Here is a 123,305-nt window from a genome sequence, read left to right on the forward strand (position 1 = left end):
AAGCTGTCATCTGTGAGGCGCGAGCGGTGTTTGGTTTTACCATAGTTCATGGTGGAGAATGGCTGCTCCGGTGAGTTTTGCTCTCTGTAGCCGTTTGAATGGCAAACTATACTGATTAGCGGCGGCATAGGCACACTTAAAATTTCTTCAGAAATTTTCGCTTTCTAGTTCTTTATTATTCTTAGGACTTCCGTACACTTTTCGCCGTGGAACTACTTCCACAATTTTCAGCCGATTTTCACCGTTCAAACTTTAAACTATTCAGCTATTTTTGCTAATGCCGGCTATGACTTTTGCTATTTTTAACTATTATACTTTTTAAAATATTCCACTTTTTTCCTTTAATTTGTCCCATTGAAATGAATGGGAAACTTCTGCAATTCTGCTAAAATTTGCTTGTTTTTGAAACTTAACTACTTCCTCATATTTTCACCTAGAACAACCATTCAAACTTTAAAATGTTCACAAATTATTGGGCTATTCAGGTATGATTCAGCTTTTTCAAATCTTCTACTGTTTTACTTTTATGCCTCTTAAAGTTTTGAGTTGCAAAATTGTGATTTTTCACAAAATACATGTGTTGTTATGGTTGCTATGCTCTTGGCTTCCAGTGTGCCACTGAAGGTTTTGCAATTTTCACTTCATGTCCGAACAACTTCCTGCTACTTGCTCAATTTTCACTCAACTTCCACAAATTATACATCAAAACGTAGGTATTTTTGCTGGCTTTCAGAAAATGTCACCATCATTGTTGTGGGATTTATAGAATTTTTGCAAATCTCCTCAGACTAACACAAGGTCAGAAAACTCTCCATATAAAGTGAATGGAGAGCTTGTTCAAAATCACCGCTGGATTTCTGTAATGAGAGGCATATTCGAATCGTCATATCTCCTTAAGGAAGCAAAGTTAAGACATGAGGCTTGTCCCCGAATATCTTCAGACACCCCTGACGCTCACAATTCAAGAATTTCTTTCTCACCTATTACCGTTCTGAAATGAGTTGGACTTGTTTGAGGGTAGGAAATTCGTCCTTCGCTCAGATTTCTTCAGATTTCAAACTGTGGAAATGAACCACTTTTTTCTCTCGTCATAACTTTTTGTTGGATTTCCACAGAGACCTGAAAATTTCCATGATTGTTCACCAAAGCCTGCTGTCTCTTACGGTGAAAGAATGATATCGATACTCCAAATAGATTTCGAGTTAGAAAGCGTTGTTTGAGGGCAAGTCAAGGCAGTTTTTGCTTCGCTCTACTCAGTTATGGTGCATTACAAGTCAAATATCTTTAATAATTCATATTTTAATGATAAATTGTAAACACTGGAAGATTCCCCCATCTCTTCTGAACAAAACGGTGTAAGAATGACCGCTCTAGCCCCTACGGTTTGGAAATTATGGTCATTTGTTTGAGGGGAGTCCTCACTATGAGAAATAGGCTGCAATAATCCTGTGCCTCTCTGTGCTGCGTGTGTAAAAAGAGGCACATGTTTTGGCGGGAAAAAGTACACAGGCTCTCTGATTGGTGGATTCAAATTCAGCAGCTCCCAGGCTGACCTAGAAACTTACTTCTCTCTCCCTGTGCATTTTTTTGCTGATTTTTTCATTTCACAAGTATATTTGAGGGACCCTCAGCATGTTCAGCATTTTTTCAGCTGTCCATTTTGCTTTTCCAATTTTTCTGTTTAACTTATTACTATTGTGCTAAATAATACTATTTCTGCTATTTTATAAGATTTGTGCCTAATATAGTATTTCTGCTAAATTACAATATTTCTGCTTTTTATACTATTTGTGCTAAAACATAGTATTTCTACTAAATGTAGTATTTATGCTTAATCATACCATTTCTGCTTTTTATGGGATTTGTGCCTAATATAGTATTTCTGCTTTTTATAGGATTTTTGCTCAAACATAGTATTTCTACTAAATGTAGTGTTTATGCTTAATCATCCTATTTCTGCTTTTTATAGGATTTGTGCTTAATATAGTATTTCTGCTAAATTATAGTATTTCTGCTTTTTATAGTATTTGTGCTAAAACATAGTATTTCTACTAAATGTAGTATTTATGCTTAATCATAGTATTTCTATATATTTCTGCCAGGTCCCCAGGCAGCCAATCCTCTGTGAGGACTGAGAAATTCAAATTTTCAAATCAGGGCCTGCACGGCTTCCCAGCCAATCATATATGTGTCCTGAGGCATTCAAATTTGCATATTGGGGCCTTCATGGCTTCTAAGCCAGCCAATCATATCTGAGGGCTGAGGAATTCAAATCCACAAATCAGGGCCTGCATAGCTTCCCAGCCAGCCAATCATGTATGTGGGCTCCAGGTATTCAAATTTGCATATTGGGGAATTCGTGGCTTCTAAGTCAACAAGTCATCCATGTCATATATCTCTAAAAATTCATATTTTAATGATAAATTGTCAACACTTGAAGATTCCCCCATCTCTTCTGAACAAAACGTTGTAAGAATGACCGCTCTAGCCGCTATGGTTAGGAAATTACGGTCATTTGTTTGAGGGGAATCCTCACTATGTGAAATAAACTGAAAGAAGCAGGTCTATGTCTCTGTGCTGCGTGTGTAAAAAGATGCACCTGTTTTGGCGGGAAAACGTAAACAGCCTCTCTGATTGGTGGATTCAAATTCAGCAGCTCCCAGGCTGACCTAGAAACTTAGTCCTCTCTCCCTGTGTGTGTGTGTGTGTGTGTGTGTGTGTGTGTGTGTGTGTGTGTGTGTGTGTGTGTGTGTTTAGTGGGAGAGAGAGGACCCTGCCCTTATTTGACAGCATGTCATTGTAGGATTTAAATTGAACATAGTTAGACTGGTTGACTGGATTAGAGCCTGTGTTTGTGTGTCCCTCTGTGCATTTGTGTTTCAATAAGTTATTACTATTCTGCTAAATCATAGTATTTCTGGTACTTTTCGGTACTTGTGCTAAATACAGTATTTCTGCTAAATCATACTATTTCTGCTTTTCATAGGATTTATGCCTAATATAGTATTTCTGCTAAATTATAGTATTTCTGCTTTTTATAGGATTTGTGCCCAACATAGTATTTCTGCTAAATTATAGTATTTCTGCTTTTTATAGGATTTGTGCCTAACATAGTATTTCTGCTAAATTATAGTATTTCTGCTTTTTATACTATTTGTTCTAAATTATAGTATTTCTGCTTTTTATAGGATTTGTGCTTAATATAGTATTTCTGCTAAATTATAGTTTTTCTTCTTTTTATAATATTTGTGCTAAAACATAGTATTTCTACTAAATGTAGTATTTATGCTTAATCATAGTATTTCTATATATTTCTGCCAGGTCCCCAGGCAGCCAATCCTCTGTGAGGACTGAGACATTCAAATTTTCAAATCAGGGCCTGCACAGTTTCCCAGCCAATCAAATAAGTGTCCTGAGGCATTCAAATTTGCATATTGGGGCCTTCGTGGCTTCTAAGCCAGCCAATCATATCTGAGGGCTGAGGAATTCAAATCCACAAATCAGGGCCTGCACGGCTTCCCAGCCAGCCAATCACATATGTGGTCTCAGGCATTCAAATTTGCATATTGGGGAATTCGTGGCTTCTAAGTCAACAAGTCATCCATGTCATATATCTCTAAAAATTCATATTTTAATATTAAATTGTCAACACTTGAAGATTCCCCCATCTCTTCTGAACAAAACGGTGTAAGAATGACCCTTCTAGCCCCTACGGTTAGGAAATTACGGTCATTTGTTTGAGGGGAGTCGTCACTATGAGAAATAGACTGCAAAAATCCTGTGTCTCTCTGTGCTGCTGCGTGTGTAAACAGATGCACCTGTTTTGGTGGGGAAAAGTGCACAGCCTCTCTGATTGGTGGATTCAAATTCACCAGCTCCCAGGCTGACCTAGAAACTTACTTCTCTCTCCCTGTGTGTGTGTGTGTGTGTGTGTGTGTGTGTGTGTGTGTGTGTGTGTGTGTGTGTGACAGAGAGAGAGAGAGAGAGAAAGGCTTTTAATGGGATGATCTCATTCTAAGATTTAAATTCAATATATTTAGACTGGTTGACTGAATTGGATCTTGTGTGTGGGTCTCTCTGTGCATGTGTGTTTCCTCATGTGTACATATTTGTGATTGTGTGGCTGTAATAAATTTTTTTGCAGATTTTTGTCATTTAACAAGTATATTTGAGGGACCCTCAGCATGTTCAGCATTTTTTCAGCTGTCCATTTTGCTTTTCCAATTTTTCTGTTTAACTTATTACTATTGTGCTAAATCATACTATTTCTGCTATTTTATAAGATTTGTGCTTAATATACTATTTCTGCTTTTATAGGATTTGTGCTTAATATAGTATTTCTGCTAAATGTAGTATTTATGCTTAATCATACTATTTCTGCTTTTCATAGTATTTGTGCTTAATATAGTATTTCTGCTAAATTTAGTATTTCTGATTAATTATAGTTTTTCTACTAAATCATAGTACAGTATTTCTGCTTTTTATGGGATTTGTGCTAAAACAAAGTATTTCTACTAAATGTAGTATTTGTGCTTAATCATACCATTTCTGCTTTTTATAGGATTTGTGCTTAATATAGTATTTCTGCTAAATTATAGTATTTCTGCCAAATTATAATATTTGTGCTAAAACATAGTCTCAATTTAAAATTACAATATTCATAGTTCATCACAGTGTCTCTGGTAAATCACAATATTTCTGCTCTGTTGTACTATTTTTCTAAATCATAGTGTTTCTGTAATGTTTAAGTATTTTTGGCTAAATATATTCTTTCTGTTATCTTATACTATTTCTCCTAAATTCTTGTATTTTTGAGAAGTTATCATGTTTCTGGTAAGTTACAATATTTCTGCTAAATTCTGCTATGCTATTGTATTTCTGCCAAGTATTATGTTTCCTCTAAGATATTGCAGTTCTGCTAAGTTATTCCATTTTAGCAAACTTCTTTTGCTTCTGCAAAGTTTTTACAATTTCTGCAACTTTTCAGCTTTTTCAGCTACTTTTTGCATACAGCTTCAGCTTTAAGCATCCACACTGCATTTTCGCAGGAAATGCAAATTTTTCTAGTTGTGTGGATGCTTTAAGCATCCACACTATTGAGTTCCTGTTTCTCTTTATTCTTTATTATTCTTAGGACTTCCGTACACTTTTCGCCGTGGAACTACTTCCACAATTTTTGTGCTATTTTCACCGTTCAAACTTTAAACTATTCAGCTATTTTTGCTAATGCCGGCTATGACTTTTGCTATTTTTAACTATTATACTTTTTAAAATATTCCACTTTTTTCCTTTAATTTGTCCCATTGAAATGAATGGGAAACTTCTGCAATTCTGCTAAAATTTGCTTGTTTTTGAAACTTAACTACTTCCTCATACTTTCACCTAGAACAACCATTCAAATTTTAAAATGTTCACAAATTATTGGGCTATTCAGGTATGATTCAGCTTTTTCAAATCTTTTACTGTTTTACTTTTATGCCTCTTAAAGTTTTGAGTTGCAAAATTGTGATTTTTCACAAAATACATGTGTTGTTATGGTTGCTATGCTCTTGGCTTCCAGTGTGCCACTGAAGGTTTTGCAATTTTCACTTCATGTCCAAACAACTTCCTGCTACTTGCTCAATTTTCACTCAACTTCCACAAATTATACATCAAAACGTAGGTATTTTTGCTGGCTTTCAGAAAATGTCACCATCATTGTTGTGGGATTTATAGAATTTTGGCAAATCTCCTCAGACCAACACAAGGTCAGATAACTCTCCATATAAAGTCAATGGAGAGTTTGTTCAAAATCACGGCTGGATTTCTGTAATGAGAGGCATATTCGAATCGTCATATCTCCTTAACGAAGCAAAGTTAAGACATGAGGCTTGTCCCCGAATATCTTCAGACACCCCTGACGCTCACAATTCAAGAATTTCTTTCTCACCTATTACCGTTCTGAAATGAGTTGGACTTGTTTGAGGGTAGGAAATTCGTCCTTCGCTCAGATTTCTTCAGATTTCAAACTGTGGAAATGAAGCACTTTTTTCTCTCGTCATAACTTTTTGTTGGATTTCCACAGAGACCTGAAAATTTCCATGATTGTTCACCAAAGCCTGCTGTCTCTTACGGTGAAAAAATGATATCGATACTCCAAATAGATTTAGAGTTAGAAAGCGTTGTTTGAGGGCAAGTCAAGGCAGTTTTTGCTTCGCTCTACTCAGTTATGGTGCATTACAAGTCAAATATCTTTAATAATTCATATTTTAATGATAAATTGTTAACACTGGAAGATTCCCCCATCTCTTCTGAACAAAACGGTGTAAGAATGATGGCTCTAGCCCCTACGGTTAGGAAATTATGGTCATTTGTTTGAGGGGAGTCCTCACTATGAGAAATAGGCTGCAATAATCCTGTGCCTCTCTGTGCTGCGTGTGTAAAAAGGATGCACCTGTTTTGGCGGGAAAACGTAAACAGCCACTCTGATTGGTGGATTTAAATTCGGCAGCTCTCTCCCTCTGTGTGTGTGTGTGTGTGTGTGTGTGTGTGTGTGTGTGTGTGTGTGTGTGTGTGTGTTTAGTGGGAGAGAGAGGACCCTGCCCTTATTTGGCAGCATGTCATTGTAGGATTTAAATTGAATATAGTTAGACTGGTTGACTGGATTAGAGCCTGTGTTTGTGTGTCCCTCTGTGCATTTGTGTTTCAATATGCCTCCATATTTGTAATTTTGTAAGTTATTACTATTCTGCTAAATCATAGTATTTCTGGTACTTTTCGGTACTTGTGCTAAATACAGTATTTCTGCTAAATCATACTATTTCTGCTTTTCATAAGATTTGTGCCTAATATAGTATTTCTGCTAAATTATAGTATTTATTCTTTTTATAGGATTTGTGCATAACACAGTATTTCTGCTAAATTATAGTATTTCTGCTTTTTATGCTATTTGTGCCTAATATAGTATTTCTGCTTTTTATAGGATTTGTACCTAATATAGTATTTCTGCTTTTTATAGGATTTGTGCTTAATATAGTATTTCTGCTAAATTATAGTATTTCTGCTTTTTATACTATTTGTGCCTAATATAGTATTTCTGCTTTTTATAGGATTTGTGCCTAATATAGTATTTCTGCTTTTTATAGGATTTGTACCTAATATAGTATTTCTGCTTTTTATAGGATTTGTGCTTAATAATATAGTATTTCTGCTAAATTATAGTATTTCTGCTTTTTATAGTATTTGTGCTAAAACATAGTATTTCTACTAAATGTAGTATTTATGCTTAATCATAGTATTTCTATATATTTCTGCCAGGTCCCCAGGCAGCCAATCCTCTGTGAGGACTGAGACATTCAAATTTTCAAATCAGGGCCTGCACGGTTTCCCAGCCAATCATATATGTGTCCTGAGGCTTTCAAATTTGCATATTGGGGCCTTCATGGCTTCTAAGCCAGCCAATCATATCTGAGGGCTGAGGAATTCAAATCCACAAATCAGGGCCTGCACGGCTTCCCAGCCAGCCAATCATGTATGTGGGCTCCAGGCATTCAAATTTGCATATTGGGGAATTCGTGGCTTCTAAGTCAACAAGTCATCCATGTCATATATCTCTAAAAATTCATATTTTAATGATAAATTGTCAACACTTGAAGATTCCCCCATCTCTTCTGAACAAAACGGTGCAGTGACCATTCTAGCCCTTACGGTTAGGAAATTATAGTCATTTGTTTTGAGGGGAATCCTTAATGGATAATGTTTTGATATATATATATATGTATATGTATGTCTTTAAAACATCTTTGCAGACTGACTGTCCTGGATTGGTTGTTTTTTGTTTTTTTCAGGTCTGGTGAACTCAGCTCTTTGGTGTTGGTGTTCAGGAGTAGAGCCTTCTAATAATATTTATTCAACTTATAGAATTAAAGTTCTGCGAGTTTTTTCTGTAGCAAATAAATATTGTATAGAATATTTAAAATCACCTACATTTTTGATGTTTACAATGCCCATTGTGTGTAATACTGGAATTTCCTACTACCCGTGAACGCCTCATCTTTTACCTGACTGCCGGACATCCGCCTTTCCGCACACTTCGCTGAGTCCGCTCTGGGTGAGTGCTGCTGCTCTGCTTCTCCTCTTCTCTCCTAAATGTTTATAGTCTGTTTGTGCGATTTAACGAGTTCTTTTAGTGATTTATAAAGCCAACCGAGGTATAACTCATATTAGAGTAACACAGTGGTTGCTTTTTCTTAGTGAAACTTTGTCATTTTTGTATGTAAAAGGAGTGTTTGATGAGCTAACAACCCGATGCTAATGCCTAGCGCTCCTTTGAGCCCAGTGTGAAATGAAAATTTGACTGTGAACCACGGTTATTGTGTTGTTTTATTAATTACATTTGGTGTGTTCGTGTTTGTCCGTCTGTTACATAAGGTGCAGTTAGTTCTCTTCACAAATCAGTTGGTTAAAACAGCCTCATTCTTTATGCTGTAAAGTTTTTAACGAACCGCCATCTTAGATTCAGTGTCAGCTGTCGGCAAGATCAAAGGAGCCATTTTACCGCCTCTGACCGAACACGGGAGAAAAAAGTCACGTTTGTCCAGGTCTTGTGGATTAATTAAGAGAAAGGAGGGGGGGAGAAACTGAGGATTAAACATAGGCTATGTCCCCACATACATGGGTATTTTTGAAAACTGAGACTTTCCGTTTTCGTTTTAAAAAACAATCCCGTCCACACATGAATGCAGAAATGAAGGAAAACTCTGCTAGGAACCTACCAAAGCAACAGGTGGCGATATATTCCTAAAGTGTAGAAATGTTGGCCAATCAGAAGTCTAGAAGCCTCGGTGGGAAATAGCAAACAAAGATGGGGCATAAAAGCAGAACAGAGTCATATGTGTGGGGGGACAGTAACTGTGTGTGTATATGTAAGCATTTAAACACTGCAGAGAGAACAATTAACAGTAACCGTATTGTAGAAATGCATTTCACCGAAAAAATAACGTGGCGCACAGTGTGACGTCAAAAAAGGCGCTGCGTTTTCTCCGTGTCCCTGTCCACACATAAATGCAAAAACGGAGTTTTCAAAAATATCCTGGCAAGCGTTTTTAGTTTTTCAGTGACCGAAAACGCCGTTTAAGTGTGGACGAAAGGTGCAAACGGATAGAAAAATCTCCATTTTCAAAAGTACCTGTGTACATGTGGACATAGCCCAAGAATAATAAGAACTCCTAAACAGGAGACTTTAATTTTTAAGAACTGTTTAACAAAGGCTTGTTTGTGCCAACCTAAATCTGCAGCACAGTTTAAATTCTCACTTTGTGGAAAATTAATGAAATAAACAACAGCCCACCTTCACATAAATAAAATATGTCAGTATATTATTATTATTAATATGGTATATAGATATTTATTTTAAAATAACAGCATATTTAATGATACTATGTGCAGTTGGTAATATTTTAGGAAGTAGAATTTGAATGCAGACCACCTCAAATATTAAAGCCTTAAAAATATACATCGTGCAGTTTTTCATGTATGAGTGTTATTGCAATCTTAAATGAGAGGTAGACCAAAGAAAACAGAGGAGAGTTGTTGTTTGTATTCCAGCTGTAGTAAACAAAGAAGTTTAGTGAATCTTTTTGACAACAGAGAGTGATGCAGTATTGATGCTGATTTGAGTTTTCTGATCCTGTATTTTTGTTCTTTGTCTTTTGTTACACAGAGTGACATAAAGCTTGGTTTTGCCTTTGCTGGTAAGTAAACAGTGATTGTAACTGAAGCAATATGAAACTGGGATTGTGTAACATGTTTAGCAATTTATATACAATAGTTTGGCTTTTTGTGATATCTTGCCATTTGCTCATGGGCAAAAACACATTTAGGATTTATAAGCAGTAAGCTCCCCCACTAGATCTCTGAGTGTCCCTAAAAATGTCCCTGAAGTTTAATAGGCCATTTATGTCTAATTTTAATTTTAAAGGCTTATCAAAGCATTTCTGTAGTAATTATGGTTTTTATTACACATGTTAAGGCCATTTGCAATTTAATTTTGCCTTCTTTAGACTAAAGTGAGTTCATTTTGTCTGAGGTACAGTGCTGGGAAAAGTCTTTCTTCCTTGCAGATTTATTTTGTTCATGCTTTTTTGTCACATGTTTCAAATCATCTAACAGGGATGATATGAATAAATACAAAAAAGCATTTTAAAGTGATGATTTCACGTATGAAGCAGAGAAAACCAAACCAGAGCTACCTGTTCTAATGTGAGAACATGCTGGTCTCTAATACCCAGCTGTGGAAGCCCTGATACGAAGAACTACCATCAAGCATTTATAGTATCAAGTATCATTTGTGATTGTTGCATGCTTTGAAACTGTGATGTTATCATTTGATCAAGTGTGCAGTGCGAGCAAATCATTGCTTGTGGTATCTGCTGTGTTATGTAAAGTATTAGAGCTTTACGTTAATGAGGAATTTCTGTGGCTTATTGCAGATGGATAAAACGACACATCACCTTAATAAAGACAGAAATCTTTAATAAGGTGCAGAAAGAGAAGATGGGGTGTTTATAGTAAAGCTGTTGTAAACAAAGAATTTAACTGATTTTTTTTTCACTACAGATTGTGATGCAGTATTGACTCTGATGCTGATTTCAGTTGTCTCATTCTGTATTTTTGTTCTTTTGTTACAGAGTGAAACAGAACTTCGGTTTTGCCTTTGCTGGTAAGTAAGCAGCAATTGTAACTGCAGAAATATGACATTGTCACTGTGTAACATGTTTAGCAACTTACCTAACGTAGTTTGGTTTTTGTGACATTACCATTTACTGATGGGCAAAAACAAATGGTCAGAATGTATACCTTGTAGCAGCAAAGGCCCCACACATGACCTCTGACTGTCCCTGAAGTTTAACAGGCCATTTGTGTCTGATTTTTATGTTTGAACACAAACAACTGTTTTTATACAGTTGTTCGTGTTCTCCGTTTGTTTGTCGATTTACGTAACAGACACAACTATGAACGCATTTTAGGTGAGTTAGTGTAAGTGGTAGCTTAAACACTTAAGAGCACCACAGTTGTTGCTTTATATCTTCACTCATATTTTGCTTATGTATTACATTAAAGTCAGACCACTATAGAAGTATTTTTGCCTGAGTGAACAGAAGTGGTAGGTTAAACATTTAAGCAATAATAAAAGACTAAGAGAACCAGAGTTGTGAGTAGGCAATGTTGTGTATGTTAAAGCCTGTGTGTAATTTATATACACTAAGTTTAAATCAGTTTAATAATTTGCTTGATACAATGTGTTTGAAATTTTATATAAAAAAGGGAAATATTGCAAAATACAAAGATTCCTGCCAACAGGTACAATGGAAGGACTTTTTATTATAATTTTTGTAATTGCAAAAATGGTGTGCCACTGTTGTTACAATAACATGTCAAAATTTACATGTATTTTAGGATTTACATATTCAGATCAGAACTAAAACCTGGTGAGGTTTTCCGTTGATTCTAACAGTTGTGGTTTTTCCACACTTTATTAAGCACTGACTTGTGATAGAAAATGATGGAGCTAAAAAGCCATAATCTGTACCAACAAATATTGGTGCCTCTTCTTTGCACTTCTGTAGTATGCATGCCTTTATTACACATGTTATCGCCATGTGAGACTCTGTAACTGAAGTTTGTCCTCTTCAGACTACAGTGAGTTCATAAAGGCTTGGAGAAATTGAGGATTTTACTAGTTATTTCATGTCACAGTAAATTGGATAGTGTGCGAAGAGGTTCAACAGTCTAAGTCATTAAACAGTGATCTGATGTGTTGTTTCCTTTCTCTAGGATACTGATCTGATCGTCGCAAGTCTGGTAAGTAAAGGTTTTGTCTGCGGTACAGTGCTGAGAAAGGTCTTTCTTCCTTGCAGATTTATTTTGTTTATGCTTTTTTCACATGTTTCAAATCATCTAACAAGGATGACCTGGATAAATACAAAAAGCAGTTTTAAAGTGATGATTTCATTTTTGAACCAGAACAACCTGGTCTAATGTAAAAACATGTTGGTCTCTAATACCCAGCTGTGGATGCTCTGATAGCAACAATTACCATCAAGCATTTACAGTAACTGGTAATGACTGGTTTACATCACTGGTTGATTTTGGTCCACTATAATTTCAGAATTGTCTTAATTAGATCCAAACAGGACAGGCAAGAAAAGAAAAAAGTCTTAATTAAGGCCCAATATAGGGTTTTCAAGTCATACCAAGTATCTTAATTTCATTAAAGTCCAGACTGATTCGTTTACACCAAGAGTTTTGTTTCATTCATTGAATTGGACTTGCTTGTGTGCTTCAGATCCTAAGTGTGATTAAACTTAAGCTCAGGATCTGATGAGTTGATGGTCCTGAAGTAGTAAAGGAACTCTGGGACATCACAGTAACAGCACCATGTTTGACTTTAATGCTGGTGTTTTTCTCTCACTATAGATGATTCAGTTTAGTGCAGTTAGTCAGCACAGCTGTTGGTTATCATCGAGATATTATTAGGCAACTTGTTTTTGCCTGTTCAGCTACAACATCTGGGAGGGTATTTGTTTTCTGGGGTCTCCAGATCCTTAGAAATCTCTTTGTAAACCTTTACAGAACTATATGTGTTTGTTTCACATTAGAGCAGCTCACGACTAGCAGTTTAGGGACAATTAAATATTCACATAGGGCAGGGGTCTCAAACTCCAGTCTTCAAGGGCCGGTGTCCTGAAGCTTTTCCACGTGTCCCTGTTACAAAACACCTGAATAACATTTGTAGGTCATTAGTGAGAGTATAGAATTTGACTGTGTGCTGAAGTGGCATCCCCTAAGACTACTCAAATTTAAGTAATTTAAGTGTTTGGAAAAATGTACTTCTAAAAGTACTTTCATTGCATCATGTTCATTCACTCATGAGCTGCTATAACATGAATCAAATGGCTGAATTACCACCTCAGCATGCAGTCAGGTAGAGTTTTGCTAATGACCTACTAATGTTATTCAGGTGCGTTGCAACAGGGACACATAGAAAAGTTTCTGGACACCAGGCCTTAACGACCAAGAGTTTGAGACCACTGGTGGTAGGGCATTGTGGATTTCAAAAACTTCTTCCCTTAAATCACTGCCTGAAAACTGCTTTTTGTAATTTGTCATAATGACTTGCAAAATATAGGTGGGATGAAAACATAAACATGAGACATTTTATAGTGGCCTGATATTTTTTATCAAGGCTGTTTTTTGAAAATAATCCTGGCCTAATTTACAAAAGATGAACTGTCTGAAAGTCATGTTTGTTTGTTTGTTTAAGAAATGTGGGAATCTCCAGCTAAGATCTTACATGCAACAGCTCAGATACAGCACTCACTTCTGTTCTTTTTATCATGAAATGATCTACAAAGAAATTACCATCATACTAAATTTTGCTAATTAGGCCTTTATATCAGCTATGATAAGTTTATTATAGATTTAGTGGAGTGCTTATTGCTGTGCATCAAACATGCCCCAAATGTGACTGAAATATGTAGAAACTGCTGTGTAGAAACTAGCTGTCTCCAAATTTCTCATTTTGCCAAAATTCATACAGAGTGGCCTGAAACTGTCTGCTCTAACCTCAGTGTGTTGGTTTTGTTGGACCATTTAATATTTACAGTAAGTTACTGTAGCAGCACGTCTTGGTTTGAGTTTAGACTTAGTTTATTGTTTTAATAGAACGTAAAAATGTCCTTATAACAGTTCCACCATCATTTGTTAAACATTGTCATTCTGTTCACTCCAATAATTTACTGTAGAACTCTTTAGTATTTAAAGCCCTACATGTACTGTATTTTTGAAATTATAAGGCATAATGTCAATAAACAAGTCTGTTTTTAAGGCAGATTAAGCCAAACAAAACAGTCAGATAAGTCAAACTTTATTCAAGTCATTCACAACAACTCTCAACACTGTTCAGTTGTAACACATAAAATACAGAACAATACACTTTTTCAGTTCATTCCTCATCCACAAATCCATCAAACTCTTCATGGGTTGATCAGTTTGAAATCTGCTTCATAAGCATGTCTCATAGCACGTGCCAGGTCCTTGTACACACACCATAATGTTATGTTGAAGCACCGTACGAATTACTCTACGAGGGTCCTGACTATGGTAGCCATAATGCTCTGACAATACATCAAGCAGCGCAGCTTTGTAGCTTACCGAAGTCTTACTAAAATATTTGACAGAATTTTGAGCGCTGTGTACCACAGAAATCCCGTTCGAGGTCAGTAAGCATAACCAGAATCGATACACTAGGCACATTGTATGTTTTTGAGAAAATGACAGGATTTTAGGTGTGCCATATAATCTGAAGAATATTGGAAATACGACTAATTCCAGGCCTTTTGTGTCTTACAGGTGACCTGCTGCAGAAGATCCTCTCTCTCTCTATCATTATAAGCAATTCTGTCTATCCTATCACTCTCCCAACTCTATCTAATTTGAAAGCCATTCTATCTTGTATCCCTCTATCTCTACCGCTCTATCTAATTTGAAAGCCATTCCATCTTGTATCCCTCTATCTCTACCGCTCTATCTAATTTGAAAGCCATTCCATCTTGTATCCCTCTCTCTACCGCTCTATCTAATTTGAGAATCCAAGTTTTGAGAATCCTTTCAGAATCCAATTTTCAGAAATCCAAGTTACCAGAACTTGATCTATCTGTTACAGAATTCTGAGAGATCTCTGCTCTCACTGCTCTTTCTTTCCTGTCATTAAACTCTCTCACATTCAGTCATTTTGCTTTAAATTACAAGTTGAATATACAGTAGTAGAATTACAGTAGAACTTATAGTAGAAACTACTTACACAGCCCTACATTTGTCATTTTAATTTTGCATTAGACTTTAGTTTGGACTGCTAGTTTGGCTTACTTTGATCAATTGTATAAAATATCACCTTTTTATACGTTTATTTGTAATAAGATAATCTGGTTATTTTGTAATACATACATTCAGATAAATAATAAATTAGATCCAGTCTGTTAGTCTGTTTCATTGGCTATAACATTTGACTGCAAGTTTATAGTATTATTATTTAAGGACAAACCCATTTTGTCACTCAGTGTAAGTATTCAGTTAGTATTGTCATCGAGAAGTGCCTGAGGACCCAGACTTCCTGTTTCCTGACTGCTGCAGAAAATCCAGCTGAAGAATCCTCATCACCTGTCATCTTATCACCACACCAACAAAGCTCCATATATTTGATTTCAATTTTAGATATCTGAAAGATTTACATAAACTCCCCTAAGAGCTAAGACTTTTATTATAGCCTGTTGATTGTTGAGATTTATTCTGTATATCATTTTATAGAAGTTGTAATTATTTACCAGTCTGGTTAAAAATATATAAGTAAAATTATACAGTTTCTGAAATAGCTACAATAAAACGGACCAAATTGTTTCCAGAGAACTTTGAATTTCCTTTATTTTGAGTTTGGAGTAGAAAATCAGCTTTTTATATATAATAGTACATTTCTCAGATTTAACAGTAATTTGAGGAGTTATACGTTTTTCTGTGTTTCAAGGTTCAGTTTTGTTTACATTTGTGTATAACCACATATAAGCTCCAGGTTGTACTTCAGCAAAATGCCAAGAAAAAGTCAAAGGTCGCAGTCCCAGAAGCTTAGATGGCAAAAGCAGAAAGAACAGGTGAATGTTTCTCAGAGCAGTGAGCAGGTAAAGGTGTGTGTTTCAACTTTTCCCAGCACAGAAGTGCAGAGCAGTGTTCAGACAGCCACAGTGTCTTATGCAGATGTGGTAAAGAGAAGTGTTCCCTCAGTATCTGTCCCAGAGCCTGAAGTTATGCAGGTAATACATATTGAACCCCAGCTAACTGTACAAACACAGCATGATGGAGAGACAGCCACAGTGTCTTATGCAGATGTGGTAAAGAGAAGTGTTCCCTCAGTATCTGTCCCAGAGCCTGAAGTTATGCAGGTAATCCAGACTAAACCCCAGCTAACTATACAAACACAGCATGATGGACAAGCTCCAGGACAGTCTCATGTACAGGTTACAAACAGTGAAAATCCACGAGTGAGTAGCGTCTGTGCTTCCCGAAGCCAGGCCGCTCCTAGGTATGGAAAGTACCGGAATCAGCAATGCATGGCTAACAGTTTGGTTTTCCTGTCATTCTTACACGAGGATGAATTTATTACCAGAGCAGATCTAAACCGTGTGTTGGACAAAGGCCATGCCGTCTATTCAGATGCCAGACTGAGGTTTGTGAACAGTGTGTTTCTAGCCTGCGATGAACTTCCCTCAGTTGTTACCAGCCGCAGACACGAGTATCAAGTCGACATGTCTCAGTTTGCTCATTACGGCACATTTGATGGTACAGATCACTTTCCGAGCCTTGAACAGGGACTACAGTGTTTGGCTTCAGACGTTCGCTATGCTTTGCTAGTCATGGGAGGAACAGTCATCGCTGTTAGCAGGCTGAATTCAGGTGAATATGCATATTTTGACCCTCACCCACGTAAGTCTACTGGTATGCCATTGTCGCTAAGTGTAAGTGGTGGAACTGCAGTTATGTTGAAATTCACACGTCTTAATGACATGATTGACAGGATCAAACGTTTGTACAGAATGTTTAGCATCGCACCAAGCTGTACTTATGAACTACAGCCCATCGAGTTTCACAGTGAAAACGCTGCTGACCAAAGAGATGCTAATCAAACCACCGAATACAGACAAACAGCTACAAGTGCACCAGCTTTAAATGAACGTGTTCATGAATTAAACTCCGAAATATACACTGAGCAGACACGGAAACCTGTGACCAAAGATTTAACCAGTGAAGTAATGTCATCCAGAGTTGATTCTTCAAATGAGACAGCTGCTCCCGGAAAAAAACATCCTTCTGATTATTTTGAAAAGAAAACCTCTGCATCTTCTGTGAGAGAAACTCCGGTAACACCAGATTTAGTTCCTCAGAATGATTCAAACAGTGCCTCCAGTTCAACTAAGATAACAGAGGAACTCTCAGATAAACTGCTGAAACGTAATAAACAGGAAAGGCAAAAAATGAGGAGAAGATTATTAGCCCAACAAAAGCTACCACAACGAAAGGAAAATCAGAAGACGAAAGAAAGGCAGATGTACAGGTTTGATGAAAGCTTCAAGACAAAGAAAAAAAACTCAACTAAGAAGTGTAATGATCCTGATCACAGACATAAAAGGAGTCTGTACAAAAATGAGCTGTATAAATTAAATGCTACCTATAAGGAGAAACACAGAGAACATTTGAGAAAGATATATAGAGAAAGTGCTAAAATTAGAGAGAGAAAAAGAGAACGTGTCATAAGGACATATAGAGACAATCCCCTATTCAGAGAAAAGCAGAAGGAACGTATAAGAAGAATATACAGAACTTGTGCTGGATTCAGAGAGAAACATAAAGCTTACATGAGGTCATATGTATATAACCTATATAAAAAAAGCAAAGATTTTAAACAGAAAAAACGATCTTATATGACAAAGCGTTATGGAGAAGAAAAACAATTTCAGCAACAACACAAGGGCAATATGAGAGAACGAATGAGAGTAAAATATTGGAACAGTTTTTCTTTCAGACAGATGCATAATATCAGATGTGCAATGAATATAAAATGGAAATATCGCCAGATGCATCGACCAGCTGAGAGTTTACAGTGTCATCCAGAGAACACTTTAATGAATGAGGCCATATCTCGTTTCAGATCGAACATTAAGTCAGCACCATCTTATGTTTGTACTGTTTGTCTAAAAGCTTCTTTTCCTAATCAGGTGAAAATCTGCAAAAGAGAAAATTACTCAAAACACCAGACTGTAGCTCATCAGTGCCTAACTGGTAAATTTGTTCATGTGTGTGATGAAGCATGTCATGATCACTGCAGCTTTCCTGTTGAGAGAAAAAAAGAGTATATTTGTCACACGTGTCACAGTTCCCTCAAAAGTGGATGCATGCCCAGGCTTGCTGCTGTTAATGGTTTAGAACTGCAGGATATTCCAGCTGAACTGTGTGATCTCAACATTCTGGAGAGACATCTGATTGCCAAATGCATACCATTTGCTAAGATTATTCCTCTTCCAAAGGGGAGACAGAGACTCATACGTGGTAATGTGGTGTGTGTACCATCTGAGGTCCAACAAACAGTTGACAGTTTACCGAGGATCAGAAGCCAATCACAGATCATGAGGATAAAGCTGAAAAGACGACTGTGCTACAAAGGCCATCAGCTGTTCCAGACTGTCACCTGGTCTAAACTCATTCAAGCTCTGCGTAAACTGAAACAAATTCATCCACAGTACACAGATATTGTTATCAGAGATGATGCATTGCTTTGTGATCCAACGTTACCTGATGATGACAGCAGTGATGAAGCCAGCATGGCAAGTGATGATTATAATGAAGCAGATTTAATGGAAATTGACAACTATGAAAAAGATGCCCTTTTGTGTGAAAGTGAGTCTCAAAGTGACCAAGATATTAATATGCAATCCTGTGATGAACAACCAGAGGAACAAAATCCAGATGAACCAGAAAGTGATTTGAACAATGGAGGTTTTGCTCTAGAAAGTTGTCTGCAGCCTGTTGACATTTCAGAAGAGATTCTCTGTTTCACTGATAACACATATTGTGTGGCTCCTGCAGAAAGAAACAATCCTGTTAGCTTCTTCAGAACTCCTCATTTGGAAGCCATGGCATTTCCTGTGCAGTTTCCTACCGGTCAGAATACACTGGATGAAAAGAGACTTCTTAAACTCACACCAAGTGCTTACTTCAAGTCAAGGCTTTTCAACATTGATGCAAGATTTGCTAAAGACACAAATTACCTGTTTTTCTCACAGTTTGTCACTGAAATACACTTGGCTAATTCTAGCATGACAATACAGCTAAGGAAAGGTAAAACTATGACGAAAGATGGACGCAAAATCACATCAGGAATGTTACAAAGTAAGACAGAAGTAGAGAAGCTGGTAAGAAATAAAGATGCAATCAGATTTATGCAGCCACTCAGAGGAACTCCAGCTTACTGGCAGAAAACTACCAGAGATCTATTCAGCATGGTTCGCCAAATAGGAACACCTCAGTTCTTTGTCACTTTCTCTGCTGCTGAGATGAGATGGCCTGAAGTGATTCAAGCAATAAAGAGACAGCAAGGTGAAGAGGTTGATTTTGAAGCCCTGGACTGGTCAGAAAAGTGTGAAATTCTAAGATCAAATCCAGTAACCACCATGCGAATGTTTGATAAACGTGTTGAGGCTTTGTTCAGAGATTTGCTTTTTTCTCCTGCACAGCCCCTTGGTGAGATCATTGATTACTTTTACAGAGTTGAGTTCCAGCACAGAGGTAGTCCACATATACACATGTTGCTGTGGATTCGAGAAAAGGTAGAAGCAGATGTGGATGATGACCAAACTGTCTGTGACTTTGTGGACAGATACATCTCAGCTCAACTCCCTGATCCAGAAAAACAACCTGAACTGCACAAAAAAGTCACTGAGCTACAAAAGCACAGCAAAAACCACACAAAGACATGCTTTAAGAGTGTGAACTCTGGTTGTAGATTTGGGTTTCCCAAACCACCAGCCACAAGAACAATGATTGTGAGACAGGATGAGGATTCAGACACTGAAGCTGCAAAAGCCAAACTCAGACCTTTGTTGAACCTGCTGAAGGAACCTGAAGCTGCTTCCCTCACCATAGAGCAGATTCTGTCACGATGCAACTTAACAATGAATGAGTATGAACAATGCCTCCAAGACATAAACAAGAAAACAGCTCTGATTCTGAAACGTGACCCAAATGAGTGTTGGATCAACAATTACAACCCAGACCTGCTTGAAGCCTGGAACTCTAATTTAGATGTCTCATTCATTTTGAATGCCTATTCATGTATAGAATACCTCTGTAAATATATAACAAAGAAAGAATCTGGCCTCTCTGAATACCTGAAGACAGTTATTGACAACTCTGATAAGAACACCGTCAATGAATGTGATGAAATGAGAGCTGTGATGCAGGCTTACTCAAAAAAGAGAGAAATCAGCGCACAGGAGTGTGTGACTCGAGTCTGTGGCCTAAAAATGAAAAAATGTTCCCGCAGTGTTGTATTTGTACCAACAGATGATAACCCAGTAAAAATGAGTCGGCCCATGAGCTTCCTGGAAAGCACAACACACGACAGTTGTAATATTTGGATGACAAGTTTGAGTGATAAATACAAATGCAGACCTGAGACCCCAGAATATGAGGAAATGTCACTGGCTGATTTTGCTGCCTTGTGCAGGTTGGTGAGTGGTCCAAATGAAGGAAAAGATGTGCTTCCTCTTCTAAACCAGCTTGGATTTGTACAAAGGCGAAAGAATGATAAACCAGCTATAATCAGATATTACCACTGTTCACAGGAAAAAGATCCTGAGCAATATTATGGTCGACTGTTGAGACTTTACCTTCCACACAGATCAGAGCAGGAACTGAAACCACAATGTTTCCAAACCTATCAGTCCTTCTACAACTCAGGTTTTGTACGACTTCCATGTTCAGACCACAGTGAGTCTGTGAAAAGGGTTGTGAAAAGAAATAAAGACAAGTATGAGAAGAACTCTGAGGATATTGAGAGTGCACTGGAAGAGTTTGAACAAAATAGGGATGTTGTGATTGATGAATGGTGTAATCTTGCTCCTGAATCTGAAGTTGTGAGGCTGCAATGCGATGAGAATCTTCCTGAGAGACATTCTGATGATGAGAACGAACAGGAGAATGTTCCCGACTACAGTCGTCAGTCTGATGCTGTAACAAAGATCAGAGCCGTCAGAGAACAACCTGCAGTAGATCCAGCCGTGGTACGTGTAATGTATCAGAATCTGAACCAGAAGCAGGCCTGCGTGTTCTATGCCATAAGAGACTGGTGTATTCAGCGAGTTTGTGGTTTGAACCCAGATCCATTTTTCTTCTATATCAACGGTGGTGCAGGAACTGGAAAGTCACATCTGATTAAGTGTATTCATTCTGAAGCATCAAAGATCCTGAGCAGACTGCCTGCTAATGCAGAAGAAGCTGACATATCAAATCCAACTGTTTTACTGACTTCATTTACCGGTACAGCAGCTTTTTCTATCAGTGGCTCTACGTTACATTCTCTACTGAAACTACCCAGGAGTCTGAAACCACCCATTCAAGGACTTGGTAACCAACTGGATGAAGTCAGATCTGAGCTGATGAATGCTGAAATTATTGTTATTGATGAGATTTCAATGGTTTCAAAACCCCTTTTTGCTTATGTGGATGCAAGACTGAAACAAATCAAAGGCACTCAGAGACCTTTTGGTGGAATGTCAGTTTTAGCTGTTGGAGATTTTTACCAGCTGCCACCAGTGCGACAGTCTAAACCTCTCTGTGTTTACGATCCAGAACAGATTGACCTATGGCAGGAGCATTTTCAGATGATCACTCTAACCGAGATCATGCGTCAGAAAGATGATGTGGCCTTTGCAGAGATGCTGAACAGGATTAGAGTCAAAGAAAAGACAGATGAGCTTTCTCAGTGCGACAGAGATTTGTTGTCACAGGCTGTGACTGCACCAGAAGAATGTCCAACTGAGGTCTTACACATTTATGCCACCAACAAGAATGTGGAATCCCACAACACAGATACCCTGAAGAAGCTTCATTCAAACATCATAATCATCAATGCAGACGATTTCCAGAAGGATAAATGTACAGGCAGAATGGAACGAAGAGACAAACCATTTACAGGTGGGCGAAATGATTTACCTGACACTCTGAATGTTGCTGAAGGAGCTCGAGTCATGCTGACCAGAAACTTGGACACACTAAACGGTTTAGTCAACGGTGCTTTTGGTATACTGGTAAAGGTGGTGAGATCTGAAAATGATGGACACATAATTAAACTGGGGCTCAGGATGGACAACCGGCAGCCTATGAGACACAACCGCAGTGCTAATGCAACATCTGATGATCTTGTTTACATTGAGAGAGCAGAGGAGAGTCTGAAGTTTAAAGGAGCAGTACGCAGACAGTTTCCTGTAAAGCTAGCATTCGCTTGCACAATTCACAAAACTCAGGGTCTTACAACACAGACAGCTGTAGTTTCAATGAAGAACATTTTTGAACCAGGTATGGCTTATGTTGCTCTCAGCAGGGTGACGTCTCTCAGTGGACTCTATTTGCAGGACTTGGATGAGAAAAAGATTTACGCCAATCCTGAGGTAACTGCAGCGCTCCAAACCATGAGACAAGCCAGTGTTGAGGAAATGATGCCTCTTCTTCAGGTCAGAGAAACAGCCAGCAGACTTGACACTCTTACACTGATCCATCACAATACGGAGGGTTTGCCATCTCACATCAGTGACATCAAGAGTCATCATGAAATGTGTTTAGCAGATGTTTTGTGTCTCACTGAGTCTCACCTTCAAGGCTCCTTTGTTGCAGACAGTCTTCATTTGGACGGCTACACCATGTTCAAACGCAACAGACATGTGTCCTACACAAACTTTCCTCACATGGCCAGCAGAAGTGGTGGGGGAGTTGTTGTGTATTTGAGGAATCATTTTCAGGTTCAGGTAAAACAGTATCTGCATAATGTCACTGATCTTGAGTTTTTAGTGTTGAAGGTTCAGGCTCCATTCCCTGCACTCATTGCTGTTGTGTACAGACCCCCTGACTACAGTTTGACACCATTCATGCAAAACCTGGTAAGTCTTTTAGATTCACTTGAAATAATGGACTGTCACCCAATCATTGTGTGTGGAGATTTTAATGAGAACCAGTTGCAGAGTGGAAGAAAACAGATTCTGGAGCAGTTTCAGTCGAGAGGGTATTCACAGCTGATCACTTCTGCCACTACAGACAAGAACACCCTGCTTGACCTCATTTTTATTTCTCAGCCACAGAAATGTCTGTATTCAGGTGTTCTGAGATCATATTACAGTTACCACAACCCTGTCTTTTGTGTCCTGTCCTCGAGCCAATCATGAAGTCGTCTGGTGAGTTTTGAAACAATTACAGATCATGTTTGTTACAGAGTTTACTGATTGTAGAGCATGAAAAAGATTTTTCATTGAAAAAAGGGTCTTCCCTACTCTGTCTGTCAGAAGACCCTTTCTTATTGCAATGTTATTAATCATTTCACCAAATCATTGCTGAACTTCATGCAGAGCAGAGAACATCTGCTATCATGCACCTCTGATCTGAAATGTGCTGCAACATTTATTAAACCAACATCATTTCTTTTATTCTCATGTTTTAAATGACTAAATCTTTTTACTGTGACGTATGTAGCTCAACAAACGAGATCTTCCCCTCCAAGGGCTTGAAAATATGAAATAGTAAATAAATAAATCCCACCTAAATGCAGGTATTTATTATGGGTCACATGAATAAATACAGACAATTATATTTTCTTGATTATAGTAGCTTTTGTAGAATCAAAAGTTTTTGTGATGAATGAGTTTTTGCTTATCATGTTTTACAGGTAAAAAATGTCAAAAGTTATAAACTATCTTTAGGCTACCAGAGATGTCTATAATGATACATTATGTAGAGAAAAACATTAGTACAGCTTACAGAATATGTATAAAAACTGATTTAGAAGTAAATGGATAGTTTTCTGAAAGTTCCCGACTACAGTTTAACACCACCCACCCAGATCAGCCCCCAAGTGTCTATGTAATGCTGGTATGGTGTGTGAGTTTGACTTGGCCTTTATCCGGGTGGGTTTGGGTTTGGGTGGATAAAGGCCAAGTCAGAATTCTCTGAGCAGCTGGAAAAAGCTGCTAATAAACAAAGACATCAAAAAGTGTGGGCTTTAGGTGTAGCCCCCGCTTTCTGATGCACTAATTAGACTTAGTAACCGACACCCCATACCAGCATTACATAGACACTTGGGGGCTGAGCTGGGTGGGTGGTGTTATAAGCACGTGTTTTGTTAGATATATTTTTTCAGACACCATCTTCATGAACTGCTGAGCCAAACCTGATCCATCAGTGCTGGACTGCACAGATAACTACATGCCACAAGGAGACTGCTGTGTTATGAATTGCCATACCAGTGTGTCTTCAATGGAGAAGATGACACACCCATCACCTGACCTCCTGCCTGATCTGGAGACCATCATCATGCTACCACACTACACACCTCTGAGACCATCAATGATGACTCATACTGAGAAAACTGTATTTCCTGTCAGAGATGCTCAGTGATCCTCAGAGCAGAGAGAGGTATCATTCTTTATCTTTGATAAAAAAAAATGTCAGTTTTTAATTCAATTAATTAATTAAAATCCTGTTTATTGCATAAATAATTCCACACTCAAATGATTATACTTGTTGACACTTTTTGAGTTTTAATTCACATTATGGATTACAAATCTATGCTTTTTCTACTCTGTCTCTCTGTGCAGGTATTGCTGTCTTCTGAGTTCTTCCGTGTCCCAACTGAGACATTCAAACCTCCCTGCAGAGCTCATGTCTTTCCTCACCATCATGTGAGTGTGAGATTGCTCTGGATTCTGGTTATATGGCCTGCAGCACCTATAAGGTATTTCAATATTGTTCATTGTATAACTTATTTGTAGTTTTTAGGCCTTAACACAAATAAAATGTTCCTTTTTCTGTATTTTTTAGAATAAGCTCGTCCAGTGTGCCTGCATTCCAGCTTCACAGAAAAGAACATCAGACACCAGCGAGGGAGGATAAGAAAGACAGACACAACAACATTGTCATCCCCTATGTAGCCGGTGTATCAGAAAAACTCAGGAGAGTTTTCTCCAAATACGACATCCCAGTGTACTTCAGACCCAGTAACACACTCAGACAGAAACTGGTTCACCCGAAAGACAAAACTCCTAAACACAAACTTAACAATGTGGTGTACGCTGTACAGTGCAGCGAGGAATGCCCAGACTTCTACATCGGAGAGACCAAACAGCCACTTCACAAGCACATGGCACAACATAGAAGAGCCACCTCCACGGGACAAGACTCAGCAGTTCATCTGCATCTAAAGGACAAAGGTCAGTCTTTGAGGATGCCAATGTTCACATTTTGGACAGATGGAGGAGTGAAAGAAGCCATTTACGTCCACTGTGAGCGACCATCTTTAAACAGAGGCGGTGGTTTACGACACCAACTGTCTGCCATCTATAATCCAGTTTTGAGTTCCCTCCCCAGACACCGTAACGTCCTCCCCAGACACCGTAACGTCCACTCACATCCTGGGAGTGGGCGTGGGTGATTTCCTGACCTCAGGAAATCACATGATAGGGTGGGGCCAGGTTTCACAATGAGCTCACCCGAAACCCTGGCTGATTGGGACCCACACCCACTTTCACACCTTGGCTCATGTGATTAGGTAGAGGATCATCAGGGGGTTCTTTGTCCCTCTTTGGGGGGAAACTCCCACTGGGTTTAAATCTGGGACTCTCCACCATTGACCCTTAGAACTGAAGAAGCTTCTCGGATGAGAGGTGAAACGTCTTCAAGGAACTCAAAGAAGTCCAGACGCTTTTCTTTCCAAGCTCCTTAGACTTCACTTGTGTTAATTACATTTTATTTGTTGTTGTTTTCTTTTAGATTTATATGCAGTGATTGGATGTGGTGGAGCTTTGTTAACCGTGTGGAAAACATCTGTTTGTGATGATATTTACAATGAGGCTTTAAGGTGACAGTTTCCATGTAATTTCAATCCTTTTACTAAGCAAAAACATGTTTGCAATTAACATATTTTTTCAGTTTTGTCTTTTGGATTTATGGTTAACATTCCTCTGTGACAGCAAATACTAAACTGGTCCAAGTAACCAGCATATCATTGGTCAAAGGCAAAAAGGACCACATGTCACACTAGCAATGAATTTTTGACTGTGTTTGTGTTAGTATAGAGTAGGTCTAACAGTGGTTTTCCACATCTGCTCTAATATATATAGATAATGGGTCAGACATATAAAGTCATTTTGAAAAGTTCATAAAGGTCATTTATATGTGTTCCTCTTTATCATTTTATATCAGGTCACACAGCTGACTTGAGTTTTGATCAGAGTAGAACCATAACATTCATGCTAATGGTTCTACTGTTTACAGTTACTTTATGATGGATTTCACCCTGGTCACAGCACTATGTGAAAAGCTGTTAGAGGTAAAGTTAAGCCAATTAATACATCATCATAAGTCACTCTCTAACGCAGGGCAGTGATTATTATTCACTGTAATTTATTCCACAACAATGTTCTTTATTTGATTCTTTAAATATGCACATCGATTGTTTAGCTCTGTGACTCTCCACACCTGAAATATATCACAATGTGGACTTCATTTCGACAGTATTTTGTAGATTGGTACCATATTTATCATCGAATCATCTTGTGCACTTATTAACTAAATGTTGTTTGTTTGTTTTTTTTGTTTGTTTGTTTGGGGGTTTTTTGTTGCCATTTTTACCTTTCACCAACTGTGTAAATTCTGCAATTTTACCTTGGTTTTGTTTCACATCAGTTTATCTGCTGGCTGGTATTCCTGTCTTCCTTCTCTCACCCCAACCGGTCGCAGCAGATGGCCGCCCCTCCCTGAGCCTGGTTCTGCTGGAGATTTCTTCCTGTTAAAAGGGAGTTTTTCCTTCCCACTGTCGCCAAAGTGCTTGCTCATAGGGGGTCATATGTCATATGATTGTTGGGTTTTTCTCTGTATCTATGAAGCGCCTTAAGGCGACTTTTGTTGTGATTTGTTGCTATATAAATTGAATTGAATTGGTTTTCTTTCTTTTCTAATGTTTCTGGTCATTTTTCACAGTTAAACAAGTAACTTTGAGGTTACGTCATCGTTTTCAGCTGTTATCTGTATACATTTTTTTCCTAATAATTACATTTCTGCAAAATTATAGCAGTTCTGGTAAGTTGTAATATTTCTGCCAAGTTATTAATTTTTTAATAAATTATTACATTTCTGCTAAGTTGTAGCTTCTGGTAAACTACAACATTTCTGCTGAATTGTTATGTTTCTTCTAAGTTATTGCATTTCTGCTAAGTTATTACATTTTTGCTAACTTGATGTTCTTCTGCAAAGTTATTAAAATTTCAACAACTTTTTAAACACTGACTTTGATTTCTTCAGCTTCTTCAGCTATTTTCAACTATTTTCAGCAGACAGCTTCAGCTTTACAGTTTCCTCTAAGTGATTGCAGTTCTGCTAAGTTATTCCATTTTAGCAAAGTTCCTTTGCTTCTGCAAAGTTTTTACAATTTCTGCAACTTTTCAGCTTTTTCAGCTACTTTTTGCATACAGCTTCAGCTTTAAGCATCCACACTGCATTTTCGCAGGAAATGCAAATTTTTCTAGTTGTGTGGATGCTTTAAGCATCCACACTATTGAGTTCCTGTTTCTCTTTATTCTTTATTATTCTTAGGACTTCCGTACACTTTTCGCCGTGGAACTACTTCCACAATTTTCAGCCGATTTTCACCGTTCAAACTTTAAACTATTCAGCTATTTTTGCTAATGCCGGCTATGACTTTTGCTATTTTTAACTATTATACTTTTTAAAATATTCCACTTTTTTCCTTTAATTTGTCCCATTGAAATGAATGGGAAACTTCAGCAATTCTGCTAAAATTTGCTTGTTTTTGAAACTTAACTACTTCCTCATACTTTCACCTAGAACAACCATTCAAATTTTAAAATGTTCACAAATTATTGGGCTATTCAGGTATGATTCAGCTTTTTCAAATCTTCTACTGTTTTACTTTTATGCCTCTTAAAGTTTTGAGTTGCAAAATTGTGATTTTTCACAAAATACATGTGTTGTTATGGTTGCTATGCTCTTGGCTTCCAGTGTGCCACTGAAGGTTTTGCAATTTTCTCTTCATGTCCGAACAACTTCCTGCTACTTGCTCAATTTTCACTCAACTTCCACAAATCATACATCAAAACGTAGGTATTTTTGCTGGCTTTCAGAAAATGTCACCATCATTGTTGTGGGATTTATAGAATTTTTGCAAATCTCCTCAGACTAACACAAGGTCAGAAAACTCTCCATATAAAGTGAATGGAGAGCTTGTTCAAAATCACCGCTGGATTTCTGTAATGAGAGGCATATTCGAATCGTCATATCTCCTTAACGAAGCAAAGTTAAGACATGAGGCTTGTCCCCGAATATCTTCAGACACCCCTGACGCTCACAATTCAAGAATTTCTTTCTCACCTATTACCGTTCTGAAATGAGTTGGACTTGTTTGAGGGTAGGAAATTCGTCCTTCGCTCAGATTTCTTCAGATTTCAAACTGTGGAAATGAACCACTTTTTTCTCTCGTCATAACTTTTTGTTGGATTTCCACAGAGACCTGAAAATTTCCATGATTGTTCACCAAAGCCTGCTGTCTCTTACGGTGAAAGAATGATATCGATACTCCAAATAGATTTCGAGTTAGAAAGCGTTGTTTGAGGGCAAGTCAAGGCAGTTTTTGCTTCGCTCTACTCAGTTATGGTGCATTACAAGTCAAATATCTTTAATAATTCATATTTTAATGATAAATTGTAAACACTGGAAGATTCCCCCATCTCTTCTGAACAAAACGGTGTAAGAATGACCGCTCTAGCCCCTACGGTTTGGAAATTATGGTCATTTGTTTGAGGGGAGTCCTCACTATGAGAAATAGGCTGCAATAATCCTGTGCCTCTCTGTGCTGCGTGTGTAAAAAGAGGCACATGTTTTGGCGGGAAAAAGTACACAGGCTCTCTGATTGGTGGATTCAAATTCAACAGCTCCCAGGCTGACCTAGAAACTTACTTCTCTCTCCCTGTGCATTTTTTTGCTGATTTTTTCATTTAACAAGTATATTTGAGGGACCCTCAGCATGTTCAGCATTTTTTCAGCTGTCCATTTTGCTTTTCCAATTTTTCTGTTTAACTTATTACTATTGTGCTAAATAATACTATTTCTGCTATTTTATAAGATTTGTGCCTAATATAGTATTTCTGCTAAATTACAATATTTCTGCTTTTTATACTAGTTGTGCTAAAACATAGTATTTCTACTAAATGTAGTATTTATGCTTAATCATACTATTTCTGCTTTTTATGGGATTTGTGCCTAATATAGTATTTCTGCTTTTTATAGGATTTTTGCTCAAACATAGTATTTCTACTAAATGTAGTGTTTATGCTTAATCATCCTATTTCTGCTTTTTATAGGATTTGTGCTTAATATAGTATTTCTGCTAAATTATAGTATTTCTGCTTTTTATAGTATTTGTGCTAAAACATATTATTTCTACTAAATGTAGTATTTATGCTTAATCATAGTATTTCTATATATTTCTGCCAGGTCCCCAGGCAGCCAATCCTCTGTGAGGACTGAGAAATTCAAATTTTCAAATCAGGGCCTGCACGGCTTCCCAGCCAATCATATATGTGTCCTGAGGCATTTAAATTTGCATATTGGGGACTTCATGGCTTCTAAGCCAGCCAATCATATCTGAGGGCTGAGGAATTCAAATCCACAAATCAGGGCCTGCACAGCTTCCCAGCCAGCCAATCATGTATGTGGGCTCCAGGTATTCAAATTTGCATATTGGGGAATTCGTGGCTTCTAAGTCAACAAGTCATCCATGTCATATATCTCTAAAAATTCATATTTTAATGATAAATTGTCAACACTTGAAGATTCCCCCATCTCTTCTGAACAAAACGGTGTAAGAATGACCGCTCTAGCCCCTATGGTTAGGAAATTATGGTCATTTGTTTGAGGGGAATCCTCACTATGTGAAATAAACTGAAAGAAGCAGGTCTATGTCTCTGTGCTGCGTGTGTAAAAAGATGCACCTGTTTTGGCGGGAAAACGTAAACAGCCTCTCTGATTGGTGGATTCAAATTCAGCAGCTCCCAGGCTGACCTAGAAACTTAGTCCTCTCTCCCTGTGTGTGTGTGTGTGTGTGTGTGTGTGTGTGTGTGTGTGTTTAGTGGGAGAGAGAGGTCCCTGCCCTTATTTGACAGCATGTCATTGTAGGATTTAAATTGAACATAGTTAGACTGGTTGACTGGATTAGAGCCTGTGTTTGTGTGTCCCTCTGTGCATTTGTGTTTCAATAAGTTATGACTATTCTGCTAAATCATAGTATTTCTGGTACTTTTCGGTACTTGTGCTAAATACAGTATTTCTGCTAAATCATACTATTTCTGCTTTTCATAGGATTTATGCCTAATATAGTATTTCTGCTAAATTATAGTATTTCTGCTTTTTATAGGATTTGTGCCTAACATAGTATTTCTGCTAAATTATAGTATTTCTGCTTTTTATAGGATTTGTGCCTAACATAGTATTTCTGCTAAATTATAGTATTTCTGCTTTTTATACTATTTGTTCTAAATTATAGTATTTCTGCTTTTTATACTATTTGTTCTAAATTATAGTATTTCTGCTAAATTATAGTTTTTCTGCTTTTTATAATATTTGTGCTAAAACATAGTATTTCTACTAAATGTAGTATTTATGCTTAATAATAGTATTTCTATATATTTCTGCCAGGTCCCCAGGCAGCCAATCCTCTGTGAGGACTGAGACATTCAAATTTTCAAATCAGGGCCTGCACAGTTTCCCAGCCAATCAAATAAGTGTCCTGAGGCATTCAAATTTGCATATTGGGGCCTTCGTGGCTTCTAAGCCAGCCAATCATATCTGAGGGCTGAGGAATTCAAATCCACAAATCAGGGCCTGCACGGCTTCCCAGCCAGCCAATCACATATGTGGTCTCAGGCATTCAAATTTGCATATTGGGGAATTCGTGGCTTCTAAGTCAACAAGTCATCCATGTCATATATCTCTAAAAATTCATATTTTAATATTAAATTGTCAACACTTGAAGATTCCCCCATCTCTTCTGAACAAAACGGTGTAAGAATGACCGTTCTAGCCCCTACGGTTAGGAAATTACGGTCATTTGTTTGAGGGGAGTCGTCACTATGAGAAATAGACTGCAAAAATCCTGTGTCTCTCTGTGCTGCTGCGTGTGTAAACAGATGCACCTGTTTTGGTGGGGAAAAGTACACAGCCTCTCTGATTGGTGGATTCAAATTCACCAGCTCCCAGGCTGACCTAGAAACTTACTTCTCTCTCCCTGTGTGTGTGTGTGTGTGTGTGTGTGTGTGTGTGTGTGTGTGTGTGTGTGTGTGTGTGACAGAGAGAGAGAGAGAGAGAGAGAAAGGCTTTTAATGGGATGATCCCATTCTAAGATTTAAATTCAATATATTTAGACTGGTTGACTGAATTGGATCTTGTGTGTGGGTCTCTCTGTGCATGTGTGTTTCCTCATGTGTACATATTTGTGATTGTGTGGCTGTAATACATTTTTTTGCAGATTTTTGTCATTTAACAAGTATATTTGAGGGACCCTCAGCATGTTCATCATTTTTTCAGCTGTCCATTTTGCTTTTCCAATTTTTCTGTTTAACTTATTACTATTGTGCTAAATCATACTATTTCTGCTATTTTATAAGATTTGTGCTTAATATATTATTTCTGCTAAATGTAGTATTTATGCTTAATCATACTATTTCTGCTTTTCATAGTATTTGTGCTTAATATAGCATTTCTGCTAAATGTAGTATTTATGCTTAATCATAATATTTCTGCTTTTCATAGTATTTGTGCTTAATATAGCATTTCTGCTAAATGTAGTATTTATGCTTAATCATACTATTTCTGCTTTTCATAGTATTTGTGCTTAATATAGTATTTCTGCTAAATTTAGTATTTCTGATTAATTATAGTTTTTCTACTAAATCATAGTACAGTATTTCTGCTTTTTATGGGATTTGTGCTAAAACAAAGTATTTCTACTAAATGTAGTATTTGTGCTTAATCATACCATTTCTGCTTTTTATAGTATTTGTGCTTAATATAGTATTTCTGCTAAATTATAGTATTTCTGCCAAATTATAATATTTGTGCTAAAACATAGTCTCAATTTAAAATTACAATATTCATAGTTCATCACAGTGTCTCTGGTAAATCACAATATTTCTGCTCTGTTGTACTATTTTTCTAAATCATAGTGTTTCTGTAATATTTAAGTATTGTTGGCTAAATATATTCTTTCTGTTATCTTATACTATTTCTCCTAAATTCTTGTATTTTTGAGAAGTTATCATGTTTCTGGTAAGTTACAATATTTCTGCTAAATTCTGCTATGCTATTGTATTTCTGCCAAGTATTATGTTTCCTCTAAGATATTGCAGTTCTGCTAAGTTATTCCATTTTAGCAAACTTCTTTTGCTTCTGCAAAGTTTTTACAATTTCTGCAACTTTTCAGCTTTTTCAGCTACTTTTTGCATACAGCTTCAGCTTTAAGCATCCACACTGCATTTTCGCAGGAAATGCAAATTTTTCTAGTTATTATTATTCTTAGGACTTCCGTACACTTTTCGCCGTAGAACTACTTCCACAATTTTCAGCCGATTTTCACCGTTCAAATTTTAAACTATTCAGCTATTTTTGCTCTTTCCGGCTATGACTTTTGCTATTTTTAACTATTATACTTTTTAAAATATTCCACTTTTTTCCTTTAATTTGTCCCATTGAAATGAATGGGAAACTTCAGCAATTCTGCTAAAATTTGCTTGTTTTTGAAACTTAACTACTTCCTCATACTTTCACCTAGAACAACCATTCAAATTTTAAAATGTTCACAAATTATTGGGCTATTCAGGTATGATTCAGCTTTTTCAAATCTTATACCGTTTTACTTTTATGCCTCTTAAAGTTTTGAGTTTCATTTTTTTGATTTTTCACAAAATACATGTGTTGTTATGGTTGCTATGCTCTTGGCTTCCAGTGTGCCACTGAAGGTTTTGCAATTTTCACTTCATGTCCGAACAACTTCCTGCTACTTGCTCAATTTTCACTCAACTTCCACAAATTATACATCAAAACGTAGGTATTTTTGCTGGCTTTCAGAAAATGTCACCATCATTGTTGTGGGATTTATAGAATTTTTGCAAATCTCCTCAGACTAACACAAGGTCAGAAAACTCTCCATATAAAGTGAATGGAGAGCTTGTTCAAAATCACCGCTGGATTTCTGTAATGAGAGGCATATTCGAATCGTCATATCTCCTTAACGAAGCAAAGTTAAGACATGAGGCTTGTCCCCGAATATCTTCAGACACCCCTGACGCTCACAATTCAAGAATTTCTTTCTCACCTATTACCGTTCTGAAATGAGTTGGACTTGTTTGAGGGTAGGAAATTCGTCCTTCGCTCAGATTTCTTCAGATTTCAAACTGTGGAAATGAACCACTTTTTTCTCTCGTCATAACTTTTTGTTGGATTTCCACAGAGACCTGAAAATTTCCATGATTGTTCACCAAAGCCTGCTGTCTCTTACGGTGAAAGAATGATATCGATACTCCAAATAGATTTCGAGTTAGAAAGCGTTGTTTGAGGGCAAGTCAAGGCAGTTTTTGCTTCGCTCTACTCAGTTATGGTGCATTACAAGTCAAATATCTTTAATAATTCATATTTTAATGATAAATTGTAAACACTGGAAGATTCCCCCATCTCTTCTGAACAAAACAGTGTAAGAATGACCGCTCTAGCCCCTACGGTTAGGAAATTATGGTCATTTGTTTGAGGGGAGTCCTCACTATGAGAAATAGGCTGCAATAATCCTGTGCCTCTCTGTGCTGCTGCGTGTGTAAAAAGATGCACCTGTTTTGGCGGGAAAACATAAACAGCCACTCTGATTGGTGGATTTAAATTCGGCAGCTCTCTCCCTCTGTGTGTGTGTGTGTGTGTGTGTGTGTGTGTGTGTGTGTGTGTGTGTGTGTGTGTGTGTTTAGTGGGAGAGAGAGGACCCTGCCCTTATTTGGCAGCATGTCATTGTAGGATTTAAATTGAATATAGTTAGACTGGTTGACTGGATTAGAGCCTGTGTTTGTGTGTCCCTCTGTGCATTTGTGTTTCAATATGCCTCCATATTTGTAATTTTGTAAGTTATTACTATTCTGCTAAATCATAGTATTTCTGGTACTTTTCGGTACTTGTGCTAAATACAGTATTTCTGCTAAATCATACTATTTCTGCTTTTCATAAGATTTGTGCATAATATAGTATTTCTGCTAAATTATAGTATTTATTATTTTTATAGGATTTGTGCCAAACATAGTATTTCTGCTAAATTATAGTATTTCTGCTTTTTATACTATTTGTGCCTAATATAGTATTTCTGCTTTTTATAGGATTTGTGCCTAATATAGTATTTCTGCTTTTTATAGGATTTGTACCTAATATAGTATTTCTGCTTTTTATAGGATTTGTGCTTAATATAGTATTTCTGCTAAATTATAGTATTTCTGCTTTTTATAGTATTTGTGCTAAAACATAGTATTTCTACTAAATGTAGTATTTATGCTTAATCATAGTATTTCTATATATTTCTACCAGGTCCCCAGGCAGCCAATCCTCTGTGAGGACTGAGACATTCAAATTTTCAAATCAGGGCCTGCACGGCTTCCCAGCCAATCATATATGTGTCCTGAGGCATTCAAATTTGCATATTGGGGCCTTCATGGCTTCTAAGCCAGCCAATCATATCTGAGGGCTGAGGAATTCAAATCCACAAATCAGGGCCTGCACAGCTTCCCAGCCAGCCAATCATGTATGTGGGCTCCAGGTATTCAAATTTGCATATTGGGGAATTCGTGGCTTCTAAGTCAACAAGTCATCCATGTCATATATCTCTAAAAATTCATATTTTAATGATAAATTGTCAACACTTGAAGATTCCCCCATCTCTTCTGAACAAAACGGTGTAAGAATGACCGCTCTAGCCCCTATGGTTAGGAAATTATGGTCATTTGTTTGAGGGGAATCCTCACTATGTGAAATAAACTGAAAGAAGCAGGTCTATGTCTCTGTGCTGCGTGTGTAAAAAGATGCACCTGTTTTGGCGGGAAAACGTAAACAGCCTCTCTGATTGGTGGATTCAAATTCAGCAGCTCCCAGGCTGACCTAGAAACTTAGTCCTCTCTCCCTGTGTGTGTGTGTGTGTGTGTGTGTGTGTTTAGTGGGAGAGAGAGGACCCTGCCCTTATTTGACAGCATGTCATTGTAGGATTTAAATTGAACATAGTTAGACTGGTTGACTGGATTAGAGCCTGTGTTTGTGTGTCCCTCTGTGCATTTGTGTTTCAATAAGTTATTACTATTCTGCTAAATCATAGTATTTCTGGTACTTTTCGGTACTTGTGCTAAATACAGTATTTCTGCTAAATCATACTATTTCTGCTTTTCATAGGATTTATGCCTAATATAGTATTTCTGCTAAATTATAGTATTTCTGCTTTTTATAGGATTTGTGCCTAACATAGTATTTCTGCTAAATTATAGTATTTCTGCTTTTTATAGGATTTGTGCTTAACATAGTATTTCTGCTAAATTATAGTATTTCCGCTTTTTATACTATTTGTTCTAAATTATAGTATTTCTGCTTTTTATAGGATTTGTGCTTAATATAGTATTTCTGCTAAATTATAGTTTTTCTTCTTTTTATAATATTTGTGCTAAAACATAGTATTTCTACTAAATGTAGTATTTATGCTTAATAATAGTATTTCTATATATTTCTGCCAGGTCCCCAGGCAGCCAATCCTCTGTGAGGACTGAGACATTCAAATTTTCAAATCAGGGCCTGCACAGTTTCCCAGCCAATCAAATAAGTGTCCTGAGGCATTCAAATTTGCATATTGGGGCCTTCGTGGCTTCTAAGCCAGCCAATCATATCTGAGGGCTGAGGAATTCAAACCCACAAATCAGGGCCTGCACGGCTTCCCAGCCAGCCAATCACATATGTGGTCTCAGGCATTCAAATTTGCATATTGGGGAATTCGTGGCTTCTAAGTCAACAAGTCATCCATGTCATATATCTCTAAAAATTCATATTTTAATATTAAATTGTCAACACTTGAAGATTCCCCCATCTCTTCTGAACAAAACGGTGTAAGAATGACCGTTCTAGCCCCTACGGTTTGGAAATTATGGTCATTTGTTTGAGGGGAGTCCTCACTATGAGAAATAGGCTGCAATAATCCTGTGCCTCTCTCTGCTGCGTGTGTAAAAAGATACACCTGTTTTGGCGGGAAAAAGTACACAGGCTCTCTGATTGGTGGATTCAAATTCAGCAGCTCCCAGGCTGACCTAGAAACTTACTTCTCTCTCCCTGTGTGTGTGTGTGTGTGTGTGTGTGTGTGTGTGTGTGTGTGTGTGTGTGTGTGTGACAGGGAGAGAGAGAGAGAGAGAGAGAGAGAGAGAGAGAGAGAGAAAGCCTTTTAATGGGATGATCTCATTGTAAGATTCAAATTCAATATATTTAGACTGGTTGACTGAATTGGATCTTGTGTGTGTGTCTCTCTGTGCATGTGTGTTTCCTCATGTGTACATATTTGTAATTGTGTGGCTGTCATAAATTTTTTTGCAGATTTTTGTCATTTAACAAGTATATTTGAGGGAACCTCAGCATGTTCAGCATTTTTTCAGCTGTCCATTTTGCTTTTCCAATTTTTCTGTTTAACTTATTACTATTGTGCTAAATCATACTATTTCTGCTATTTTATAAGATTTGTGCTTAATATACTATTTCTGCTTTTATAGGATTTGTGCTTAATATAGTATTTCTGCTTTTTATAAGATTTGTGCTTAATATAGTATTTCTGCTAAATGTAGTATTTATGCTTAATCATACTATTTCTGCTTTTCATAGGATTTGTGCTTAATATAGTATTTCTGCTAAATTTAGTATTTCTGATTAATTATAGTTTTTCTACTAAATCATAGTACAGTATTTCTGCTTTTTATGGGATTTGTGCTAAAACAAAGTATTTCTACTAAATGTAGAATTTATGCTTAATCATACCATTTCTGCTTTTTATAGGATTTGTGCTTAATATAGTATTTCTGCTAAATTATAGTATTTCTGCCAAATTATAATATTTGTGCTAAAACATAGTCTTAATTTAAAATTACAATATTCATAGTTCATCACAGTGTCTCTGGTAAATCACAATATTTCTGCTCTGTTGTACTATTTTTCTAAATCATAGTGTTTCTGTAATGTTTAAGTATTTTTGGCTAAATATATTCCTTCTGTTATCTTATACTATTTCTCCTAAATTCTTGTATTTTTGAGAAGTTATCATGTTTCTGGTAAGTTACAATATTTCTGCTAAATTCTGCTATGCTATTGTATTTCTGCCAAGTATTGTGTTTCCTCTAAGATATTGCAGTTCTGCTAAGTTATTCCATTTTAGCAAACTTCTTTTGCTTCTGCAAAGTTTTTACAATTTCTGCAACTTTTCAGCTTTTTCAGCTACTTTTTGCATACAGCTTCAGCTTTAAGCATCCACACTGCATTTTCGCAGGAAATGCAAATTTTTCTAGTTTGTTTAGGTTTTTAGACTTAGACTACCAGTGAAACACAATAACATTCATGTTTGAATGTTAGGGGGTGATCGTGGCTCAAGAGTTGGCAGTTCGTCTTGTAATCGGAAGGTTGCCGGTCGAGCCCCAGCACCGACAGTCTCGGTCGCCTACTGGTTGCCTACAGCCTACTGGTGGTCACAGGGCCCGGTGGTGCCCCAGGGCAGCTGTGGCTGCTATATAGCATGCCATCACCAGTGTGTGAATGACTGAATGATTCACACACACATTCAGGATGACTGAATGCAGTGCAAAGTGCTTTGGGGTCCATAGGGACTAGGTAAAGCGCTATACAAATACAAGCCATTTACCATATTTAATATTAAGTACAATTTTGATTACGTTCAGTTTACAATAATGAGTAAATGGAACAAAATTTTGGATTAACTGACCATCTATATTTCAGTTACATTGACCAAGCATGTCAGTGTTATTTACTCAATTCTTTCATGTTTGTGTAACAACTACAATTATTCATTTCAACTTAATATGTTTAAGCGTAAGTTATTCAATTGATCAAGTATACTGAACAGATTTGACTAGTTTCCAAAGTGTTGCCTCAAAAATTTTAAGTAAATGTCAGTTTTAGTTTTTAGAGTGTGCGTGATACCCCCCAACCCAGCAGATTCCGAGTGATGTGGTGCTTCCTGGATCTCCCCAAAGGCAGAGTATCCCTGCTTCCATCATCCTTCTCCCGCCTATTCCACAAAATATTATCAGCTTCATGGTATTTAAAATTGAATGGCTCCAATTCTTCAGCATATCGTTTTGGTGCTATAATAAAAAACAGGCGCTCTTCGTTACCTTCAAGTGTTTGTGCTTTCTACCTGCTAACCTTGATTCTCTGTCTACTTCCTCATTACCTGCTCAAGCTCAGTTCCAAAAAGCTGTTTGTCCCTCAGCCTCTTCTTTGGAGATGTTTGGTGCACACCACCAGCCACTACTGAACAAAGTGAAAGAAACCACAGAAATCCACTCACCAATCTCTGCTACTTGGAACCCTGAGTTTGAAATCAGAGTTCTACCATTGCTTAAATATAACAGAGCCACACTTGATTTGGAACTACAGTTCAAACACATTTAGGGAAGGACAGATTTCATAACAAGAACAAAGAAAGTCAAGACATCATTAATCTTGAGATAAGTCTCAGATCTAAAATAAAACAATATGCGGTTGTGTTACACTCCTTTCTTATTTCAGTGCTGGGAGTGCCAAGATAGCGAATGGAAGTTTTACTGCAGCTGTTTGAAAAAAGATGAGCTGCTGAAAGACTTCCATTGGTTTTTAATACTGGTGGTACCGAGGCTGTAGACATAATGATAAATGTGCTCCATATGTCCTGTTTATTACTAAGCATGGATCATTTTCTGTTATGGAAACAACAACAGTGGGAAATGATTGTGTTTTCAGTGATAATGGCACAATATCTGGTAGAATTCTTGCCACCATAGAGCAGATTGCACAAAGCAAATAGTATTTATTGCTGGCCTAAAGCAATTAATTTACAGTTGCTATGTCAACTACATCTCAATACACTTCTTTCATATTGTCCAATAAAAATATCGCATGCATTATAAAATTTCATAGGTGAAGAAAACAAAATGCAAACATGTTTTTTTCATTGGTTAATAAGTCTTATCATAATATAAAAAGGTATTACAAGAGCAAAACTAACCTTATTTTGCAAAAACCTAGTTTATATCTTTGTTAACATATCTACTGTGTTTTTAGATATAGGTTAAAAGAAGCAGTAAGGAAATCCTTCCTCAACTGACTATTGCTCTTCAATGTATTATTAGCCCTGACTCTCCAATCAGAGAATGACTGTAAGGGGCACCTGTAGCCCATTTTCCAGTGTATATTGGTGTTTTGGTCTCATTCATGTGAAAAATGGATTTAATGTGTTTAGGCCAACTGTTTCCCCCCGGGTGCCAGTGACATAAATTTTGTCATCAGACAGTTATCGCGTGATACCGTGACGATGTGTTTTCTTGTGGCCACGCAGATGCTTCTGTCTTGTTATTAGCTGTCAGCTATTGTATTTTAGATTGATTGTATTAACTGAGGTGCCTTTTTTTTCTTTAATTTCTTTAGAGTTGATAATCTGTTTTTATTTTTATTATATAAGTAAGCAGAAGTCCTGTGACATCAGTATGACCCAGTCACTACCCTCCACCATGGTAATGTTGGCATTACAGAGGAATGTAACGTCAGTAATTTGCACTCCATCCAGCACAGTGAGGTGACATATTGCCAATGTAGCCTATACGTGCTGCGTGGGTGGTTGTAGCCCCTACACAGCAGACACCTGTTTGCTCAGTGGGAAAAGGTTGTTTTTCCATAGTACTACTTTGCAATGTCATAACTCTCTTTGCTCTACCCACATAGAGAGGGACTCTGTAGTTCTATAATAACAGTGACAGTACTGCTAATACTGTTTCCATTCAGTGGCGCCATCTTGGATTGCTAGCTCGAGATATGTTGGTCTGCTCCAATTTTCCATGTGAAAAATCCAAGTTGAGGGGATGTTACACAAAACATTTCCAACTGGAACCTCAAAATTTCTGACTTCCGACTTATTCCGGAACAACGCCTTGTCTTTCTCTGTGTGACCCCACCTGGGAGGCAGTGGGTAACCTGGAAATCATTTGGGGTGTGTGAGTAGGGCAGCTGAATAGTGTATTGGTAACACCAACGTCTTTGGAACAGGAGATAGCTAAAGTTAGATGTTGTTTAGATTAACAAGCTGTGTGTCAGATGTTGAGGATTGAGGCAAGGCAAGGCAAGGCAAATTTATTTGTATAGCACAATTCAACAACAAGGTGATTCAAAGTGCTTTACAGAGACATTAGAAACAAAAACAAATAAAAAGCATGATTTAAAATTGATTAAAACAAGCAAACAAACAAACTAACTAAACACACACATTTCACACCTGTTCGCGCGATCTGAACCCTTATCGTAAGGGGAGCTACCAGTCCTTCTGTGGACGAGCTACTTTCTATTTTAAATTCCCTGAATTTAAAATACTCTCTAGACCCAGTCTAGACCCAGCTGGGGAGCTACCCAGAGCTCTAAACCCATATATTGATGAGAAGTGCTGCTGGAACAAGGCATACATGAAGAGAGGTCATATGTAACGCATGTGGGAACTACAGACTCAAAGAAAACCATTTTGTTTTGCAGTGAGAAATATTTAGTGAGCAGTGGGTAGCACTCCTGGGCACTCCTCAGTGTAGATCGTGTCCCCAAGTTACTCCAAGCTAGCTGTATTAATTTGTTAGCTTGGTTGTCCTGCTATTTCAACAATTTTACTGTTGATATTGTTGTTGTTTTTTGATAGTTTTTTAGAAATATATATTATATATTAAAATAAAGTAATATATCCACAATCCTGCTGAGTTTGTTTTTTATTGATTGATTTGTGAAACTATTGAAATGAATCTGTCACATCTCTGCCTTTTCATGAATGAGTTTTTACTATCAACTGGCAATATAATTAAGGATCATTAGATTAATATTTCCTGTGGTGCAGTTCCCCAGGTTGCATTGTGGGTCTTCCCTCCAGCTTTCTTCCTAAGGAAAATAATCAGCCAGTACCGCGCAGCTGCAGTGCAAAAATGACTCGAGCTCAGATATTCAGACATCCAGGGTTTTGTACATAACTAATGAGTAAAACCCCAAAATAGTGGCCTTATTTATCAAAGCTGTAAGTCTGTAGCAAGGTTGTTCTAACACTAGTGACTCACTAGAGATTAATTGTCAGGTGTTCAATTATGCCAGAAGAGAAGAACAAAGAATTTACTTAAAAAAAGACAAACCTTCCTCTGTCAAAAGACTGTCAAGTTTTCCAACCTTCCATCCACCCCATCGCTCAAAATCAGCAAAACACTGGGTCTTGGATTTCAGTGTGATGGCGCAAAAGCAGGCTTCTATTTCTAGCTGTCACCCACTGATTTTCCAGCTCAATTAACAGTACTCTAGATAATTATGTTAATGTTAACGCCACGAGCTGGTTGAAAAGTGTCTCTCGCTGATGTTTTAATGTTTACAGCGGATTCATTGTAGAGTGTCCTGTAAACGAGGTATTTATTATGCACTTCATTATGTTTCAGGAGAAAAAGCTTTTTAGGAAAGGGGTAGCTAATGTGTTTGGGGAAGGCTATCTCAGGTAGCACATCTGCAGTAACTGGGGTGTAAACAGAACCTGTAGCCTGACAAAATGATGTAGTGTAAAATTATTGCTGGCCTTGGTAGAGAAGCTGTAAGTAGTTCTGCTTACACAAGAGCAGATAAGAGTAGATGATGCATTTACCAGAGTCTCATCAGTGCTGCTTTATGATTAGATTCATGATACTTCAGTCAGAAATATTGTGAGTCAAGGTAAATTTGAGGATACACACATTGATGCTTTGAGGACACGGTCTCAATGGCTTGTGAGTAAGAACAGTGTCTGTCTCATAAAAATATTAGCAGTGGCGTGATTGGCTCGTTAGTGTTTTGGAATGTTTCAATTGTTTTTATTTAAGAACAGAGGCCTTAATTGGTGTAACAATGTGACAATCATCATACATGTGGAAGCCATGAGACCAGCGCCCGTGGATAAACATCATGTTAACAGCACAAGCAGCAAAGTTGGAATATTATGTCAGTACAGTAGTACTAAAAACTGTTTCCTCAAATGACCACTTGAGGCTGTCTCCAACAGTGAGTTAGTCCCCACATATTGCCATGATAAAAATATCCATCATACACTTTGTACGTCTTTGTTACAGCTGTACATGGGGTGAATTGTTTCATAACTAAAACATCTAAGCCACTGAAAAGGACCTTTAAATTGTATTTGTCCTGTTGCTGTTTTTGGAACCCTTTTAATGCAGTTAACGCTGCGCCCTGTGCTTTTTACAGATGAGATTTTCACCCTGAGCATGACATGAAAGGGTCTGGAGAAGCCTGTAGCATCGTTCAGCATGACCAGTTTGGTGGTGGGTCAGTGATGGTCTAGGGGGTCGTGGAGGGACAGGCTTAGGCAACGGCATCCTGAGCTCCATTAGGTATTGAAATAAAATCCTTGGATCTACTGTTGGAAAATATGTCTGGTGAGATGGGTCCTGGGTTCCTCCTGGCACACAACAACGCCCAGCTTCATGTGGTGAGAGTATGCAGGCAGCTATTGGAGGGCCTAACTAAATCCAATAGAACATCTCTGGGATACCTCAGTTCATCTGACATGCACCTCAGACTGTCCAGGAGCTCAGTGATGCACTGATCCAGATTTAGGAAGAGATCGCCCAGAACACCGTTGGTCATCTCGTTAGGAACACATATATATACAAACACACAATGTGTTTTTTTAATGTACCAGTACATATTATACTCTAATTGAGCACTAAAAGCGCTTTTAATAATCAAAAGCAACAACTGACAGCTTTTCTCCACTGAAACATTAATCATATGATAAGCATGTATAAATGCAAAATATGACCTGTATGCATTTACAAATATCAAAGCACTGACGCAAACATATAAGCAGCATTATCAAACACCTCTTGCACTCTAAGCATATGGGCCGACTCTCCATTATATTCAGCTAATGACAGCTGTGCCCAAATTGGATGAAAATCTGCTGTTAGAGTGCTCGCCAGGTGCCTCATTATGTTTGCAATGGCTCTCATTCGCTGCTAAATGCATTCCCTCCTAGTGGTGGATGATGAAGGAGAGAGATGATGTGATTTCTCTCCATCACCCTGTCATGATATCCAGAGGGACCTGCGAGAGGTGGTGGGGATAATGTAGGAGCTAGACACCTGTTATAACTGCCTTCTCTCAGGCTGAAGAGCATCATTTATATCATTTAATAATCGCTGGGCCTCCCCTGGGTATATCAGTCATGCATATGCATTGGTTAGCCTTTTATTCACTGTGGCATTTAGCTACAGGTGTCGTTTAAGCTTCTTTTTATAACTTTGTTGTCATTCACCATCATTATTTTCTTTTATCTTCTGTGTTCCTCTACTTTCATCTTGTCAGAGATCAATACATCTATTGGTGAATGAGTGATCTGGTTAAATAAAGATTTTTCCCTAAAATGCACACTATATTTTGCACAAAAATACTACAATAGCAGTACAGTGATAACAAATCAAAACGCTTTCTTTGGCAATAAAATGAACAGAGGACACTGACATGATTTTTGCATGACTCGCTGTTCATTTCATTTCATGCAGCACCAAAGTTTCCCCGCTGGCTTGACACTGAAGCAGTCTGGTTCAGACAAACAGTGATTCGGCTTAATTAATTAATTATTGGTCAGTTTGACCTGCTGCCACTCTGACAGTGGCTAAATTTGCTATTTGCAGGAGCTGAGACAGGTGTGTTGAATTCAAAGTAGAGCTTAAGCAGCTGCAGCCAATCTGTAAGCAGCTCAGCCTGCTGTGTTGGCTGGATCATAGTCTATGTTATGACCAGGGGTTTTCTTTCTCAGTTTTTGCCTGCTTGCCTGGATTAGCTTCTCTTTTTTCCAGTTTCATCTACTCTGACTGTGGTGTCTGTCTCCAGCTCCTGCATGCTCAGCCTTTAGGCTCTTAGCCATCAGCACAGCCACCGTTTGTGGCTTTTCCATGCCTGCTGGCTGCCTCTGGGTCTTTTCCCTTCTGCCAGTGATTTTTATACCATTGGTGTGGTCTGTCTGCTATTTTACAATCTGCCCGCACATGGGTTTGCCTGTTGTTGTCCTACATAAAATTTCACTTTCTTCCCCTTCCTTTATTGCCACAGGCCAAGAGGCGGGGTGGACGGGTCGCTAGTCTATCACAGAAAGATAGACAACCTTTCACACTCAAATTCAAACCTATGGGCAATTTAGAATCACCAGTTAACCTAGCCCCACTAACTGCATGTCTTTGGACTGCGGGAGGAAACCGGAGCACCCGGAGAGAACTCCCATCCAGATGATTAGAACTCACAACATTTTCTCTGTGAGGCAAGACAGCTAACCACTGGACCACTTTGCTGCCCTTGCAATGGCCATTTTAGACATACATGTTCGCACTGCCTGTCTGAAATAGGTACTGTGCATCTGTGTATGCTTAAGGCAAGGGTGTCCAACTCCAGGCCTCAAGGGCCGGTGTCCTGCCGGTTTTAGATGTGGCCTCGATCCAACACAGCTGATTTAAATGGCTAAATTACCTCCTCAACATGTCTTGAAGTTCTCCAGAGGCATGGTAATGAATGAATCATTTGATTCAGGTGTGTTGATCCAGGGTGCTATCTAAAACCTGCAGGACACTGGCCCTTGAGACCTGGAGTTGGACAACCCTGGCTTAAGGGGATTGAGACACTGTGACTGTCATATCACCACCTTAGAGAAACAGTCAGAGCCACAGCAGTGGCTAATGCTAATGCTACAGTCACACTAGGGAAACCAATGGCTGACAAGTGTGTGCCTCTGAAAATGTTGCTCAGATGATGGGGACCAGGTCTGTGACCACTTGCAGTAGTCATCTTCAAAGTGACTTTGATGCATCAAAACAGGAATAAGTAATATAACCAGAATACAACCAGTAAGGTGGAGTTTTCTATTGCAAAGAGATGCATCACAGACGAGCTGCGCTCATCAGCGCAGACTTACTCAGACTGATTTCTACATGTTGGCAAAATTTGTGCATTTATAAATTAGATGGCAGTTGTTTTTAAACAGTCTGTGTGAGAGTGATTGCAGTCAGCTTGAGTCAGACCGCAACTGTTTGGAGACAGTTTGCCTCGCACCAGGCACCCTCTGTAAACGCCTTGAGATCAAAAGTGGTCACCCAGGGATTGAAAGTGTTGCATGTTCTGCCTCTGGGTAATCAGTTTACTACTTGCAGTCAGTCAACCACTTGTTTTTCACTAGTCAGAAGGAGGTTGCCATCCTATTTTTACTCTAGTAAAACTGAGACATTTTTTTCTATAAGTGAATTTAGTTCTGAAAGTCTTTTTCAAACTAGCATAGAAGTAACAGCTTCATAGGAAGCTGGTACAGTCACAAGTCCAAACCTCTTTGCATCTGCTTCTTCTTTATTATTTAGCAGTCACAACATGTAATACTCTTTATATGCTGCAACTTGTCACTGCTGACATACCTGCTAAAGAAAACTGCCAAAAACTGGTGTGCTTCATCAGTGGGGCATCTGAGTAAAGGAACCCCTTCCTATATAAATGCAGTGACTCAAGAGTCAACCTCCCCTTAGTGCAACAACAAACACCCAGGAATAAATGGCTCTTACAGCAGTTAATATTATTGTGAATAAATGTTGCACATTTTATTAGGCAGCAGCCAAAATCCCAAACTTGAGGCTTTGAGTGTAATGACCCCATGGTAGCTATGCCCATGCTTTCCATAAGATTTAAGTCTATCCATGATTACCCCGACAGGCAATCAGACCAACAGAAGCACAAAGCCATGGCTGCTAATCTTTTCACAAACATAATTAGCCCAACATGTTATCTTGATGGGTAAAGTATTTAATATGAGTTAAAACTATGCTCACTTGCTTTCTTTAGACTGTGAGGAAAGAACTTGATCAACCTGTTCCTTGAAAACAGGCCTGGTATACATACTCAAAACAACACTGGCATGCATTTGGAGTTGTAATTATTAACTTAAATGTCAACATTGCATAGTCCGTAGCCAAAGTGTTGTTGATTTTTTTTGTTGATGATCTGTAAGTGAAGGTAAATAATGCATTGAGAGGGAACTAAAAGGGCCATAAAACATATCATAAAACCAAAATAATGGGCAACTGCAGAGCCTGCTGAGAACTCAGTGGATTGATTGCTACAAATGACTAAATCTCACCCTTTTGATCTTGGTCTATCCAGTATCAAACTAGTAACACGCCCTTAGAAACAATCGAAATGTAATAAACTAAAGCATATCCATTACATATAAGGTGGAAAAAGGCTTTATGATAAAAGGCTGACAGTCTAACACCACTTTATTGGGTGTTTAATAACACTGCTTCCTCTGTGTTCGCCTTTCCCAAACGAAAGGTCAAACTGTAATAATGACACAATCTCTTGGTGCTATCTGCTCACACTGGAAGTAGAAGCCAGCTGGCATGAAAGACAACAGGGATAATGACGTGGTTCCCATCGTTAGCCGCTGTCTGCTTCCTAATAATATCACGAGCCTGTGTTGTTGCGACGTACGCACACAGAGGCTACAACTCTTACACAGCTGTTTTCCTTTGAATTATTCTTGTCCATCGTACACGTGTGTAGGTGGATACACTCTGTAGGTGGGGGGTAGCATTGCTTTTTGGTTTCAGAAATCTTATCACTGCCCAATTTCCTACCGTCTCAGGTGCCTGGCAACATCTTCTAATGTCTTCATAGTAACAAACAGGAAGTCCATTTAAAGGTAAGGCTCTTAACTCCCCCACTGTTTAAGCACTCTACTTCTGGTTGCCAAAGGAAACGTGCACTCTCCAGTTGAGGAGGAAGATGCAAACAAATGGAGCGAGCTGAAAGACACTCTAGCCCTCATTGTTGTTCACATTTGTGAAGCGCTTCACTAAACCCGCTCAAACCAAAGACGCCACTGGGTAGAGATCAAAGCAAAGACAGGTGTACTCTGAATACATGAAAGTCATGTTCATTCTGTTCCTGGTCCATTTATAAACTTCAGATCAAGCTGCCTGTCGTGTGTGACATGTCGAGATTATGGAAAAACCATTCATCCACTTAAAAAATGGACTTGGCTAATGTCTTACTGCTTACAAGCTGTTTTCTAAAGTTGAGAGGTTTTCCAAGTCAGTAAAGCTTTTCAGTAAAGAATGTATTAAATGTAGAAAATGTTGAGATGTGTAGGCTCATTTTAAATTTGTTGCCAAGAACAGAGTCATGTTTACCTCTGTCTTTCATCAACACTTTGTGAGCTGATGTGACAAACTGCTTGGATTACTTTGTAAATGAGTTTATGTGTTTTAGCAGTTCAGGACATCCTTTGTCATGTTTTCACTGCGTGATAGGTCTAGACTGCAGGCAAGGCAGTTTAGCACCTGCAGTCTTTTACAGGTGAACTATGTATAATGATATTTGTCCTCAATTATTGTCCCAGTCCTGAAGAAGCCTGCTGCTGAAACTTTCAGATTTCAGAGATGTTGCTCTCACTCCCATTGTTACCAAGTGCCTTGAGAAAATAATATTCAGCCTTGTTAAAAGGTAGCCTCCCTCTTACCTTTGACCCTGACAAATTTGTAAAAAAGGTCCACAGAGGCGTTTCAATGATTACAGCTCTGCTTTCAGTACGATCATCCCAGATATACTAAACAGTAATTTCCTTACGAATTGTCCTCAGGATGTCAGGGTTGGCCTTAACCTCTCCTCCACCTTCTCACTCAGCAGTGGCGTCCCACAGGGCTATGTGCTGAGCCCATTGCTTGCTCACATTACACACATGACGTGCATACGTATGTCCTCCCACACTTCCAGTTCCATAATAAAGATGGTAGATGACACAGTGTTTGGCCTCATCTTAGGCAGTACATACCTCGACAAGGTCCCAAAAGTGGCCCACTGATGCCCTGCAAACAACCTCGCATTAAAGACAAAGAAAACAAAAGAAGCAATCCTGGACTGCAGGAAGTGCAGACCTGACCACTCTCCCATTTTCAATAATAGAGACTGTGTGGAAATAGTCCACAGCTTTAAATTCCTGGGTTGCCACGTATCTGATAATCCGTCCCGGTCCATTCACACCACTGCTACGATACAAAAGTCACAGAAACATCTGTGACTCCTAAAAAAAGAACAACCCATGTGTGAAGTTGGCGATTATTTTCCACCACTGTGTGACAGTGCATTTTTTCACTGTCTCTCAGTGTGGTATTCAGGCTGTTCAGTAGCCTGAAAAAAGCCCTACAGAGGGTCATAAAGTCAGCGCAAAGGATCATCGGCTGCCCTCTTCCTTCACTCGAGGACATTGCTGACATCTGCTTCCTCTCCAGAGAACATCATAATATCTATTTCTTACCCCAGTCATCATCTTTTCGACCTTTTGCCCTCAAGGAAGCGGTATAGGTCAATTAAAACGTACAGAAACAGATCCAGACCCTTGATAAACACTCAGTGTTCTTTACAGCTTAACACCATTATGTGTGCAATATTGTGTCAGTCAGTGCAGCACTTGACTTTGGACTTGCACTCACAGCATCTTATCACACCCTGCCTTGGTCTGTTTTCTTTATGTTGTGTTGTTTAGGACTGGTGTATGTACTGAAATTTCAATCTATCACTGTATGTAGTGACAATAACAACGTCTTATTTTATACAGTCAGCTGCCACTGTAGTACGGGGTTAGCAACTTTTACTTTCAGGACTGACTAAATTCTTCATTACACCAACACAGCCAGCCTGAACTGCTGATGCAAGACAGGATGGGTCTATGCTTTCATGTTGTTTATGCCAAATTCTGACCCTACCTGTACCTATGTTAGAGCACAAATCAGGACTCATCAGTGCACACTTCCAACAGACACATTTCCAATCCTCTTTTGTCAAGTTTTTATTTATTTATTTATTAACCTTTATTTATTTCATTGTGATTTAACTCTCATTTCCAAGAGAAACCTGGCCAGGACCTCACACAGGGTCTGTCTTGGTGAGCCAGTGTGAATGTAGCCTCACCTTTTATTCTGTTAGCTCACAGATGGGCTACAGCACCCGATGTGGTCTTCTGCTGCTGTAGCCCATCTGCTTAAAAGCTTGACATGCTGTGTGAGATGCTCGTATGCATATCTTATTTGAAATAAGTGGTTTGAGTTACTGTTGCCTTCTTATCAGCTCAAACCGATCCAGCCATTCTGTTTAAATCTATTATTTTAAAAACAAAAACTCATTTCCAGTATGTAAATGTAAGCAAACCATTTCCTGCCTTTATCTTCAACATAATGCTACTCATTTTTGCACCTAACTGCAACAAAATGTAACATCTTTTGGATCGACCCTTCACCAGAAACTCAGCGAAATCATAACTGGAAAAATGGCAGATGCAGTAAATGTCAGTCATTCTGTCTCCTGGTAAGTATTATGAGTGCCTTAGCAATGAACTCTATAGTATGTGAAGCCGCTGAGGTTCTTCTAGCCTGAGGCCTGAAATCATTAGCCATCTCCCAAAGCACAGCAGCGTGTTCACAGATGAACTGCTTCTGATGAGTGCGGTGGAGAGCGCTTCTGTATTTGTCCAGTCCTTCTTTAAGGACTAATCTCTCAGTGCTGGCTGGGTTTGCTGGCAGAAAAACTCTTATGTTTTGCTTTTATATCTGAACTCTCTACCTCTTTAACACAAAGTCACTTTTAGCTGTGTAGTTTGCTTCACTGGAAAAGGCAAACTGATCCTGTAGGCTGAACTGAGCGCCACAGAGAGAAGAAATACCCATTAGCTGTCGGGGTTATAAAAACATTCTTCCTTGCACTCACAAATCCTACTTGACACTGGATGCACTTAAATAGAAATTGACTTTTCTGTCAGCTGGATGGTGTAATAAAGACAAATGAAAATGCACACCTTACCCCACTGGAGAGTGAGATGTTCTCACCCAGCTCTTGTTTCCATAAATAAACAGTGTTATGCCATCCACTTTAATAAGAGTGGGCAGAAGTACTTGAATTAAAGTGCGCAGGAGTGAAGGGAGCCAAAGTTGGGTGATTAAACATAATTTAAAAAGCAAGCAGAATAAATCTCACTAACCAAATCACAAACATGACGAGAATGCGGGTAACCACTTTTTTTCCTTTATTTTGTTGTACACACAGTTGTATTTTGATTTAAATAAATAGTAATAATATTTTTAGGCAGAGAAAAGTGCGACAGTGTCATTCAGTAAGTGCGCAGCACATGCTACACGTTACAACAGTGCAAGAACAGACCTGACGTCTGCATTTAGGATTCATTCCAGCACACGATCAAGCAACGCAGGGTGATTACAGAACATACAGACGCTGCGACAGATGGCTCGCAGAAGGCTCGGAAGGGCTGCATTGAGTTTAAAAGCTGGTGAATTTAAAAGTGTTAACCTTGACTGTGTGATTCATTTTCATGACGCGCTGCCTTGTTTATCACTGCACAAACTGTGGCAGACACAATGGCTACATCTACTGGCCATTCTGCAGAGCTACACTCATGTAGTTGAAGCCCTGGTGCACACAGAAGTCTGGAGGGGACTAACTAATATAGTTAAATTCCAGATGCAGTCCAGTTGCTGCATAAACATAAACATAAATGAGAAAAAAAAAAGAATTACACACAGTCTGTGTTCCCAGAAAGGTCATCAAATAGGAAAACACACATGCATGGTTCACTGAGCTGGATAGATAAAAAACAAAACAGCATCAGATTGCACAATAAACATGAACTGTTATCTAGCAGCTCACAAGTGTTGAACTAGAGAAGGTAATCCCTACAGCACATGCTGTTCAAATGATTGCCCAAACTACTGCAAACACATGCCAGTTTTTGGCAGGAGCTTGAGAGATTTCTGCATAAATATGAGTGAGGACAATTTCTTTGGCATAGGGACCCTACAAAAGGGTTCAGCACCATCACTCTCAATGGCGATCTAAAAGACATTTTAGAAGCTTTATATAGGTTTGCAATAAATAAATACAAAATGTGTGTTGGGTAGGATTAAAGGCCTAGACCAAATTGTAAATTAAGAACAGATTTGAACAGTCACTATTAAGGGGATCACATCTCATAAATAACACACAGGATTTAATCTGCACAGAAGTCAATTAAAACCTGAAGATAAGCTCAAAAGGCACGGCTTTTTATAATCCCACAGGTCAAATTTCATTCAGCAGCTTTATGGTCAAGGTCAGGATCATGCGTTGAGGAAGTAAATGAGCAGATTTTACCCAACTGGTAGAGATCATTCAGGGGATCGTGCTCTGTCATTAGGTCTGGAACTTCATTCATTTTCCCTTGGTTCTTCTTATCAAACACTGCTGTAATCTGAGCCAGCGTCTTGCCCTTTGTCTCTGGCAAGGTGAGCCCCAGAAACACAGCAGATACCAAACAAACACAGAGGAAAGGCAGAAAGCAGAGGTTTCCCAGGCCATTGACGATGAAAGGTAACAGCATTCCCATTAGGAGCAGGCTAATCCACATTAGAGAGCCGGCGATCATGTAGGCCGCTGGACGAGCCGTCTGATCAAAGATCTCAGCTGGTAAGATCCCTGTCACTCCGGCTGGGCCCAGGCCAAAGCTGAGGATGTAAGCGAAAACGCACACCATGCTGAGGTATGCCATCCCTGTCACTTTGCGGCTCTGGAGTGAAAGAGCTACAGTAAAAACTATAGACCAACAAGACATGAGACTGTAACCCCCGATGAGAAGGTACCAGCGACCCACGCGTTCAATCAGGAGGTTACTCAGAATGGAAGCTGTTAGCTCAGATGCCCCCGTCCCAATGGTGACGTACTGAATTTTCTCTGGTGGGATCCCTGCTTCCTGAAAGATGTAGGAAGCATAGAAGTAGATGGAGTCGTTTCCACAGAGCATCATGGCGCTGCTGGCGGCCATGACTGTTTTGAGTTGTGATCGTAAATTACGATCCTTAAACAGGGCCCAGGGCGTCTTAGCAGAAGATGTAGCTCCAGAATTTATGGCTGCGGACATTTGCTGCTCCTGAAGCAACTCCTCCATCTCCAAAACGGGAGCCTCCCCGCCGCGGAGTCTTCCAAGAGCCTGGAGACATGCTTCCCTGTCTCCCCTGTCAATGAGTAGGTACCTGGGGCTTTCGGGGAACCAGGGAAGGGTAAGGAGCTGGACCAGTGCTGGCAAAGCATTACTAGCCAGTAAGTAGGGCCAAAGAGGCTCACTACCCAAAAGCTCAGTAAGTCCCACAACCTGACCCAAAAAGATCCCAAATGCAGTAAAGACGGCAGAAGAAAACGCCACAGCACCTCTGAGGTGTTTGGGGGCACTCTCTCCAAAATACATAGGCTGGACATTCATGCTGACACCTGAGTTCATCCCCACCAGAAAGCGAGCAATGATGATCATCTCAAATGATTTTGCCACCCGGCATGTTAGCACCAGCACAGCAGCAGCAAACATGAAGGAATTGTTCAAAAGCAGCGACTTTTTCCTCCCAAAGCGAACTGACATAGGGCCTGCCAGCAGGGCCCCAAGGAGGCCACCAAGAGAAAAGGCTGATACTATCAGGGTCCACACCAGGGTCACCTCTGGGATATCCAAGCCTGTACCCCAGCGCTCTATGTAGGTGTCATTAATAAACTTTTGGATGTAGCTGGTAGGAGCGTTGATGATGGAGATGTTGTAGCCGTACTGAAAGGTTCCTCCAATGGCAGCACAGAGCACAGTCAGTCCAAGAGTCAATCCATTGCCTGAAGGTTTCCTGGTTTTTTCTGGTACATTATCTGCAGACTTCATCTCAAAGCAGGCTCTTTAAGTGGAAGAGCAAACTTGTCCCCTTCCGTTAGTTGTTCAATCAGTCCAAACCTTTTATGTAGCTTAGAGAGGCGTTTTTCACTCATATGAGACTACGGCTGATCTCTAATGCGGTTCAAATGAAAGGCAGCGTGATTCTTCAGTTAGAGCCGGGGTTATATAAATCTGCGCCTTTTCCCTGAGTCTAACCTTTCAGGCAACGTCCTACCCGCAAGAGTTCTGCTGCAGTGATCCTTCCCCAGTCAAATTTAGAGTTAAATTTAAAAGAGTCAAATTACAGAAATTATTTAAAAGAGTAATAAAAAGAAGTGAAACCAGCTATGGGAAACAAGTATTATTCAGAAAAATTAATCCTGCTAGTCTAAATTTAGATAATTATTTTCACCACCTTAACGGATGTTTTTGCATGTGTGAGGCGCGTACAGAGTGCTGATTGGTTCAAACTGCTTACGTCATTTTTGTGCGATTACTACTGTCGCGAGGAAAAAATGTAAGTGAACGCAGTCGTTTTAATTTGTTTCTCTTTTGTATTTGGCTTATAAATTGCAAATCACTACACGAAAGTGTTAACGCGAAAGGTACTGCTTTTAGCTTTACACGAAATTGTTAATAAGCAAACACAATATACAGCCATATTATTATTATTTATATATTTAACCAACGGTAAGCTAGCTAACTTTTGAGCTAGCTTGATTTTGTTTTGCATTTTCTATGAGTAGATATACTGTGGCCACTCAGCATTTGTCCTCATTCTTAAAAATGCATATGTGGCGATTACAGAAATGTGTTGCAGAACTGCTCAAAGAGCAAATGAACGAGGGTTCGCGAGTTTCCTACAGAATAATAACAACAAAAGGAAGTTCGTTTTCTCCCCCTAACACAGAACTATTGGTAGCATCTATTTGACAAATCGACTAAATTAATTTGTAGCTCATGTCAAAAGCGCAAAGAATTATGCTTCCATAAACAAGCGGTCATTCTTACCTCAGTGTTGGAAAAAGTGACGATGCAGATGCTTTTGCACAGAGACGGAAAGACGTTACTTTAGCATCCCTGTAGTTACATCAGTGGAATATTATTTAACTGAGAATAAAGATCCTTTTCCCTCATATACCTCAGAGTGTTAGTTACCTTTAACAACTGGGATGTGATCAATAGCAGGCAAGGAGTTAAAAATGGAGAAATGACGAACGTGTTCAACATAGTCTGACTAAGCCAAACGTTTTGGAATTTTGATTTAATAATTAAAACTATGATAAAGGGGAAAATCCAAAAAAGTATCAGTAATATAGGTAATCAAGATTTAGGTTCAAAAAGCTAGAAAGGGACAATATAATTCAGTAAAAATGTAAGATTATTTACAGCCACTTATAACCGTACTGCCAAAATACTGTAAATTTCAACGGTGGCTATGAAGATAATGTATGTGTGTAAAAACATAGAAAGATGAAGAAAATTTGCAGGTCCAAAATATAATATAATATATTTCAGTGCAGCATATTTTGAAGCCACCTAACAGTTTTACCAGTGTTTGTTTAAAGTTAAAAACTGCCTGTCCAATAAAACAAAGAAAAAAGTATAGTCAAACAGTATTTGTTGGAAAAAGTTTATTATTAATTTTCACTGTGACATAATCTTATCATTTCAAGTAAAATGAGGTTTGCCTTCAAAAAATATTAAAAAGCTGTAGTTTGAGTTTCCCTTCTCTTCTTTTCTTGAGTTACATCTCACATATAGACCAGCTCAGCTTCAAGCCTCTTTTACTCCATTTTTGTTTTCCTTACTTTTATACTTTGCAAGTCTGCTTGGGTCCCGCTGATGTAAATTTTTGGAAAGGTAGTGCAGATGTTAACCTCATGTTATCATATGACGTGAAGGACAATAAAGCTCCTTGAATCCTTGAGATTTTAAATAACCTTACCAAAATTATAAAAAAAAGTTGTGCAGGCTAAAATAGAAATGTTCCTTCAAAATCTAGTCCGTAAAGGCCTGTAATGTAGTGGGGATGGAGCCGGACTCCCTTAAGGTGGTGTCAGAGAGGCGGATGTTGTCCAAGATGAGGACAATGCTGGACAATACAGCCCATCCACTCTATGACAGGAGCACGTTCACTTAGAGACTGAGTTACCCAAATGCACCGCTTAATAACACAGGAAATCATTCCTGCCTGTCAGTTTGCATGGTTTGATGTTACTGTATGCAAATGATAATCTATTTTGGCACAGTGCAAAGGTGTTGGGGATGTCTGGCACCCTAAATCTTAGATCTTTTTGGTTTTTTTCTCCTTTAACAGGGCGCCTTCTCCAACAAAAAGGAAGGACGATGACAAGAGCAAACAGCGCAGCAAGGACAAGTCAGGAGCCACTAAAGAGGGAGCTGACAAAGGCCGGGGCCGAGACAAGAACCGCACCCGACGCAGCGCTTCTAGCAGGAGCAGCAGGTCAGATCACTAACCACCTGTTCCCCTCTGGTTTGAATGAGAGTTAGCTCATTTTAATTAAAGCTTTGGGACCAAACCCTTCTATTGCTCCCCTCAGCAGATCATCCATTTAAAAATAAATAAATAAATAAAAAATTATCATAATGTTCTCTTTAGGTCGAGCTCCAGCTCCAGCAGCAGCAGCTCAGGTTCCAGCTCTGGCTCCTCCAGCGGCTCAAGCTCCTCTGCCTCCAGTCACTCTGGCTCCTCCAGCTCCCGCTCTTCTTCCTCCTCATCTTCATCATCCTCACCCAGCCCCAGCCGCCAACGCCACAACAACAGACGACGCTCGCGCTCAAAGTATGGAAGCGTTTACTAGGAAGCACCCAAAAAACTAAATGTAGTAAGAGATTAGCAAGAGGTTGTACATTGCCTGTTCAGTGAGTAATCCTCAGTGAGTCTTGGTTCTGGTGATGTTTTCATAAAAAGAACTTAAATGTACTTGAAGAGTTTTCATATTAGACGCTGTCATTAACAGCTCACATGTTAAATTAAAGTCAGATGTGATTGTAGGTCTAAATCGCCAAAGAAGGAAGGCAGGGATCGACGACGCAGGAGTCCCACACCCAAACCGACCAAGGTCTTCCTGGGTCGGCTGACCAGAAACGTCATCAAGGTACATTCTTAGCTAGAAGTGCTTAAAAAGATGGTTTTTTTTGTTTGTTTGTTTTTATTGTTATCACACTGGCTCTTTTGCTATGTCACAGAATGTTTTTTGTTTTGCTTTTTTTTTGTCATCCATAACATAAAATTTCAAGTTGATAAGCCGTTAGCTCCACCAATCAGGACCTCTCTGAATATATTTCACTGTTACCCGGAAACAGAAGGTGGAGGCATCAGCTACCAATGCTACAGATGGAGGTCACGAATGAGCAAACTGCTTTCAAAATGGTTTTAAAATGATGACATCCTTGTGTTACTAGTGGAAACATGCCGTTATTATTAGCATTAACAGGAATTTTTCCATGTTTACTATACATATTCCTGATTTTGAGTGCACCTGTGACTGCACCATTTGTGGGTAACTAGGGAATGACGTCATTCACAGAGCTTTCTGATTGGCAGAGCTAACTTGAAATTTCAAATAAACTAAAAATGTAGTTATGGATGTATTTTTTTTTCTTTTATCCCCCCCAGTGGTGGAAACTATCTTCCATACTTTTGTATTTAAGTCATAAAAGCAGGGAATCTTTGTGTGATGTATACAAGCAGTGTGCAAATGGATAACCATGAAGCCAGATTTTCTTTCACACCCGATTTCTGTTGATACGTGCGTTACGATAGATCCTGAGGGACTTTAGGACACTGCAGCCAACAGAATAACAAGTAATAAACATACTGCTTAGTCACAGCTTTAAACTGTGAGCAGAGTTTATTTTCACAGTTCTTAAAAAGTTTTTGTGTTTACAGTTTGTATTGAAACTTTTTGTTGATTCAAATGAAGAAGAGGATCGTAGGGATGGTGGAGAGTGCTCACAGGGGACTGATTAAGCCTTTGTTTTGGAGTTTGAGTCAGCAGCATTAAAATCTCTGGTAAACACTGTTAGCTACAAGCACAGTGGCCACATTTCATTTTTGTGAAAACTTAAGATATTTGATCATTTGTAGTTGATTGTAAAGCAAATCTTTGTAGTTGCTTAAAAAAAACAAATGTAGGCTGTAATGAAATGCTTTGCATTTCTATTATTACCTTAATACTTTTACCAGTACGCTCACGAAACAAGCATGGAGTTACTGATTACACTGAATGCAGCTACAAAGAACTGATAAGGTGTTAGCTGCAAGAAGGTATTTCTTACTCTAATAAGTATTAGCAGCCTTTCATTCCCTCAAATCCTGTTTGTTTTCTGTCTCAGTACAGAAACTTGTTCAGTCTTTTCTGGATAATTCTGTGTGTTCCAGAATTTTTAGTACACTCTGGGAGATTGAGAGAGGATTAATGCTGCAGATGATTCAGAGTGTGTAGCTGTCCGCTACACTGTTAATTGCAGAACAGTGGAGCTGCATCTGTGGACCTCTGGAGAAGAGAGGAGGGGTGGCGTGGGGGGTTCTTGATGATTTAATTCATTGGTTTCCCGCTTGATAAATAATAATCATTAAAATATATATTCAGGCTTTCATTCTAATATATATACAAATTTCCTAAATGGCATTCTATAATATGTCATATGTAATGTGTGTCTGTGTGTAACCACATGTATAACTTTTTGTTGGTGATGCTTAGACTGGCCAGTTACACAGAAATGACCCCCAGAATGAACCCAGCCGTCATCCAAATTCAGGTTCAGATTTCTTTACTGTCATTCAGTCAATACATCACAGATGCACTGCTGAACAAAATTAGGATCACAGAAAAACAAACAAAAATCGGAGGTCAGGTCATAGCTGTCACAGAGCCGTACTGTGCTGCACGCCAGTCTGTGATAGCTTTTGCTTAAAGGTAGAAGAGAGACCAGTCTGTGGCAGGGGTGCCTGCTGTCCCTGGTGATCCTTTTTGCCCTTGACAGGTGGCGTTGTTGGGCCAGGCTCCCAACAGGTGGCAGTGAGACCCCATTAATCTCAGCTGCCATCGCCACGCTCCCCAGTGGCTTTCTGTTTGAGGCACTGCTGCTCTCATGCCACAGAGTGTTGGTACTGCGTGTTGGTGCACTCTATGTGGTGGCTCTGTAGGAAGTGGTGAGGACAGATGGGTTAAGATGAGCCTTTTTTTAACCTCGGTAGGAAGTGCAGGAGATTTTTTTTGAAAACATAGGAGATGTGCAGGGGTCACATGAACCCCCATGAATATTATATGAAGCACAGTTTCCACACCAGTGTTGATGATATAGATCGGGCTGCGTATAGTCAAATAACAGCTCTTTGGGGAGGGGGGTTCACTTTCAGAATAAGATTGTCATTGCTGCAAAAAGTTTCACCTCCTTGTAGTCCTTGTTATTATTTTCCTTGTTAAGACTTTGATGAGATGTTGAATTTACAAAGTAGTTTTCTGAGATCATGCAGTGTTGTGGCTGTGAGGTGATCCTGGGGCCTGTTCTTCGTACCTCGCTAAGTAAGTTAGCTGGATTAGATTGTTGACGATTTCGCGTGATCTTGGATCGTTCGGTTCCCCGAAGCTCATCCGGGACTTGCTGTCATAGCAACAGAGCCGTAAGCGTAAACCTGCTCGGGAGCAGGTTTACTTTATGTAAACAGGATTAGATCGCGGCCACGCAGGTATGTCCGCTTCATTTATACGAAAGCAACAGCGATATTCCACCACTGTTTCAACATAAATAAATAACATCAATGTAACTAAAGATAATGCAGCATTTGATCCTTTCATTGATTTCACACAGATACATACAGGTCATATCCTAAAAAAGGGAAATGTACTATTAACATTCTATTACATGTATGTGATTATTACAGATGTAATTCATATTTCAGAGTAGTAATTGCAAATCACTTCGTGTAATCAAGATGAGAGACCACGGCTATAAAAGCGAAGGTGGATTTGGGAAGTCTGTCGCAGCCATGTCCTGTCCGTATACGCGAGCCACCCATTGCGGAAGGTGCAAGATTGATAAGGAGAGTCCTCAGAATTCAGCGTGTATTGCGGGATAGACAGGATCCTTTAGCTCAGCGCGACAGTGTGCTCATTGAGAGATATCGATATTCCCGTGAGGGTATTATTCACTTAACCAACTTGTTGACGAGGGGGTGCAGGACCACCACCTGTCTTTTTTTTGCTCTGCCCTTTTCTTGGTTGCTGTTATGAACAAACAAACAGATTATTTCAGGGTCTCTTTCCAAGAGACGAAAAGCAATATAAGTGATAAATATTACCATTCTGTAGAATATTTTTATATTCCACTTTTACTTGTTCCCATGTTCTAGTGGGTCCTGTTGTGGCTCTAATGTGAAAGGGGATATAATATAACAATATAATATAATGTAATATAATATTGGATAATATAGTGTAATATAATAAATCTATAAATAAATAACAAAGTGACTGAATAGTGGTATTGTCATGCGCTTTGGGTGCCTTGAAAAGCGCTATATAAACCCACTCCATTATTATTGTTATTATTGAATTACTTACGAGTTTAATTTGTCAGCAACTTCCTGCCAGCCCTCTCTCCTTGCTTTTGCAGCCTTTGCAGTGTTCCCTTGCGTTTTAATTAAACTCTGAAACTCCTGAAATCCCTCAATCAAGAGTTCTTGCTCTGCTGCCGGAAAATACCAAGCGCGCCCCTTCGACATTTTCGCCGACCAATCAGCGGGTTGCCGATCAATGTTTCTACTATCGATGCGTAGCCCCTTTTACGACACCCAGTGATGTCACATTACTGCGTCCAGCTGTACTAATCGTCAACAACAGGTGTGTTCGGGGAACCGGATTAGCGAGCTCACGGTTAGCGCGATGGTTTGGTCTTGGATGTGTCATTTGATCTTGGATGTAGTGAGCGACGTACGAAGAACGGGCCCCTGGAGTCTGTAATACATGTAATATCCTGTCCCAGTCTAGTTGTATCTCTATGGTCCTGAAATTGATTCTATAATTTGGGTTTTTGTGACTAAGGGCCTTTTTTGCCACTGATTTTCTTATAGAGGTTGGCTCTTGTAATTCTGAGGGCTGCTTAATCTCCAGAATTAAAAGCAGAGTTTCTGTCATAAGGTTCTCACTCACTCTGATATTGATACTTTTTTTTTCTTCATGCAACCTCAGCCACAACTGGTCATGACAGGTGGCTGTCTCTCCTTGATCCTGGATCTGAGCTCTGAGGTTTCCTCCTGTTAAATTTTTTTTTTCTTCCTATTGTCACCAACTGCTTGCTTATAGGGTTTGATTGTTGATGATTTTCTCTGTATTACTGTAGGGTCTTTACCTTACAGTATAAACTACATCCAGGTGACGGTTGTTGTGATTTTGTGGCATATGAATAAAATTGAATTGAAATTTTAGATCTAGCCACATAGAGCCTTAGCATGCTCCTCAGTGTCTGTGTCCTGAGCCCCTCGAAGCACCGATCAGTCTGTGCAAATCCTGCAGTGCTGCAGAGACGTGGTCTGATGAGTTGATGGTCGGGGCGGAGGACTGAATGCTTTGAATGCTGCTGTTATGTTTCAATAAACACAAGTAGTCAAGTATGATGGACCCTCTAGCTACAAAATCCACATTGGAAAAAGTGGCGGAGAACTTTTTTCATAACCATTTGTTGGTTGTTTTGTATCAGGTTACTGTCACAGCTTTGTGTCTGTGTAACCGTGGATGTAAAGAACAGTGATGGAAATTACTGAGTTTGCTGAACGGCCAGCATTTAATGGCCAAGTCCTCAGTGTGTGGAGAACAATGTGATAGGCCCTGTTTGTGTCCATGCACCATCTGTTGTTAATGTGGATACCTACTCCACCACCACAAGGAATGCTGCTTCTGTGTGACGTTTTCCCCGCTAAGCCTCATCTGTGCAGTCGTCAGGCTACTGAGACTTTAAATGAGCAAAGATTTCAAGTTCAAGCAGAATGATGAATGAAGTCTGTAATCAGCAACTGACAACCGGGAAACCACAAATGGATCAAAAATCAAAAGAGGGCTCACCAAAGACTTAATCCAGAGATGGGCAAGCAGTGGTCACGTGATCAGGCTAAAAGAATCAGTTCTACCAGGAAGAACAAATTATTTTTGGTTTAGAAGCTGAAAGTTACTCACAATAAAAACAGCAGGTATCTCAAAGGTTTTCTGTGTCTTTTAAAGGAGCACATCCAGGAGATTTTCTCCACATATGGCAAGATCAAGATGATTGAAATGCCCATGAACCGCATGCACCCTCACCTGTCCAAGGGGTACGCCTATGTGGAGTACGAGACCTCCGAAGAGGCAGAGAAGGCTCTGAAGCACATGGACGGAGGTAGGAAGGACTGAAGAGATTGTTTCAGAGCCACGTTCTGAGTCATGTGCTTAAAGTGGATCAACTCTCACGCTGATGTCTTTCAGGTCAGATCGATGGTCAGGAAATCACTGTCACAGCTGTGCTGACTCCCACGGTGCGCCCCCCTCCTCGCAGGCTTTCCCCTCCCCGGAGGATGCCTCCTCCGCCCCCGATGTGGCGCCGGACTCCCCCTCGTATGAGGAGAAGGTAATGAGCAAATGATGGGCACCCACAGTGGAGAAGGGGGAGGAGGAGAGAGGAAACCTTTACCTCTTCTGTTATTTATGTTCTTTTCTCTTAATTTCTCTTTTTCTAGATCTCGGTCTCCACGCCGACGGTCTCCAGTGCGGCGCAGGTCTCGATCGCCTGGCCGCCGCCGCCATCGGTCGCGATCAAGTTCCAACTCCTCGCGCTAGCGATCGTGAAGCCTTTCCTCTCCCTCGCCTCCTCTGAATTTATTCTTTTGTTTTGTCCTTTTGATCAGAGCAACAAAAAATGTGAAAGAAAAATGTTTTTGTGTTGTTACCTTGTTAAGTGGCGAACACAGGAGCACCAAAGTCTTTACCATTTTCCCCAGTAAAGACATTCAGGCGGTGTTTTATGATAATAAGACGTAAGAATTGTGTTGAACTTTAAATGCGTCATTTTTAATACATTGAAACCTTTTCATTATTTTCTAGTATTTTTGTTGTGTTCATGTATTTGAAAACAATAGAAACACAAAACTGTAAAAGAGCCTAAAAGGCAAATCTTCATGTGTCCCCAGTAAGAAAAAAGGCTGTGAGATCAGAATAAAAGAACCTCTTGTATGTTTATGAACCACAGTGGGATTAATATGAAAATTGCAATGCAACCATTTCCTAGTTTTCAAATCATTATTGGACCTCCGTCCTTCAGATTAACAGTTTCCTTCTACTGCCTGTCCCTAATTTCTGTTGTCAGTTATGGTGTTGGGTAGTTACTCAGTCATATGGCAATGAATAGCCATTATTGCCATTGCATTTACAAGTGCTATTAAAGCTTAGATAATCACACTAATCTTTATGTCTATCATATGACCTATCCACAATATTACTGTCTTGTAATCCTGCCACGACCTTAGAATGAATGACTCCGTGATCGTTACTAGATGGGTTGCTGTTGCTCTACCCTGAATGCAATAAGCTCTATTAGATAGATCAGTGAAGACACGACAGGAAAGACATTCTGCAAAGGGCCGCAGGTTGGACTCAAACCTGGGCTTGCCACTCTCAGCCATATGACATGAGGTCACCCGTTCAACATGCTGAGCTAAACCAGCACAAATAAAATCAGTACTTAATTATAGTTCCAAATGAGTTGAAGACATAATTCAGACATGACAAAGACCTGTGGGCTTCCTGTTTTTGTCTGAATTCTGATAAAACTTTTTAGTGGTGTAGTGAGGGGTCAGACTGTTAACTAAATTATATAATAACTAAATGTTAATTTGACCGAGTCTTCAAGGTGAACTCAATGATTTATTGGTTGAAAAATGAGAAAGAGGCTTACAACTGATAAACTATAAGTCTTACGAGTGAGGTAAGTATTAGCATATAGAGAGTATCATATAAAGATTATATATAAAAATTTACAATGTCACATTTGACCTCTGACCTCTCCTTCAATAGATGGATCTGAAGGTCAAAGCAATAATAATGCTGTAGTTATTCAAAGCTGTTTCTTTCTGCCATTGTTTCCATCGACAAGATAAAACTATCTAGGGAGTAATATAAGGGGATTCTAAATATCACATCATAATTTAGTTTAAAACCACTTCCTTCTATCATCATCATCACTCCCTGAATCCAGAGACTCTTTAGCATCGATATCAGTCATCCAGGTGCTTGGAAGATGACGTAGCAGCTGCGTCAGAAGGATGGACAAATGTCTCACTAACAGTCACAGTAGTGGATGTTTTACTGTCACAACCAGAGCCAAAGACCACAGCTGAATTCCTAAAATATTCACATGAAATCACGCTGGATGCAAACACAACAAACACATCCACACTGCAAAACCTTTCTAACCCTCAGGTTAAAAAAAATCCAGATATAATGAATGACTCTGACATTATGTAAGTTGGCGAGTACTGACAGCTTACGTCATTATTATAGGTACAATCTGTAGGTTAGTGAATTCCCTTCCCTCTCTACTGACTTCTGGTTATATTTTGGGTAAGAATCAGAAGGCTGTTTTCTCCTTTGACATCTCCTTTGCTAAGAACTCATACATTTATTCTGCCACTCTGGCATAAAGGGCTATAATGGACACTGGACTGAATATTAAAAATGCCATATCATGCAATAGGCCTGTAGCGAGTAGGTCACCGGTTATGATCATACTGTAAATCTTTAATTGAGGCTGTCAGAAGCTGGGATGGGACTGACTCACTGTAACAGCAGGTGGTTTTTTTCACCTCGCTTTGTAATGTTGCATCATATTTTATGACATTGTTAATGTAAATTGCCAGTAAATATTCAGCTCAGAATGCTTTTTTGCAACCAGAGGAGCCACCTGCTGCTGGCCTTTAGAAAGTTACATCTCCTATACTTAAACAAATGACTGAGACTATGGCTCCAACATCATCAGATCAGATGAATAATAACCATCAATCAAATCTAGCTTTTTTAACATGCTACTGACAAGACTGCATCATTGTTTTTCAAGGAAACCAAGCAACTTATAGTGACATGGGGACCTCTTTTATAAAGGAGATATACTGGACAATCTATTGCACAACCACACTGAAGTACAGGTGTGTTCCTCTTTCTTCAAAAAGGTCTAATTTATACCACATTGTGTTCCATTATATTCAGCATGTTGTTTTTTTCCTTACTAAAATAAAGATGTTTTCCTGTTAACCGATATACAGAAAAGGTGCCAGCTCTTCCAATACTCAGTCAGGAAATATTTGTATTATTTAAAATTTGGGAGTGGGACTTGCATTTTTTAAGCACAGGTGTGCAGCTCATATGAAACTGTACTGCTCAGTACAAACCTCCCTCTGCACTCAGCTGCAGAAATCTGCTGTTGTAACATGATTCAGCAGAAGGCATCAGTATATTCAGGGAGCTTTCTCAGAGGGAAAAAGACAAAGTGATATCTGGGCCTGGGATGTATGTCATTTATTTTATTATGCTGCTGATCCTTCCTGGACAAAGTAAGTCTGTTTCACAACCCTTTGTAGATAACTGTGAATAGGACAGTAACTTGTGGTAAGTCACCCGTGAAATTGTTTAGACGTTTGTAGACGGGATGAAATGAAATCAAATAAAAACACACACAAAAAGCACTTTTGTTCACATGGCGGTTTCATTCTATGATCATATCTACACTTTAATAGACTGCTGTAAAATTGACATGATTTTACATTCTGTAAACAGCAATGCATTCTGGGAGCTTGAGGCAGTTTTTAGCAGTAAATCAAATACACACCTTATTCTGTAAACTTCAAATTCAAACATACACTGTGGGATTATTTTAATTTAATTTAACTTTAATATGTTTTGTTTGTTTGTTTAGGTGCTTAAAATTTGGCATTTCTGAAAGTAATGTGAAACATATGTTGCCACTAGTCGTCTACTACCATGGTAAGGTTAGCTTAATTGATGCTAGTTAAAAACTAACTTGATTATTTCCAATGCCCTCATTAGTGAATGTTGAGGAGCTTTTGGCATTGGCATACATAAGGTAAGCTTTAGGTATGAATTTAGCATTTTATTCATGAAAATTGTCCGCGCAATCCTGTAATTACTGATCTTTATTCCAGTGTTATGGACATATGTCAGCACTAAGTTTAGGTCCATATCTTCTGCCTAATTTACCGCCTCCTGCTCTTGATTCCTTATCTACATGCTCACCTGCAGCCTTCTTTATTGCTTCTCAGGATCTGCTTTCATGTCACCCGTCTAATCCTCAAACTCCCCTGTTTCCTGTTAACAAGGTACTAGTTAGGTACTAGTGCTGCTACCTGCCTCTTCATAGACACTTATCCTAAATACCAAGATGTCTTTTTGTGAAAAGAACTCAAAAATAAAAATAAAACGTATTATGATGAGGTAAACAAAAGTATATAGTTCATTATATGTACACTTGTTTACTGCCTTATCATATGGTAGAGTTTACAGGCTGAAATGTTAGACTTTTAAAGCAAGTAGTCACGTGTATTCAAGCATATTGGTTTCAGAATCTGTGCAATTCTTTTGAACCTATTTTAATGGAAACATGTCAAATAACAGCAAAAACCTGACTTGTGTAATATGTTAAAAGTGTGTGTAAAAATAATAATATGTTGGCTTTAGATCATATATTTGTAATCTCCCTGTGAGTTTAAGACAAGCATGGCCAATCATTATGAACTGCTTTGGCTTTAAAGCATCAGTGTACACAATTCAGTAATTCCTTAAAATCTCCAGAAAACAAATCTAAACAAAAAAATCTGAAAGAGACTTTTGTTTATTTATTCATTTATTTAAAAAAAAAAACCAACAATCATATATGACCCCCTATGAGCAAGCACTTTGGCAACAGTGGGAAGGAAAAACTCCCTTTTAACAGGAAGAAACCTCCGGCAGAACCAGGCTCAGGGAGGGGCGGCCATCTGCTGCGACCGGTTGGGGTGAGAGAAGGAAGAGAGACAGAGGTTAACAACAGATATGATTCAATGCAGAGAGGTCTGTCTATTTGAGACAAAGCCTGTCTGATCTAGGTCTATCAGCTCCGGGATAATTGATTCCAGTCTCTTAGCTAATATTGAAGCAAATAATTTATAGTCCACGTTAAGGATAGAGATTGGCCTATACGAGCTGCATTCTTTTTTATCTTTGCCGTCTTTTGGGATAACTGCTTCTCTCCGAGATTGTGGGGCTACTCCTGTTCTTAGTGTATGATTAAAGCAATTAAGCAGCACTGGTGTTAGTTGCGTCCTAAATGCTTTATACCATTCGGACGGATAACCGTCTGTGCCCGGTGCCTTATTCGCCTTCAGCCTGGAAATGGCTGATGTAGATGTCTTCATTTTTATTTCAAAAAATGATTCTCTAGCGGTGGTTCTCGGCCCAGCTGTGGTTAAAGGTGTGGCGCTTGCCGTTTTCGCAGTTGGTTCTGGCCCTCTTATTTGATGTCGCAAAGATGCTTTCATCTGGCTTCCTCTTAATTGGCAAGATGGAATTTTGTGTCCTGTAGCTAGTGGTTGCGCAGGATGGAGCCATAGAATCGTGGCGTTTCTGCTGGTCATGATCTGACCTTTCATGTTGGTACAGTGTTTCTCTGCGCACATCTTTCCAATTAGTCTTTTTTCTTTTAAGATCTGGGTCACTCGTATCCTTTTCATTTTCCTGCAGGTGCTTTCTTTTACACTGTGCTTTCTTTGGAATTGTCTCAGGATTTTCACTCTGACTGGACCTGACTAAATTGTGGCTGCTCCTCTGAGTTGAATGGGGAGAACCGTTTTGGCTGTGGGGGATCACTTGTGTTTTTCTCTCTGCTGCAGAGGGAGGGAAGTTCCTCTGAGCAGATTGTCTGGTGTCAGAGGTGGGCTTGTGTGCAGACTCTGTCCTGCTGGTATGGAGACTCTGTCCTGGCGTCTCTTTCTTCTTTGTCCTTAAGTAGTTTATGTGCTCATAGCAGGACTCAACATAGGAGCTTCTCTGGCGCATCCATGCAAGGTGGCTCAGTTTTGAAAAGGCATGCTCAAGGACCTGATTGGGTGTTATTCGTTTTCGGGGATCGAGGTGAAGCAAGTGCTTTACCATTTCTACAAACATCAGGATATCACACCTTTTTGCAGTTGCATCTGCATAATCCTCATCTTCAAAGATCTCGGTATATAAGAGTTCATCCAGAGACTTCAATTTTTTAACTCTTTTGTCAACAAACTCAATCCCAAACTCCTGGAAATATTGTTCAGTTGTCTTGAGTTTCCAGTGGTAGATGTTGTCGGAATTGAACTCCCTGCAGAAATACTTTGCAGTCTTTTGCCCACAGTTTAACATTTGCTCTGGGAGTTCTCCTTGAGTCTCCGTTATGTACTTTAGTATGGCATATTCACTGTATCCCGGGTACAGCAAGTAACCAGTGTATAGAGTCACTGCCATGCAGCCCAGAGACCATATGTCTATGGCTTCTGTAAATGGAAGCCCCAGAATAATCTCCGGAGACCGGTACGGACGTGTCTGGATGTATGAGCCCACCTTGGCAGCTGAGGTCTCACAGGCCAGACCGAAGTCAATTAGTTTAACTCGGTATGGCTCTTGGGGATTATTCACCAGCATTACGTTCTCTAATTTCAAGTCTGCATGGATTGTTCCAATCGACTTGAGGTGGCTAAGAGCTAAAGCTATCTGTATGACGATGGGGCGAATAGCCTTTAAACTGAGCGGATTGCAATATCTTTCTTGCAATAAGTCAAGAAGACTTTTTTCAAGGAATTCAAATTCAAGGCACAGATGTCCACGGACTGTAAAAGCCTGGTACCATTCGACTATATTGTACTTGCTGGAGTTACAGGCTTTAAGTTTTTGCAGGGCAGCCAGCTCTTGGTTTTTAAACGGGTCTTTTTGGTCCTGATCCTTTATCATTTTAATGGCTACAATCTTTTTGTTAGCCATTTGGACACATTTGGCAACTCTGCCATATGTCCCTTCTCCGACAACACTTATAATTCGGTAGTTGGAGGAGAGCCAGCCACCGGGGACTAACTTGTCCTGGACATTTCCGAAAGACATCTCTGATGCTATCAAAGTGATTAACACTAAAAGTTAGAAGAGTAAAGCAGATTTCACCTCAAAATATTATGAAATAAAATAGATGGTTCTTCTTTCTTCTTCAAAGTGTGAAAAGGTGAAAGGTCTGCTCAAACGGTTTACTGTTAAACTTGGTTCTTGCAGGCGTGACCAAATGTATCTCTGCTTGAACGTTGGAACGTTTGCGAACTGCTGCTGGCTTCAACTGCTGTCAACAAACTGACTGATAACTGCTGATTCTCACTTCTATTTATAGAAAAAGAAGGATCAAAGATTCTAAGACGTTTGTGACATCATCACTCTGTAAGCCATTGAGATTGTGACATCATCTATGAATGGGGATGTTTTTTTTTAAACTGTTTTCAAATTTACTATGTCAGTTAGCTTAGTTTTAGAGCAGTTGGTTAGTTACCACTTTTATATAGCACTTGTGTTCCCAGTTTATATACTTTCCGGTTGTTTGGTAGATTTTAGGTCTTTTTCCACTCAGCAAAAATAATAAAACAAACTTGTATGTATTTTTTTTCCTATGGTATCCTATGGTGTACCCTCGAGGGTCCGGACAGACAGAGGAGGGGAAAACAATGCTGTCTGCCTGATGATGAACATTTTCAGAGGCTTTGATCGTGGAAGTGCCCTAAGAGGAAGAAGTACCCATAATCAGAGAATTGAGAGGCTCTGGGGTGATCTGTGGCGAGGAATGACCAATGTGTACTGTGATTTATTTCACCACCTGGAGGAGGAAGGCATCATTGACATTGACAATGAAATGCACCTTTGGGCTCTCCATTACATCTATCTCCCAAGGATCAACAGAGATTTGAAAGACTTCACTCAACAGTGGAACAATCATGGCTTGCGGACAGAGAGACACTTGAACCCATTACAGATTTTTGTCCGAGGCAGCCTCCAGCAACAGGGCCGAGCCTCAACTGCCATGCAGGACATCTTTCAGACCAGAGCAGCTGCTGCTGATGGGACTATTGGTGGGACAGCTGATGGTAGTGTGACAGCCACTGAGAGTGAGACGACTGCTGCTCAGGGCTCAGGTGCAGATTCTGGTGGTGGTGCTGCTGCTCATGGTACAGATGAGCTGGGATTGCTGGTCGACTGGCCTGAGAGGATTACTGTGCCAGACATTGAATTTACTCTGGACGGAACGGTGATGGAGCAAGTGGTAGAACTATTTAATCCACTAAGTGGCACCAGAGGGAGTCATGGTATTGAACTCATATCTGGCTTAATATACTTTCTGGACTCCACATATCACTGAGACAGTTCAATTAATGACTGAAACATAATAGCAGCAAGTGGAAAGACTTCAAAATATCTAGGTGACTGGATACATATAATGTGAAACGTTATGATACGTGTTTACTATGTACCATTGAGTAGTGGTGTAAATGCTGTTAAAATGTTCTGTGTAGATTTCATGATGTAGATGACTGATTTATAATAAGTTACATAATTTCATGAATATATATATAGTTTGTGTTGAAATGTCTTTATTTGAAATGTACATGTGTAAAGTGTAAGAGCTAGTGTCTCATGAGAATATCCTTAACGAGAGTACACGAGACTTTGCATGGACTGTGAAGGAGCAGATGTCTCTCATGAAGCGATTTTAAGCTAAAAGTTTGCTAAAAGAAAAAGCAACACAAGGACTTAAGGACCTCTTTTCAGGACAAGCAGCCAACGAGGTATTTGTCATTTGAGAAATGTTGTTATTTGTGTTTGGACTTAATATGTGTACTGTAAAGTTGCTAATTGGTTTGTACTGTTCACTCGTGACCAGTTCCCACGGCGTATTGGCATACTGGTGATGGTGAAGCTGAGGAGAGAAGGCCCAAGTAATAAACGCCCGTTTCAAAGAACCGACCTGTGTCTGTGTTGTCGTGAAGAGAGCTACAAGTGGAGATATAAGAACGAGCTGTGTGACACTGACAATAAAAATGTTGAGTGATTTTTAAAGTGTGTAAGATGGAAGTTGTGAAGTTGAAAGTTTACAACTGAAACAATCTCGATAAAGTCAACTTGAATAATCTAAAAGCTACAGCTGTTGATATTGATAAATACAACTATAAAGTATTGACAGTAAATAATTAAAAAACAATAGTAGGTCTTGAAGTGGCTCAGTATAGTGTAGTAGGTATAAAATGGTTTAGCGTGTGTGATGTTGTGACAGTTCACAGCAGAGAAAAATGTTAACATTAGCGAGCAGATTATGTTTTGCTTTGTACAGATTACGCTTTGTACAAACATAGTTCTGAAAATACTGGACTCCGGTGTAAAATGTGAATTAAAAAAAGAGCAAGCAGTGATTTGCAAATGTCAAAGGCAAAGTTTATTCACAGTAGAACATAGAAAACATGTCAAATGTTTACACAGAGACTACGTCGTTAAAAATAAGTCCATTTTAATTTGATGGCAGCAAAATGTTTCAAAACAGCCATTGGGATGGGGCAAGAGAAGGCTGGAAAAAAGTGGTTCTAAAAAGAAACAGCTGCAGGGATATTTTAAGAGTAACAGGTCAGCTACATGATTAGATATTAAAAGAGCATCTTACAGAAGCAGAGTTGCTTTGGAGGAAATGTGGGCAGAGGTTGATCAATCTGCAAAAAACTCCATTAACAAATTGTGCAACAATTTCAGAGTAATGTCCCCAAGTGTAAAGTCTTTAAAATATTCCTGAGATACTGTTAACATTATTAAATTTGAAGGCTATTATACAGTGGTATTACTTTAAACTGATTAAAACGGTATTTTGATAAAAGTTAAGGTCTCCGTTTGTTTCAGAAAGAGCATACTGTCATTTACTTGCTTTTATTATTTATTTATATGCCCTCCGCGGACCATCTCTGCACTGCGTGGGTGATTAGTGGCTCCCTGCACAGTAAGGGCTGCACACAGGGACAAGACGCACTCGGTTACGATCGGATCTTCCCTGGGCAGGGGGAGGTGATGAACTGTATGCCACTTTTTCATTGGCATACAATGTTTTATTGCCTACGGTGGGGCAGGTCACATACTGGGTGAAGGTGGGCAGTGTGGAGTCCAGCGAGACATGATTAAAGTCCCCTGATATTAGAAGAAGAGCTCTCGGAGATTGCGTTTGCAGTCTGCGGACCACAGAGAGTCACAGGCTGCCTCCACGGATGCTAACGGCTAATAGCGCAATGTCTGTGTTGCAGAGTTGTTCTTTCACAGCGATGTGCCCAGAGATACCACAACCGTCTTTAACAAACACTGCCAGCCCCCCTCCTTTCCTCTCACCGCTGTCTCTCGTCTTGTCCGCCCGCAGCAGCTGGAAGCCGGGCAGCCTACTCACAGAGGGAGTACCGGGCAGTGCCGGGATACTGCCACTGTGACCGTGTTAGCGTCATTAGCTCCTCAATCATATCAGGGAGCCATCTCACATTTACAGTGATTACAGGAAGGAGAGATGGTGTGTGAGGTGTCCTCGGGAGACATCACCCCCATTTCTTCCCTCACTGGGGATGTAGGCCGCGTCTGTCTGCCGGTAGCGCAGCTGCAGGGCGCATAGGCGCAGCGCTTAACAGCTGATCCCTAATGTAAACAAAGGAGCCATGCGCCGAGTGTCCAAACACGGGTGAAAAAAGTGGAGACAAAAGAAGAGAAAAGTCAACATAACTAGCACGAAGCGGCAATGCAAGATGGCAGGATCTGATTGCTAAGACATAAGTTAAAGGTTAAGAAAAGTAAAGAGGAAAATAAGAAAGAGGCTCAGAAATGAGCAGAGCTAGCTCTGCTCATTACCTGTTAGCTGCCATAACAGGTAACACAGTTAAGGTTTCAGAAAAAGTATTCTGTCGTTTGTTTGCTCGATCATGCCTTAAACACATCAAAATGCATAGTGGGATTATAATACAAGTGAATACTGTGACAAGCACTGGTACTGAATAGGCAATCGCTTAGCAGCAAGGTGAATCGGTGATGCATTAGTGTGGTCTGCACTTCCTCTTCTTTGATTGGGTGAAATGAGTTGAAAGTAATTGGATGAGGGAACCATGGGGAGTGCCCTGCATAATTTCAATAAAACGCCGTTTTAAACGTCGTTACAGCTGGCACAGAACGCCGTAAAAACGCCGTTCAAAGATGCATAAAAACGGCGTTTCCGCCTGTCTTTGAACGCCGCTTTTTCCGCCACTCGGATGGTGCGTTCAGGGCGCCATCCGAGTGGCGGAAAAAGCGGCGTTTGTCGGAACAGAACGCCGGTTTTTTCGGCTTTTTGAATGATTGAACGGCGTTTTTTACGCCATTTCTTAACCAAACGGGTTAGAAAAGTGGCGATTTTTGGCTCTAATGGTAGTGCACCCCCTCGACCTCACAAACGCCGCAGCACTTGGTAAGTTTATTGTATAGCGTTTTGGACGGGTTGATAGCAGTGTTAGCAAAACTAGCAAAGCTAAATTAGCTAGTCCTCAATTATTTCATTTGGTAGGCAGCAGACAGAGATCGAACATCATACTGTTCCGTTATTTGAGGTTATGGATGTTATTTGACTGGAGGCATAACTCACAGACACACGAGACGCGCCATTACTCCATGAGTGTCCTTTATTATTTTCCATCCCCCCCTACAACAACAACCCAGCAGAAACGTTCCTACCACTTAACATTTACCTGATACTACATCCCCCCTACTAAATAGGATGTGATGCTGGAATATAACCAAGAAAACAGATTAGACCCGCACGCTTTAAAGTATACTATTACTATGTCCTTGTGCTTTATCTGGTAACAGCTTGGTTTCAAACCAGACTACTCAGAATGTCCAAAAATAAACTCTCAAAGTATACAACTCTGAACACTAAGCATAAGTGCACATTTCTGAACTATTCAGTGCAGCTACAAACAACATGTTTAAACAGTGCAACCATTTGCTTTATTTCTCATTGTCTCTATGAGGGATGGGGTAGACTACCCAGCCCTCAGCCTGAGTGTGGGGATTATTCTGCCCCAGTGCTCACTCAGTTCCAAGCCCTATGAGCAAACATAGTCTTTTAGGTATGCTGGAGGCCTCCTAGACCTGGGTTGGATTTGGCTCCCAGCTTCAGGAGTCTGCTGGCTGGCCTCCTGTGAGATAGTGTCTGGAACCGACACAATCTGTGCAGCTGGAACAGAGTTCTCAGGTGAAGCCTCTGGTGGATCGCCAGAAATCTCTGGTGCCCCAGGTGTCCATGTAAGATGGTAACGGTTTCTTCTCAGCGTGCCCTTTGCTGTCTCGATGATGTAGGACCTCGGTGAGCCTGCCATGGACACGACTGTCCCTCTAGTATCCATGTCTGAGACCCACACTTTGTCTCCAGGATTGAGCTGTAGCATATCATGTGCTCTGTGTCTGCGGTTGTAGTTTTGTCTTTGCTTTTGTCTGTACGATTGTTCTATAGCTTTGAGCTTGTCTGTGTCCGTACCTCTTGGATGTAGCTGTGATGGGATGACAGGAATAGTTGTCCTTATCCGTCTACCCATGAGAAGCTCCGTTGGGCTGTAGCCATTTGCCAATGGAGTGGCCCGGTATGCCATAAGGGCGAGATAGGGATTGCCAGACTTTTTAAGAAGACTTTTGATGGTCCTGACTGCCCTCTCGGCCTCCCCATTGCTCTGAGGGAAGTGGGGACTGGATGTCTCATGGCTAAAACCCCATTCTTGTGCAAATCTTTTGAAGGAATCAGACGAAAACTGAGGTCCATTATCAGAGCGAACCCGCTCTGGTATGCCATGACGTGCAAAGATTGATTTACAGTGCTCGATCACTGCCTCTGATGTTGTAGATGTCAGTTTGGCAACTTCGAAGAATCTGGAAAAGTAATCCACAATGACCAGGTACTGTTTATTCTCTATCTGGAACAGATCAGTTCCCACCATGGCCCACGGTCTTTGTGGGAACTCGGTAGGTAGCATGGTTTCTTTGTGGTTAGTCCGCTCACGGCAGCAAGTGTCACAGGTCCCAATCACTTTTATCAGCTCACTGCTCAGGCCTGGCCACCAAACAGATTGTTTAGCTCTCTCTCTGCATTTCGTTATTCCTAGGTGTCCCTCATGTAGTTTAGACAGAATGTCTGCTCTGAGCGATGTGGGAATCACTATTCTGCTCCCATAAAGAAGCAAACCATTGTGGACTGTGAGGTCACCTGAAAATGGCAGATAAGGCTGGAAAACCCTTCCGATGGAGTACTTATCTGGCCATCCTTCCACACAGAACTTCTTCAGCTGGCTTAGAATGCTGTCATTGTCCTGATGTGTCTGGATTTCTCTGAGTCGTGGCTCTGTGGCTGGCAGGCTTGCTATGACGGACTCCACATACAAGTTGATTTCTTCCTCCGGCAAACCCTCAGTTGTGTCACATACAGGAGCTCTGGACAGTACATCTGCTGTTGCAATGTCTCTACCAGGAACATGAGATATGGTATAAGAGAACCTCATCAATCGCATGCGTAGACGTTGTATACGAGGTGGAAGCTCGTCCAGGCCCTTGGAGCCAAGCAACGAGACCAGAGGTTTGTGGTCTGTTTCAATGTGGAATGTTTTCCCAATTAGGAACTCTGCAAACCTCTCACAGGCCCATGTTGAAGCGAGGGCCTCCTTCTCAATTTGAGCATATCGCTGCTCTGTCGCGCTGAGAGCTTTTGAAGCGTATGCTACTGGTTTCCACCCTAGATCGGCGTGCCGCTGGAGAAGCACTGCTCCCAAGCCATACGAAGATGAATCAGCTGATACGCACGTTTCAGCATTTGGATCATACAGAGCAAGCCCTGGGGGTGTTGTCAGTTCTTTTTTGATGCCGTCGAAAGCCTGCTGCTGCTGTGGCCCCCATGACCACAGGTTGGACTTCTTCAGTAGATCTCTTAGGGGGCGCGTTTTTTTCCGCCAGGTGAGGAAGAAACTTTCCTAGGTGATTCACCATGCCCAGGAAGCGTCTCACCTCACTTATGTTGCTGGGCTCATCCATGGAACTCACGGCATGCGTCTTGTCAGGATCTGCGCTAACCCCCGATGCCTCAATGACCTGCCCCAGGAACTTTATCCTGTTCTTGGAGAACTCACACTTGTCGTTCAATGTTACTCCAGCCTCCTGCAGTCGAACCAGTGCTTTTCGAAGTCTCTCATCATGCTCTGCTTGTGACGTCCCCCAGATGAGCACATCATCCATCTGGCAGAGGACTCCTTCTAAACCCTCAAGAATGCGTGCCATCCGTTTCTGGAAGTGTTCTGGGGCTGATGAGATTCCAAAGCACAGACGATTGTAACAATACCGACCAAAAGGTGTAATAAAGGTCGTGAGCAAAGAAGAGTCCCTGGATAAGGGAATCTGCCAAAATCCTGCATTGGCATCCAGCTTTGAAAACACTTTTGCTCCTGCAAGCTGTCCTAGTGTGTGTTCTACTGAAGGGAGTGGATGCTTCTCTCTCATGACATATTTGTTTAGTTCAGTGAGATCGCTGCATATTCTCACTTTGCCTGTGCGCTTAGGAACCACCACCATAGGCGCGCACCAATCAGTGGGCTCCTCCACCTTGGAAATGACACCCTGCTGCTCCATCCTGTTCAGCTCTTCTTTAACCTTTGGTAAGAGTGGAAGAGAGATTCGCCTAGGGGTCGAGAGGGAAAACAGCTGTGCCTCTGGTTTCAGAACAATATTGTACTCCCCCTCCATTTTGCCTAAGCCGTTGAAAAGCTTGGGGAATTCTTGTTTGACAGCGTCAATAGAGTCTAAGCTAATATGATTAACTCTAGCAACCAGCTGTAGTGCCACTGCAGCATGCCCGCTCAGCAGCGGTGTGCATAAACCCTTTACGACATAAATGTCTTCTTTGGTTTTGTGGTTGTTCTTGCTGAGAGTGGCTGTGAACATGCCTTTTACCTTCAGACGTGTTCCTCCTGGGCCCTGCAGAACCCTTTTGGGCTTATCCAATCTCCCCAACTGATGCTGTGTGTAGAAAGTCTCTGGGACTGCTGTGACATCCGCTCCGGTGTCGATTTTAAAGAATGTGTTGCATTTGTCCACATGTATCTCTGTTACCCATGGACTCTCTTTGGTGTCCGCAGAGAGGGAACCCAAGAAAGCGACCTCATCATCTGTATCGCTGTTCTCTGAAACTGTTGCAGCATTGACTTCACACAGTTTTTTGTTTCTGCACATCCTGGCAAAATGTCCTTTTTTCTTACAGTAATTACATGCGGCTTCCCTCGCAGGGCATTGTTGAAGATTGTGACCTTTTATGTCTCCACATCTTCTGCATTGTGTCTTTTTTTCTTTCTGTGTTTTGGCGGTTTGTTTATGTAGCGGTGTCAGCTGCTTGGGACGTGCCCCTTCTTGCCGTTTAGCATGGACGCGGTTCAGTTGTGAGTTGGTAATATCCATTTTAAAGTTAGTGCTTAGCATCTCTTGTTGCTTCTTTACAAGCTCACTTTGTCGGGCTCTGTTAAGCGCTTTCTCTAGCGTTAGTTCTGGATCCATTTGTAGCTGTTCTGACAATCGTTTGTCTTTCAGACCCACGACAAATCTGTCTCGCACCATTTCGTCATGCAAAGTCCCGTATCCACAATGTTCTGCCAGACAATGCAGTGCAGTATGGAAGTTGTCAGCTGACTCACCCGTCTCTTGTTGGCGCTGGTTAAACTTCGCTCGCTCAAATATGATGTTTCTTCGGGCTACGAAGTGAGCATCCAACCTCCTTTTAACGGTCTCATAATCGCTCGCCTCTTCGGGAGTCAGGTGCAGGGATACCAATATGTCCTCTGCCTCCTCGCCCATAGTGTAGATAAGGGCGTTCACTTGATTTTCGTCCGCTTGCGTCTCCAATCCAGACGCGATGCGAAATCTGTCAAAACGCTTTATCCATTTGGTCCAGTCGTCGGACCTAAAAGTGAACTTCTCCGGCGGGGTGACTTGAAACTGACTCATGACGCCACGTCTCTTTTCGCGCAGCTCCTCTATGGCCGACCTTTAACCTGGCACCGACGCCGAAACCTTTCACATATGCCCAACTAACGTTTCCAATTGTCTTCTGACACCATGTTCCGTTATTTGAGGTTATGGATGTTATTTGACTGGAGGCATAACTCACAGACACACGAGACGCGCCATTACTCCATGAGTGTCCTTTATTATTTTCCATCCCCCCCTACAACAACAACCCAGCAGAAACGTTCCTACCACTTAACATTTACCTGATACTACAATACAACTCTATTTATTTGGTAAGTAGGTAACAGTCGTTCTTGATGTAAATGTTTCCTTAGGAATCCAGCAATGCACCTGGACCAAGTAGACCCGCCGTCTCCACTGGGATACCATACCGCTCGGTAGGCCTTCTTACACATATCATTTAATTTATTTATCATGAAATTTCCCCTTGTGGGACTAATAAAGGTATGTTATCTTAATCTTAGCTGACTGGTTTTGATATACAGTCAGGTTCATAAATATTTGGATACAGACACATTTTCTAATGTTTCTTCTGTACATTACCAGAACGAATTAAAAATGAAATGACTTCAATGCAGTTGAAGTGCAGACTTTAAGTTTTAATTCAGTGGGTTGGACTAAATGAATGCATAAAAATGTGAGGGGGGAAAATGTATTTGTAAATTTGCAAGACACTTCACCTACCGCCTACTGGTGTTGGCCAGAAGGGCCGATGGCGCGATATGGCAGCCTCGCTTCTGTCAGTCTGCCGCAGGGCAGCTGTGGCTACAACTGTAGCTTGCCTCCACCAGTGTGTGAATGGGTGGATGACTGGGTGTGTAAAGCGCTTTGGGGTCCTTAGGGGGGGGGGGACTAGTAAAAGCGCTATACAAATACAGGCCATTTACCATTTTAATGTTTACGGATTATCACAGGTGATTACAGCCAAGGAGGAATATGTGCCCGACGTTCACTTAAACTAATATAAGGATGTATAAAGGCTCTGTTAACATTATGAAGCTAGTCATGCTGACCTTCTTTCCTTTGTTCAGTGCATCACGCGTTGTCTACAACACCAGGTGAAAGTGAGGCCAAGCATCAGGAAACGGAGAGCTGCAAATTCAAGCTTTTCAGTTAGTTTTTGCCAGCAATGAATGGTTATGGTTGGTACCATGCACTTCAGATTGTTTTTTCAAGCTGTTAACATATTGTAGTTTTTCACCTCAGGCTACATTTTCAAAGCCAAACATAATGTAGCAATAGTTCTACATGTCATCTAGGTAAATACGGCCTGTTGATCCAGCAAAAACACAACCTACTTTCCTCTGTTCGATAAATATTAAAGTCACTTTGTAGCATGCTGCTGGGCTAAAAATAGACCCCTACTAGAGTATGAGATGACAACCCATAGATCAATAATATTACTGAATGAATGGCACAAATCTAGCTCTCAAGCGGTCCTGCCCACATTGTTAAAAAAAATACGATTCAGCATGAACAGATGGAAGAAGAGCCTTGAGGGCTAAAAGAAAAAACAACAGAGCTGTTCAATACTGCTCCTGTAGAAATCAAAGTTCTTAAGTAGCCTATTTAACAGCAACATCTCAATGAGGTATTTCTACTGCACCCTCTTCTGCACCGTGAGGTGGTGAAAAATATTCCCGATTATTGCTGAGTTTGGACTCAAACTCAGCACTTCATGTCTTTGTCCAGTTTCTGCAGCTTTGTGTGATTAGAGAGTGTGTTATCAATAGAATACACAGTTTATCAACGTGGCATATCAGAAGGTGATTGGCTGCAGACTCCCATCTCTGCAGGACCTGTACGCCTCCAGGACACTGGGGCATGCAGCTCGGATCTCAGCTGACCCTTCTCACCCTGGACACAGTCTGTTTGACCTGCTCCCCTCAGGCAGGAGGCTCCGGTCCATTCGCACCAGAACCTCTCGCCACAAGAACAATTTCTTCCCCTCTGCTGTTGGACTCATGAACAATAACCGTATGACTGTTCCCACCACTAACACATGACCCTACGCTGTGTTCACTGCATCATTCCATGTTTGGCACTGATCACCACCTGCACTCATAGATATATCATGTATATATCTATCTACTTAGCACTTTTAATTCGTATTTTTATTTTCATGTCTATTTAAGCGTAATTTATGACAGGCGATTTAAGTAACTCATCACATCAGCTGCACTTTACAGTCTCTAAGCTATATTTTCCTTGTTTTGTTCTGTCACTCAAGACCAAATAAAAGACAAAACTGGGGGAAAAGCCCTGATTGTAATTATGCACTGCGCTCAAAGCATGCGACTTGTTTGACAGTAAAACGCTTGCGTGTCGTGGAAAATGGGGATTGTGAAATGTGCCCAAAGTTGACAAAAGCAGAAGTGTCATATATAATGCCATACAACACGCGCAGCAGTAAAGTTTGTTCCTCAACCATCATCCCACGTATGTCATCACAGCTGCCAAAAACAACACTGCTGTCAGCTTGAGAGGGAAGAAAGCTGCTGAGCAACAACAAACTCACAAACTCACTGTGGAGTGTGTAGATATTTAGCTCTGATTTGTGATGCTCATGGCTGTTCTTTCTCAGTGCATTTACTATCAAAAGCTAAATTCAAGCCAACTATGCACTGATGTATTCTTCTACTGATGAATAACACTAGGCTGCCCACACTTACATTTGATACAATATGGACACTTTTTACACTTTTTGTGAACGGTACAGCTTTGACCCCCCCCCCCAAAAAAAAAAAAAAAAAACTAAAACTTGTGTCAGGAAAACCCATTTTTCAGAGCACTTTTATGATCTTTTGATGCGATGCAGTGACTTTGAGCGTCTCATTTTAAAAGTTGTTCACAATAGATTCACGTTATTAGTCAGTTCTGGGTCCAAATTAATAACATTCACAGCCACCGTTGAACCACCATTCATCTGCTTCAGATCATTGCTAAGCAAGGTTTAGCTAAAGAAATGGGAACAAATTATGTTGCTATGGGTACCAAGGTGCCTAAACTTACTTAGGTGTTACACATAAAAACAACAGTGGCTCAGGTGCCTCCTTTATGCTCGAATGATTCATGGGTCAGTGCTGAGTGGCTTAACAGAGAAAAAAACAGCAAAAGAAAGTTTAAAAATGTTGTAAATTGCACGTAATTCCATGAAGTGATGTTTTATATTACAGCACATTAAAGAAATACTGCTACTAAAAGATTACAGATGCATTGGTGCAAGTTGAAATGTTTACTTTAAAGATGGCTTTTTGAACGTGTTCATAAGTAAGCAAGTATTAGAACAACTAATCTCTGCAAAGACTTGAATTCTGCACCATGTTCGTTAACTTAATCTTAATCACTTAAATTCTGAATTATTTTACAGAAGCCACAATTGTTTTTGTTAAACAACCTGCAGCCAATGGCATCCAACAGTCCAAATAATATATGCTGTAATTCTTACTCGTTTCTACAGATCTGTGTTTGGCCATCAACGCCACCATCACCCCTTCTCCCTTCACGGTGGCCTAGGAGGGAGAAAATATCACACTTGTGTTGTTTCCCAGCGATGTCACAACACAGCGTTACCTGTGGTTAAATGGACCTTTCTACCAGCGGGCACAGATCAACCAGAAGACAAACTCCTCATCGCCCGTGTCAATATGAGGAAGGAGCGTTTCTATGGCCAAAGATGAAGCTGACAGTGGTGAAACAGGGAAAGATCTTTGAGCTGGTTATCTTGAACGTGTCCGAGGGGGACCGGGGGCTCTACATGTGCCGGGTGCAGGAGTTTAAAAAGCATCAGGCTCGCTGGAAAGCTTCATCCAACTACACTGCTGCTACTGAGCTCAGAGGTGAGGGCTTGGTTTGCTATCTTGGAGCTTCCCTGTAGTTATAGTTACTGTTTGAGATTTGATAATTTATAAGTGATTTACAAACCACCATATTAGAATCGGATCCATTGACTGAGTCAATACATATGGAAGGTGAGTATCAGAAGGTGAGTAACAGCCAGGTGCTGCTAATCAAATCAAACTGATTATCAGTAAGAGTGAGAAGCAAAGTCTTTGCTTGTCTGGAGCATTCAGGTGTGCGTCAGAGATATCAGCAGTGATCTTACAGAAACAACTATCGCTGCTTCTCTACCTCGAAAGAGTTATAAAGTAATTTCCAAACAATTTGACATCCAGATCTACAGCGACAGCATTTAAGACCGCTGCCTGTCTTCCCAGAGGTGGATGTCCTGAGAAATTCCCGAGATCAGGCGATACGATGCTCAGAAAAACGATGAAAAACCATATACACTACAGGCCTCGGTTAGTGTTTTAAAAGTTAAACTTCATGACAGTGCAGTTCAGTTAAAAAGACTGAACAAGAATGTTTTGTTTGGAAGGATTTCCAGGAGAACGACTTTTCTCTGACATGGACGAATCATTCGTTTTGGTCATTTCATGGGACAGTATCAAAAATACTTAACAATAAACACTCTTAAATGCCAAACAGGCACATTTGGTTTGAATTCCACCATACAGGATTTGAGAAGATCCAGGGAGCCTTTAAATTTCATAAAGGTTGTGTTCGAGAAACATAAGAGTAGTCGATTTTTGATAAGCGGGTTTGTTTTTGAACTGTTCAGAGAATGTCACTGCTGCAACTGTGTCAAAGGCTCCAAAATAAAAGTTTAGATAAAAAAGATTTATTGACAAGCAAAACAGCATCTCTATATATTACATAAAGTCATCTTATGTACAAAATTAATTTGTATTGACTGAAAACACACAGTCCTCGTGCTGGAGCTGCATGTTCAGAGTCTTTGCAGTCATCCTTGTCAGCTCACGGTCACAGCACTTTATTCTATGCTTCTGCACTTTGGAAACAGCAGATGTGGAGTCAAATCAGGATTTGTTGTCTTTGCCTGCTTGGCTGGGGGGAGGATCCATCAGGTCCTTAAATCCCAGTTTCTCCAGAGGCTCCTTGGTCATCAGCTGACTGAAAACAAAAAATAAAACCAAGACGATTATACACGTTACCTTTGTCGATTCACTAGGTAACATTTTCATTGGCTTTCTTACTGGTCCATTCGGCACTCCAGGTAGTCTTTGGACTGCAGTCGGCACATGGAGTTGTCATAGTTGTTCTCTCTGAGACATTTCATGAACTTTTCTTTGAAGGCTTTGCACTCTCCTGGAAAAACAAAAGGACAAAATCAGGACTTGTGCATTTGTATGGTCATCTGTAACCCCCAGTAATAAAACTGTTTCTTCCGAGCCACACAACGCTAGTGCTTAAGGGGAACATTAAAGAATCAGGAGCCCACAGGTTGTCATCAACTTTCAGCCCCGATAAGGCGGCCCATCACGATCATCAGTCAGGATTTACAGAAGAAGCTGACATCCAGCACAAGTTATCGAGAACAATGGCCAACAACATAATGCACATATTTGATTTTTAATTGCCATTAAAAGTCTTTGAAAGTTATGACACGCTAATGAGGGTTCTTCTGTAGATCATACACGCAGAAAAAAAAAATCATGTTAATAAAAACAGAATCAGTGAAGTTTGTATGAAACACAACATTTGTGCTACTGCCAAAACTTTCTGTCCATGACTGTGTATCATGATACTTTTCTAGCTTTTTAAGTGAAGGGCTGCTGCCAACATATTGCTTGAAGGTTCTGTGCAGTTTATATAGAGCAGGACAGACATTTGTGTTTTCAAATGAAAGGGAAAAAAATCAAACAGCAGGTGAGGCGTTGTCCTACAAAGTTTCCTGTTGTTTGTGAGCGAGTTGTTTTACATACACTCATCATGCGCATGAATGGTCATTTTGAGCTTTTATAATTTCTTTAAAGTGCAACCAAGGTGCAACTTGCTAACGAACATTTAACCAAATAGTGCGGGTGTACATATATGAGCCTGTGTTGATTAAAGAAAATAATTTCAAACTTGTGCACCCAATTATAGTTTTGAAAACCATGAAAGATGTGTGGTGGTCAATCTTCATTTTCATTAAATGTCTCTTATTTTAATAAAGCAAACTGATCAGAAGTTTAATGTAGTTAAGAACATTTATAACTGGTATAAATATAACGCAGAGCAGCACATCATACATGTTTGTGTAAACGCTATTTTCATTACAGTCTGTCCTTCAGACCTTCTGTCCTAATAGCAATAGCATCAAGCATCGCTGTAAACGTCCATGTACCAATCCTGCTAAAAGGCAGCTGGCTTAGACAAAGGTCTATGAGTGCATTGCACTTATTTAAAACATTTCTAAATATTTATAGCATACACTGTCACAGTTATTATTAATTCTGTCGCTGTTGTGTCTGCGGTGAGGGGAACGAGAGTTATTTAACGGGGCAGACAGGCTCAGCTGGAGCTTACCGAAATGGTCCAGAGGGAACGAGCCTTTGTCCGGAGGCCGAGGTTTAAAAGTCTTCGACCCGAAATTCATAGCGGTAGACATTTTCTCTCAGTTCACAGAGGGCCGTCTCAAAATGTTTTGACATAAACAACAGCCTCTCCGTTTGACCCTGCTGTCGCGCAAGTATGACGTTTTATTTTGAGGGCTCGGCAGACAGACATTAGTAATCGATTGATGCTATCGTAAACTGTCCGCACTTTCGTGAAAGAATAAGAGCTGATATTAATTAAACCCATATATGGGTTTAATTTTGGTCTTAATAAATGTGTAACTTATTTTTTTCCGTGGCATTAACAACCAGTCTGCTAAAAATGACCATGTAATGCACAATAGCAAACGGATACTATAGGACTACAGGGGGAAAGCACAGTGATCAGAATTTCCCCTCATTACAAACAAATGACTTTGGATACTTTGCAAAATAAAGTTCTCATGAAAACTAAAAAACAGTTTCATAATTCAAAATAATATAACGGACTAAAAAAGAAACTCTAACTGTACACTGAATCTGATAGAACCGATTCATACTGTTCTCTTAGATACTGTAAGAAATTGAAAATCATAACTGCTGGTTGAAAATATTATTTAAAAATGATTTGATGCAACAACAAAAACGATTGCCTCAGGCAGCTGCCGACAGACGGTGATGAGGAACAGGAAGAGAAACTGTCACGGACGACCAAGCCCCTACATGGGATGACAGACAGAGGAACTGACTGACATTAGGAAATCCTACTGGTTAGAAGCCGACAGCGCAGAGGCTCCGATGATGGCAACACAAACACAGGCCCCAAGTGCCAGATCCATAGAAGTAAGCGTTTACCACAACCAACAGGACCCAAGCTGCAGACTGTGCAAGGCTGCCCCAGAGACTATCCAACACATGGCAGGCAACAGGATGTAAGATGCAAGCTGGGTCTGTGTGCAAGAACATCTGTGCTGCATATACCCTAAAAGTCCCCAAGTCCTGCTGGGAGACACCAACAAAGGTGGTTAAGAGAAACAGGCCAAATGCGCTGTGGTGTGAGTTGTGTTAAATGTGGTAATCGCAGCAGACAGCAACATCAGGAAGAAGGAGCAGGAGAAAATAGTAAATTACCAGCGGCTGAAGGAACATCTGGAACAGATGTGGAAGTCCAAAGCGATCCCAGTGGTAATCAGGGGTCTCCATCCAGGAGAGTGCAACCTCGGAAACAACCTGCAACCTTCCCTCAGATGGGAGATATATGTTAATATGTATTTATTAATAGTAGGCACACTTATTCACCTCTCCGTTTCTGCGTGTGCATTCAGAGCACGTTCATGTTATCAGTTTCATTTAAATGACATTTTTGCACGAGCGCAGGATCCGACTCCACTGGATTCTTTAAACGTGCAGCTTCACCTAGCTCACCGCTGGATGTCTCACTTTTCTAAGATATAAGGCTGAAGGGAAAGCAGGCAGACAGAGAGGAGGGGAGGAGGCGGCGATGGTAACGTGTGGGCTTGATTATTATGCAGCCAAAGAGCCTGGGTAATAGAGCTATCAGTGAGAGGCAGAAAGAGCTCTCGGCGCGGATCGCTCAGTTTCCTTTTCTCTCTCTGCTCTCTTATCCTCGGGCACAGCTCGGATCGGAGGTGGCAGGTGACCAGTCTGTCTGTCTGCTGGACCCCAGCGGCGGATGTTCTTGGGCACCTTCTTCCCACCGCGGTGAGGCTGGACGGATAAACTCACCATGGCGCTGGAAGCGGAGGGGAACAAGCTGCAGCTGCAGGACGTGCTGGCGAGACCGGGCAACGACAAGTGCGCGGACTGCGGCAATCCAGGTAAGGCAAACCTTCCCCCCTCCACCCCGTCCACCAGCCCCGTTACTGAAAACCCGGCGCCCGGTGGAGTCAGCGCATCCAGCTGCCGGTGCGCGTGTGCCTTTCGAGCCGCTGTACACCAGCAGGGGGTACATGAGCCAACTGGCACTTCAGAACCGCACAAGTCTGAGCGAGTCTGATGACAAAGGCCCGCAGATACCCGAGGACAAAGTAGACCAAAGTAGGCCTGACAGTGGACTCTGGACTTATAAGTCTGAGCCATAAACCAATTAAACTGTGTGAAGACATGCCAATTCTGCTCCTCACTCCGTGTGTGTGTGTGTGGTTTTGTGTTATTACAGTCTACACTGTCAGCAACCTCCATAAAGCTCAGTTATTACTTGTGTGTGAGTGGTTTTGCTTTACATGTTCCTGACTGTGTGTCCACCCTATTCCTGTGCAGCTATTTATGTTCATTTTTCACTGTCTTCATCCCCCCCCACCCAGATCCTCTCTTCATCATCCTTTCAGTACACCCCTCCTTCCTCGTTGCTCAAATGGCAGTAAACCAGTGAGTGGCCAGTCGAGGCTCCAGTACGGGCCGAACGCCCAGTGCTTGGAGCCGAGCCTGCCCGGGACGCCTGTTCCTTGGCCCCGGTTACGGCTCCTCTGAGGACTGGCTGTAGCAGAGCAGCATTGGTTTTTTTTTTTACATTTTAGTTATTTATTTATTTATTTGAGCCAAAGGCACTTTTGCAAAACAAGATAGCTTTGTCTGAGGGGTAGACACTTAAAGAGGGATTTCATTGTGATTGTAGCAAGGTGGAAAGGTTGTTATTTTTTGTGGTTGATGCAGCTTTTAATTAGCAGAAGCATTTTTCTTTTATTTTCCTTTTTTTATTATCAGCAACCTACATAACAACAGTTCAGCCTTTTGTCAGTTTATAACAGCTTTTACACAATGGTTAAAGTGAGATTTGGCAGGGCGGGGGGAACACTGAAATCCGGTGTAGTGGTGCAGCAGGGAACAACGACTCACCTCAAAATAACTCAGAGATTGATTTGTACCGTTAGCTCCAGTGGGCTTGTGTCTTAGCAGACAGCTTGACTCATAAACCATGACTACTTAATATTATCTCTATGTGTGTATGGATACCTCAGACTGCCCTCCACCTGGCCAATATCTATCTATCTATCTATCTATCTATCTATCTATCTATCTATCTATCCATCCATCCATCCATCCATCCATCCATCCATCCATCCATCCATCCATCCATCCATCCAATTCACGGTTGCAAAGGGGCTGGAGTCTATCCTAGCGACCACAGGAGGAGAGGCAGGGTACACCCAGGTTGCCAGCCTGACACAGGCCTAACACAGAGAGACAGACAATACATTCACACTCACATTCACACATCTCTGTAATTTAGAATCACCAATTAACCCAACCTTGAGTCCAAACCCATGACTTGATATAATATAAGTTTGCACATGGATACCTCAACCAACCCTCCACCAGCCCAAATAAAGTCAATTAAAATTAGCCACAGTGTTGCAGAGCCACATCCACAAGAAGAGGTTTTGGTACATATCCGCTGAAAGCTAACAAAGTGTGAAATTATCACTTGAAATTAAGTTTATGGTAGTTAGCAAGGCATCACTGTTATTTTCGTTATACTTTTCGTCAATGACCCTAGTTTTTTAACCTTAATTAGAGTTATAAAAATTGATTAGTATGAACAATAGGCTCAGTAGATATCTTACTAAGTAGTTTACAAATGAGTCCCATTGGTGTGCTGGGTTTAGTGGAAAATTGTGGATATTTGTGGCATTCAGAAGATGCATCCTAGCTGACCCCTGTGAGACCCCAGCCATACGTGAATGCTATTAAAACATATGGGATGGTTGTTCAGTAGAATAGAGTAGAAAAGAGAGTAGAATACTGATGGGCAGTAGTCATTAGCTTCATTGTTAATTAGTAAATGTTAGCATACTTGAGGAAAGAAAGTACTTTATAAGTGTTACTTATGCTGGAAGCCAATTCTCCAAGCTGAAATTAAAATGAAACCTGATCTGTTATGTGTCTAAAAGACATCCTTGTCAAGTATGCTGTCTTCTTTAAGATGATGAACATGGTAAAGGTTATAGACGGTTAGCATTAGCATTGTTTCTGTGAGCGTGTGGCTGTGCTAGCATAAGCATTTATTTGCAAACCTGTACAGACTCACAGGCCAGCTAGCATGACTACAAGCTGTTTGGGGAAAGCTGGCACAATGATTTACACTGATCAAGCGTTATTTGTCTCTTGGGATGTCGTTTTTGATGATTTGTTCACTGTTCTGCAACAGTTCACTATGCCTCAGGGAAAGATTGGCATTGAATGTTCCCGAGCTAAAACTGTTAAGCAGTTTTCCCTGGCAAGTACACCACTTTCACCTTTGCAATGATTGCACAATAGAATCTCGCCTCTGAAGAGCAGTTGATGTTCTGTTCTGTGTGGCAGTGCCAATTGTATCCAGGATGTAATACAACAGCTTAGGGGAAGGAGCTGGAAAATCTGATCCGCCAAGTCGTATACACTCGCTTTCCTCGAGGTGATGAAATTTCCTTCAGCATGCGTGCTATAGTTTAGTTGAATCCAACTGCTTTGTTTCCTAATTACTGTGCTTCTTTCATAAAATTTCACAAGAGTACAAGCAGCACAGATGAAACCCCCACCAGTACCACTTCCCCTGTTGGCAGGAACCAGGAATCCCCAGGCTAATAATTCACATCTCATCAAGATATGAATTTTTGATGCTGGTTTTGGTGGTTCAATTATGAGATGGTTTCAATATAGAGAAAAACAGACAAATCCGCTCAATAGACAAAAGAGAAAGGAAAAAAACATCATTGTGGCTGTTAAGTAGAATATAACAGATACCGTACAAAGAGGTAAGTACAAAATGGGAAATAGTTTTTTCATATTTAGTGAAGCAAACATTTGATTTTCCTTAAACGAGTGCCATCTATCCTTGTTCTGCTTATCCAGTTCTGGCTTGTGGGAGAACTGGATCCCAGGTATCGAAGGGCGAGAGGTGGGGTACACCCTGCACTCGTATATCCAATCTAAAACCTGGAAAGAATCCACACAAGCATGGTGAGAACAAGCTTGTTCGTTCAGGCCACAGGCTGATTTCGAACCCAGTAACCTTCTCCCTGTACTCAGAATTTTCTTACTCATTTTACACATCAGTCACTGACTAAGAAACAGAGCAACATTGCACACTTCCCAGGTAGAAACTTGTCATCGACAAGGTGGATCTGCCCTAAAGCAGCGGTGCCCAAACCCGGGCCACAGACCAGTACCAGTCTGTGAGTCATTTGGTACCAGGCCGCGAGAGTTGATGCTCGGGTGTGAAATCTATGGTTTTCTGGGTTTTCTATTTTTTTTAATCATTTTTATTGTTAACTCGGTTTCCCTGGGTCTTTTCCCATGTGTTATGAATCTTTTTTTTTTTTTTTTTAAATTTTTGTTGTATTTATCTGCAACACCTTAAAGGCCGGGCCGTGAAAATATTGTCGGACATAAACCGGTCCATGGTGCAAAAAAGGTTGGGGGCCGCTGCCCTAAAGGATGCTCTACTTTATCCCCCTCTTTTGCTTTAATAGGGCCACAGTTTACAAAATGAACAACATGCTGTGTTCAGTGAGAAATGAAACTAGCGATTGAGGCCATAAACTCATCAGAAGACTGTTTGGTCATTTCATAGATTGAGGGAACATAAGGGTCATTTTTCACAGGCCTATATAAAAAATGCACTTATTTTATCTCCCAGGAGATGCCGGCAGCATGTCCCTCAATTAATCTTGTATAATGGCCATTCCCAGATGTTGCAGTTCACACAGTTCTTCTCCTAGTTGACTTAGTGGGAGTACAGACATTTAAATTTGTTTGAAATCTGATTGCATTAATCACAGTGGTGCATTTGTTAAAGAGTCTGTATGCATAAATTTAAGACCAGACCAGAAACCAAGACAAGCGACTGTTAAGTGGGTGTGAGGGCTTTCAGCTAGTTTACAAGTAAACATTTACACTCTGAAAAGGTCTTCTCCAGAAATATATCGCTTTCTGCAATGACTCACACGATAATTCAAATGGGATTAGGAAATAAGAAAAGCATGCATTGTGCTAGACAAAATTATTTTGGAGTCTAGTCCACTCGCCGTTGTGTGGTTGTCTGGCTCTCGCCTTTTCTCGATTTCACACCTACAGCTAATTTAGAATCACAAATTAACCTTAAGCAGATCTTCGGTGTGTGGGAGGAAACCCGTGCAGAAGCACTCCAAACAGAAAGATCTTTCTTGGTGAAGAATGAAATATGTCAGAAAAAAGACAGTTTCTAGCTTTACTTTGCTATAAAGGTGACAGGTTAGCCTGCTTTTCCTGAAAGATGAGGTCCTCTATTTTCCCTGCTACGCGACATCGCATGAAATCCTTCTATTGTTCGTGAATTTGCAGACTTACAAAGTAAAACACATCGCAGCATCAGCAGTGACCTGCCTGTCCTTCCTCACCCGTGTCTTATCGTCCCATCTCAGATACAGCATTCATTAAGCAGGCAGAAAGCTTGCTGGAATTGGGCTGAAAACACGCATGGCTTGTGGATGTTTTTGTAATGCTTAGTCATTCTTACTTTGCCCTTCCTTACCTTTGCGTTTCTTCCCCTATCTTCACTCTGCTGGTGCGCTTTGATGAGACCGCTGAGAGGCTGAGCTGGGCGCTTGTACTGCGGGGTTTCTCTGTAGCTCAGCAGCACTGTGGTTCTGCCCTCTGCTGAGGACACACAAATGATTTTTTGCCTCCAGAGAGAAGCCTCAGCAATCCTTTTAGGTGTGCAGAAGGTGTTTATAGAACAGCAAATCAGCAGGTCCAAGATGAGATATAACGAGGTTTAGGTTCCTTTTGCAGTACCACTCATTGCTTTCTGGGGTTTTTTTAGGTTTGAAACGTCTGAAAGCGGCCGGCCTGGGTTCAAGTCCGAGTCAGAAATAAATAATAAATAATCAGAATACAAGTTGACACTCATCTAAGTCGAGTTTGCTATTGCAAACAGACTCACTGTAGACGGTTTGCTTTCAGCATAGACAAACAAACATAGATTGATCGTAACGTGTTGACCATCAGCACCACCACTCACAGTTGGTTGACGAATGCAAAAAAATGTGATGAAATGGGCAACCATCAATTTTTTTAAGTCACAAGGAGGTTACAGTCCCTATTTTACGCCAGTCAGTAATACAGTTTAGGATCACATGGACTTTAATTTTAAGGTGTTTTGAGCATTTTTTTATGATCTGACATCGGACGAAATCCTGAACAAATGTTTTTACGTCATCCTTTGCAGTCTGCTTTCTCAAGAGCAGCAGGAGGTTCTCCACTTCTAATGTACTCTCGCTACATGAAATTGTTTGATTTCAGCAAAGGTTGTCATTCGGTTAGAGTGTGCAGTAGGCTGGATGCATGAAGAGCACTTGCTTCAGGGTAATTCTCAGTTACCTGCTCTATTCACAGTTTGCTCAATAATACATTCTAACTTAGCTCTAAGCAGCAGGCAGGTTAAAGACTGTTACATCTCCATTCCAGCTCAAGTTCTGTGTTCTTGCTTACAGTTCTGCTGGGTAATACTGACAAAAAGCCTGAGAGAATATTTACAAAGTTCTCTTAACCATCTGTGCCAAGTATGGCCTGGAAGCCCCGAGGTCAAAATGGGAGACGTCCCCTAGGGTGGTCAAGAATAACCGAGCTAAGATCTTGTGGGACTTCCAGATAAAGTGGTGGTGGCTAACCAACCGGACATAGTTGTCGTAGACAAACAGAAGAAGACGACCGTAGTGATAGATGTAGTGATACCGAATGATGGCAACTTCAGGAAGAAGGAACATGAGAAGCTGGAGGAGTACTAAGGGCTGGGAGAAAAGCTTGAGAAGATGTGGAGGGTGAAGGTAACAGTGGTCCCAGTGGTAATCGGAGCACTCGGTGCAGTGACCTCCAAGCTAGGCGAGTGGCTCCGGCAGATCCCAGGAACAACATCGGAGATTTCTGTCTAGAAGAGCACAGTCCTAGGAACAGCTAAGATACTGCGCAGGACCCTCAAGCTCCTGGCCTCTGGTAGAGGACCCGAGCTTAATGGATAAAGACCGCCCACAGGGGCGAGAGGGGAATTTTTTAGATATATAAAATTGTATAATGCTTGACTTGTGTATATATAAGTCAAGCATCTGTTTAGCAACATGAAGCTCACTGTAAATATAGAATATAAACTTCTTTAATGTGGAATCAGGCACTAATGATAAAATGTATCAGTATCTTTAGACCTTTCTGTTTCTTAGGCTATGGTCTGTTTGCCTTGCTGTAGGCTCGATTGAGTAAAGTTACAGTCTTTTACTGTCATCCAGCAGGCAACCGACTGAAATAATACAGCATTCTAATAAATATGGCAGCACAAAGCCTTGATACATAATAAGAAGCAGTTTAAAATCAGTACAAAAATAGATGAGTAGATTGTTCTGGATTCTTCTGGAAATGAAATACACCTTTTTGAAATTGTCTGAACTGGTCTTTCTGGTGTTTAACATTAAGGTGTTATTGATTAGATCACCAAAGGAGAGCATGTTGAAAATGAACAAAACAGTGGGTGGTATATGAAATCAAACAGAGCATTTGATTCAAGGAAGTTGAGGTCAACCCACACTCTTAATTTTCCAAGACTCTAGTGACCTCATAACAACAAGCCCACGTAACACACACACACACACACACACACAAAAACATATACACATACAACTGCTTAGTGTACTTTTTTCAGACGTTTCATTGTCAAGGATTTCACCAAGTCTCCTTTTTAGGGAGTTTCAGGGAGACAGAACGCTAATTCCTCTTTATTGGAACTACACACCAGCCTTTAGGGATTCAGGACAAAAAAATTCCTTGAAGTATTTTATGTTCTAGAAAGCTGTTTGACCCAATGATTATGAGGTAACTGTAGAAATATTGTATTAACATGACAAAGTAACCTTTCAGGAAGGTGTGCTTGCATGAATTAGCCAACAAAGCTCAGCAGGATTGTTCTGAAACAAATATTTTGCTATTTATTTATTAGCTATACATTTAGCTATTCTACTAAATATAGGGGTTGACATAGTGACATCATCATTATCAAAATACTGAGCCACTTGTGTAAAGTGGCTCAGTATTAAACCCATGCTCCTTTTAAGCTATGATTTTGTATACTTGGGCCAATGAGCCCAAAATCAGCTTTAATTCTAAGATAAAGCGGTGTGGCCTAGTACTTCTATCTTTATACCTTATGTTATAGTAAGGTTATAACTAAAAGCTACATAGTTTGTTTGGTCCTTCCATAAAAATGTCTACTGTATGGGCATCAACCTTCACCCATTGGTTTTGGATTGCTGTGGGCAATGTTTGAAGGCGTCCAGTATATCTGTGAGATACCCCAAGAGTTCATTTTCTGTGCACCAATCATTACTGTTGATAGCTGGTAAAAGAGAAATTGCCCTCAGTTTTAGAACCAGTGGCATTTCAGCAAATGCATTTCCTCCTTTGTTTGTACTCGTGTACTCAGAATAGAAGTTGGGGGGGAGTGGAATTTACCAAGCATGTCCAAGTGACCTTAAAATGAAAGGAACACAGTGCAGTGATACTTGCTTCTAGAACAGACTTTAGCATTGGATAAGATCTATTAGTAAAAAAAAATGTCCTCAAGTTAAGAACATGAAAAGCAAAGAAAAGTAATGAGGTAGTAATCCATCAATAACAAAGATGGAGTATTTTTTGTGAAACAATTACTTTAAACAAACCCGTGTTTTGGACTTGAGAGTTAGCCCTCTATTTAAGTGAACCACGCTACACACAGTGACCACACTAGCCCACAGTGGCTCAAGGAAAATTATGATACTTACCCAACAGTCATAGCCTTAAAATCTATCCCCATGGCAGCAGGTAAGAAACACGAATCAATGATTTGGGAAGAGCAAATTCAATGGATTCAATGGGCAATATTTGTATTTGCAGAGACATTTCCTCTGGAACGTCTGTCTTTTTAAAATGAAAAACCCCTGAGAGAAATGAAAGCATGTTGTGGTGTCTGTTCTTGGGGGTTTTTTTTTAACCAATACACTGGGTCATAACCTCAGATGGCCCTACTTTCTAGCTATTAATCTCCAACACAATGCCACTTCTGACAGGCATGTGTATGAGACATACTGTACAAATGACTCTGCTGCAGATGCATGAAAGTGCTTGCAGATGCTCACAGTCACAGGCCGCCACTGTAAGAATATAAATGCCCCTCACCCATTCATTCATCCTCTGTCCAAAGCTCCGGTGTCTCCCTAAGAGGTGAGCCCAATAAGATCTCCTGCAAAGCTTTTTGTCTCCTCTCTCTGAACAGTTGCTCAGAGATGCAACACAGTACTGCTGCATTTAAAGAAAAAACCATGTCTCAAACAGCATATGCACTGTAAGGAAAAAAAAGTCACACTACATCAGGAATTTTCCACCTCCTGCTCACTACGACTGTGCATCTGTTGTTCACAGCTATCCTGTTGAGAAACATCACTCATGTACATGTAGAGGAAAAAGCCCTCTGCGTATGTGCATGTGTAGTTGTGTGTGTGTGTGTGGTTTTGTGTGTGTGTGTTGTTAGTCAGTCATGCGGCCACAGTAATCTCCCTGAGTGCCGCCTGTTTCTCTGTAAGGCCTGACTCAGACAGAGATGACCTCACCACCGAATGGCAGGTTGTATGTTTTCATGTCAGCAGGGGTTGGTTTGGTGTGAGTGTGTGTGTGTGCGTGTGTGTGTGTTTGTGTGGGTGCCTGTGAGTTTTTATATTGTTGTTGCGAAGACCTAAAAAGGAAGAGGTTTGATTCCCTTACATTAAAGCGCTGCTGCTTGAAGCTTCATTGCACTCCAGAATGATTAAAGGATGACTTGACGTTTATAAAAGCATCACCTGCTTGTCATGGGTTAAAAGAGATGAAATGGAGGAAGATTATCGCAGATGCCAGCTAGCGCTCTCGGGGGAACTCACATCATCCCTCTGTTTGCTTTTTCCAGTCCTCCAAACCCTCATCTCTGTTCTCCGTTTCCATCCAGATCTCTAAACCTTTCCGCTTCAGCCTTGAAACGACAGAGATGCAGAAATGGTGTTGGGTTTTGGGTTGGTTTTTTTTTGCCTCCTTCAACCTTTCGTTCCCCTGCCTCTCATATGATTCCCTTGAGTATTACACACTGCTGTCACTGTGTGTGCATGTGTGTGTGTCTGTGGTGCGCCACGCTGAGGGCCTCTTTATTTAAGAAATAGCAGCTGCACAGAGAGTGAGATACAGAGAGAAAGACTTTTGAATGTTGCTCAGTAAGGGCACCCTCAGTACTTTCAGTCGCTTGTAGCTGTGCACATGCAGGTTAGGATGTGCATATGTTCTGTAGCACAGTATACACACACATGCATATGCATCCATTAGCAACATCTTAATCCATAAATGCCACACCTGCACACTAACATTAGCCAATATAATCACCTTTGAACTTATAAAATATATTTTGTTTTCGTTAATACTGCATACTGATAGCACAGACTGTATATAAAAGATGGAAATAACTGGCTCTGACTAAAAAAATGTTCATGGACTTGTTATTCACATGTTTGTCTCAATAAGCTCGCCCTGCTTGACTGTTTACTTACAATACAATACAATGTACAATGTACAGTAACTGGCTCGATGGAAGAAGACTACGGTGGTCCAGAGAGGTCAAATAGATTGCAACTTAAGTAGCAAATAGAAAAATGCTGCAAGAGCACACAAATAACAACAGAAAAAGAAAAAATAATGGCACAGACCAAGTGACAGAAACCAAAACGTTAAGGATTTCCCTCAGACACACTTAAAGTGGTCTTAGTGCTGTGTCAGGCCCATCCATCCATCCATTCACTTATCCTTTTCTTCAGGGTTTTGGGGGGGCGCTGGAGCCTATCCCAGCTCTCATAGGGCGAGAGGCAGGGTACGCCCTGGACAGGCTGACAGTCTGTCACTGGGCTCACACACAGAGACCGAAAACCATTCGCACCTATGGGCAATTTAGATTGATTGTTCATCTGAACAATAGACTGGACTGGACTCATAACTCAGACGCCCTCTACAGGAAAGGGCAGAGCAGGCTGTACCTGCTGCGGAGACTCAGGTCGTTTGGAGTGGAGGGCCCACTCCTGAAGACCTTCTATGACTCTGTTGTGGCTTCTGCTATCTTTTATGGTGTGGTCTGCTGGGGCGGCAGCATCTCTGCTGGGGACAGGAAGAGACTGAACAGGGTGATCCGAAGGGCCAGCTCTGTTCTAGGATGCCCTCTGGACCCAGTGGAGGTGGTGAGTGACAGGAGAACGGCGGCTAAGCTGTCATCCCTGATGGACAACATCTCCCACCCCATGCAGCAGACTGTGACAGCACTGAGCAGCTCCTTCAGTGGGAGACTGCGGCACCCACGGTGTGGGACGGAGAGATTTCGCAGGTCTTTCCTCCCCACTGCTGTCAGACTCCATAATAAAGACTTTAACTGATCAAGCACACACATCCATACATGTGCAATAATACTAAGTGCAATAATCCTTTCTGTCATCGTTGTATTTTTACTCAGTTGTATATAGTATTTGTATTTGTATTCTATTTTTATCTTATTGTATATTTATTTTATTTTATTCTACTGTATATAGTATTTTATTTTATTCTATTCTGTACAGTTGTGTACTGTATTTATTCTTATTGTATTCTAATTTTTGCCTCATAACTTTTGCACTGTCCACTCCTGCTGTGACAAAACAAATTTCCCACGTGTGGGACTAATAAAGGTTATCTTATCTTATCTTATCTTATCAATTAACCTATCCCCACTAATTGCATGTTTTCGGACTGTGGGAGGAAGCCAGAGTAGCCGGAGAGAACATGCAAACTCCACACAGAAAGACCCCGGCCTGATGCTGGAATTGAACTTTCTTTTCGTAAATGATGCTTCCTTTACTTCCCATCCCTTCGCTATTCTCCCTTAGTTTTTGTCAGTAATCAGCCTAAAAGTTGAGATAGTTGAGTATTCAGTGGAAAAAAACCCCCCACCAAATGCACACTGCCATGTCTACAGCTAAAAATACCAAACTTTCAGCTGAGAAACTGGAACCAGAAAGACGATCACTTCCAAGTAACTAACTGTGGCTGCCAGGATTGCTTGTCATTTAGTCTTACCAGTCAGCTAACTTGAATTGTGATTCTTTGCATTTGCTACCCACCAATCAGCCCATCTGTGGTATTCACATGTGTGATCCTCTTTGTTTCTCTTTCTCATATTCTAACATTCAGTTTCTCACTTTGCTCTGTCTTCCTCTTTCCGTTGCACATCACGCCTCTTGACTTTGAACACTTCATCAGCATGGGCAGACTCAGCCTGTGTGTGATACAGTGACTCACATGCACCCTGGCTGACCACCCACAGATGCTGCTGCTGCTGCTGCTGTTGTGCTGCGTTGCAGAGAGAGTGGTTTTTCTTCAGTTTTGCACATTCTCCCAGAGTCTTTATGTGTGTGCATTTGTGTGTCTGATGCAACTAGCTCGGTAACTAAGGTCTGATCAGATCTCAGGTGGTCTGCTTCCTGCCAGTAGGCTAAATAGGATTTCCCCAAAATCATATTTTGCAGCCCTGCTCTCCTTTATGAGCAGGAGCTCACTCAGCCACAGTCTGGTGTAATATTCGCTTCATTTACTTTGCCTCTGTAACCTCTTAACAGCGCTGGCATCAGCACCTTCAGTATTTATAGTCTGAACCTTGAGCTGCTGTTCTTTTTGTTAAAGCATCTTCATAACAAGACTTTTGCACCCCTCCTTTTTTGTTTGTCCTGTATCTTTCTCTCTGTATCGCGGTCTTGTCCTGCTTTCACAAATTTCATTTCCTCCTTTTCCCTCTCTCTCTTTTACCTTCATCATTTCTCTAATCCCCCCCCCCCCCCCCCCGGCTCTCCCTTCTTCCCTTTCTCTGTCTCTCCTGCAGAACCAGACTGGGCGTCGCTGACTTTGGGTGTGTTTGTTTGCCAGGCCTGCTCGCTCCTTCACCGGAGCATCCCACACATCAGCCGAGTCAAGTCTGTCCAGGACACATGGGATGCCAGCGAGGTGGAGGTAGGGTGGGAATGTCAAAAATCTCCACATACCTTTAACCTCAGTCCACTTGCTGACATTTGATGACATTTGACATTTGAACAATAAAATGAATGTGAGACAAGGCTTCCACAGCATTGAATTCCTACACTCCTACATTTTGTGTCGAGAGAAAGAGATGGAGGACTAACGCTGCTGTTTTGCTAGCATACTGCTCGCACTACGCCTCCACAGCGTCAGATGGTTTGGGGTCACAGGCAAGCGACAACTACGATTTTCTCAAGAGAATACAGGAGGAGGTGTAGTCTGATCAGGTGTAACACACGGTGTTTATCAGGACAGCATCAAATATATTTTTTTAAATATGGCAATAAAACCAACTTTGCGATGCTATTAAATTACTGTGATGATAATGTCGTGAACAGAGCTTTAATTTAACATCAAATACAATCCACCTCCTCTGTTGTGTGGAGTTCAATTCACTTTTATTTATATAGCACCAAATCACAACAACAGTTGCCACAAGGGGCTTTACACTGTAGGAGCCTCTAATAGTACAGAGAAAAAAGAAAAGAAAATCCCAACAATCAGACGACAACCTATGACGAAGCACTTGGCGAGAGTGAGAAGGAAAAACTCCCTTTTAACAGGAATAAACCAGGTTCAGGTAGCGGTGTAGAGCTAGAGATTAACAGTAACTATTGATTAATTGCAAAGTGGTGTATAAACACAGAGTGGAAAGAGGTGAGTGAAGAAGAAACACTCAGTGCATCCTGGGAAGCCCCTTAGCAGTATAGACCTATTGTAGTATAACTAAGGGACGGTCAGTGTCTCTAAAAGTAGAGAAGGTGTGTCTCCCAAATACAAACTGGGGGTTGGGGGGCATTTGAAAGCTGAAGGCTCTGCCTCCCATCCTGCTTTTAAATACCCGAGGAACCACAAGTAAACCCGCAGTCTGAGTCTGATTTGTCAGTTGGACATGGAGAAAGGTATCAGCTAAGCCATCAGCTGATGTGGGCAGACAGTGAGATCACCTGATATTCAGGGATTGCTAAACAACTAGCCTGTCCTCTGTCTGAAGGTAGCTAAATCTGCCAGCAACTTTGGAACTAGAGACCAGAGATTTAAACATTAATTGATTTTTATTTATTTTACAAACCTGGTGGAAAAAGCCATCCAGTGTCAATTCAAAAGGCAATGGAAAGGAAATGATTGTATTATTAATCATATAGTTTGTGAACTAATTATTTTAAAAATCCATTTTACAATCTCTTTGGTTAGACATAAATGGACAAACTTTTAGATGTGGATTGTTATGAAATTAGCTAAAGCTGATGTAAAATATTTTTGAGTCTTCTGCAACTGTAGAATAATATACACATGAAACACTATAATGTATCATACATACGAGTATTAGTTGTGAGAAAGTTGCTTTTAAAACCTATGAAAGCAACAACTGTAAACAATGGTCAAGTTGTAAAGTGAGCCACTCAGTTTAGTCGACTAGCTAACGAGGTAGCAGTATGTTTTTTTTCATCACCATTATTCATGGCAGCTACAGCTGAAATATTGCATAAACATAAGCTTTCATGCAATCTAAATGGATGCCTTATATTATTATTCATCTTTGTACAGTTGTCAAGAAAGTGGAAAATAGCCATAGAGACCAAAATTATTTTTGTAGCAGGCTGTGCTTTTAATATCTGTGGGGTCATTTTAGAACTAATGACCGTTTGGGGAACTTTAGACTTTCACACATGTGGCTTGGCTTCATGTTTTAGCACCGGAGATGGTTGTTTTTAGCAACTTGTAGCATCATAACTAAAGTGGTGGTGTTAACAGTTGTAGCAAACAGTCCCTTTTGTTAGGATTGTCTTTTGAGTCGCTCTTGCACTTGTTTTAGTAAAATGGCTCCTAGTTTTACATTTTGTGTGTTTTGAAATGTGTCATTCCTAAAATCGCACATACCTTTGAAGTCCACTAGTTAACACCATGACGATTGCAAAAGCAATGGAAACAAGACTATTTGCCAAATGATTGTGAGTGTTTGCTGGAGGCTAATGGCAGTTGCTGGGAGAATGATTGCTAAAGCCCCTGTCACGTGGCCTAGAGACCAATCAGTGACCCCCCAAGCCACATGTCACTTGGCAACAATGTGTACTCCTCAACCAGTAAGCAAAACCCCCTTGTGTTTGCTTTGGTTGCTAGCTTATTGCTAAATCGACCATTTGCTTTCAAAGTTGTGCCTTTTGAAACATATTGGCCACTGCTGAGGTACAACTTTTACTTTGACAACAAACTTTCATTTCCAGTTTTTATCACACTTTTTCAAGTCGTATTATTGCTCGGCTAATAGGAACTATTAGTGCTGGGATTCTGCTAGCAACCAAAGAATTCACTAGGATATTGCTGGCAACTGATTTCAGCTGGCAGGAGCCAGCAACCTCCAGAAACCACTGCCAACCAGTGGGGGAATACATGATGTATCACTGGAGGTGATACAACCAGTGACTGTGTCACTTCCGCATGACATCACATGAGGAACCTGAATAGAAATCTATGGGAAAGCAGCTTTCTGTCTCGACTTCTGTAAAAACTTTCTTTATGAATTTATGGGCTCAGTCACTTTTGGGTCATACTGTGTTCCAAAAAGGGATATTATCCATGGTATGTTAGTTAGCAACGTGGAAAGGCAAGTCATTACCCAGTGAGCAAGCAGTTTCACAATCAGAATTGCTCTTCTTTGTTACATCCAGTTTTTTAAAACCAAGATGGCGGCGGTGCAAACGTTAATCTTTGCTGCCTATGGGTAACTTCAAGCCAAACAGTTTATTAACTCAGAGAAGTGAATAAACTATCAATGTTTTATATCAGCTGAGTTTAAATGTTTATATTTTGTTATGAGTCGATTGAAATAACTGCTAGAATTCTTAATTCTTCACGAATATGTGCAAATCCCAATATAAGCGTGCATATTTGATATGTGACTGTACCAAATACATTCAGACAAAAACAAAAACCATGGTAACTGAAGCTTAAGCATCACTATTGTTTCTATGGAAACAACCCAGTCAATGGACATGTGATATGGACTATGGATAATGTGACAGAATTAAAAAAATGAGGAGGAGCGATGTCATTTAAAGGAAAAGTGGTGGATTTTTGAAACCCAGGGCATCTCTGTCTGTTGACACATTCATTATATTTCTAGATTAGCCATAGTGTTTTTCTTCAGCATAGAACAAAATGCTGCATGATAAGAGTCAGAGTCTCATGTGGCTTGATACAGCCAGTATTGATCTTCCAATAATACTTAGATTTGCTGTGATGCCTGTGCCCTGATATGTGAATTCTAACCAGCTCCATAATTCTGACCTTCAGCCTAACTCTGACTTCCCAGTGGAAGGAGAATATCTCACCATATGGATCAATAAGCATTATTAGTAAAATAATAGTTTACTCTTTTCCCTTGTGTGCCTTGCGATCATGTCCCGGTCAGAATACATCTTCAAGGCATCCTAGTACCGCCCCTGCAAATGTGTAAACACAGAATGCATATTTGGACTTCTGTACTCTGCTGGGGATAAATAAAGTTGTCCGTGAATGAAACAGTGTTGTCGCTCAAAGACTGTCAGTCTGTGACAAAAAGGGACTCAGGGGGCGGTGATGTGAGTCACCAGGAAGGTTGAAGATGTGGGAGGACAGTAATTGGGATGTTATGGGGATTTGACTTAAGGGGTGAGCAGTGAGGGTGTTAGCAAGGAAAATGGAAGAAGAATACACAGGAAGGACAGAGCATTTGGATAAAACCAGAACAAAAGCACATTTATTGGCGGATGGGGGATACATTTGATTGAGGTACGGGAATACACGAGGGCTTTGTGACGTGCGTTTGGGTTAATATAATTGGGAGTGTTTTAGGATGATTTTGAGATCACTGTTGAGACCTCTGGAGCTCTGTTTTGGTCCCATACCAATAAAATGTCAGTAATCGGAGGAACCACAGCAGTATTCACTTTATTAACTGAACATGGCTTCTATTGGGATCAGTGGAAATGTGTCTGTGGTTGTGTTCAGCTAGGTGCTACAAATCACAAGGATATTACTTCATTTTGTTTTGGAATTATAATACCACATTAGGCTTTATTTACACCATGTACTAATGTTTAATCTGTATCTGGACACATTATCTTACCCTTGCTTTTAATGGCGTAACGGAGCAGGCTCAAAAATATAACATAAGACACCACATAATACACCAGAATCTCATTTTTAATTAAAGGCTGGTCATACACCGACAGAGCTAGCAATCCAGGCGAAGACCAAGAAAAAGTGCAGAAAAAAGTCCCGAAGGGTAACAATGAGGATATGAACAAGAAGCACAAGGAATACAACTCCAGGAAGAGAATATGAGGAATATAACTAGGAAACTGTCTAGAAAGCTTAACTTCCAAGACAATCTGGCATGTTACAGAGAGACAAAGAAGTATATATAGTAAAAGAGTATGTAACTGGTGAAAACTGATGTGAAAAAAGAACAAAGTAACTAGATACATACATCACTAAAAATGAGAAAATAAAATGGGAAGTGGCACAACAGAAACCCAAAACCATGACTCAAATATTGCATCTAAATGCAAATAAGTGAGGGGGCAGGCAAGCAGGATCAAGGGAAGCAGTCCTCCTTTGTGGGCTTTTGTCATTACTTGTACTAACTGGGGTCTCATAAGTTACCAGGATGAAGTCGAGCTGGAGCTTTCACCTTGCTTTGTGTGGCTGATTCAATCTCAGTTACACTTTATGCATTATGCACGTTCTTTTTTTTTTATCCTTGCCCAGACTACACTGCACACTGCTGCATATTTATCAGTATATAAATTGAATCAGCTTTGCTATTTTTATGGATATGTATGTGCTTAAGCAGTTGGATCTATAATAAATTAGACTGTAGATAACGAGAAGTCATCCAGTCTCATGTGCTATTGCAGCGTTAACCATGTTATCATGAAGATTGGGTTTAGCCGTAACTGAAGGTCATGCTCCGCAGAAGCTTGAGACAGTTGCGAGTGTTTTTTTTTTCAGCCGTCTGGTGGAGTTAAAAATTCACATGAAGGAGAGGAATACAGTGAATGGATGTGGTACAGAGGTGATTATACCAAATGACAGGAACAGCTGATTCAACATTGATTGATTTCATGTTCATTCAAGGTGCCAAATTCATCATTCGTCACATGAGCTGAATTTCAGTGGCTTTCTTTAGAAATCTGCTTCTATTTGACGTTCACAATAAAATGCCACAGTGCTGCATCATTCCCCAAAGTCCCTTAAAGGATAAGAAGAAGCGTACTGAGGGATTGTGCCAGCTGGATTGAGCTAAGGGATTATCCTAGGATGAAATGTACGACGGAGGGAACAAGGGCAGGAGGAAAATGTGTCCCAATGCAGTGTGGCCATTTCCATCCTTAATCCCATAAGAAAGCCAGAGCCTTATTGTCAAGTGAACAAGTTCTAACATACTTAAGGTTTTCTGTGCTATAGCCCACTGTTTTTAATCTAATTTAAAGTTAAATGTGAATTTTTTCTTCCTGTTATTATTGTTAATGATAGTAATAGGATTAAAACCAATATTACTGGTGCTGCTATTACTATAAATATAATAAACTTAATGCAGTTATGTCCCCAAGTAAAGTATAGCAAAATTATGGTTCATTAAAAACTGGGTAGATAAAATGTATCTGGTTTTCCATTTAACCTTGATATCTGAAATGCAGTATTAAATATTGAGCTGCGGACAGTGTTTTGATGACTAGGTTTTTCTTTCTGTTTTCCTTTCAGTTAATGGCTGCAATGGGAAACAGTGCAGCCAAGGCCAAATATGAGCAGAAGGTTCCGGCTTTCTACTATAGACCAACACACACTGACTGCAAGTAAGTACACCTTTCAAATTAATCTCAAAACACGAACACTAGAAAACACAGCCTTGTGTGTATAAAGTTTTTATAGTTGCATAACCAGTTTATGTCTAATGTTAAATTAGCTTATTCTTTTTTGTTAGCTAGCGGGTGACTGTGTGCTAGGACTGAGTGAACTGATGTTAGGCCCTTTCCTGTCAAAGGAACTTGTTTTTTCTGTGTGTCAGGACAGCAGGAACCACTATTTAGGACATTTCTTAGGGCTGTTTTGGTTTGTAGAAAAAAGTATATGTTCTGGGCTAAGTGGAGGCACAGGACACAGCCCTAAAACTACTAGACAAGGATGATTAGCTAAACCCAGAGAAGACAACACAAACAACTGCCATTTCTGTCCTCTTGATAACTACCAGTCTTATCTCCGTTGTCATTTAGTTGCCTACGTGGCAAAACCAAACCCATCTTGTTTCCCTCTATGCTTCCTGTAGTGTAAAGTCCACTTTTGTACATTTTCAAAGTTGAATACAGAATAATGTGTAATGAAAAGGTTGGGAAATCTACTTAATTATTATATTAGCTTTGCAAGTATTACATTCTTTCTTAAAGGCCTAATGAAGGTAGAGTGAACTAGTGCTTTCTGTACTTAAAGAAATCACAATGGCTGCTCTGAAAAAAGCAGAAGCAACAGCAACAAGTTATAAGAACATTCATAACAGCGACTTGGGTTTAGGCCAATTAATTCATTATGACTATACTTATGTGATTGTGTTCATTTGTGGTGCAAAGTTTTCTGATAGTAGCTGGTATGTGCATGTAATACACACAGAGCTAAACGTGCTGCTATACCTATTAGCTAGGTGCTAACGTCGGCCACCGTTTGGTGCTGGACAGCTAATTGCAGTGTACTTTTATAGCATTTGAGCTAAAAAGAAGCTGCATGTTTGTTCAGGAAACAGCTGTAGATTGTGTATCATGTGTTATATCACGTGTTAATCACAGTGATCAGGAAGCATCACATTCTCTTATTTTTTGTGTGTATGAAAGGCCATGAAAAGCAGTGTGGTTTTGTTTGTGTTATTATTTTTACTGTAAATCTGCAGGGGTTTTATTCAGCATTTCTGAATATTCTGGAGGCTGTTATGTAGTACACATTGCACCAGCATGCGCTTTGAATCAGCCTCAAATAGTACTTGAGGTAGCAAGGCTTTCATTTCTTGGCATTTTAGGAGTGTTGTTCCATTTGTCTCCCTGTCTTCCAGTAAATTTAATGAAAAGAAACAACCAAGAGAATCCAAAAGACTGACAGAAAGCCTAGAACTAGAAGTGAGAGAAATACCCTTCTCAGTATCAGCTGTCTGTTTGTGCTCTCACCCAGTGTCATCATTGGGTGTCATTTGAAGAAAAATTTGCCAAGAATGTTTACCTCTAAATGTTGATAGAATAGTTAATGTATTTCCTCTGTGCAGAAAAAGAGATGGTGTGAGCCATTTAGAGCATGCTGGGGAGAGGCAGAGAAGGAAACGGGATGAGAGAGATTGTTGGCATGGCGATGAGCTGCCTTTTTGTTTGTTTTTTATCAGTGAGAAGGAAGAAGGTTTAAAAATGAGATTGCCACCTTTACATTAGGCTTTGGTATAAGGCTGTGATCAGGTTGCTTTGAGTTGCATTGCAATAGATATCTATGAGTGTTATATGAGTATAAGCTTAATGGATATTCCATTATTCTGTTTTATTGAGGATTAAGTAACAAATTTAAAGATGCAGCAGGGATGAATTAAGAAGTTTAAAAGTGCTGCCATGGCCATTGTAAAACTAAGGAAGAGGTTTATGAAAAAATAACATGTAAAGCACATTCTTGTAAAGGTACATGTCATACCCTCCTCCTATTCCGGGATATACTTCTATTGCTGTAAGCATTTTATTAATGATGATGATATTTGTGACATTTTTTTGATATGGCTTAGATTATTTAACAATTCAATTTTATTTTGACGGGAGACTGAAGCTGTCCGGAAGTTTCTTCTTCCTCCTTAGGCTGTCAGCAGAATTACAGTGACCATAAAAAGCCACTTAACTATATCTTATAATCAATTTGATGAGATATGATCAGTTTTTGTTTGGTCAGTAAAGCATAGAAACTGGTAAGCAACCATTTGTCAACCTCTGGTTAGTAGGGGAAAATGTGTATGCCCAATCTGGTTGGCAAGTGGTTTTGGGAAGTTGCTTGCTTTTGCTTGGGTGAATTAGGTCCCATAGAGGGTGCAGAGACAAAAACCTTTGTGTTGCTTTGGTTGTGCCCTACCACTAACATGCACACATTTCTAAAAGCTCAATTTTTGCTCTGAAGGCAAATGCTCTTATCGCTTGGTAGGCAATTTGCAAGTGGTTGCAGACCAGTCGTCATCATCTATTCAACTGTGGTCAGCTGTGGTAATCACTAATGACCAAAGAAGTGGCAAGAAGGTTTTTGGTGCTGCACATGGGTCTTACATATTTCATCACAGTATTCCACTATTTTAATCTCCTCTATGTGTTGGGAAAGCATACAGGTGACTGCATGGTTAAGTCAGAAAATTCAAGTTGGAAGCCAGGAGTTATGCATTTGGCATTTGTGAACTGCCAGGAGAACAAGTAAGAGAAGACCTTTGCCAGCTTGCTTGTTAGACAATAAGAAGATTCAAGTTTAAACACAAATGTCCTCAGAGTAGCAGTTTATCTTGGAGGTGAAAGCCAGTGACTGAAAAGTGAAGAATAAAACCATGTAGTGTGTCCAAGGTCTTTAGAACTGGGGACAATAGGGTGTTGCTGTTCCTTTGTAATTTCCCTCTATATATTCTGGCTTTGTCCTACAGACCGAAGACGTGTTGATTAGGTTAAGTAGTGATTCTAAATTGGCCATAGCTGTGAATGTGAGAGTGAGCCTGTATGCCTCTCTGTGTAAATTTGAGTCCACAATGAAAGCGATTCACAGTGACATGGTGATCAGAAATAGAAGAAAGTCAATCACATTCACTTCACATGACTATACAGGGAGTGCAGAATTATTAGGCAAGTTGTATTTTTGAGGAATAATTTTATTATTGAACAACAACCATGTTCTCAATGAACCCAAAAAACTCATTAATATCAAAGCTGAATGTTTTTGGAAGTAGTTTTTAGTTTGTTTTTAGTTTGAGCTATTTTAGGGGGATATCTGTGTGTGCAGGTGACTATTACTGTGCAGAATTATTAGGCAACTTAACAAAAAACAAATATATACCCATTTCAATTATTTATTTTCACCAGTGAAACCAATATAACATCTCCACATTCACAAATATACATTTCTGACATTCAAAAACAAAACAAAAACAAATCAGCGACCAATATAGCCACCTTTCTTTGCAAGGACACTCAAAAGCCTGCCATCCATGGATTCTGTCAGTGTTTTGATCTGTTCACTAGGGCTGCCACAAACGATTATTTTGATAGTCGACTAGTCACCGATTATTTTTGCGATTAGTCGACTAATCAGATCATCATCCATTAGACGTAAAACTACAGCTTATTGCACCAGCAGCATCTGCTCTTATATAACTATCATTAGCTTACAGCTTTAAGTGTTTAAGGTCTGTGCTAACTAAAAATAAAGACAAGATGATAGTTTATTAAATTTTAATGAAATTTGCAGATTGTTTCGGTGAAGTTTAATAAACTCCTTGCTATCTAAAATATAACAGGACACTGGAGTATATTCTGGAGCATCTCACACTTCTGATAATCAGCTGTCTGCTTGACGTTTATTCAGCTGTGTAAAAACTATAACTTTAATCTCAGACAAACTGATTTACTCAGGAACAAATAAAATACTAAAAAAAAAAAGCCAAACAATAAAATTTTAAGTTATCTAAGTGACTCATATATATTTAACCTGAGTAGCGAAAGACGGCGGTGGGTTTGAAAACGATTTGCGGGGAGTCCGGTGTTCTCACGGCACTAGTGAGCCTAGCCCCCGGCTCGCTAACGAGCTAGTGGGTAACAGACGTCTCCGAAAACGTCGGAGCGCTTTTGAAAATATGTGGTGTCCTGATAAACTGAGCCGATATTTGAGGTTTACACAGCTACATTCTCGCCTGAAAATATGTTAAACGTTTATTTTGTGACCCAGAAAGAATAATAAGAGTAACATTAAAACTAACTAGCTGCCGCCATTGTTGGAAACTGCGCTGGGCCGCGCTATGAATTCTGGGACACAGCTGCTTCTTCTTCTTCTTCTTCGGGGTTTAACGGTAGCTGACATCCTTGTACATGCAATGCTGCCATCTTCTGTTTCAGTCCATTATTACACTCTTAAATCCTGCCACTTATTCCTGCGTCTTTTGTGATCGTACAAAGTTTCAAACGACGCGTCGACTATTAAATCAGTCGTCGACGATTTTGATAGTCGACGTAATCGTGACTAGTCGACAAATCGTGGCAGCCCTAGTGTGAAATAATTTGATTTTGGCAGTCAAGGGTCAAGGTCACTGTGTTTAAATATGTCTGTCTTCATTTCTATGAGGTCATGCTGTAAGCAAAGTAAGACTCCTGAGCAGTAAAAAGTAACAGTGTGTACGTCTAACTGACAAAGAAAGAAATCATTTTAAGTTTGTGTACATCAGAGCAATTGATGATGAGTGTGCAATTCACATAAAAGCTAACTGTGTGTTTTCATCGTGTCTCCAGACTGCTGAGAGAGCAGTGGATCAGAGCCAAGTACGAAAGGAACGAGTTTGAATTTATCGAGAAGCAAGAGCCATACTCTGCAGGTACGTGCATACTGATAAGGAAGGCTTTGTATAAAAGTCCTCATCAATCTATATGTTCCTACACATCACTGTAACTGCTGGCTTTTTTCCTTTTTTTTGCCTGTAAAAGATGAAAACACTTGCAGTATTCCAAAGTCAGAAACAGAAACTGAGGAATTGGTTTCGGTTCAGATCTTTTGACCCGGTGATGACCGAAAACAAGAGCAAAATAAGACAGCATCAGGCAGGACTGAATAATTAATAATCGCCTACGCACTGCAATGGCTTTATCCCAGCAATGTACGAAACAGTGTTAGAGGAGCAGTTTGACATTTTAGGAAATTGCACACTTGCTTAGAGTTAGATAAAAGGATTGACGCGGCTCATGTGTTTACGGTAAATATGAAGCCACTGCTGAGAGACCCCTAAAGCCCACTAATCAGCACATCCTGTTTGTTTAATCTGCATGTCCACTGGTTGCCTGGAAACCTCACGGAGATGGCGAGACTCAAAAATGAAAAAGCCTATTTCCAAAATCAAAATATTCCTTCAACGCGTCTTTCAAAAAAATATTAAAATGTCACGTCATGTTTATGAGTTGAAAACAGCTCATCCCTGTTGGGGAGGAGGTCTTCAGATAACGTCCGACTGCTCAACTGTCTCTTCATATCCATCCACCACAACAGTAGAAGCACTGGGCAATAGTACTCAAGAACAGACAAAGACTGTATGTAAAAGATGCATGTACTATAATCATTATGATACTGCTTGTGGTTTCTGGAGCTAAAGCGGCATTCATAAACTGGATGGCTTCAATTCACAGGCATTCAACTCATTTCAATTAAATTTTATTTATACAGCACCAAATCAGAACAACAGTCACATCAAGGCGCTTTATATTGTAATGTAGGCCCTATAAGAATTGCATGCCTGATAATTAGTGCTTAGTATCAGACCAATAAAATTCCAGCTTTACTCACCAAAGCTGTAACACAAACTCCTCGGACAGCCTGGCACTCACAGTAAGCCATATTATTTATCAGTTCATCCATCCAAAGAAACTGGGGATGATAGCTATAAAGCTAGACTTACTGGCAGGCTGATATTATTTGCTAATATCGATCAGCAATAATTTGCTGATATAGCTACATTTATAAAAGTCGGTAAGTGAACATTTAAATGTAAAGAGGAGAGAGAGAAACACCCTTCAGCCATGTTATGACGGATGACGTTGCATAGTTTGTCCATTAGAGGGCGCAACGTAACTTTCCTGCTGGTGAACATGTGTTTGAAACAACACAAACACAACAATCAGCTGATCCAAGCAGAGTCAGGCAGAGCGTAAAGGATAAAATAAATAGCTACACATAAAAAATGTTAAGAAAATATGTTTATATTTCATTTGTCTAAAAGAAAAAAAATATCAGCTGACATGTTGGAATGTCAGATGGTTAAATCATCAAATATCAGTATTTATCTTAAAAGTCGTATATTATCCTATATATTATGCATCATCTTTTATTGCTTTTATTATACTTTAACTATAGAGAAAAAAACCTTTTTGTAAGAGGCTGTAAATATTTGAATTTTATTATTTCGTAATCAGCCTCAAGTGGCCATTTAGAGGAACTGCAGTTTTTGGTAATTCTGTACAAGAAGCATTTTGGCGCATGGATACAAAACACATGAACTCTGACTTGGTTGGGGACGTGGGTTAAAGTACTTTGTGTGTTACCTCTAATGTCTTCACATTTAAATGTATATAGCCACTTTTAGGCTTTTTGTAGCAGTAAATGTGCTCGCTCAAGCTAGAACTACATAAGATGAACACATCTATGCTCAAGCAAGCATACCTCAAAAAGAGACTGCAAAGTGGCCGGTCTGCTGTGGTGCCAGGCTTGCACTGTTTACTCTTCGATAAGCAAAACCTTGAAAAACTCTTTGGGTAAACATTTCCCCGTGGATGCCAGTAGCACAAATTCAATTACCCTGAAACATCCATTGACGACTCTCAGACAATTATTTTCATCCTTCTCCTCCTAAATGGTTGTGGTATATGTTTGCGGTTAAAAGCATATTCGTGCAATGACATTGTAATTGTCACTGCTGGTGAATGGAACTGCCATTAAAAGGAGTATGCTTGCTTGTGTGTGTGTGTGTGTGTGTGTGTGTGTGTGTGTGTGTGTGTGTGTGTGTGGAGGCTGAGGGTAGAGTACTAGTATACATTTCACATCTTGATGAAGATGGTGCTTTCTGATTGGCTTGCAGTGACCTCACCCTCACACACTCAAACGCAAATACACACACACACACACAACAGAGTGTAATGATATGAGTCATTCTGTCATCTCTATTTGTGCCTTTGTGGTAACGTCATCACTCATTTTGAGGTGCATGTACATAAATATATGTGTGTGTCTGTGTGTTTGTGTGTGTTTGAGATTGACTTTATGCAGTAACCTGGAATGCACAGTGACCAACATTGATCTAATATGCAAAGAAGAGGAGGAGAAAAAAAAGGTCAGAGAAGGAGGCGAGGGTGGGGACAAGGAGGGCTATTGATTGGTGAGGTAACGCCAGTGTAGGTGGATGTTTCATGCCGGAAAGTCACAGACGGAAAGACATACACACACACACACACACACAGACACACACACACACACGCATATATGGAGCAGAATGAGTGCAGAAGATGAATAGATAGAAGACAGGTAATCAATGGCTGCTAATAAAAAGAATAGAAAAGACAGCAGTAAAGTAAAGAAATGTGAGTGAATATGAAAATGACTCCTCAAGCTTTTTAACTGTAAAGCTGCAGTTCATAATTTTATGTAAGCTTATTTTTTTATATTAGCAGTGGTATTTGCCTTTTGTTTATGTCATAAAACTATGTTGTAATAGTTATCGCTGACCTCTGCTTTTCAGTTTATTTTACCAGCAGCCGTCATCTTTTTGTTTATTTTTTTTCGGTTGTGACGGACCATGTTTGGTTTTATTTATAGGTGGCATTTATGCTTCCACCCAAAAAAATGCTGGCGAATAAAATCAACCGCTAAAACTAAACTGTGTATGTGAAAATTGTTTCATTTTAAAAAACATTGATTTATCCAGAAACGCTACCACTGCGGCGATATTGAGGTTTTTCAGTTACCCACTGAAACCTTTCCTGGAAATGGAGAAGCTTTTGACACACTGCGGTGTTTTCATTGGCCTCTTCATAGCTTAACAAATGAAACTACCTGTGTGATTAAATAGTCGTGTAAGTGCAGGTGAAACAATCCTCATACAGATGAGGACAGAATTCGACTGCAGTTGTTACTTGTAGTTCTCAACGAGCCCATTTCTCTTTGGTGAATCTCTCGACTTCCTCCAAATTTGGTGGTGTTCCAAGATGGACCTTGGTCTTTAGTTCATCCCACAGATTTTCAATAGCATTCAAGTCCGGCCTTTGTGCAGACCAGTCAGTAACGCTTACTTTGGTTCTTCACCAGGAGTGTTTGTTCACGTATATTTTGGGTCATTGCCATGTTGGAAGATCCAGACCCAGTTTTTCTGCTTACTGCTTTAGGTTGTACACCTCTTCCTTTTTCTCTCCAAACATAAGCAGCATCTTTGTGGCCAGAGAGTTTCAGTTTAGTTTCATCCGATCAGACGAACTTGCAGTATGCATCCAGGTTGTGGAATGAAGTTCTTGGTTCAGCCTCTGAGTCTATACAGGTTCTGTACAGGGTTGTGGTGATTGTCCTGTCCTCTACAATTCCTATTTGGCTGAGTCCTTCACTCGTGTCCTGGCAGTTGCTCTGGGGTCTTTAGTCACATCTCTCGCTACTTTTCTTTCTAGTCTTTGAAGTCTTGTTTCCTACCTCTGCGAGGGTTGTTCTGTACTCTGTGACTGTCTTTGAATTTCTTGATATTACTTCTCTTTCCAGTTCTTGACACTTTGAAACACTTTGAAACACTCTAATCATTTTGTATGTTCATCTTCTGCTTTGTGACCATCAACAAAGTCTAAACTGATTGCTTTTGTTTTCGGCATGATGCTGTCTCAGCTTTAAAGAAAATGCTATGCTGAAAATCCCTTGCTCTTTTATAAAAGCACTTGGGAAATTTTTGACAAATTCGAATTTCATTGAAATTTCTAAACTTTATTTAGCGTAACCCCCTCTCTTTATTTGTCCTCCCCAGTGTAGGGATTTCAGTTTCATCTTGAATGTAAATTAGTCGCTTCTTTGGAGGACTACCCGGTTATGCTTCCTATAATTTTAACTCGCAAAAATAGATCCAGACAAAAAAACACATCAGAGCTCGACAGAAATAGAAGATAAAAGCAAGAAGAAGAGGCAGTGTGAGTCAGAGGGGTTTACTGAAATAGACCAAAGGAGAAGAAGAAAACATAACAGGGCTACAAATAGTGCGGCATGTCATTAACATGGGAAAGCATGTTCTATGTACAGAAACAATAAAAACCGTCTGCGCTGACTCACGCTGTTTTTTTACCCCCTCCCCTGTTTGTTTCTTCCCGCTCTGCTGTGTTTTCTCGCTCTTGCACGCCGTCTCCTTTTCCTCGCTGTCTGCATAAATTAGATTTCAAACGATCTTTGATTTCAGCTTAACTGAAGTATCATCTGACACCTACCAGTTACAATATCTCCCCATCACTGTTGTAAACATCTCCTCTGTTTGATCTCCTGTCTCCTATAAAGGCTTTATGGTACCAGCTCCTCTACCACACACACACATTTATTTCTTTTTTTCTTTCTACCCAGGGTACCGAGAGGGGTTTCTATGGAAACGAGGAAGAGACAACGGTCAGTTTCTCAGCAGAAAGTTTGTCCTGTCAGAGAGGGAGGGAGCGCTGAAATACTTCAACAAGCAGGATGTAAGAAACACGATACAGCCAATAGCAGAATTTCTCTTTGGTGCACAGCAGCCATACTGAGGAATGTGAGACTTTTACAATTCATTGTTTACCCCTGCTCCTGTCAAGGCCAGAGATCCCAAGGCAATAATGAAAATAGAAACCCTCAATGCCACCTTCCAGCCTGCCAAGATTGGCAACCCCTGCGGACTGCAGATCACCTACCTGAAAGACAACAGCACAAGGAACATCTTTGTTTACCACAGCGACGCCAAGGTACGCACGTGCATGTATTACACACATTTCTGCACAAGTAACTCCAAATTACTATGTACACTAAAATGACGGGCTTCTGCTTCTCACGCGCAGAGCTTTAAAAATAGCACAGAGGAGATCTGTGGCCTCAAAAGATGACTCTGATGGCAGAGTGCAGACTTTAATTTGAGGACACTATGCCTTAGATTATGAACAAAGCACAATACTGTGCAAAAGTCTTTGCCCTCCATCATTTCTTTATATTTTGCTAAGAATCTGGAAAATAGGGAGTTTGTACAATTCTAACAAGCTTGAAAGTCTCCAGCACAGCCTGGAGTGTCTTAGGCAGCTTTCTTTCAGTCTTCAGGAACAGTTCTCCACGCTTCTCCAAGGACATTTAAAGCTTCTTTGTTTTTTAGCTTTTATTGGAGAGAAGACAGAAAACCTGGGAGAAAGACCAGAAGGAGAAGGCCTTGGGGCAAATTTAAACCAGGCTTCTGCATCAACATTAATTCAGTTTAAATAAAGTGAATTGTACAACATGTTCTCATCCAAATCGTTGGTGTGGTTCGCGTTTGGAGGCATGACAGCCTTTGAAATAATAATAATAATAATAATTAATAAATAAATAAATAAATAAATAAATAATAATAATACATTTTATTTGAAAGTGCCAAGACATCCAAGGACACTTAACAATAGAATAAAACACATAATAGAACAATGACAGAAGAAAAATAAGAAAACAAGAGCACAAGATAACGTACACAAACAACAGGTTCACAGTGAATATGCAGAGTTGAAAAGATGGGTTTTGAGTAGGGATTTAAAATGGAGGAGAGAATCAAGGTTTCTTATACAGTGGAACCCCAACTTACCAAATTAATTCGTTCCCGAGGGTCTTTCATAAGTCGAAGCACCCATCGCGCCTTTTGAGTGAACGATTGCTAACGGCAACAACAATACGTCGTTTAAGTGGAACAGCGAAGCGCAAGTACAAAAGCCACGGGGTTGTCACATGATTCGGACGGCATTGTAGGCATTCTAGGCTCAGCCAATCAGAGCCAGCAGATTTCATAACACGGGCATTTTGCCGTAACACGGGCAGAAATATTGCCGTTCAGTGCCTTCGTAACTTGAATTTTTCGGGGGTATTCGTAAGTCGGCGTTCCACTGTACCTGGGGTAGAGAGTTCCACAGCCTGGGAGCAGAGCAGCTGAAGGCCCTGCTTACCATGACGGTGAGGCGGAAAGAAGGCACAGCAAGCTGAACAGAAGACGAGGGTCGAAGTGAGCGGGCAGAAGAGAGGTAGGGAGGAGCGAGGTTATGAAGGACCTTGAAGGTGACCAGAAGAAGTTTGTACACTATCTGGAATTTCACACGGAGGCAGTGAAGTTCCTGGAGAACAGGGGTGATGAATGAATTTGTACATGTACCTTTGTTTTGCGTTCTGATCATGAATCACTTTGGAAAACACTATCTGATAGGGTTAAGGTTAGGGTTAGGGCTCGGACTGGAATGGACGGCTGGAGCCTCTGCTCCAAGCATGTGTTACCGCCTCAAACGCCATTCTATTGGATTCAATTGACAATCCGGAGCGTCTCATAGTAACGCGAAATGTACCCTTCCGCGTCCTTATGAGACGCCTCGGGCTGTGATAAATCGTCAGTATGTTACGCGTTGGGAATGAGAATTCTCTGGACCTTTATTTATATAGCTCCAAATCACAACAGCAGGCACCTTAAGGTGTTTTATATGGTAAGGTAAAGGCAGTATGTGGGTCACCTGCACAGCCCAATGAGCAAAACCAGGACACAACGTTCATAGACTGGTCATCTTCTGAACATAGTGTTTTAGGTTTGCCACTTCTTCTTTTGTCCATTTTTCTTAAAGCCACACCATGATGAGATATTCCAAGTTTTCAGCGAATTGCTTTTTGAGAATCATCATCTTGGTTTAATTATACTATTTTATATTTGTCCCATTGTGTTATCTTTGCCATTTTTCAGATTTTTTAACAAATTCTGCACTTTAGTGACGGGCTGCTGGAAACAAAGTGTCTAAAAATACAATTAGTTCTTTGCTAAGCTGTCTGTTCTGTGTCGAAAGAACACTCGTGCGTTTCCTTGAGCTTTGCTTTTTATGCTTGCATGATTCATAAGTCAGTGTTAAGTGGCTTAACAACAACAACAACAAAATATTGCGCTGAAAACATTCACACCACTTTTTTAAAAATTGCAATAATGTTTACCTCCTTGGAAGCAAAATGTAAAGAAATTAGGGGCAAATCTAGACTTGTGCACAGTCCTGGAAGCAGCCAGTTGTTCAAAAACCAGGATGCTATATTAAGATGAAAATAGCTGTGATCGCTACAGTTTTGCCTGTTATCACGAAATGAATTAAATCAGTCAGAATGCACTGAGTGCGCTCCACCTGCTAGGCTTATTAACCTTAATTAAAACACAAGCATTTACATCAAATTAAATCTTTACTTTTAACTGTTATTTTAATATGATTTGATACTGAAATGATGACAACAGTAAGCTCCTGCACATATTTATGGGATTTCAGACCTAGTGAGAGAAAAACGTGAAGAGGCCTCAAGTCCTGGGGAGTAATGAATCATTCTAGTTGTGAAATCATGTTTTGTCTGGTTGGTCTGGCTATAGCTGCTTACAGACACCAGCGCTGAAGCTAGTGCTGGATTAGCCAGTTGTTATACCAAAGGTGATGAAATATGCCAGTTGTAATACAAAATCAAAGCCATGTTCTTAGACAAAAGCGTCGAGTGTCAACTTCCTAAAATGCAGCCACACCTGTTGCTTGATTGAGGGTCAGAACATTTGAATCTGACTCTGAGTAAATGTTAAGGACATGCAAATAGTGAGTAATGTTTGCAGGCTCTCTTAGGTTAGGCCAGTTCATTGTTATTAAGGTGCAGGGTGTGTTCACAGGTGTTGTAGCCCTTCCGCTCCCAGAGGTAACGGATCAGTCCAATAAAGCTCCTGACAGGCATTTTTCTTCTCATAAAAGTAAATGGATGGATGAGAATTCTCTGGACCTTTATTTATATAGCTCCAAATCACAACAGCAGGCACCTTAAGGTGTTTTATATGGTAAGGTAGCCAGCAGAATCACCAGATTGGCAGAAGTATAGGAAGACAGATTGGACTCTACTCCCCCTCACCCACGCACACTCTCCAACAAAGAAACACTCTCTGAACCAAGAACTGAAAACATTCCTGACTTGCATTGCAATTGCACACACCTGCAACTATATATATATTTTTAGTATTTCTTTTAGCACTATTTATATTATTATATTACTATTTATTACCTTATTGTTAGGGCTGTTTTTGTTGTGCATCTGCACCTTATTGTTGTCAATGTCTACGCATGGGACAGTGTGAAACGTAATTTCAATTCCTTTGTATGGCAAGTACATTTGAAGAAATTGACAAATAAAAGTATTCTATTCTTTCTATTCTATTCTATAATGTCTGCACACACTAACCCGCCCCTCCGCCCAACACCCACACCCTGATCTGCCACTGCTGCTGGTCATATAGATATCATTTGGAAAAACTGTAAAATATCGGCACTGAGCATATTCTGTGACTCCTTCTTCCTCTATATACAGTTATCCAGTGGTTAGAGCATTTTAAATGTTTTTGTTTGTATGACCAACAGTAGGCCTTCACCGGCCACTTTATTAGGCACACATTAGAAGGACTTTTGCCTTAATTCCTAATGGGGTAGATTCATCTAGTCCTGCAAACATTCCTCAGTGATTTTGTTTCATGCTAACATGACAGCATCACACAGCGTTTGCACGCAGTGATGTAACATCCCAAAGGTGCTGGCTTGAGATCTGGTGACTGTTGAGACCATTAGAGTCCAGTGAACTCAGTGTCACGTTCAAAGAACCAGTTTGAGATGATTTGAGCTTTTTAACATGAAAGCAGCCATCAGAAGATGGCAACACTGAGGTCAAGGGATGGACGTGGTTAGCAGAAATTCTCAAATGGACTGTGGCATTTAAATGATGCTCAGCTGGTACTAAAGGGCCTAAAGTGTGCTATTACAGGACCATCACCAGCCTGAACCGTTGATACAATAATGAGCAGCTGAACAAGTATACCTAATAAAGTGGCTGTGAATGTGTAAGATAGTGATAGAGCTCTTAGACACTGCAGTAAATATGGTATCGTAAGCTATGGTTGCCCAGTGATCAAGCTACACGCTGAAAGATACAAACAAACACCGTTAGCTTACTGAACAACACAAACAACCATATCTGACATCTTATAGCCCTGCTATGTGTAAGATAAGCTGTCCATCATTACACTTCCTCCCTGAATACAATTCTGCACTTCAACCTTTAAACTGACGGTGTGTGTTCCTGAGAGTTTTACACTGCTGAGCCTCACGTTGCTGCTACGTTACTGGGATTTGGGGCTGAAGCAGAATTAGAGGGAGACATAATCAAAGCTGAACAGATGAAAGAGAAGAAACGGAGAGGTTTTAAAGCCATTTGGTGGAGTAAGAATGACAAAGGGTGCACTGCTCCCTCTGCTGGTGCATTAGAGTTCCTGCCTGCTGTCACAGGAAGGGTTCACTGGGTTCATTCAGCATCCCTGTCACTCTCACGTTTTGTAGCGGATTTATCGACAGCGCTGCAGCTTCCACGCAGCAACGCACGCCTTGGAATTCATTCTGCTGTGTGTGACAGATACCTTCATCCAAAATCTGTTTTATTTACTCAGAACAGAAATGACGGATTAGAATGAATAAGATATGAAGTGTGGCAGGGCATGGTTCCACTGAGAGAGCTTTTTGTCCTTTGCAGGAGATGGTCGACTGGTTCAATGCTATCAGAGCTGCCAGGTTCCACTACCTGCAGGTTGCCTTCCCGGGAGCGAGTGACGAAGAGGTGAGGATGGTGTGATTTAAGCATGCGCATCACTGTTACTGAGCTTATAGTTTCAAAAAATAAACAGCATTCTCAGAGGTGTCTGTTCATGATGCTTTTCTACTGCATGGCAGTCTTGACGCCTCTGATCCCACTGCACATGTCCATGCTGAAATAAGGGCAGTTTTTAATATTTCATGCATGCTTTTTCTTTTGTCTTTACATGATTCTCTTTTGTCTATTTGCTGCTCCAGCTGGTGCCCAAACTGACCCGAAGCTTTATGAAGGAAGGCTTTATGGAGAAAACGGGTCCGAAGGTTGGTGCTGTAGTCATCCCTCTATAGTGAACTAAGGATGATAGTATCAGTTACACCTGAGTTTCAGTGTTCAGGTGACCTAAATATGGCCAAAGTGTCTCCAGGTTCAGAGTAGTGCATTGGTTCCTAATCCTTTAGCCTCCTGGTTTCTTCTGCTGGAATTATTTTTAAGGTTATGGAGGCTCAAGGGAGTAAATCTGTTCAGAATTCTGCAATAAAAAAAGTAAACATTAGCGATTACAATTATTGTTCTTCTTTCTCATTCTGTGAACCATTACAACCATAAACCAGACTGACCTAATTAAGTCTGAGTAATGCCTAAAGCTAAGGCTAGCTGTGTTGTAAATTGTAATTAATTATTTAAGAAAATATGTAAGTTTGAAAATGCAGTAGTGAAAGTGATGGAACAAATGCAGATTTCATTAACTGTATATAAAAGATGGGCGTAATTTGTCAGTCTGAAAATGAAAGGGTGTTAAAATGCATTCTTTCTAATGACCAGCAGGGGGCGACTCCTCTGATCATAGCATATATTATAAATATTAAAAAAATACTTATTAATGTTGTCAGGTGAAGCTGGAATTTTGACTTTCATTAAAACCTGACCCGATAAGTGAAGGGTGCTTGAGGCTAAGAAACTTAGGGACAGTGTACACTCATAGGCTAGCTACTTGTCAATTATAAAATCGAGTCACCCAAAAATCAAACCGGGAACATTGTTTACAAAATAAGCTTCATGTTGTATCCAAAAAGATTTGGAGCTTTATTGCTTGGTTCTCCCATTTGGATTTAGGTTGCTCCAAAAACACGCTAGTGCACTCTCTCATGCCACTCACCCTACTGACTACACCTGCTATTGTTGGATTAAGTTTCTCTCCAGTATTTCTTTTATTGAAACAAACACGGTATTAATTGCCTTTGGTGTTCTTATCCCTTGTTGCCAAAGCTGTGTAGACCCAGTTTTTTGTAGTCACTTCCTGTTGACCATTAGAAAGAATGGCTTTCACTTTTTCAGACCAGGAAGCTCCATCCATCCTTTGTATACAGTCTATAGGTTGCAAGAAGAAGTATGGCTGTGTAGGAGTCATCTGCTCGCTCAATTTATTTTCTCAAATAGTCTCAGATACTAGTTTGGTTTAATACAGCATGATGGTGACTTTGTTAAAGTGAAACAAACGACGAATCAGAATATGATTTAGGGCGTGGCTACTTTGTGATTGATGCTGCAGCATTTTTCAGTTTCTCAGTAAGACCCAACAATTGTTAATGACATCTTGACGTCTGATTCCACAAAACGGTACTTGACAGCCTAATAGTTCGAGTCACAGTGGCTATGTAATCTTTTATATACAGTATGTATTATAAAAGCTAAAAACGAAAGAAGAAATTCTGGAATTTTGGAGCTTTTTTCTCCCTAGTGGTAAAATTATGATTGTTTTTCTTTACCTGTATTGGAAGCAGTTTCTTTGAGCTTAGGGAGGAGTGAGTATTGCAAGTTACAACAAAACTTCATCTTATGATAAGTGACAAAAATGTGCATTTGTCTCCCTCCTTTCAACAAATGTACTGTCTGTCTTACTCTGCGTTAGCACACTGAGGGCTTCAAGAAGAGGTGGTTTACGATGGATGACAGGCGGCTCATGTATTTCAAAGACCCTCTGGTAAGAAGAGCCCTGCATCGACCCAACCTTTTGATTTGCTTCATTTGTGGCTTGCTTAGTTTGTCTTTCTGTCCCTCAGGATGCCTACGCCCGCGGGGAGGTGTTCATCGGCAGCAAGGAGAACAGCTACACTGTCCTGGCTGGCTTGCCTCCGTCCACACAGGGCTACCACTGGAACCACGGCATCACCATCGTCACGCCAGACAGGAAGTTCCTCTTTGCCTGTGAGACCGAGGCCGAGCAACAGGACTGGATAGCCGCTTTCCAGAGGGTCATAAATCGACCAATGAGGCCACAGGAGTATGCAGGTCATTAAGTAAAACATTAGAGTCCTAAAATGGTTTTTTTTTTTTTTTTTTGCATGTTTTGTTGTGGGGGAAAGGGAAGCTTTAAAATCCTACCATAATATACGGACTATAAGCGAAACACGAAAAAAAAATGAATTTCCTGTTACTGAAAGTCGTTTTCTCTGTGTCCCTGCAGTGGAGGCCCATTTCAAACACAAGCCTTGAAATCTGCTGGAAACCAAGCGCTCAACTGGACCAGCCCGGTCTCATTCAGATCAGAGACGGCCCCAGCGTGCGACCACTGACCATGGCTAGAAGAGGCGGGGTGGGTCTTATGGGTCACGAGGGGTTTTAGGGATGGGCCGAGATGGGAAAACACGAAGAAAGGAAAGGAAACACCGGCAGGACTCCAGTCTGTCTCGTGTAGGAAGCCTAAAACTCTAACGGGACTCGAGGCCCCTCATGGGGTGATCCAAGGCCAAAGGGTAGATGATGTCATCACTCTTGCGCTTACCAACCTTGTGTTGTACATTATCACATCAGAAACCCTTTCCTCTCCTCTCCTCAGCCATGTGGACCCTTCCCCTTGCAACAAGCTCCTCCTCCCCCTTCCCACCCAGAATTTTTTGTCTTGTGAATGGTTCATTCTGTCTGTAATCTAATGTAATTATGTAATCTAGAGTCATTTCACTGGTTGCTTAACAAAGACAATGCATTGTTAATTTATTGAATGTACAGTTTTGATGACAGTGGCTTATTCTGTGTGCGTGCGACGTTTTTCATTGAGGACACTGTGAGGTTGAACCTCCCGCACTAAAACCCTGGTAAACCTGAAATCTGCAAAGTGCTGTTAACAACAAATATGCATACGAAACACACAAACATACACACAACAATCTCTCAGTGAGCACCTCTGCTGTTTCGGCAGCACGAGGTGGCATATCTGCATCCAGGCAGGGTTACCTTTCAAACCTCAATCTGACAGATGTTCTCTTATTTATTTGTACTGTTGAACATACTGAGTCATCGTAGACGGTTATCGCTGCTTTCCAGGATTGTAATGTGACAGGATTGTAATTTATATGACACTTCTACAGACGTTTCGTTTAATCTTTGCATCTTGTTTTAAAGACACATGGTTGTGTTGATCCTTAAATCACAGTGATAGTTTGTTTCATTATAAAATCAATACAAAGGATCCTGAAATGAGCTGCCGGTGTTTTGGATTGTCCTCCGTGTTCCCTCTTCTCTGTTGTCTTTCAACAGTTTTCCACACACTGATCCATCTGCTGTTGCTTTCAAGTAACCTTGAATCCTGATTGGTGCACAAAAGTCTAAACTAAACCATGACTGACAGCAATACACAAATACACCTGTTGAAAGTACTGTCTTTTTGAGCATGGCTGCCAGTGCTCCCCAATTCTTCCACTAGGTGGAGCTCTTTTATCACCCCGCCACTGCTCACAGGGCGATGTGAATCATGTGCGAGCATGTGGGGGACATTAATGTAAACTGAAGCAGTTTGTACAAACAGATGGCAAAAAAAATAGACTGACACTTTAGTCCAGAAGGATACTACACTGCTGGGAAATTACTGAAAGAGAGTTAGAGATCCATTCTCTTAACTTACAGACAAAACATACAAAGTCCACATCGTGAACAGCTACTGGACCTTCTTGCTCTGAGGCAGCAGTGTTAACCACTGTCAGAGTGAGAGGTAGTTTTATATTGAAATCGACACATCCTTATGTGTCTCTGGTGTCACAGGTAAAATATAATAATATAATCATATATTCTCTGACCGCTTGGAAAATGGTTGCAGAAGGTTGCTGGCTGTCATTCAGTGAAAACTTTCTGCTTTGGTTATTAGTCACAGTTGCCCATAGTTTGCATGGAAGACCCTTACTTATCTGCAAACACAAACACAATGCTAGCCAATCCTTTTTAGAATTAAAAAATGTGTCGTGCAAACCAGAGAGCATTCAAAGTAACGTTTACTTTAAAGCCAGACGGTCTTTGTTTCTGGCTTATGACACACTTTTTAGAGTTTCACTAGCTCCTGTGTATTTCCGTGCTAACTGTGGCAATCTGTTAGCAGCCAAAATAATCAGCAACCAGGCGGGAAATGCACATTTTTTTCCTTGCAACCAGTGGTTGCACTGATATGTGTGAATATATAGGAATCGATTTCAGAGCAACTACCACCAACCTCCAGCAACCACTTGCCAACCGGTCAGGGAGCACAACAATTTTCTTATAGTTGCGAGATGGTTGTCGACTGTTCTCTAGGCTGGTGTGTGACTTGGACTTCATTTACTTGACCCCAGACTGTTACACATCTGAAACAGTGGAACACTTAATATCATATGGTTACTGATCACATGACTACAAAATCAAAACTGATTATTCGATTGGTAAAAGCTTGAGTGACATTTTTAATTGATGACATATTTAATTAAAATCATTAGAAGCTCAAACGCTATTTGAGAGTTAGCCTAGTTTTTGAGTTCCCAATTTGAAAAAAATGATACAAAGAGGTAGAAGCCTTAAAAAAAGTTATTGAGTAGGCAAGTCAATTTCTGGTGTTGTTTTTTTCCACTATTTTTTTTTCTGGAGAACTTCAGAAATCCCAGCTTCACAGTTGCCATCGAATGCAACACTATACCCAGAGCCAAGGGTGGTGTGAATATGCTCATGTCTCTCTTAGTGAGAAAGCAAAATGTCATAATTCCCCTCATGTGGACCTACTTAAGACATATACTCATCACAGGGATCACTGAATGAAATGATAGATGTTCAGTTCCCTCCTTTAAACTCAAATAAACAGCCTGAATTTTCAAGTGACATGTTAGAAGCTCAGTTTGTTTTACAGTGGATGGGGCT

At 40.2% G+C, this 123,305-nt stretch overlaps 5 protein-coding genes, 2 long non-coding RNA genes and 1 pseudogene across 11 annotated transcripts; 5 read left to right on the forward strand and 3 right to left on the reverse strand.

The window, feature by feature from the left end:
* The first annotated feature begins 7,815 nt into the window (after positions 1 to 7,815).
* On the forward strand, positions 7,816 to 15,008 carry LOC146568024 (uncharacterized). The gene is made up of 5 exons (XR_014893506.1): positions 7,816 to 8,089; positions 9,701 to 9,731; positions 10,668 to 10,699; positions 11,815 to 11,841; positions 14,392 to 15,008. It is a non-coding gene; the product is annotated as an uncharacterized LOC146568024 (long non-coding RNA).
* A 3,934-nt stretch (positions 15,009 to 18,942) lies between these two features.
* On the forward strand, positions 18,943 to 27,205 carry LOC146568025 (uncharacterized). 4 transcript variants are annotated; one of them, XR_014893569.1, is made up of 3 exons: positions 18,943 to 24,261; positions 24,444 to 24,580; positions 24,667 to 27,205. XR_014893569.1 is itself a non-coding variant. In XM_085283780.1 (3 exons), exons 1-2 carry the CDS (start codon positions 18,963 to 18,965, stop codon positions 22,582 to 22,584), a joined length of 3,462 nt encoding a protein of 1,153 aa, XP_085139906.1. In that variant the 5' UTR covers positions 18,943 to 18,962; the 3' UTR covers positions 22,585 to 22,604; positions 22,697 to 22,822. The 4 variants fall into 4 exon arrangements, 3 of the variants coding, with proteins under 3 accessions (XP_085139906.1, XP_085139904.1, XP_085139905.1); XM_085283780.1 differs by lacking the exons at positions 24,444 to 24,580; positions 24,667 to 27,205 and having other exon boundaries at positions 18,943 to 22,313; positions 22,474 to 22,604; positions 22,697 to 22,822; XM_085283778.1 differs by lacking the exons at positions 24,444 to 24,580; positions 24,667 to 27,205 and having other exon boundaries at positions 18,943 to 22,604; positions 22,697 to 22,822.
* Positions 27,206 to 50,258: 23,053 nt separating this feature from the next.
* Positions 50,259 to 53,128, reverse strand: LOC146568026 (solute carrier family 2, facilitated glucose transporter member 11 pseudogene; annotated as a pseudogene).
* A 231-nt stretch (positions 53,129 to 53,359) lies between these two features.
* Positions 53,360 to 62,161, forward strand: LOC146568027 (RNA-binding protein with serine-rich domain 1-like). Its single transcript, XM_085283781.1, has 7 exons — positions 53,360 to 53,441; positions 55,245 to 55,391; positions 55,548 to 55,730; positions 55,944 to 56,046; positions 61,168 to 61,321; positions 61,408 to 61,549; positions 61,659 to 62,161. Coding segments are annotated over exons 1-7 (831 nt in total). The 5' UTR covers positions 53,360 to 53,439; the 3' UTR covers positions 61,759 to 62,161.
* A 3,326-nt stretch (positions 62,162 to 65,487) lies between these two features.
* Positions 65,488 to 68,314, reverse strand: LOC146568028 (homeodomain-interacting protein kinase 1-like). The gene has a single exon (XM_085283339.1). The coding sequence runs from the start codon at positions 68,086 to 68,088 to the stop codon at positions 66,403 to 66,405; it is 1,686 nt and encodes a 561-aa protein (XP_085139465.1). The 5' UTR covers positions 68,089 to 68,314; the 3' UTR covers positions 65,488 to 66,402.
* A 3,992-nt stretch (positions 68,315 to 72,306) lies between these two features.
* LOC146568029 (uncharacterized) lies at positions 72,307 to 79,061 on the forward strand. Its single transcript, XR_014893570.1, has 3 exons — positions 72,307 to 72,472; positions 77,373 to 77,435; positions 78,090 to 79,061. It is a non-coding gene; the product is annotated as an uncharacterized LOC146568029 (long non-coding RNA).
* Positions 79,062 to 80,531: 1,470 nt separating this feature from the next.
* Positions 80,532 to 121,631, forward strand: LOC146568030 (arf-GAP with dual PH domain-containing protein 1-like). Of its 2 annotated transcripts, none has more exons than XM_085283784.1 (12): positions 80,532 to 80,897; positions 85,076 to 85,276; positions 97,351 to 97,478; positions 103,293 to 103,384; positions 108,071 to 108,153; positions 112,899 to 113,011; positions 113,120 to 113,266; positions 118,095 to 118,178; positions 118,412 to 118,474; positions 120,064 to 120,135; positions 120,215 to 120,443; positions 120,619 to 121,631. In XM_085283784.1, the coding sequence occupies exons 2-12, from the start codon at positions 85,186 to 85,188 to the stop codon at positions 120,645 to 120,647; spliced, it is 1,131 nt and encodes a 376-aa protein (XP_085139910.1). In that variant the 5' UTR covers positions 80,532 to 80,897; positions 85,076 to 85,185; the 3' UTR covers positions 120,648 to 121,631. The 2 variants fall into 2 exon arrangements, with proteins under 2 accessions (XP_085139910.1, XP_085139911.1); XM_085283785.1 differs by lacking the exon at positions 80,532 to 80,897 and adding an exon at positions 84,442 to 84,459.
* On the reverse strand, positions 81,718 to 85,135 carry cox19 (cytochrome c oxidase assembly factor COX19). Its single transcript, XM_085283786.1, has 3 exons — positions 83,431 to 85,135; positions 82,116 to 82,227; positions 81,718 to 82,032 (listed from the first exon to the last, which is right to left on the reverse strand). Exons 1-3 carry the CDS (start codon positions 83,510 to 83,512, stop codon positions 81,939 to 81,941), a joined length of 288 nt encoding a protein of 95 aa, XP_085139912.1. The 5' UTR covers positions 83,513 to 85,135; the 3' UTR covers positions 81,718 to 81,938.
* Positions 121,632 to 123,305: the final 1,674 nt, after the last annotated feature.

The sequence above is a fragment of the Mchenga conophoros genome, linkage group LG8 (assembly GCF_057382185.1).
Source record: "Mchenga conophoros isolate Kocher_MC1m ecotype Shallow Benthic linkage group LG8, M_conophoros_male_GT1.1, whole genome shotgun sequence".
NCBI classification, from domain to species: Eukaryota; Metazoa; Chordata; class Actinopteri; order Cichliformes; family Cichlidae; genus Mchenga; species Mchenga conophoros.

What these genes read in the sequence shown, in the direction of transcription:
- LOC146568025 (XM_085283778.1), top strand. Translation starts at nt 18,963, where the DNA reads ATGTTACAAAGTAAGACAGAAGTAGAGAAGCTGGTAAGAAATAAAGAT.
- cox19 (XM_085283786.1), bottom strand. Translation starts at nt 83,512, where the DNA reads ATGTCTACCGCTATGAATTTCGGGTCGAAGACTTTTAAACCTCGGCCT. An exon ending in GTTCCCTCTGGACCATTTCG is followed by an intron (nt 82,228 to 83,430) that starts GTAAGCTCCAGC and finishes TTGTTTTTCCAG; the next exon opens with GAGAGTGCAAAGCCTTCAAA. An exon ending in CTGGAGTGCCGAATGGACCA is followed by an intron (nt 82,033 to 82,115) that starts GTAAGAAAGCCA and finishes TTTTGTTTTCAG; the next exon opens with TCAGCTGATGACCAAGGAGC.
- LOC146568028 (XM_085283339.1), bottom strand. Translation starts at nt 68,088, where the DNA reads ATGTCTTTCGGAAATGTCCAGGACAAGTTAGTCCCCGGTGGCTGGCTC.
- LOC146568027 (XM_085283781.1), top strand. An exon ending in TCTGAAGCACATGGACGGAG is followed by an intron (nt 61,322 to 61,407) that starts GTAGGAAGGACT and finishes GATGTCTTTCAG; the next exon opens with GTCAGATCGATGGTCAGGAA. An exon ending in CCCCCTCGTATGAGGAGAAG is followed by an intron (nt 61,550 to 61,658) that starts GTAATGAGCAAA and finishes CTCTTTTTCTAG; the next exon opens with ATCTCGGTCTCCACGCCGAC.
- LOC146568030 (XM_085283784.1), top strand. Translation starts at nt 85,186, where the DNA reads ATGGCGCTGGAAGCGGAGGGGAACAAGCTGCAGCTGCAGGACGTGCTG. An exon ending in GGGATGCCAGCGAGGTGGAG is followed by an intron (nt 97,479 to 103,292) that starts GTAGGGTGGGAA and finishes TTTTCCTTTCAG; the next exon opens with TTAATGGCTGCAATGGGAAA. An exon ending in TGTATTTCAAAGACCCTCTG is followed by an intron (nt 120,136 to 120,214) that starts GTAAGAAGAGCC and finishes TCTGTCCCTCAG; the next exon opens with GATGCCTACGCCCGCGGGGA.